This window comes from Mobula birostris, chromosome 2, assembly GCF_030028105.1.
Source record: "Mobula birostris isolate sMobBir1 chromosome 2, sMobBir1.hap1, whole genome shotgun sequence".
Lineage (NCBI taxonomy): Eukaryota > Metazoa > Chordata > Chondrichthyes > Myliobatiformes > Myliobatidae > Mobula > Mobula birostris.
In genome coordinates this window covers 210,536,373-210,645,579 of record NC_092371.1, presented here as the reverse complement: position 1 = coordinate 210,645,579, position 109,207 = coordinate 210,536,373, and the positions used below count along the sequence as shown (strand labels likewise).

General features: G+C 41.0%; 1 protein-coding gene across 1 annotated transcript; it reads right to left on the bottom strand.

Moving 5' to 3' along the window:
• Positions 1-1,317: 1,317 nt before the first annotated feature.
• Positions 1,318-67,083, bottom strand: rab10 (RAB10, member RAS oncogene family). Its single transcript, XM_072251399.1, has 6 exons — positions 66,612-67,083; positions 35,443-35,503; positions 14,813-14,951; positions 7,685-7,774; positions 4,078-4,179; positions 1,318-3,508 (listed from the first exon to the last, which is right to left on the bottom strand). Exons 1-6 carry the CDS (start codon positions 66,736-66,738, stop codon positions 3,425-3,427), a joined length of 603 nt encoding a protein of 200 aa, XP_072107500.1. The 5' UTR covers positions 66,739-67,083; the 3' UTR covers positions 1,318-3,424.
• Positions 67,084-109,207: the final 42,124 nt, after the last annotated feature.

The following is a 109,207-nucleotide window of genomic DNA, read 5'->3' as shown; positions in this document are numbered from 1 at the left end:
ATCTTTAACATGGATTACTCCACAGACACTTTGCATACACTCAAAAAGTTGATATTATTTGAATTAGTTTTTGGTGTATTGGCATTTCTTCAAAATTTGTACAATGTAATCTGGAAAGGTTAACTCAATACACAAGAAATTCACAAAAAATATTTCTACAAACATCCTGCTAAATTCCAAGCCTGAAGATTAATCCACAGAGCATGGAATAAATTACCCCATGTTTAGATTGGGGGGGGGGGGGTGAGTGAACATTTAGTCCACAACTTCAGACAAGATTTTCCCTTGGGTCATGAATTGACATATGTAGATGAACATGCAGAAAATATGGTACAATTCAAATGTTTAAAAGACATTTTGATTGCTGGGGTGGAGGTAAAGGATGGTAAAGGGTTTGAGAGATATCAGTGAAGACTCTAGTACAGAAATTAATTGAAGCAAATATCCAGTTAATTAATTACTGTCAAATTAATACCTACACAATTTCAACCACTTAACAATGCAGTTGAAGTTAGATCACTTGGACAAAATGAACAAGGCAATGGAATAAAATGAATTTCAATCTAGTTCTTGAACAAATAGTCAAGTTTGAAGTACTGATAATTGCTTGGGATTACTTGATTCTTTTTGTCAATTAACCCAAGTTTCTTATACATGCCAATGCAATTCAAAAACTTCAAACTCAAATGCTGACAGCTGCTACCAAATTTGAAGTGGCAAAAAATTCCAAATCAAAAGACATGTAACTTTACACACCTTGTACTTAAATGTTAAAGAGTCAAACAACTCCAATCTACCGATTAAGTCTTTTTTAGATTCAGAGATATAACTGATTAGTTTGTGAAGAGTGATCAATAGAAACTCCCAGTCTTACGGCCTTAAAATTAACAGTTATCCACAAAGCTACAAGCTCAAAATCCATCAATTTATCCTGGCTTATGCATAATACCATTGGAGGATGTATGACACGGGAAAGCCAACAGATCATTATGCAAGCTCTTCTCAGAATTTCATTTGAACAAGGTACAGGCAATTACAAGAGCTTGGGTAATGGAATGTGCCTTCATGGAATTCAAAAGTCACTACCAAAGTATGGATAAAAATTTGCTTTCATGGAATTTGTCTATTTTCACCATGCATTGCAGGATGCTTTGCAGACTTGTTTTCACATTATGGAAAAGAATGATATGGATGGTAATGCAACCCACCAGTAATATGGGGTTACTGTATCAATATTGTTGAAAAGAGATATAATCCAACCACCTTTGGAAAATAACCAAATTATCTACCCAAAGACGACTTTGAAATTAACCTTAGTTAATTTGCAATATCCATTTCCTTTATTACTTAACAGAAACAGTCTGTAATTTGTTTATTATACTGTACATGTCAACATCATCCAATTTTTGAATTGGTGCAACTGGTATTTCCATACATTAAATCCAGTCATTTGACTATTGAAAACCTATATAATTAAAATGAAGCCCAACACAAATTCATAAAATGTTAAAGATCAGTGTTACTGTTCTAATCAGAAAACCACCAATATACATCTCAAAATCAAGTATGTTAACCTTAATCCATTTCCAAAAGTTAAGCCACCAAATCAGCAGTGGGCCAGCAAACCGCATCTGAAAATCATGGTAAATAAATAACGCGAGTTTCAGGTCAGACCTGTTCATGCATTAAAAACTATTAATCAGCTAGGCAGATACACTGAAGGGGGGCTTTCCTTTTTTATATATACAGCTGACATATGCATATTAAAAGTTAAAACAGTTTAATTGGGAAAATAGACATGTAAAATATATTTGACATCATGCCAAAATGTGTTCTGGTGGATAGATTTCCAATTCACTTGCTTTTAATTCAAAGTCTTTAATATTTTTGACTTACCAGCATAATATGCAAGCTGACAATACTCTTTCCCAAGAGTGAATAATATAACAGTAAACATCTAGAAATTGACAGTTTTAGTAAAATTTGAAGTATTAAACTACAATCTCCAATGCTGGAATGGACTGCTAATGAAATTTATTCAATTGTGTTGGTTGTCACATGGCTTACAAATGATCCCAAAGAACTGTACATAAAGGCTAAGCACCACTATATTAGGCAAGAGCCCAGTGTAAACAAAAAACTGATTACATTGGTTACTTTGTATATTCCCTCATGTTCAGTGCAGGATTTAAAAAGGGTGAAAGCACTTTGCACAACCGAAGGGCTGTATGAAATACAAGGAACACAGAGCTCCCGCAACCCCTCAGTTCCAAACTTTGAAATACATTGGCCAATCCAGCAACACAGACACTGTCTGAAATATTATTTTACTGCATTATTTAATCAGTAATCCATGACGCAAACTTGCTCATCATTTTAATGCAAAGCAGCCTTTTAAAAGTATCATAGAACTACACCAATTTCAACACTCCCAAGAAAATCTCTTTACAAACCACCACCCAAAGAGAAATGCAAAGGGACATCTGGAGGAGGATAAAAAAAAGTCACTCAAGTGACTGGAAAAAGTCCCATTTAGCTACTGGTGCAGGCCATCAAACTGAACCAAAAACAGTTTTCAATAGTCGATAAACTGGTTCCAAAAGGCTAATCATAGGAGATCTGGATTGCTTGGTAAATGTGAGTTTCATTATTGGTAGAAAGAGAACATGTTTCAGGCCGCAGAACTGCCAAGTCATCAACATGTTATCCATTGCCTTATTACCAAAGTACAGTTATCCTGGTTTTTGTCAGTGGCCCATAATTACAGAAAACACTTAGAGGAGAATCACACTGTAAAAATGCAGTATGACATGCATTAATATTTTTGATGGAATATGGTAACAATGAAGAGTACACATACAGAAAATATTGATCAAGAAATACTGGAGTTCAACACCAAAATTAAATATTGCTTAGACATTGGCAGCTATAATGGATTTGTATTGAAGTATATAGTAAAAGAGCCAAGTGAGAACTAGTCTTCTGCCTCAGCAGTCATTCTGTTACGCCTGTTTTCAAATAAGGCACAAGACAAAATCAAATCCCTCCTACAAAGGAAAGCAGTCTACGTGTCTCGAATTTCACTTTTTTTGCACAAATGTACAAATTAAAAAGTACATTATACATAAGAGAAAATTCCACTGTTGTACAAAATTTGTTAATTCTAACTTTTATTCTTATACAATTTGATGAGTTGAAACCATTGTTACTTTGATAATGAATTTAACTATAATACAACCAAATGTAGTGAGTTGAGCACATACATTTAAAATGAGACAGTGAGTCACAGACATGATTCTATACAGGTTTTCAAAGTTGTGTGTGAAGCAGGCAAGATGCAAGAACTAAGGTTAATGAGATTTTTGTTTTAATGGGAAAGGACATTTTAGATAGAATGCAGAAAGTGTATTTCCACAGGGATCGTTCAGCTACAGCATTTCTTCAATCCTGTTCCACCACCTGTAGTGCTGATATCTACATTTTCCCTGTCAGGTTCCTTTACAGGAGTCTGAAAGTTTAAAAAAAGATATTTAATGCAGACTAAAAAAAAACATGTTCAATTATGAGACCAACTCTTAAGCTCTAAAATTTACCCTCCTTTTCACTCAAACTGGTAGACCCACAGATAAATTGATCCATCTACAAATTATCTTGTTCACCCGTACAATTGTCTCTTAACTAAAATCAACTTCAGTAGTAGAAATCAACAGGTTAATATTTTATATCAATTCAATTCACAATATCCTTCATTAAAACCAACAGATATCCTGTTAAGATTATAAGTGATTCTTTTAACTTTAATTTAAAATTTACATCTTTTTCAGATCATCCCATTTCATCACAATTGCTACATTTTTAATCACAAGATAGCAGCAATTTGTCATCTTGTTTTGAAATCACATACATTTAATTCTAGAAAAAATACTTCAATTTCAGATATGTAAACCCAGACCAAGATTAAGTGGAAAAAATAAGCTAGGTTGACAGGTTACACAAAAATAAGACAGGTTACACATTTCTTTCCAGTTTCGTTCTTTGCACTATTAGAAATGACAGATGGCCTTCTATGAAAGTTACCTTTTGAAGTATGTCTTCTGCTAATGTGAGGAATGCTTTTTCAATGTTGATATTAGCTTTTGCACTCGTCTCAAAAAACCTAATTGCATGTTCTCTGGCGATCTAGAATGGAACCAACAGCCAAGTTACTGAGGTTAGCAGAAAGCATGTTACAATTTAGAAAACTGCATCATTTTTGTTGATAAAGTCATGATATATTTCATCATGTACCAACATGATAAACCTCGAAAATATCACATTACTTCAGCTGTATTAAGTATCAAGCTAATTTTCTTAAAGAATTTCCCCAAACTATACAAAACAATACCACATTAAACACTACAATTTCACCTTCACAAGCATCACATTAAGAACCAGTATGCCACCCAGGAGCGAGCCCTGGAATTTCAGTAAAACATTAGGATGGGCAGTGACATCTGCATTTGTTTCACACCAGTATTTGATTGTAATATCCTGATCAAAACAGTATGCTGTTCTTTCACATATTCAAAATATTTCATCTATATTTGCATACATTTCAGAGCAAATGTGAATAACCTCTGATTTTTGCTATCCAAAAGACAAAATGATTAAATATAATGTTGACCTAAAGGCCTGAATTGGTGAGCAAACTGCAAAGGCAAAGTGAAAGATTTTTAAAGCAAAGATTGAAGTTGTGATTTCAAAATAAACAAAACTTTACTGACCGACCCAAATGGACAGAGTTTGACTTTTAGATTATCTCAGGTGGGAGGGAAGAACAAAGACCAGCTAGAAGCTTCTCCATTAAGTCTTGTGCTAACAAACATATTATCAAGGTTTACAGGAAAGGTGTTGTAGCAGGGGCCATATTATACCATGCAGAAGAGGTGGAAATGCCACTTGAAAGATATAACACCTCCAATAGTGTGGCACCCTTCCCATAGTGTACTAAAGCATACTTCTACTGGCTAGAATAAGCCTCAGGTTCAAGTACTATGCCAAATTTGACTGCTTAAAGAAAAAGATGGCGACACTATTACAGCTCGGGGCATTCTGGAAATCAAGAGTTCAACTCTGGTGCCGCCTGTAAGGAGTTTGGACATTCGCCCGGCCTGGGTGCTCCAGTCCCCCTTCCTCGAACAGTTCAAAGACATAGTGGTTAGTAGATTAATTGGTCATTGGAAATTGTCCTGTGATTAGGCTCATGTCAAAGGTGGGTTGCTGGGTAGTGTAGCTCATTGGGCCAGAAGGGCCTGTTCCATGCTGCATTTCTAAATAAAGTCTGTTAAAGGAATAAGCAAGAGAGCCAGTGAGAGAGAGACACTGAACCATTGGTTTGGTCTGCAACTATTTAGCAGCAAGTAATTTCAACTCCAAACTCCAGGGTGCCAAGCTGTGATAGTGTCACCACCTGCTTTGTTTAAAGCAGTCAAATTTGGCATAATACTTGAACCCAAGACTCATTCTTACCACTAAAACTGTGTTTTAATCCACTTTGGGAAGGGTGCTACACTATTAGAGGTACTATATCTCTCAAGTAGCATTTCTACCTCTTCTGCATGGTACAATATAGCCCCTGCTACACTTCTCCTGTAAACCTTGATAATGTGTTTGTTAGCACAAAGGCCTTTATTCTTCCCTCCCTTGTGAGATAATCTAAAGCTTAAAGGTTGTCCGCTCAAGAGTTTGGATCACTCAGTAAAGTTTTGCCAGGGCAAAGGTCATATTGACAAACAATTTTGTATACAGAGGGTAAGTCATCAAGTCTTAGAACTGTCAGCTGGGACATAGGTAAAATTCTTAGTTACTGCTATGGGGGTCATGTTAAGAAATCAGGAAGAATTGATCTGTATATTTGTGTCCAAAGGGGAGAAACATTAATGAGCATTTGTTTTCTCTTTGAGGGAGTTTCAACCCCAACATTTGGTTGAATCTTCCCAAATTATAGCTGATTCAGATAATTTGAAAATAATAACATTTCATCAAATGGGGTAAAGGTTGTGATCCAATGTACAAGGAAATATGTTAGAAGCCCTTTTTCCCCCACATCCATGCTTAACGTCAACCAAACCAAGGAGTCATTTGTTATTCTCAAGGAGAAATCAGGAAATCATGTACCAGTTCTCAGTGACAGCTCAGTGGAGAGAGTAAGCAGCTTCCAGTTCATGGGTGTCAACATCTCAGATGACGTGTCCTTTGCCCAACACAGATGCAATCATGATGAGGGTACACCAGCACCTCTACTTTGTTAGAAGCTTAAGGAGATTTGGCGTGACACCAAATCCCGACTGCATCATGGCCTGGTACAGCAATTCCAACACAAACGCAAAAGGCTACATAGAGTAGTGGGCACAGCCCTCCCCACCATTAACAGCATGTATAGACTGCTCTGCCTAAAGCAAGCAGCATCTATCAAAGATCCCCTCTTATCCACGTCATATACTCTTCTTGTGTCTAGCCGGGCAGGAAGAACAGAAGTGAGGTTAAGGAATAGCTACTGTCATAAAAACATAGAAAACCTACAGCTCAATAAAGGCCCTTCCACTCACAATCCTGTGCTGAACATGTAATTACTTTAGAAATTACCTAGAGTTACCCATAGCCCTCTATTTTTCTAAGCTCCATGTACCTATACAAGACTCTCTTAAAAGACCCCATTGTACCTGACTCCACCATTGTCGCCGGCAGCCCATTCCACTCACTCACAACTCTCTGCATAAAAAACTTACCTCTGACATCTCCTCTCTACCTACTTCCATGCACCTTAAAACTGTGCCCTCTCATGTTAGTCATTCCAGCTCTGGGAAAAAAAACTACAACCTACGACCATCAGGTTTTTGAACCAACCAATGCAGCCCTAATACTACTTCAATGAAACACCACGGACCACCTCTTGTACCAACATGGACTTTTGAAATTGCAGAACGTTTTATTTTTGGACAATAATTTGTGTCTGGAAAGTTGTTACCATGTTGTAACTAGATGCCTGTGACAAAAACTCAACTATCAACCCTCACACTCAGCCTCTGCATACTGCCTTGGTGATTCTCATTGAATTTGCAATCTCATTGCTACTCATGTTAAAGGTTCAAATCATTTTCCTGGCACACCAGCATTCATCCAGAGTGCATGGCTTTTTAAAGCATAGGCCATACATACCTGCTTGTGTTTAGTCTCTAGGATTAAGTTTCAAAAGCGATCTGTGGGGTAGTACTTTACAGGGTATCAGTCTTAGATACACTAGCAATTTATACGCAAACTTACTAAGACAGAGCAAACTTATGTCATGTTTGTTGAATTTTTAAGTAATGGCCTGAAATTCAAAGAAACCATTGAAACTTAACATAACAAGGTTAAATGGACCCATCTTAAAAATGGCAGCTCCTATATTATGAAATTACCATACTGCCAAACAAAATTGCAGATCAAGATGATGTGCTTAACTAAGGGTTAGTGGGAGAAGAAGAAATGACAGGACAGTAAAGTCAGTTGCTGAAATTAAGCAATATTATCCCAAGGTAAAGCAGACATTTTGAAACAAGACTGCTACATGAAAGTGGACCATTAGGTCTTAATGTAAATCATGCCCTCTTATTAAACATATAGTTAAAAGACAGGAGTACATGGAAAAGAAAATTAAGTTTACCTGCTCCCCTTTAGATTTCGCCACCACTCGTTTGTCTTCCATGTCACATTTGTTGCCTAGTAACATCCTCTCTACATCTTCATTTGCATGCTGAAAGATTTGATTCATATTACTAAGGTAACTTGCTAATTTACATCCTGATCCAATGCATATTAACAGCACAGCTCAAATATTGCTCCACCTTATAAAAGGTTAACCGTAAATTGAAATCATTCTGACCACTACTAATTAGCAGTAACCGAGCAGAAAACAAGTCAGATGTTGTATGTAATAGCTTTCAGTTTTTTGCCCTTTGAATCAAGTTGGGAAACTAAAATTAAAATCCCAGTATAATTTTTTTTTAAAAAACTAAGCACAAGTAAAATTCTATTTCTCAAACTGCACATTTCACCTGAGCATTAGTTCTATTGTTAAGTTTTTTTGGCAAATGCAGTAAGTTGCCTCATGGAAGCTATAGTTTAATATAGCTAGTATCATAGGTTTAATATAGGTAGTATCATATTTCTACAAATATTCTGCCTGGTTGTCAACCCAGGAAACTAGACAAAATGCATGTTCTTTGTGCTAACGGTTCTGAGAATTGATAAATTTAGGTAAGCTTTTGGAAGGGATGACTAGAACATGTGCTTTGTGCCATGGACTTCATGCTGTTCATATAAAGTCCAAGACAATCAAGAAATTTTGAATTATACTTCATGGCTATAATGAATAGCCAAACAGATGAACATGGTAACTTCTGGATGAGACAATTTGTGCATTTGTAAGTGGGCAAATGTTAAGGGTAGCCAAGTGTAAAGTTGGTCACAATTAGATTGTCTGAGGTACCAGCCCCCTTCTTCCCAGATGGTACAAACAATTATGAGTTTGTCACTGAAGTTACTTCCTGCCAAGTGTTGAAATTTCAACTAGTTGACCTTTTGCTTCCAAGGGAAGTATTCTGATGATAGGTACTTCTCAACTTGTCAATCTGGGGTCAGTAACAAGACTAGATAAGATAGTTTGCCAAGTAATGGAGTTAGTGATAGTCATGTCAAGTATAGGGTTGCACCTAAAGCATTTCTTTTAGTAGGCACTGAACGCCTCCTGATCAACTAATTTCTACTTTTCATTCTCAAGTCTAGGCTCCTGACAGCAATGAACTCTCACATGGTTATCAGTCATTTGTGGAGTCCTTTGATTTGCCCTTCAATCTTTTCTAGCTGTTTAACTTCCCAGGAGCAATTTTTGACTTGGCTTAGAAATACAGTTGCACCTTGGACTTCCTGCATGATGGCATGCAGACCAATGGAGGTCCACAACAAACTCACCATCGTGGTAATCCCAAAAAATTGCTGCTAACCTGAAGCTAATGTCCAGGACAAATGGAAAATTGTCCAACCTATATCAACTTCATTGCAGAATAAATCCACTCCAACTTCTGTGAAACTTCCCATTTGGCTTCTTTGCACTTTAGCAAGTTATCAATTATTGCAATAAAGAGTGAGAGAATGGCATGCAAACTGAATGCAATAAAGCTTATTATTTGGAAATCGCAAATGGTTCTGCATTGGGTACTGATTCTGGCACACCCATGAACATTGAGGGCCTGGCTCCTGCTCTTTCCATTGGAACATTTTACTATTGTATAACATTAAATGTATCAACAAGTGCCAAAAAATTGAGAGTTCAGTTCCAAGCACATTAATTTATTTGACCAGAAAAATAGTTGTCATCAATCTGTCCCTGCTGCATACACTACACCCACCATCAATCTGCCTTCAGCATATCAACTATTCAGGTCTATGACACTAAAATGATGCAAATTTCCAAAGCCCAGGAACCACTCTTCGATAAGAAAACATGAATGATAAAAGTTAGCATCTTCGGTGAAGTAGTATAGCCCCAAGTGGAAGATCAAGAATTGAAACACTTAACAAGGCTATGTGCAAGTGATTCCTGCACACAAGACCTTTTATAAAGCACTCATGCAGTTCCACAGTTCTACCAGAAGGCTAAGCACATGTATTGTATTTCTTTTACCAAGCCAACATTTCTGCCAGTGACTCATAATTGGTTCTGATGAGTTGACTGTGTTGCTCATATCCTTCATCAGGTTTTACAAGCAGCTTTCTGTACCTGACAGCATTCTTCCTATTTGTTTTCAAGATAGCCGCTTTTCCACATTGGATGCTTTTCTATGGTGCAACTATAAAAGCCAGCGAGGGTCCACTTTAATAGCTGTAGCATACAGAGTTTGGCATATTAACTGTTCAACCCAAGACTTCAAGAAACTGAAGGGAGACATGGGTACAATTCAGAACCCACCCTCTCCTCTGTGGACCCCATCTATACATCTCACTGTCTCAGAAAAGCAGAAAGTATAATCAAAGGACATGCTTATCCTGGACTTTGGTTCATGGACAGCTTCATTGCTGCTGTTTAATGACTATTGTACAAGAAGTTGGGCTTGCACGAACACTAACCTGCTATTGTTATTGCTTTCCTTTGCACTTCTCAATATACTGTGATCAAATGATACGACAGGCAAAGAGGTTTTTCCAATGTACCTCAGTATATGTGCCAATAAACCAAATTAAATGGACTGGGGACAGCAAAAGTGAATACTTAGGTAATTATTGGGCTGGAAGAGGGTAGTTAAAATATTTTAAAAATAAGAGTTCATTATTAGTAATATGTAATATTAAATTACTTGGACAGCCAGAAACTTTTATTTCAAGCCCATTTTGTATCAATTTTGCCATACCCACAGGATTCCACAGATTACTAATTCTGATAGGCCAATTGCACTATACCAGATGGTAAGCTTTAAAATATTATAACTTAACAGATGGTAAAGCTCTAAAATATGCTCCCACTCCAATTTGCCTTTAAATCCTTGCCAACCCTTCATTATCATTTAATTCTTAAGACTATTTTGACCCCATCACCTATCAGATATTTAACTGACATTCAAATGTCAGTTTTCTGTTCATCTTTTCAACAAAGTATATTGTAACTCTGAGGATTAGTGCCAGAGAACCAATCTATTATGCAAACTCCCCACAAGCATCAACAACTTTATTTACGTAATTCAGTTCCTTCGGTGCCATTACCCCCCTCAAACAAGCTCTATTTGGAAGTCTAACAACAATCTCTCATGTTAAATCCCTCATTTTGGAAATTTTTTTTTCAAAACCTGACCAAAGTTGATCCTTCTTTCATATGGCACTAGATACCAACTGCAAGTCACTACCTAGCATTATCACTGTGTACAAACTCACCTGGGCATTACTAAAGATTACAGACTTGAATTACATGCTACAATCTTCAGAGTCACCACATTCACAAGGGGCTATATTGAAGCATTCATTTTCTGATCTCAGTTTTATCACCTTGCCTTAGATTTCGCTGTCAAGGGCATAGGTGAAGTAATGTGAAGTAATGTTTATCCGGCATTCAGTCCAATATTTTGCAGCACATAGATTCATTTAGGTTATCATCCAACAGCTTTGAACTTGATAAAATGGCTTTGATCTTTAGGTCACTTCCTGATTGGATTGTAAGTTCATCAATAATTAGTTGATGGAACACTTGACTGGTCACCCACCCCCTCCTGGCTGTATCTAAAGTTTATCATGCCATGACAAAATTTCAGGCTAATGCATTAAGTGGCTAGCCTGTACGTTAGATCCCAGTGCAACTATGGTATCAACAACTCCAAAAACATTGAAATTCTCCCTCATAATAGATGTCTGGGGGTGGGGGGTAAATGACACTGTAAAGCTTTAACCTTGACAGTCTCTTTGAAAGCAATCTTGTAATACTCATGTAAAGCTTTCATTGGCTAAAGACAGACCATCAGGAAATATTTAAGATAATAAAACAGATAGAAAGCAAACATTAAAGTGCACACTAAGTTATTCATAATTAAACACTCCTTAATGGAATCACGAATATAGTATGTGTACTTTAACCTAATTGCCATGAATTTGGTATGATCTTGAACTAGTATTAAGCATCTTAAATTGAATTCTTACTCAGTTTGTGTCATTAACTTAATTTTACAACAAAATCAGTTTTGTCTGTGTAATATGCAGTATACTCTACCTTATATTATAGTTGAACAATTAGAAGTACAAAGACATTTTAAATATACCCAGTGTCATTAATATAGCTTTTATATTGAGCTGAAAACTATCTTTTAATTTGATATTCTTCCTGTGACAACTCAGATCAAGTCAAATCAATCTCTCAGTTTTGCATTAGCTGCCATTACAGATACGGAACATTAAGACCAAGACTGAAACTTCATCTGCATGAGCATTTTTCAGTAGCATCCACCTTCATTGCAATAAAGCTCCACAAGGACACTTTTTTTAAAAAAAACATTACTGAAGTAGAAGAAGCAAGGAGTAAATTAACAATTTATACCCATTTAAAGATGGGTAACTGAATTACCCAGAAATTGATCACAATTGACTCCCAGTTGCTGTTATGGAATGCGCAATTCAGTTTTGTCCTTGCACCCTATTTAATGGTCTTCCTTGTATATGACAGATTTTCATGACTAAATTCACAAGTTATACCATTACTTTTTAATATTTTAATTCTTCTAGCTTTCCAGTTAACATTTTGTAGTGTTCCTAACTGCACATTCATTTATTAAAATATATTTGTATTTAAATTGTACCTAGATAATTGGAGTTCACTCCAAATATCGTAGAATCAAATATCGCTGTGATGATTGTACATTCTAGTATCAACTGTTTGGTGACAATGAAGTATAAAGTACAAAGTATAATTTACCAAAACATCCTGCATCTGTCTTCTCAACAGTAGCAAAAAACAAAATGGAAAGCTTGATTCATCTTCTGGCCTGTAATATGCTGCTTAGTTATCATCTGCTAACCAGGAACTCATTCCAAATTAAAAATGGTGGGGAAACAAGAAAATCTCAATTTTGAATTTGAATGATATTGCAACTGAATTATATAGCTGTATTTTATACAGTGTATCTAGTAACATTTGTAAGGGGGTTTCGACTTTTATGTTACTGCGGAGGCTAATTAAAATGGTGTCTTTGTTATGTTAATCTGGGGAATGTGGCTTTGTTGTGTTAAACGCTGAGAAAGTTTGCGCTAGTAGCTTGTTTTTGCTTTAGAGTGTGATAAGAGAGTGCTATTAACCAATTGGGATAGTTGTTATGGTTTTGGTGTATTTGAAGATACTGTATGCGCGGGGTTTGGGGCAGAAGGCGGGAGAGCGAGACAGAGGATGGACCAGGTGCTGAGTCCGCTAACAGGGTCGGACCCCGAGCGGGATGTTCTGCGAGGAGACGGAGACGGACTCATGTGGAGCGTCTGGTCGCCCACCGTTGTTGGTCCCAGGCAGCCGGTCGAGGTGGTCCGAGGGGGTCGCAGGGTGAAGGTGGTCCTTGAGCTCCAACGGTTTTTGTGCACGAAGAGATTGAACTTTGATAAGTGTAGCGCCTTTTATTTTCCTTTTATATTTTATTCTCTTTTAATTATATAGTTCCAGTAATATCTATAAACTGTATATCATGTAATTGCATCTGGTGTTTTGTCTGTTATTTGGGTGGGGTGGGGTACCTCACACAGCATCCACACAAACGAATTACCCAGTTTGCCAGGGCCGAGGCTGTTTCCCTCGATGACAGCGAGCTGAGTGACCCTGAGGGTGGCCGGGGGGGGGCTACACATTAAAATTGAGATTGTTCTATTGTAATGGTTCGTTCTAATAAAATTACATCATACATTATGACACAAGTGCCTTTATCTGTTCTGTAGCATGAATAGTGCAAAGGAGATAAAATAAATTACTGTAGAAGATATAAATTGAGGTAAATCTTCATAAATTTGAGCATGGTAAATTTAACAAGATCTGCCAAAAACTTGCAATAATTAGACTTAAACTAATTTTCATATACATTGAAGTTTGAAACACATTCTGACTTTAAACATAACTGATTACTCATTGTAAAAAGTGCTATCATAAAAATTTTAAATCATTTTCTACAAATTTGACTTTGAAACTTCACTTTGTATTTATATTTGGGAAGATTTTTAGTAAAAGCACCCAATTGGGGATCTCTACAATAGATAAGGGGTAGCATGGTAGTGGAGCAGTTGGCACAATGCTATTACAATGCCAGCAAACCGGGTTCAATTATACTGATGTCTATAAGGAGTTTGTACATTCTCCACTTGACTGCATGGGTTTCCTCTTGGTACTTATTTCCTCCCACAGTACAATGCTGTACAGGGTGGTAGGTTAATTGATGAGTTAATTGGGCAGCACAAGCTCCTTGGGCTGGAAGGGCCTGTTACCGTGACCTGTCCCTCTAAATAAAAATAAATAATTTAGTCTACAAAGTTGCCAGGGTTTTCCAAATGCACATATTTGGACTAAGTATCAGCTGAAATTTCATTCCTTCCAATGATTCAACTGTCCTTAAAGGATGCCAAGAATGCAAAATGAATAATGAGCATAAAAACAAACTCAATGCTGTTACAAATTCCAGTACAACTTTATTTACATGCCTACCTTACTATGCAAAATTAACTTTGAAGTAGCTTATGTAGTCTTTAGAAACAAATACCAAAGCCAAATTATCAAAAATAACATCTGTGCATTAGCACCAACCTTAAAATGCAACTGTTCTGCATCAGACTGCCTCACCATCTGTAGCTGAAAACAAAGTCTGCAGGCAAAACAATTAGCGATAGGAGTAAGCCAGACAACCCCTTGAACAGTTCCACAAGTTCATGGCAGGCCTGATAAGAACATAATAAGTGCGGGAGTAGGCCATCTGGCCCATCGAGCCTGCTCTGCTATTCAGTACGATCGTGGCTGATCTGGCCATGATGTGACTCATCTCCATCTTTTCACCTCCATCTCTGCTTTATTCCCCATAACTCTCAATTCCTCTACTATGCAAAAAAAAGAATCTTTGCCGCAGCTCCATTTTCTGGCTTGTTTGTCCATAATCCCCAATTCCTTTAGATATAATAAATTTGTTAATCAAAGGCTTAAAAATATTCAATGATTCAGCCCCAGAAGTTATGAACTTCAGCTTAGATCATCAGGTAGAGAATTGTTTCAATAATCAACTTCTAACTCTTTTCTTACCTCATCTATGTTCCTCAGCCATTTACTGATGTTTTCAAAGCTTTTTGCATTTGTAATGTCATAGACTAGCATGATTCCCATTGCTCCCCGGTAGTAGGAAGTGGTAATGGTGTGAAATCGCTCTTGACCTGCTGTGTCCCTTCAAAACAAAAGACAAAAATAGAATAAGATTGAAATTTTGATGAAACATCACATTTCAGTCAATGTAATCAGACCTCGGTTTACAAAAAATTTTAAAACATCAATGCAGTAGGATTTAAGGTTTAATTACAATTTGGACTCAAATTAATTACAATAGCACAAAATCAGACCATCTGACTCAAGCCTAAAGCATTTGAGTTGAGCAATCACAGTCCTCGTTCCTTGTTTTTTTTGAAAAGACGATCAAATGATTAAACATAGAAACAGAACAGCACAATATAGGCCCTTCAGCCCACAAAGCTGTGTCGAACATGTCCTTACCTGAGAAATTACTGAGGGTTACCCATAGCCCTCTATTTTTCTGAGCTCCATATACCTGTCCAGGATTCTCTTAAAAGACCCCATCATATCTGTTTCCACCACTGTTGCCGGCAGCCCATTCCACGCACTCACCACTCTCTGCGTAAAAAAACTTACCCCTGATATCTCCTCTGTAACTACTTCCAAGCACCTTAAAACTGTGCCCTTTCGTGCTAGCCATTTTAGCCCTGGGAAAATTATAATCTGAAATTCAATGCCTGTGCAGGTGATAGATGGCATGACATCGATTTCTCCAATTTGGAGTAATCCGTCCCCCCTTCCCTCAATTCCCCATTCTGTGTCGTTCCCCCCCCCCCCCCCCCCTTAGCTCTTCTCCTTACTTGCCTATCACCTCTCTCTGGTACCCATTTCTACCATGGTCCACTCATCAGATTCCTTCTCCATTCCTTTACCTTTTCTGCATTTCAACTTTCCAGTTAAGATGGCACTACCAATCGTGTGCGACAGCTTTCTGATAAATAAACTCTTCTTGGGCTTCTAGCTGGTACAGATAACCGATTTTACCCATTTCAATGGCAAACTCTGCTGTCATCATCAGGGATGATGCTTGGACATGTTGAGTCCAGTTGTATATATAGCCCCTTCATCCGTCCCTCCAGATTGGTTAGTCCTCAGCCAATCCGATTTCCGCTGTCCCACCTTGCTTACAATTGAATTCCAGTTCTTACTTAGAGTAAGATCTTCACCTTTCTTAAAATTATTTTCCTCTAATGTTGAAGCTTCCTTCACCAGGCAGTCCCAAAAGCCATTGGCGCAAAACATGGGATTGACTTTGACAGCATAAACGCAGGGCGAGAGCCAATTACGCTCATTCTCTGCGATGGTCACTCCTTTCTATGGCGGAGGCCATGAAGACTGTCTTGGCTGTTGTATTCAGTACCCGTTAATGTGATGAACTGGTAAGTGAGACTTCGGGCTTACTCCGGGATTTGGATTGTTGTTCCCTTCAATTAATTGTTAGCATGATTTGTGTTTATTTTTTCTTCCTCGTGTATGAGAGGTTGGTCTTTTTTTTGGTCTTTAATTGGGTTCTTTCAGTTTGCTTTATGGCTACCTGGGAGCAAACAAATCTAAAGGTTGCATCATTTATACATTGTTTGATAATAAATGTACTTTGAGCTTCGAGCTTGTCCTTCGCCCATTCTACCAAACCCCCCCCCCACCTTTCCAGTCCTGATGAAAGGTCTCAGTTGGAAACATCAGCTGTTTATTTCCATGGATGCTGCCTGACCTGCTAGAGTTCCTCCATCTTTTGTGTTACAAAATAATAAAGTTGCCTTCAGTCATGATTTTGTGCCTCATATATCTATTCTCTTTATTCCTATGTGAAGCCAAATATCTGGACCATACATAAACAAGTTCAAAATTACTTGCTCTTTTTGAATTCTATGCTTAGATTTACAAATCACAGAAAACAATTAAAAAAAACTCTTCTGCTACCATAGTGAGGGACTTATGCATGTTTCCAGGCTCCTAACTGGCAAAACTATATGCAACAAAGAGCAAATAAATTATCAAAAAGTAATGCAAGTAGATCTTGCACTGTTTGTCAAAAGACTACATCTACTAACATTTGCTACAAAATAAAAACAATACATTGCAAATGCTGGCATTTGTCCTGTGTGAGGAAAATGCAATCAGCAAAATAAAAGGCAATCGGAATTGTGAAAAATTCGATAAATTGAGAAATAAACTCAAATTATTAATGTATGATGCTGGCTAAGGCAATGGGAAGGAGAAAGATTTGTTGAATGGATATAAAAGAACAAGTGATGAAAATGAAGAGAGAAAGAGAGCTTTCGGGTTTCCTGGAAATTACAGTATGACCTTACTTTTCATTAACTACATTTATAGGAATTTACTGTTTGGCCTCGGACAACTAAATTTTGACCACATCGAATCTGTGCTCAGGTTGTATATTGTTTTAAGAAAACCTGTAACTCCACACTGCCAAACAAAACTTTGGATTCCTCTCCCTAATTATTAATCAGAATCAGCTTTATCACCACCAGCACGTCACCAAATTTGTCATCTTGCAGCAGCAGTACATTACAATGCATATTAACAACTATAAATTATAATAAGCATATATAAAACTAAATTAAATAATTAGTGCAAAAAGAGAGGGGAGAATAAATACTGAGGACATGTTCACTGGTTTATTGTCCATTTAGGAATCTGATGGCGGAGGGGAAAAAGCTACTCCTGAAAAACTGTTTTCAGGCTCCTTGATGGTAGCAATGAGAGGATAGCACGCCCAAGCTGATGGGGTCCTTAATGATGGATGCTGGCTTTTTGAGGCATCCGGGATGGAGCTGACTGAGTTTACACTTTTCTGCAGCATTTACCAACCCTGTGCAGTGGCATCTCCATACCAGACAGTGACACAACCAGTTGTACTGCAGAAAGAATGCCACCTCGAGAAATTAGCGAGCGTCTTTGATGACTTACCAATTCTCCTCAACCTAATGAAATATAGCTGTTGTTGTGCCTTCTCTGTCATTGCATCAATATGTCAGGCCCAGGACAGATCCTCAGATGCTGTCACCCAGCAACTTGAAACTGCTCACCCTTTCCACTTGATGAGGACTGGTGTTTTTTCCTCAACTTTCCCTTCCTGAAGTTCATAATCAATTCCTTGGTATTAATGATGCTGATTGCAAGGTTGTTGTTATGACACCACTCAACCAGCTGATCTATCCCACTCCTGTTTGCCTCCTCATCACCACCTGAAATTCTGCCAACAGTTGTGCAATTGGCAAATTTATAGATGGCATTTGATCTCTCCCTAACCAGAGGCGTGGGTGTAAAGGCAGAAGAGCAGTGATTACTATGCAAAGAGTGTTACTAATTAAGCTATTAGTAACACTAGATTTGGAAAAGTAATTTCTTCAACACTGGAATCCGTACATTTGCCAAACTGCAAATTTTAAGTCATTTGCATGGGAAATTAGTTTCAATTTGAACATATTGGCAAGGAAATTGCTGAAATACACACAATTCTTACACATTCACACACTGATAAAGTATGGACAGTGATGATTATGCAAATTGAGAAACAGTATTCACACTAGTTCCATTGAAATACAGCAACAATGCAGTATTGTGTCCTCTCAATTGAAAGATCTAAAGAAATTACCACCTTTCTGGTCTACCACATTCTAACTTGGTCTGTTGAGGGCCAAGCCAAGATCTAATTTGCAGCAGTTGGTTAGCACTTTTGACAGTTTTGAGTTACTGTCTTATGTACTGGATTACAGTGGATATTCATTTCTTCCTCACCCCAGACGAAGATGTTCAGACTCACCTGTGTTACAGCAATCAAGCTAGGGACAGAGAAATGATTAGAAACACCAACATCTTTCCTAAAGCTGGGGACATCATCTGGTTTAAGATGGCATTACTGAAGATATGCAACAGCTTGCTGGTAAATCACAAGGCAAGAGAATAGACTGAAAAGACTACTTATAACATCTTTCATAAAGGAAATTGTGGTGAACTATTGCTGCAAACAGTGAGGAGGCAGGCGAAGGAGAGGCGGATCTGGAGGACGAATCGCACTGGGGTATTGCTAGGCACGAAGTGCTCAGGCCGCCAGATTCACAAATGGAGTTGGTGATAAAGCCGCACTGGAAATAGAGTGAGCATTTTGGAGAGGAATCAACGCAGAAGAGTTTCGATGTCCGTCCACCTAACCTGCGTGTGAGGTTGGATTGCTCCAAGTGCTCAGCCAATTTGGCAAGAATGAGAATGGCTTTAGGCAGGGCATGGAACATGGCACTTCTCATTGCTTGGACAATTTAAACATTAGTGCAGTAGACTGGAACCTTCAGTGTTGTGTACAAAGATGAGGGTCGGGCTGGTTTTGGTCGCTCTCCTGTGAATGTTTATTCTTTTCTCTCTGGCAGAGGGGCTGTGAACTGATCTGGCTGCGGTGTTTTTCTGCCCAGTTGGTGTGATGAACTGGGGACCAAGGCTTGGGCCTACTCCGGCTGCTCTGGGTGGGACTCCATCTGGTTCAGAATGTTGTTCACTTGCTTCTACTGTTTGCACTATGTGTGTCCCCCCTCTCTGCACAGTGGTTTTTGTTCTTTTTTAAAAATTGTGTTAATTGAGTTTCTTGCTTTGCAATTGTCTGTAAGGAGACAAATTTCAAGGTATATAATTTATACATTCTTTGATAATAAATGCACTCTGAATCTTTGAAATACCATAATGAGAAGAAACTTGGAATGAGATTTTTAAATTGGTTAATACTTCATCGCTATATGCTCGTCATTTCCTCCTACAATTTAAAGTGGTTCATAGGGCTTACGTGACCAAGGATAAACTATCTCATTTTTACAGAGATACATTTCCCTTTTGTGATAGGTGTAACAATGGAGAGGCTTCATTTATTCATATGTTTTGGACTTGCCCAAGTCTCGGAATTATTGGAAGGAAATATTTCAAACTTTTTCTGTACTCTTCAAAGTAAATTTTAAGCCTAATCCTTTGACTGACCTATTTGGTATTGTTGGAAGTAAAGATACCATTTTGAAGACATCTGATCTGCACATTTTGGCTTTTATCTCTCTTATGGCGAGAAGGGCACTTTTGTTTAAATGGAAGGATGCTGTTCCACCTAATCACTCTCAGTGGTTACAGGATGTTATGGCATGCCTAAATTTAGAAAAGATTCGTTGCTCAATTTCTGAATCTAACCAAGATTTTCAAAATTTGTGGGGGAAGTTTTTAAATTATTTTCATAATCTTTGACTTCTTGTTAAAGTACAAAAGTTGGTAAATAGTATATTTTATTATCTGATAAGTTTCTTTTTTCTTCCCCCACCACAAACAGCTTCGGCTTTGGTAGTGGGTGTAGATCTTTTTTATCCTTAATAAAATTGTTTATATTCTAATATACGAACTAATCTAATCCATATGAACATAGAGTAAGGAGTTTGTTAATGTGATTCAATATACTGTATCTGGTATTATATTTTGATGGTTTTATAATATGTATTCTCTTGAACTCTATTCTTCTATAGAAATCAAAATCAATAAAAAATATTGAAAGAAATACCATAATGAACTGTCTGGGTGTTAAACAAAGACTGCACTGTTCCCCCTCTACCCCCTCCCCACCCCCAAGAGTTACGTTTGTCATTGAAGTTTATAGCTGAGGGCATGGTCGCCTATCACCAGCAAGCATATCAAGGAAAATTTGGTAACATATCAGAATCATACTCAATTGGCCCAACTACTCAGACTAAATCCTTATAATTTTCTCTGTGCCCACACACCCTGACACAGAAGCATAGATTCAATTATACTTAAAACATGTTGTCACTATGGTCTCGTATCCATGCCTCTTCCCTCTTGTCAGACCGAGATTCTGCTTCTGGAATGCTCTGACATCATTTGGCAAGAAGCATGACTGAGGATCAGTAAGAATTGAAATGCCTCTGTTAAGGTTTAAAGACAAGTACTTTTGTCAAAGTACAACTAAAATATCTCAGGTGTTTATAAATTTAAAAAAAAACTTGCCTTTTCCTGCATAATCTTCACTTTGGGAATCAAATAAGGGGATTCTGATCTTCCACCAATCTAGCTGGCATAGAACTGCAAGGACTGATGACAAGGCACAGAACCTTGCAGTCTGCAACTACTGAACACCAGTAATACCTTTCAGTTGTAATTGGCTCCATTCAGCTCAATATTTCTGTTAGTCAAATGACCTAGAAACAAAGATTTTCCTCAAGTACAGCAATGAGCTTTCACTTGTAGGAAAAAAACTTCAACTTCCCAGAATGAACTACACTGCTCATATCCTTTAAGTTCTAGCATCCCGTTACAAATGTCTTGACATATGAACAATTGCAGCCATGGTATAAGAGGTCATGGAAGAAGAGAGGAAACAAATGGACAAACCTCATCTTAAACAAGGTCAACATGATCCAATTTTGATGAGGTGCAGTGAGATAATCAGTAGCCTCTGTTACAACAACCCAACACTAACCTCAGGAGCTGTCATGTGGAATTTGAAATGCCTCCACTAACTCTTGTTTTCCTCTAAATGTTTTAGTTTCCTTCACCATCACAAACTTGTTCAGGAGAGCAGGCTGGTGACAATCGGTGCCTCCGCAATATCCAATGATTTTTAACTGACAAACCTCAATGAATTCTCAATCTTAAGCAGTGACAGCACACACTAAGACAACGAGAAATGAAATTGAACATTGTCCAAGTTCAATATGAAAGTGGATTCAAGGCAGTTACTATGACGTCCTGGTCAATATGATAGTCAGGATTCACATGCAGTGAATTCTCACAACACTTCTCATGGAGACCAAAGCTATGTAAGTTTCACCATGTTTTTGTTTCAAGACTTCCTTACTGTTCCCTTCGTCCCACTGGAGTGAATATTAAGAATGTTGGCACAGTCACAACCTTTTCTTGATACCACTTTATTATCCCACCTGTATTTTTGCCCATCACTTTTTATACCTTCACTGATTATACCTTCACAGTTTGGCAAAAGAATAATTCAAGGAAGGTAGTGTACCCGTGGCTAACAAGGGAAATTAGGGATAGTATCAATTCCAAAGAAGAAGCATACAAATTAGCCAGAAAAAGTGGCTCACCTGAGGACTGGGAGAAATTCAGAGTTCAGCAGAGGAGGACAAAGGGCTTAATTAGGAAGGGGAAAAAAGATTATGAGAAAAAACTGGCAGTAAAAGCTTTTATAGATATGTGAAAAGAAAAAGATTGGTTAAGACAAATGTAGGTCCCCTACAGACAGAAACAGGTGAATTGATTATGGGGAGCAAGGACATGGCAGACCAATTGAATAATTACTTTGGTTCTGTCTTCACTAAGGAGGACATAAATAATCTTCCGGAAATAGTAGGGGACAGAGGGTCCAGTGAGATGGAGGAACTGAGGAAAATACATGTTAGTAGGGAAGTGGTGTTAGGTCAATTGAAGGGATTAAAGGTAGATAAATCCCCAGGGCCAGATGGTCTGCATCCTAGAGTGCTTAAGGAAATAGTGGATGCATTAGTGATGATTTTTCAAAACTCGTTAGATTCTGGACTAGTTCCTGAGGATTGGAGGGTAGCTAATGTAACCCCACTTTTTAAAAAAGGAGGGAGAGAGAAACCAGGGAATTATAGACCGGTTAGCCTAACATCGGTGGTGGGGAAACTGCTACAGTCAGTTATCAAAGATGTGATAACAGCACATTTGGAAAGCGGTGAAATCATCGGACAAAGTCAGCATGGATTTGTGAAAGGAAAATCATGTCTGACGAATCTCATAGAATTATTTGAGGATGTAACTAGTAGAGTGGATAGGGGAGAACCAGTGGATGTGGTATATTTGGATTTTCAAAAGGCTTTTGACAAGGTCCCACACAGGAGATTAGTGTGCAAACTTAAAGCACATGGTATTGGGGATAAGGAATTGATGTGGATAGAGAATTGGTTAGCAGACAGGAAGCAAAGAGTGGGAATAAACAGGATCTTTTCAGGATGGCAGGCAGTGACTAGTGGGGAACCACAAGGCTCAGTGCTGGGACCCCAGTTGTTTACAATATATATTAATGACTTGGATGAGGGAATTAAATGCAGCATCTCCAAGTTTGCGGATGACACGAAGCTGGGCGGCAGTGTTAGCTGTGAGGAGGATGCTAAGAGGATGCAGGGTGACTTGGATAGGTTAGGCGAGTGGGCAAATTCATGACAGATGCAATTTAATGTGGATAAATGTGAAGTTATCCACTTTGCTGGCAAAAACAGGAAAACAATTATCTGAATGGTGGCCGATTAGGAAAAGGGGAGGTGCAACGAGACCTGGGCGTCATTATACACCAGTCATTGAAAGTGGGCATGCAGGTACAGCAGGCGGTGAAAAAGGCAAATGGTATGCTGGCATTTATAGCAAGAGGATTCAAGTACAGAAGCAGGGAGGTACTACTGCAGTTGTACAAGGCCTTGGTGAGACCACACCTGAAGTATTGTGTGCAGTTTTGGTCCCCTAATCTGAGGAAAGACATCCTTGCCATAGAGGGAGTACAAAGAAGGTTCACCAGATTGATTCCTGGGATGGCAGGACTTTCATATGATGAAAGACTGGATGAACTAGGCTTATACTCGTTGGAATTTAGAAGATTGAGGGGGGATCTGATTGAAACATATAAAATCCTAAAGGGATTGGACAGGCTAGATGCAGGAAGATTGTTCCCGATGTTGGGGAAGTCCAGAACGAGGGGTCACAGTTTGAGGATAAAGGGGAAGCCTTCTAGGTCCGAGATTAGGAAAAACTTCTTCACACAGAGAGTGGTGAATCTGTGGAATTCTCTGCCACAGGAAACAGTTGAGGCCAGTTCATTGGCTATATTTAAGAGGGAGTTAGATATGGCCCTTGTGGCTAAAGGGATCGGGGGGTATGGAGGGAAGGCTGGTACGGGGTTCTGAGTTGGATGATCAGCCATGATCATACTGGCTGGCGGTGCAGGCTTGAAGGGCCGAATGGCCTACTCCTGCACCTATCTTCTATGTTTCTCTGTTTCTATAAAACCATAAGACAGAGGAGCAAATTTAGGCCATTTGGCCCATTAGCTTTGCTCTACCATTTGATTATGGTTGATTTATTATCCCTTTCAACCCTATTTTCCTGCCTTCTCCCTATAGCTTTTGACACCCTTATTAATCAAGAACCTACAAATTACACCTTTAAATATGCCCAAAGACTTAATCTCCACAGCCATCTTGGACAATGAATTCCGTATATGCACCACCTTCTGGTTACAGAAATTCTTCTTCTACTCTATAAGGACACCCTGCTATTCTGAGACTTTCCTCTGGTCCTCGGTTCCACAATTGGAAACATCTTCTCCATGTTTATGAGGCCTTTCAATAGCCTGAGTGTTTTAATGAGACCCCCCCACCCTTTTCTACAAGTACAGGCCCAGAGCCGTCAAATGCTCCTCATACTTTAACTTTTTTATTCTCAAACTTCCCCTGGACCCTCTCCAATGCCAGCACATCCCATCTATAAGGGACTCAAAACTGCTCACAATACTCCAAATGTGGTTTGAACAATACCTTATAAAGCCTCAGCATACATCCTTGCTTTGATGTTCTGCAGTCTCGCTGCTTTCACAACACTATCTGCCACTCCAACTAACTTTGTATCATCTGTAAACTTGGCCATAAAACCATCAAATCTGTCACCCAGGCTATTAACATATAATGTGTAAAGTCATGGACCTAACACCAACTGCTGCATTGTGCCACTAGTTGCTGGCAGCCAACCAGAAAAAGCCCTCGCTCTTGGCCTCCTGCCAGTCAGCCAATTTTCTGTCTGTGTTACTATGATTCATCTATCATGGGCCCTTACCTTGTTAAGCAGCCTTCTATGTGGCACCACGTCAAAGGCCTTCTGAAAATCCAAGTAAACACCCACTGACACTCCTTGGTCTATCCTACCTGTTATTTCCTCTGGTCACACCCAGAGTACAGGCTTCGGACAGTAGATGGGTGACCACCAGGAGAGGTTAGGGGATAAAGAAGCTAGTGCAGGGTTCTCTTGTGACCATTCCACTCGCAAACAAGTATACCTCTTTGGATACTGCTTTGGCGGGGGGGGGGGGGGGGGAAGAATATCCCATTAGATCATAGCAGCAGCCAGGCTGGGTGGCACTGTAGCTTGACCGGACAGGGTAAAGTCAGGCAGTGTGATAGTTATACGGGACTCTCGATAGTTGGAGGAGGGGGCAGGGTGGAGTGAAAACAAAGGAAATTCTGTGACGACAAAACAGACACCAGGATGGTGTATTGCCTCCTGGGTGCTATGGTCCATGATATAATGTAGCAGCTGCAGATATTCTTGGGGGGGGGGGGGGGGAGAGAGAAGAGAGAAGAGAAAATCAGCCAGAGGTTTGTCATGGTGCATGACATAGGCAGAAAAAGTAGTGGTTCAGACATCATGGTACTAATGACATAGGCAGAAAAGTGGAAGTCCCATCAGTGTGTATATAGTTGGGACAGAAGTCGAAGAAAAGGACGTCCAAGACTGTGATCTCCAGATTACTCCCTGTGCCACAGGCTAGTGCAGGTGGTAATGGAGTGGTAGAATAGCTGAATGAGTGGCTGCGGAGATGATGCAGATAACAGGGCTTCAAGTTCCTGGATCATTGTGCTAAAGGATGTAAAAGGGTTAACATGGTCAGTTAAACAATCGTCATTGTCATCTGAACCCTTAGTGCCTAGGTAGCACATGGGGCCCAGTTAAACAATATTTTTCCTCTAAGAAACTGCTGATGATCAACAAACGTGCTGAGCCATATTTCTTCTTGGAGTTAGACAGTGTTAAGGTCCCTATTTCTTTGTGCAGTCATGCACATAGATAAGACCGCTCCAGCATGTTCTGTGTATGTGAGCCATCATACTTATTCTGTAATTTGTCTCTTGGTACTGTCATGCACATAGATAAGTCTGGCTCCAGCCTGTCTTGTGTGGAGGTATCTGAATGACTATATCTTCTGTAAGAGGAACTGCCAGTTAGTTGGTGGACCAAGCGGGAATAGTCACAGACTGTTTTTGTTTGAGCAACTAACTGAAGTGCCCCGGAGGATTTGAATAAAGAGTTTTACTTAGTGACTTTATCCTAATTCAACTTCCACAATTGGAACCTTCTCTGGGGAAGGGGTAAAGGGACAGACTGCACGTGAACTGGAGGGGGGACCAATATCCTGGCCATGAGGTTTGCTGATGTTACTTGGGATGAGTTTCAACCAGTTTTGCAAGGGCTGGGAGCTGGAGCTCCAAGTCAGTAAAGAAAAGATCAGACCAGAAGGTAGACACAAGGGAGAGTACTGAAAGGCAAAGTTGAAGTCGATATGATGGGTTGGATAGTGTGGTGTATATATTTCAATGCTAGGAGTATTATGGGCAAGGGAGATGAAATTAAGAGCATGGATCAATACATGGAACTACAATGTTGTAGACATGACTGAAACTTGGTTGAGAGGGGAAAGAATGGGTGATAAATATCCCAGGTCTTTGAAGTTTAAGAAAAGATACAGGTAGTGGTAAAAGAGGAGGGAGAGTTGGACTACTAATCAAGGACAATGTCACAGCTGCACCCAGAGGAAACATAATGGATAGGTCAGGCACAATTTGGGTGGAACTCAGGAATAGGAACAGTGCAATCAACTGATGGGATTGTACTGCAGACCCCCTAATAGCCACTAAGACACTGAGCAACAAACATGTAATGCGATTAAGGAAATTTTGTAAAAATATTAGAGTTGTTGTCATGGGGGATTTCAACTACCTGAATATAAACAGGGACCTTCTTTGTCTAAGGGATTAAGGTGGGGCTGAATTTAAGTGGATTCAGGATAATTTTTTAAATCAATATGTGGATGATCCAATGAGAGGACAGGCTGGACCGGACCTGGTGTTGGGTAATGAGTTTGGCAAAGTGACTAACCTTCAGTTAGGGAACTGTGACCACAACTTCTCAACTTACAGGATAGGTATGGTCCTTGAGGTTTTAAACTGTACTAAGACAAATTACAAGGTCATCAACCCAGTAAGAAGCATTAACTGGGAACACCTTTTCTCTGTAATGTCCACATCAGACATGCGGAGGGTGTTTAAAGGTCAACTTACAAAGTACAGGAAAGGTATGTTTCTGTTAAGGAGGACAGGGATGAAAAAATAATAGATGGATTGAATAATAAGTGATGAACTTAGTCAACAAGGAAATGGATGTAAAGCTTTGGAAGTTAGGATCAAATGAAGCATCAAGTATAAAGAAGCCAGAAAAGAATGAAAGAAGTGAATGAGGAAAGCCCAGAGGGGTCATGAAATGTTCTTGGCAAGTAGGATTAAGGTGAATCCCAAGGCATTCTATGCATATATCAAGAGCAAGAAGCTATCTAGGGAGGGGGGACCACTCAAGGATAAGGTGGGGGGAAACATTTGCTTGGATGCAGAGAATGTGAATGAGGTATTTAATGAGCACTTTGCTTCAGTATTTACCAAGGAAAAGGATATAGAAAACCAGGAGATCAGTGCTGTGTGCTTAAGTACGTTTGGGCATTTAGAGGTCAAGGAGGAGGAAGTATTGGGTCTAAGATCTTAAGACCATAAGACACAAGAGCAGAATTAGGCCATCTGGCCCATCGAGTCTGCTCCGCCATTCATTCATGGCTGATCCTTCTCTTTAAATTTCTTCCTCAACCCCAGTTCCCAACCTTCTCCCCGTTACCTTTGATGCCATGTCCAATCAAGAACCTGTCATTCTCTGCCTTAAATACACTCAATGACCTGGCCTCCACAGCTGCACGTGGCAACAAATTCCACAAATTCACCACACTCTGGCTAAAGAAATTTCTCTGCAACTCTGTTTTGAAAGGGCGTCCTTCTACCCTGAGGCTGTGCCTTCTTGACCTAGACTCTCCACCAAAGGAAGCATCCTTTCCACATCTACTCTGACTAGGCCTTTCAACATTCGAAAGGTTTCAATGAGATCCCCCCCCCCCCATCCCTCTCAGTTCCAGGGAGTACAGACCTAGAGCCATCAAACATTCCTCGGATGATAACCCTTTCATTCTTGGAACCATCCTTTTGAACCTCCTCTGGACCCCCATCCAATGCCAGCACATCTTTAAGATGAGGGGCCCAAAACTGTACACAATACTCCAGGTGAGGCCTCACCAGTGCCTTAAAAAGCCTCAGCATCACATCCTTGCTCTTGTATTCTAGACCTCTTGATATGAAAGCTAATATGGTATTTGCCTTCCTCACCAACAACTCAACCTGCAAGTTAACCTTCAGGGTGTTCTGCACAAGGACTCCCAAGTCCCTCTGCATCTCAGATTCCTGGATTTTCTCACACATTTATTTCTATTACCAAAGTGCATGACCATGCATTTTCCAACACTGTATTTCATTTGCCACTTTCTTGCCCAGTATCCTAATCTGTCTAAGTCGTTTTGCATCCTACCTGTTTTCTCAACACTACCTGCTCCTCCACCAATCTTCATATCATCTGCAAACTTGGCAATAGAGCCATCTATTCCATCATCTAAATCATCTATATACAGTATAAAAAGCAGCACATCACTAGTCTCTGGCAGCCAACTAGAAAAGGATCCTTTTATTCCGACTCATTGCTTCTTACCAATCAGTCAATGCTCTAACCATGTTAGTAACTTTCCTGTAGTACCATGCATGGACTTTTAACTTGGTCAGCAGCCTCACGTGAGACACCTTGTCAAAGGCCGCCTGCAAGAGCAAATATACAATATCCACTGCATCCCCTTTATATATGCTATTTGTAATCATCTCAAAGAATTCCAACAGGTTCATCAGGCAGGATTTTCCTTTAAGGAAATCATGCTGTTCGCACTATCTTGTCCTGTGTCACCAAGCACTCCATCACCTCATCTTTAACAATTGACTCTAACATCTTCCCAACCACTGAGGTCAGGCTAACTGGTTTATAATTTCCTTTCTGCTGCCTTCCTCCTTTCTTAAAGATTGGAGTGACATTTGTAATTTCCCAGTCCTCTGGCACCATCCCAGAGTCCAATGATTTTTGAAAGATCATTTCTAATGCCACCACAATCTCTAACGCTACCTTTCAGAACCCGAGGGTGCAGCTCCTCTGGTCTGGGTGACTTATGTACTTTCAGGTCTTTCAGCTTTTTGAGCATCTTCTCCCTTGTAATAGTAACTGCACCCACTTCTCTTCCTTCACACACTACAACATCAGGCATACTGATAGTATCTTCCACAGTGAAGATAGATGCAAAATACTCATTCAGTTCATCTCCTTGTCCCCTTTTAATATTTGTCCTGCCTCATTTTCTAGCAATCCTATATCCACTCTCACTTCTTTTATTTTTAAAAGTTGAAAAAATAGTTGAAAAAAAGTTTCACTATCCACTTTGATATTATTTGCTAGCTTGCTTTCATATGTCATCTTTTCCCTACTAATGATTTTTTTTAGTTGCTCTCTGTAGGTTTTTAAAAAACTTTCCAATCCTCAATCTTCTCACTAATTTTTGCTTTGTTGTATGCCCTTTCTTTGCTTTTACAACAGCTTTGACTTGTCTTATCAGCCAAGGTTTGTACTATTTTACCAATTGATTATTTCTTTATTTTTGGAATACATCTATCCTGCACCTTCCTCATTTTTCCCCAGTTTAACACACACCATTGCTGCTCTGCTGACATCTCTGCCAGCAGCTCTTTCCAATTTACTTTGGTCAACTCCTCTCTCATACCACTGTAATGTCCCTTCCTCCACTGAATTACTGCTACATCAGACTACTTTCTCCCTATCAAATTTCAAGTTGAACTCAATCATATTGTAATCACTGGTTCCTAAGGGTTCTTTTACCTTAAGCTTACTAATCGCCTCCAGTTCATTACATAACACCCAATCCAGTATAGCTGATCCCCTAGAAGGCTCAATGACAAACTGTTCTAAAAAGCTATCTCTTAGCCATTGAGGTGGACAAATCACCAGGGACTGATGGGATTTACCCCAGGTTATTGAAGGATGCAAGAGACTAGGCTGCTGGGCCCTTGATCAGTCTTTGTGTCTTCTCAAGCCACAGGCAAGTTTCTTGAGGACTGGCAAGTGGCTAATGTACTTGCTAAAAAAAGAAACAAGGGAAAATCCTGGGAACTATAGACTGGGGAATCTCATGACAGTTGTCAGCTGTAGGGAAATTGCTGGAGAAAATTCTGAGGGATAGGATATACGAGCATTTGGAAACCCATAGCCTTATTAGGGAGAACTATATGAATGGCATGTTGTGCCTCACCAACTTGATTTGAGGTTTTTGACAAGGTGTCGAGGGATACTGATGAGGTTGGGCAGTGGATAGTCCATATGGATTTTAGTAAGGCATTTGGTAAATTTGGAAACCAGCATAAGCACCAGCCTGAAGGGCCACAAAGGCTCGTGACCGACTTAAAAAAATAGTTTGGTAAATTCCCTCATGAAAGGCTAATCCAGAAGATCAAGATGCATGGGATCTGCAGCAAATTGGCATGTTATAGAAGACAGAGGGCAATGGTTGAAGGGACTTATTCGAGGGGAAGGTCTGTATTCAGTACAGTTCTGCAGGGATCTGTGCTGGGACCTCGGCTGTTAGTGATGTATGTAAATAACCTGCATGAAAAATTAGATGAGTAGATGGGTGGGTTAGTAAATTTGTGGATAATACCAAGATTGATAGAGATGTGGATAGTGCAGAAGATTGGCAAATATTGCTGAGAAATGGCAGATGAAGTTTAACCCAGATAAATGTGAGGTGTTGCACCTCCCTAGGGCAAATGCAAGGAGACAGTACACTGTTAAGGGCAAGATCCTATAGTGCTGCTGAGCAGAGAGATCTTGGCATCCAAGTTCATAGCTCTTTGAAAGCAGCTACACAGGTTGATCAGGTGATTAAAGTGGCTTATGGAATACTTGCTTTTATTGGTTGAGGCACTGAATTCAAAAGTCAGAGTGTGTTAAAATTTTATAAAACTCTGGTTAGGCCATATCTTGAGTGTTCCGTACAGTTGTGATTGACCCACTATAAGGATGTTGAAGCTTTGGAAAGGGTGCAGAAGAGGTTCACCAGGATGCTGCATGGTTTAAAGGGCAGGTGCTATTATGAGATGCTGTATGAACTTGGGTTGTTTCCTCTGCAGCACTGGAGGTGAAGGGGAGATCTAACAGAGGTTTACAAGATTATGAGACACAGAGTGGACAGACAGTATCTGTTTCCCAGTGTTGAAATGTTTAATACCAAAGGGCATGCATTGAAGATGAGAGGGGATAGATTCAAGAGGGATGCAAGGGGCAAGTTTTTTTGAAACTCAGTTGTGGATGCTGGGAATGCACTGTCTGATATGGTGGTAGAGGCAAATATATTAGAGGCTTTTAAGAGACGTCTGGATAGATGTGTGGGTGTAAGGAAGATGGAGGGATACGGACATGGTGTAGGTAGGAGGGATTAGTGTTCGGGTGTTTTTGATTTGCTTTTTAGCGGATTTGTGACAACACTGAGCTGTTCCTGTGCTGTACTGTTCTAAAGAATTCCAACAGATTTTTGTCCTCAAATAAAACCATCCTGAATTCCGCCTTTTTTTCTCTCCAACTATCCCAAAAGCTCAGCCTTAATAACGGTCTCTAACATCTTGCTAACCACTGAAGTCAGGTTAATTGGCCTATAATTTCCTGTCACTCCTCCCTAAAAGAGTGAAGTGATTTTGTGATTTTCCGGTCCTGTGCAACCATTCTAGAATATGGATCACTACTAACACCTCCACAATAGCCTCAGCTATCAAGTCAGAAAAATTGCTGGTTCCTCATTTGTTATAATTTCTATCTCTGCCAATGGATCAATATCTGTTTCTACTACTTGTTAAAGCTCTGAAAAACTGCATTTCTCTTTTCTTCCCGAATTACTCAGGCTTCCAAAACTTCCCAATGCTTAAGTCTACTCACTTACAGTTTGAATCTTCTCAATTCCTATTTTGCTGCACTGTACAATGGCCATCTTTAATATTTCATCATTTCTTTATTTGAACATTCATCCAATACTACAGTGTTACCTAAAGCCCAAGCCATTTCTGAGAATACTCATTCTGGCATGACTGCAATGAAGCCCAACCCAACACAGCAACTTCTTGAAGAGATGCCAGAAAATCCAATCCACTTTCGCCCCACCCCACCCACCCCCAGACAATGCATTCAAACTGTTTGAAGCTCTGCCAAGTTAAGTGCAACTTAATCAACAAACCAGGTGATTACGACCTTTGTGCCTCGGGTTGTTAATTTAGCACCAGATGGCTAAAACACCTATACCAGGGGCCACAACTTTTTTTTCCACAGCGGACCACTGTAATTTTGACAATATTCTTGCGGACCGGCCAATGGGGTGGGGGTGGGGGGGTGTTAATCACGACCGGAATATAGGTGACAAGTCAACTACAAGTCACTTATAAGTGGCTAATACACTTTATTTCATTTCTAAAAGGGTTTATCTAACAAATTTAATATTAAACACCGCGCATATTTTTCTCATATGAATATAGTGATAAGTCACTTATAAGTCCATAGCATAACATTTTAAGTAACATTTGGATATTAAACAGCGCATATTTTCCTCGTATGAACATATAAAATCATTGCAACACATCAATATCGCTGAATCAGTGGGAGCCCTGGGCTTGTTTCCCTGCAACAAGACGGTCCCATCAAGGGGTGATGGGAGACAGCGATACTCAAAGGGGGCTCCTTATGTCCAGTCTATTCCGCAATTTAGTTTTCGTTGCATTCATTGCAGAAAATCCCGCTTCGTAGAGATATGATGTTGGAAATGGAAGCAACATTTTCAGTGCTTTCGTGGCTATCTCAGGATACCCAGCTTTGACTTTGATCTAGAATGCCGGCAGAGATGTTATGTCAAACATACTTTTCAACCCACCATCATTTGCAAGCTCGAGGAGTTGATCTTCTTCCCACACTGACATGGATGATTCACCGGGGACATTCACAAATGGGTCACGGACTCATTCCTTTGCACGTTGGGAAGTAACAATCGAATTCTGTCGACAGCGAAGATAGGTGATCGTGCACCAGCTGTGAGAAGGACAGTGAAGCCTCAGTCTCCCAAACTCCCAGCTAATGTTGGGAACATGTCAAATGTGCCCCTGTCCACTCGCCGTCCCCACAGTTCCAGTTTGGCTTTGAAAGCAGACACTTTATCTGCCAACTTGAAGACAGTTGTCATTTTCCCCTGAAGTGACAAATCGAGTTCATTGAGCAGGCTGAAGATGTCACACAGATAAGTGAGTTCTGCTATCCATTCTTCGTCACTGAAATGTGCTGCCAGTGGTGACTTCTTTCCTGAAAGAAATCTCTGTAGCTGCTCTCTTAACTCAAAAACCCTGGACAGGGCTCTCCCCCTTGATAGCCACCTGACTTCAGTGTGTAAGAGAAGGCGTTTGTGCTCTGCATCCATTTCCTCGCAAAGCTGCTCAAACAGACGCGAGTTAAGGGCTTTTGCTTTGATGTGATTGATAACTTCAACAACATCACTCAATATGCTCTTAAGATCAGGTGACATTTTTCGGCTAGCCAGCATTTCCCTGTGTATGACACAGTGTGTAGACTGGCATTCAGGAGCAACCTCTTTGACTTGGGTAGTGAAACCAGGCAGTCATCCAGTCATAGCTGCAGCCCCGTGTGCACATATCCCAACACAGAATGACCAGTCCAGTTTGCCTGACATGTAGCCATTTAAAGACTTGAATAGTTCTGCCCCAGTTGTGTTAGTTGGCAGCAGCAGTGCACACAACATATCCTCATGCACATAGTCTTGAAATAGTGCAGGGTGCTTGGACTCAAGGTGCTGAAGCAGTTTTGAGGGCTTCATTACCTCATTAGACAGCTTGCCTCCACATATCACACACAGAGGGCTTGGAGTGTGCGAGTCACCGGTCGCAATAAAGCCATATTTTATGTACGACTCGTATTTTCTGTTGAGGGAAGCTTTCTTTTTTTTTTTGCAGTCTCTGCCTCAGCTGTCTCTGTGTTATCATCATTGTTAGGCCTTTTATGTCCCCTACCACCTCTTCCAAAGAAACTCTCAAGAGACGTTTGTTTTTTTTACTCAGAGTAGTTGTAGGTTAATGACCAACTGATGACTTCGCGTGCGTTCAAGTTCAACAGTGGGCGTGACAGGGATTGAGGAAAAGTGCAGCTGACTCATATCGTTTCATATCGCCAAATCATATCCTTTCCTCGTGGCCCGGTAGCACATGCTTCCGTAGTTGGGGGACAACTGACCTACACTGATGGCACTCTACAAGAACTGGTCAACTCCTTCACACCCTAGCCCACTGGATTTCCTTCAACCATCCTGGAGGTCACACCAACAACTATGAAAACTATCTAACCTGAAATTCTATTCATACTAGGCTCAAATGCAGTTTACTGTTCAAGTTTAAAGAACATAGAACAGAACGGTGCAGCACAATACCAGCCCTTCAGCCCATAATGTTATGACAACCTTTTAACCCATTTCAAGATCAAGTTAATGCTTCCCTCCCACATAACACTCTATTTTGCTATCATCTGTGTGCCCATCCAAGAGACTCTTAAATGTCCGTGATGTATCTGCTTCTATCACCACCCCTGGCAGCATGATCTATGCACCAACCACTCTAAAACAAATGTGATAAATAATTTTACACAAAGTATGGAAAAAGGAGCTGTAAAAAGAGGGGTACTCTGGTAAGAGTAAAACCAAAATAACAGCCAAAGCCACTACAACAGAATACCCAATCAGAATTCAACCTCCAAAAGCAATAAACCAGAGCAAACAGTTGAGAAGTTTGCTGTTTGAGAATCCTGAACTACTGCTTTGTAAATAGCATAATTTACCAATAATGCAAGTAAGGCTCCTGACTATGTTGTGCATTTTAAAAATATTACGTGCCCTTCAGTGTTCTGCCATTATAAAGGAAACAATACATCTCATTTCTGCCATCAAATAAAATGAATTTATCTTAAACTGTTAATGTTAGCAAAACGAAACCATACATCCTCAGTCGGCATATGAACAGAACATAGGTAAGCCAGTAAGCAATACTGCAAAGCAACTTGCAGGAATTCATGAATTTATATTCACACAACATTAAAAAAGATAGTACTTATTATCCAGACTTAATTATTTCAACACCAAATCAAAATTGCGTGCAACATCTTTTCGAAAGTATACCAAGTGGCAGCAATTTCTGGAGTTAGAATTTTGATTAACTGAGAAAAACAGGAGGTCCAGAGTTGAGGATCTATTTGAGATGCACATCATCTGATAATCTACAAACTAAAACTATTGCAATCACAAGTGAAATTGTTTAGGAAGGATATTTCAGAATTCTGAAGATTCTCTACCATCTTTATTTGCTATAATTTCTCACACACATAGACCTCAATTTCAAGAACTTAATAAAAATAACCAATACTGAGACTTCAAGAAAAATCTATAAATGCTTTCATGAAGCATTAGATCTTTCAATCTATAAAAAGATTCACCTTACCATATCTGCAATTTGATCTTCTTTCCATGTAGTTCCACTGTTTTGATTTTAAAATCAATTCCTGAAATTGAGAGAAGTATTTTAAAACATGAGAATTATTTGGTCCAGGATTCAGATCAAACCAATGCTTCTATAGCTTCCCCCCTCCCAAAAAACAACAGGCAAATCAAGACTTGCCCTGGATATAGCCACCCAAAACCAGCTCAATTTAGTTCTCCAACAATCTAACCTTAAACTTGAAATACTGGAATCAGAATTTAAGGGAAATATCTTCAACTCAAAATACAAATTACCCAAACTTTGGCACAGAATTCAGGTTAATTTGCGATTAAAATCAAAGTCCACAAAGTTTCAATTTTTAAAACAAGGAATTCAAAGTTTATGATATAGGTCATAACATAATGAAAAAACATGTAACATAACTAAATGAGAGAAGAGGGAGTAAATATAGGCAAGTCTCATATTTTTAGTATTTGAATATTCATCGTGTCTTCAACTAAATGGTAGAACACTGCTGTTACAACTGTTAGAGATGTTCATGGGTAATTAAACACTATGAACACTCACAAAGCACTGGAGGAAGTCAGCAGGTCAGTCAGCATCAGTTGAAAAGATTAGTCGATGTTTCGGGTCGAAACTCTGCGTCAGGACCGAAGGAAGAACTTTGGGGAGGGTTTGAAGAATGCTGGTAGTTGAAAAAAACAGTAGTTTGAAAGACAAAGGGGTGGGGGAGGGGAGGCAGGGAGGTGATTGGCAGGAGAACAATGCGCAGTAGTAGAAGGAGGTGGAACTGTGAGGGAGGTGATGTGAAATAGGGATGGGGGGGCGGGGAGGGAATTACCGAAAGTTGGAGAATTCTATGTTCATAAGTTCATAATTCTATTTTCATAGTTCCGCCTCCTTCTACTACTGCGTATTGTTCTCCTGCCAATCACCTCCCTGCTTCCCCTCCCCCACCCCTTTGTCTTTCAAATTACTGTTTTTTTTCCAACTACCAGCATTCTTCATACCCTCCCCAAAGTTCTTCCTTCAGTTCTGACAAACGGTTTCGGTCCAAAACATCAACTAATCTTTTCAACTGATGCTGACTGACCTGCTGAGTTCCTCCAGCACATTGAGAGTGTTCCTTTGACAACAGCATCTGCAGATTATTTTGTGTTAAACTTTATGAATTCAGGTACAACCCAGACAAAATACTTAGGGGGGGAAAAAATCAGAATACAGGTAATAAACCAGATAATCTGCTAATTGCTAAATATGAACATGTAGTGCAATATTATTGAAGGTTTCAAAAACATGAAATAGGATTCAGCACCCAAGTCAGATTTTATTTAACTTTTGAATCACATTATGAAATAAAACTTGGTCCCACACTTATTCATCAGCTCAAATTAGACTAACTTTTGTTTTTAGGAATTCTGTTAAACTAATGTGAAGCTCTACTTGATGAAGACTGCATTTTGTTTACTACGGATTCAGTTCCTGAAATAGAGAAACACAACTTTTATGCACCAGTCAGCATAAAATCCATGCCTTGCTCAATACGAATCCCAGCTGTGTGAGCAAAATGCATTTGCAAATGTTCAATTCCCTGTATTCAAAATGGCAGAACATACTCATGACATTACATGCAAAATTATAATCACATTTTAATCAATCATAAATCAATTTTTGTTTACATTGGACAGCCACAGTTCATTTTCAGATTTGGTTAACACTGGTTTTAGACAAGATTTATTCCTTAGTTACATACAACACCAACAGTGGCAACGCTTTGAACAGAATGTTGACTAAACGTTCAGCATTATGCAAAAAGGTTATTTAACCCATTCATCAGTATTTTTCCCTGATCAGTTTGTATAAGCTCTGGTTATAAGATTTAAAACAATCTGAAGTATCTTTGGATGTGATTAAAAAGTGATATTAATCTGAAGATTTAAATATTTCTATTCTAGATCAACCTCTGAAATGATCAAAAGCAGGAGCAAATTAACACAATTGGAGCAGCCAATGTACAGCATAACTACACTTCTGAAAAATGACAACATCAGCATTAAGTGTAGAAAGTGTGAGTAGTCATCAAATCAGAAGATGGTGGAGTGGATATTGCATGTATCAACATTGCACTTGGACTAAAAGATTGCTGGATATTAGTCCATCAATCAGTTTGACATTGCTTCAAATTTTACTCTTCCTTTGACACAATCCTGTTCTCATTGTGGACTGCCAGACAGGAAGAGGGTAAATATTTCTCTTCTACTAATCCAGGTGTAGCAGCGACATTACAACTTGAATCTGTACCACAATGTGAAAATTACTAAAAGACTGGGGGCACTGACCTATGATTAGTGAATAAATTCATCTGATAAATATTGCATAAGAAACTATGCAAAATATATTAACACCCATCAACAGCTTTTCCATAACTTTAAAATCATGGAATAACACATGGGAAGATCCATTTTTCTGGTGTACTTTTGCACAGGATATTGTCAGGTTCCTCAGAAATTATTCCACTGTAAAAGTACGTGACCTAAATCAGCACGTGCACAAGTATCCAGCAGTCAATCCTAATTCTATGCAACAGCAACTGGCGTGCATTTAGACATCACATGATCAACTTTCAAAGCTGCAAAGTGGTGCTACAAGGCAAAACTCCAAAGAATTCAAGATTGGCAAGCCACACCATAAAAATACATTCAATCCATGACAAAACGCAATTTAACAAAAACTTGCTCTTCACTTCACAAAAGCCATGACCACCAGTTGAACACTAAATTATTCCTGCTAGCTGCTCAAGAAAAAAAATCAATGTTACTTCGCTTTTGCCTGCAATTGTTAAAATGCTTGCTGTACCAGAACCCCAGAAGCAGCTTTGTAAATACTAGTAAAAAAAAGTTCTCTAGGGTCATTGTAGTCTTAAAATAAATATATACACATACACACACACACACATATATATACATATATGTGTGTGTATGTGTATGTGTGTATGTGTGTATGTATATGTATGTATGTATGTATGTATGTATGTGTAGGTCATCCCTAAACCACAGCCCAAGAAGCAAATTTAATGACACCACCATTTCTCCTTTCCCATTTGTTTCTGTATGCTTATTACTTTTCAAATAGCTTGTGGGTCTTCCCCTCAGCCCAGAGGGCAGTTTAACAGCATGCCTTTCTCTCTCCCTCCCCCCAATTTCCTTGACAACAGAAAATGTTAGTTTAGACCTCTCAGCTTTACCTTAAAAAAGGAAAAGAGTGGGTAAAAGCTGATGGCCAAATATCAATTAAGTTGTGAGTGGCAGTAGAGCAGATGGTGGTAGCTCAAAGAGTGGTAAAGGGGAGTGAATAATAATTAGGTACATTTGAAGAGGTAAAGGATAAATGAAAACCAGTAAGACCAGTCAGTGCAAGAGGAAACAATTCTACTTCAGTGTATGTGTATATATGTATGTGTGTATATATATGTATGTGCGTATATGTATATAAAAATGTCACCATACATAACCCTGAGATCCATTTTCTTGAATGGTTAAATTAAAAAAATAGTTAAATCCAGTACCAAGTCCCAAAGATTGTCAAATTCCAGGAACAACTTGGAGAATTCAGTGCGTCAAGCAGCATCTGTGGGTAGGTGCTGAACTTTGTAGCTGCACTTTTCAAGTTTGAAAGTTGATCTGCACAAATCTACAGTCAAAATCTGTATCATAACTAGTTCACCTCCCTGGCAGATTTGACTCACCTGTTGATTTACTCCGACAATTGTTCGCTTGATTCCAGCGCCTAGAGGCTCGTCTCCACTATCATGAGCCAAGTTCAAATGCATTAGTTAACTTAAGCAATGCAGGAGCCCTGAGAACAGGGCGAAGAATTAAAGTGAAAATCAGTTGGAAGCTCAGGAACACCCTTTGTGTTCAAGTGTGAGAAGTGTTTATGGACATCTTCAACCTCTCACTTTGGCAGTGTAAGTTGCCCACTGGATTCAAACAGGCATCAATCACATCAATGTCAAAGTGCTTCAGGAGTTGGCCATGGAGCACATTAACTCCTGCCAAACGAATGATCTGCATCCACTCCAATTTGCCTACCATCACAACAGGTCAATAGCACCTGCCATTTCAATGGCACTTCATTCAGCTCTCGACAACACAGACAATGAAAATCTATATACCAGGATGCTCTTCACTGACTACAGCTCAGCATCCAACACCATCATCTCCTTGAAGTTCATCACTCAGCTCCAAGACCTGGGCCTCAGTACCTTCCTGTGCAACTGCATTCAGGATTTCCTCACTGACCACAGTTAGTAGATTAATAATATCTCCACACACCTCCTGTTCTACTTGCTTTATATGTACTTATGAATGTAAAGCTGAGAATAGCTCCAATACCATATTTAAGTTTGCTGACACCATTGTTGTTTGCTGAATCAAAGCTGGCATATAGGCACATTGAATCAACTTTACTAAACCAGATTGACCCTCAATAGATTCTACAGCTGCTGTAAATTGAGTAGTACACCTAAATACTGGAGGAACTCAGGTCAGGCAGCATCTCAGAAGAAGAAAATAAACTGTCAACTTGACTGGACTCAGAAAACTGTAGCATGGAAACAGACCCTTTGGCCCATCTAGTCCATGTCAAAACCATTTAAACTGCCGGCTCCCATCAAGCTGCACCAGGACCACAGCCCTCTAAACCCCTATATTCCATGCACTTACCCAAACTTCGGTTAAACATTGAAATCGAGCTTTCATGCACCACTTGGGCTGGCAGCTCTTTCCACACTCCCACGACAATCTGAAGTTTCCTCTCATGTTCCCCTAAAACTTTCCACCCATGACCTTAACCCACGACCTCTTGTAATCCCACTCAATCTCAGTGGAAAAAACCTACTTGCATTTAACCCATCAATGCCCCCCAATTTTGTATACCTCTATCAAATCTCATCTCAATCTTCTACAATCTAAGGAATACAATACTAACATATTCAATGTTTCCTTATAACTCAGGCCCTCCAGACTCTGCAACATCCATTTAAATTTTCTCTGTACTTTTTCAACTTGTTTACAGCTTTCCAGTATGCAGGTGACCAAAACCGCACACAATACTCCAAATTAGGCCTCACCAAAGTCTTTACAACTTCAACATACCATCCCATCTTCTGGACTCAATAGATTGACCAATGGCCTATATATCAAAAGCTTTTGTTACAAGCCTATCTACCTGTAACAACACTTCCAATGAATTATGGACATGTATTTCCCAATCCCTGTTCAATCACACTCCTCAGTGTCCTACCATTCACTATGCAAGACTACCCCCGAATGGTCCCTACTGAAGTGCAATACCTTGTGTTTTTCTGAACTAAATTTCATCTGCCATTTCTCAGCCCATTTTCCAGCTGATCCAGATCCCTCTGTAATCTGTGATAGACTTCCTTGTTGTCCACTACACCTCAGTCTTGGAGTTATCTGCAAATGTAACCATATCATCCAGACTGTTGACATAGATGACAAAAAAAAAGACCCGACAACAATCTTTGCAGTACTCCATTAGTCATAGGCCTCAGTCAGGGAGGCAACCATCTACTACCACTCTGACTTCTCACAAATCCAACGTCTAATCCAATTTACGAACTCATCTTGAATAATGGGCAACTGAACCTTTCTGGCCAACCTCCCATGCAAGACCTTGTCAAATGTCTTGCTAAAGTCCATACAGACAACATCCACAGCCTTGACTTTATACACTTTCCTGGTAACTTCACTGACAAAATACAAGACTGGTTAGACAGGATCTATCATGCACGAAGCCACGCTGTCTCTTCTTAATCAGCCCACGTCTATGCAAAGAAATTGTATCTGGTCCCTGAGAATACCTTCCAATAACTTTCCTAATACTGATGTCAGACTCGGCAGCCCTTCTTAAACAGTGGAACAAAACTGACTATCCTGCTATCCTTTGGTCCCTCTCCTGTCATCAAGAAGGATTTCAAAATCTCTGCTAGGCCCTGACCATTTCTGCACTTGCCTCCTGTTTACGGAATGTTTTGAAAACTCTCCTGAAACTTAATTGCCAAAGATATTTCATGGCCCCTTGCTACCTTCCTGATTAATTTCTCTCCTACACCCCAAATGCTTAGACCTGCCCTTTCCTTGATTAATCTTACCAATAATCTTTGTCACTCTTAATATCTGGGAATCTGTTCATCTGTAGGCTGTCAAGCAGTGCTTTGCTAGATAACACTCATATCAGCATACAACTCTCAGCTTCCGAGACAAGAGATTACACAAAGCTGATCTTACGGCTACATGCATGCTGGATGAACGCTTGTAACAAGATGCTGGAGGAACACGGTCCAAATGAAGGGTCTCAACCCAAAACAATAGCTGTATTTCCCTCCATAATGCTGATTAGTCTGCTGACTTTCTCCAGCATCCATCTTACTTGTTTGTTGCACCACATGTTCTAAACTAGTTGAGCAATTTACTGTGAGCAACCACATCTATTCCACTAGCAAATTTCCTCAAAGTTGATTTGTCCTGGCCCATTTGAAATGGAAATCCACAGATCCAATACCCCCAAGCATCTTACTGGTCTCTCTCCTGCACCAACTCACCCCTTGCAGTCTTTTGGCCCATTTTCTGTCTGTGCACAAAGGAGGATATTTCTGCTTTTTAGTCTCTTCCTTGACTCCCTTCAATCTATTTACACCATCCTCTTCCTTCTCCAATTACCCCATCTGAAGTAATTAAACATCACCTTTGGTTGCTCATCTCTCCTTATTCATCAGCCACTGCTGACACATCCTTGCCTCTTGTACCAAGGATTTAACATACTAATGTGGAATCAGACATGAAGCTGCAAGTGACCAACAACCCAGCCTTCCCTCAGCTTTCTCTACAACAATCAACTGCTTCTGGCATGTCTCAAGAGAAACCATGATCACTGCTATTGAAATGTTTAAGAGCAGAATGTAAACAGGTGACTTTCATTGGTTTAATATACAAGTTGACAACATCCTAGAATATGCTCTTCACCCAGGATGTCCTTCATTTTCAGACAATGGCGTATGGTAACATTCAAGATTCAAAGTGCACTTATTATCAACAAATGTATAAATTATGCAACCTTGAGATTTGTTTGCTTAATAGGCAGTCAGAAAGGAACCCAAAATAATCCAATCATGCAAATAATACAAGCGAGCAACAACAGCATTCCAAACCATTTTGAGCCCTCAGAACCAAATCCTCAGAACAGCTTAGAGTAGGCCCAAAGCCTCGGTATTCAGTTCATCATATTAACAAGGCAAGTCACCAAAGTTCACAAGCAAAGCACAGCAAGCTGCAGGCAGTCTCACAGAGTGGAGAAAGGAGCCCCCAGCCTATCTGGGCCAGTGTTTAAATTGTCCACCAGTTAAGCTACTCCTATGGCTAACACCCCCCCCCCCACAAGGAACATCATTGGGTTCCACTTGGCACAGGATGTCAATTCTACATTGAAGTATCCTGTCACACCATTATTTGACAAAATACCATTTGACACTGATAGAAGCTAAACAGTAGATTGCGAAGAAACATTTTGCTCTGTTTCTTAATAATTGGAACAACTGCAGCAGTTGCTTTGAAGCCTCTACATTCCTACTGAAAATGAACTTGTATAATAACTGCCTATTAAGATGCAAAAATAACTTAAAATTTTCACTGATAAGCTCCTGCCCTTGTGCCTTTTTAAATTAGTCTTGTGGATTCCAATTCCATCGCATTGCACACAATTTACTGTTCAGTTCAGCACAGTATAAAAATGAACTTTAGAGTAACAGAATCCCTCTTGCTAATTTGCCCAAAGCAAATAATTACATATAATGTTATCACTGGTTATCTAAATCAGTTTGATCTCATTCGTAACATTACTACAATTTGATATCATATAGAAACATAGAAAACCTACAGCACAATACAGGCCCTTCGGCCCACAAAGTTGTGTCGGACATGTCTCTACCTTAGAAATTACTAGGCTGACCGATAGCCCTCTATTTTTCTAAGCTCCAGGTTTCTATCCAAAAGTCTCTTAAAAGACCCTATCGTATCCGCTTTCCACCACTGTTGCCGGCAGCCCATTCCATGCACTCACCAACTGAGTAAAAAACTAACCTTCTGCAGCCTTCTATGGTTTCCAAATAACACCTTCCACTGTCTCTTGTCCTTGGTTATTTCACGGCCATTAGAACAAAACTGAATCTAATTATTCATAATCTGCATGATTTCTTACCACTGAACAGCAGTATGATTTACCTTTTATTTTAAAAACAGTCCCTCAATGTCCATCTGCGGCTAGGTTTCAATTAGACCATACGTGGTTACTTTGACATGTGCCATTAATTTGTTATATTACAAATGGATAGTGTTTAAAGGCTTTTTTTAGTCACTTTGCAGGTAGGCACAAAATCACAAAAAGAAAAGCAATTCATCCACAGCTGACATGAAAAACAAAGATAACATTAATTTAAAGGAAGACTGAAAAGTTGCCAGATTCCTGAGCAGAATGAAGGTTGGTACACAGAGCTCAAAGGAGGATCAAATTTTAAAAAATGTATTGAAGTCTCAAATGAGAAAATTAGTTGAAGTCAACTACGGACACTGTGACCTAACTGACGACGCTGTTGGTGCAGCACCATTTGTGGCTGATGTGAGTGATGCAAGATTGACAATCTCTGTTGCAAAGATCACATTTAAAAGTAGTCTCAGCTCTGCTCCAGCATTCCTTTCTTTGGGCCCTATTTGTCTTTTGTCACTTTCAGGAACTTTTCTACGCCTGACTTCAGGTCTTGTTTAAGAGTGTATCTCCACCTGGTGTGGTTGCCTGCAAGTTCCTCCCAGGACTCAAGTGTTGATGTCCAGCACCTCATGTTGCGAATGCAGACATCCTTGCAGCACAGATGCAGGTGGCCAGTGGCCCTCTTGCCTGACGCCAGCCCACCATAGATGAAGTCTTTCAGGCTACGGCTATCCTACATGCAGGGGATGCAGCCCAGCCAACCCTGCCTGAGTACATGCTTGGGAGGCTGGTATGAGAGGTGCCTAAAATTGATGAAGGCATCTTAAATGGAAGATGGTGATCCTTGTTTGTTTAGCCATACAGCGCAGAATAGGCCTTCTGATCCTTTCAGCCATGCTACCCTTGCAACTCCTGACAAACTAGATTAACCCAAAACTAATCACGGGACAACTTAAAATGACCATTTAACTTACCCTGCACTTGTTTGGGCTGTTGGAGGAAACCAAAACACCAGAGAAAACCCATGCATTCCACAGGGAGGACATACAGACTCCTCACAGAGTGGCACCGGGATTGAACGCCAGGATGCCCCAAGCTGTAATAGTATTGCACGAACCATTACACACCTGTATCTTAGTGTATGTGCCCAGGTATGTATGTATATATATGTGTGTGTGTGTGTGTGTGTGTGTGTGTGTGTGTGTGTGTGTGTGTGTATGTATATAAAAAAAACAGTGTTGGTGACACAAGCACTATACGCTGCCACCTTTGTTTTGACTGAGAATTTGGTGTTCTAAACTCATTTGGGTCCTGATGAAGGGTCTCAGCCTGAAACATCGACTGCACCTCTTCCTAGAGATGCTGCCTGGCCTGCTGCGTTCACCAGCAACTTTGATGTGTGTTGCTTGAATTTCCAGCATCTACAGAATTCCTGTTGTTTGGGCAAGAGTTATAGCTTTCTGATGTACTTGCCGATTTCTGCATCCAAAGAAAGGTTGTCACTGATGATGGATCCCAGAGATGTGCTCAGCTCTGGTCACCTTACAGGAAGGGTGTGGAAGCCATAGAAAGGGTTCAGAGGAGATTTACAAGGAAGATGTCTGGATTGGGGAGCATGCCTTATGAAAACAGGTTGAGTGAACTCGACCTTTTCTCCTTGGAGTGACAGAGGATGAGAGGTGACCTGATAGAGGTGTGTAAGATGATGAGAGGCATTGATCGTGTGGATAGTCAGAGGCTTTTTCCCAGGGCTGAAATGGTTGTCACAAGAGGACACAGGTTTAAGGTGCTGGGGAGAAGGTACAGAGAAGATGTCAGGGGTAAGTTTTTTTATGCAGAGAATGGTGAGTACATGGAATGGGCTGCCGGCAACGGTAGTGGAGGCGGATACGATAGGGTCTTTTAAGAGACTTTTGGATAGGTACATGGAGCTTAGAAAAATAGAAGGCTATGGGTAAGCCTAGTAATTTCTAAGGTAGGGACATGTTCGACACAACTTTGTGGGCCGAAGGGCCTGTATTGTGCTGTAGGTTTTCTATGTATGTGAACTGATGAACATCCAGTTTGGAGATAAACGGTAATGACTGGTGCCGCCACATCTTATCCCAAGAGGTTTGTCTGTTTGAGGCTGATAGCCAGACCAAATTCCTTGCAGGCCTGGGAGAAGTAATGCATTAAGCTCTGGAGTTGCTGCAGAGTGTGGGTTGTGACAGCTTCATCATTAGTGAACAGTATGTCTCTGATCATAGCCTCGAGCATTTTGGTTTTGGCTCTTAGGCAGGCAAGGTTAAAAAGCCTGCTATCTCATCTAGTGTGGAGATAGATTCCCTCTGTTGCAGTGTCTCAGGAGAAGTTCAAAGATGGTCCCCAGGAAAGCAGAGGCTAGAACACAGCCTTGCTTCAAGCCACTGTTCATGTCAAAGGGCACCAAAGAGCTGCTGTTGTACTGCACAGACCCTTCATATTAACGTGGATGGATCCAATCATGCCCTACCAGTCTTGGTGGGCAGCCTTGGAGAGGATCTATCTGAAAGAGCCCATCTCTACTGAGTCAAATATCCTGGTGAGATCATAAATAAAATGCAGAGGGCTTTCTTTTGTTTTCTGCTCTTCTCCTGGAGTTGGTAGAGAGAGAAAATTATCTTCGCAGTTGACCTTCCACTACAGAAGCTACTGACACCAGGCAGCTGCATTCAGCCAACTTCCGTAGGTTGACTAAGACTCGGGCAAAGACTTTGCCCACAAAATTCAGGGGAGATGCCCCTTTAGTTGTTACAGTCACTTCTCATGTTTGGTTTTTGTAGAAGGTAATCTTTGCATCCCTCATACCTGTGGTACAGTTCCTTTCTGCTGGCACAGAGAAAACTTTATACAGCAAATGCAGTAGGGTAGTCATGCAGTGCTTGATCAGGTCGGGGGGAGGGGGGGACCCATCATTGCCTGGTACCTTCCCTGAGGGCCAAGCTGCCAATGACCTTGCTGAATTCTAGGGTTGGTTTTGCATCCAGTTCTTCATTTGTCAGCAGGCACTCAATGATATTCAAGGCTGAGGTGGGTCACATTGTTCACACTGGAGTAGAGGTCAGAGTAATGTTCCACCCATCTCTCCATCTGCTTGCCTGTGTGATTACTTCACCAGTGATAGATTTGGGGGGAACCATTTTGCTCTGGCAGGGGCTGAGGACTTTCTTGATGCTATCATATACACTCAATATTGCCTGTCAGTGCTGCAGTCTGGATGGCTTCACTGAGCTACAATGCCTAGCAGTCTGTTGAACTTTACCTCTAGCAGCTCTGAGGACCCATAAGTTCCTCTCAATTGGCGAATGTTTATATTCAGCTAGGCTAGTTTGATTTCAAAGATTGGGGGTTGTCATCTTGTTGGATTTGAACCAACCAGTCATTTGTTTGAGGTCTTCTTCACAAAGATAGCTGAGGATGGTATTCTGCAGAAGTTCCATTTCTCTGTGATAGTTCCTAGTTCCTGACACTCAGTTCTTTCTTGAACGACTTAGAAAACTGCTCGAAGTCTGGGTGAGACATTTTACTGACATGAATGCAAGGATTCCCTTCTTGTTTTGTGCAATGGAATTTCTTTTACTGCAGTCTGATCGAACAACACACCAGTGGTCCATGTTGCTGCCTGTGCTATGAAAGGAGCGTGTGAAAAACACACTTCCACGGAAGGAGCGCCTAATCAAGACTAAGACCAGTTGATGCCAGTGGCTGGAGCATGAGTCAGTGGGAACATACAAGAGAAACAGGACTTTTGGTGGTATTGAGGTGAAAAGAAACAAGTCTCTCAAATCCACTGCTGCCCGGTTCCACTGTCTTCAACAATGTGTTCCTGACTGCAAAGCCTACTCCGTGCTCACAGGGCTCAACAGAGCCCTTCCTTTGCAAGTAAAAGGCGTAGTCTTTCTCCTTTAGTGTGGCTGAGTGACCTCGATGCATCTCCTGGAGGATAGCTATGTCCAAGTGAAGTCTCGAGCTCCTCGTATATTACAGCAGTCTTCCTAACATCACTGATGTCTTGGAGATTATCAGAGACACCAGTCATCATTGTCTGAACATTCCAAAACCTCAGAAAATTAAAGTCTCAAACATGTTTTACAATAGTTGTTTACAATATATATTAATGACTTGGATGAGGGAATTAAATGCAGCATCTCCAAGTTTGCGGATGACACGAAGCTGAGTGGCAGTGTTAGCTGTGAGGAGGATGCTAAGAGGATGCAGGGTGACTTGGATAGGTTGGGTGAGTGGGCAAATTCATGGCAGATGCAATTTAATGTGGATAAATGTGAAGTTATCCACTTTGGTGGCAAAAATAGGAAAACAGATTATTATCTGAATGGTGGCCGATTAGGAAAAGGGGAGGTGCAACGAGACCTGGGTGTCATTATACACCAGTCATTGAAAGTGGGCATGCAGGTACAGCAGGCGGTGAAAAAGGCAAATGGTATGCTGGCATTTATAGCGAGAGGATTCGAGTACAGGAGCAGGGAGGTACTACTGCAGTTGTACAAGGCCTTGGTGAGACCACACCTGGAGTATTGTGTGCAGTTTTCGTCCCCTAATCTGAGGAAAGACATCCTTGCCATAGAGGAAGTACAGAGAAGGTTCAACAGATTGATTCCTGGGATGGCAGGACTTTCATATGAAGAAAGACTGGATGAACTGGGCTTGTACTCGTTGGAATTTAGAAGATTGAGGGGGGATCTGATTGAAACGTATAAGATCCTAAAGGGATTGGACAGGCTAGATGCAGGAAGATTGTTCCCGATGTTGGGAAAGTCCAGAACGAGGGGTCACAGTTTGAGGATAGAGGGGAAGCCTTTTAGGACCGAGATTAGGAAAAACTTCTTCACACAGAGAGTGGTGAATCTGTGGAATTCTCTGCCACAGGAAACAGTTGAGGCCAGTTCATTGGCTATATTTAAGAGGGAGTTAGATATGGCCCTTGTGGCTACGGGGGTCAGGGGGTATGGAGGGATGGCTGGGGCGGGGTTCTGAGTTGGATGATCAGCCATGATCATAATAAATGGCGGTGCAGGCTCGAAGGGCCGAATGGCCTACTCCTGCATCTATTTTCTATGTTTCTCTGTTTCTATGTTTTATGTAAAAACTAGCAAGGTTCATTATAGGCCCCCAGCAGACCAAAGCAGGATCATTTACAACAATTACATAACAGAAAAATTAGACCTGTCTTCATGGAAGGCAATTTCTGAGGACAAGGAAGAAACAAATGTTAATTAGTAGGCTTGAAGGCTGATAAGCCCCCAAGGGCACAATAACCAGTATTGAAAAATGAACCATATGGAATAGTGCTGCTCTGATCTTTCAAATTGAAAAGATTCTCAATGTTCCTGTAAATGTAAGGGGTCAAATATAACACTATTTAAGACACAAAGCCAGAAAACAGGGGATCATTGTCTGTTGGCCCAATGTTAAGAGTACAGCAAATATTAGTATCAATGAAGGAACACTCACAACACATTGGAGGAACTCAGAAGGTCAGGCAGCATCCGTGGAAACAATGAGTCGATGTTTCGGGCTGGAACCCTTCGCTGGGGCTGAAGAGGAAAGGGGCAGAGGCCCTATAAAAAAGGTGGGGGAGGGTGGGAAGGAGAAGGCTGGTAGGTCCAGTTGAAAAACCAGTAATTTGAAAGACAAAGGGGTGGGGGAGGGGAAGCAGGGAGGTGTTAGGCAGGAAAGGTGAAGAAGGAATAGGGGAAAACACAATGGGTAGTAGAAGGAGGCGGAACCATGAGGGAGGTGGTAGGCAGCTGGGGGAGGGGGCAGAGTGAAATAGGGATAGAGGAAGGGAGGGGGAGGGAATTACCAGAAGTTGGAGAATTCTATGTTCAAACCAAGGGGCTGGAGACCACCTAGACGGTATATGAGGTGTTGCTCCTCCAACCTGAGTTTAGCCTCATCATGGCAGTAGAGGAGGCCACGTATGGACACATCTGGATGGGAATGGGAAGCAGAGTTGAACTGGGTGGCTACAGGGAGATCCTGTCTGTTGTGGTGGACGGAGCAGAGATGCTCGACGAAGCGGTCCCCCAATCTGCGTCGGGTTTCACCGATGTAGAGGAAGCCGCACCAGGAGCACCGGATGCAATAGATGACCCCAAAAGACTCACGTGAAGTGTTGCCTCACCTGGAAGGACTGTTTGGGGCCCTGAATGGTGACAATAGAGGTGGTGTAGGGACAGGTGTAACACTTACACTTACAGGGATAAGTGCTGGGTGGGAGAACTGTGGGGAAGGATGTGTGGATAAGGGAGTCGCAGAGGGACCGATCCCTGCGGAAAGCGGAAAGGGGTGGAGGGAGAAAGATGTGCTTAGTGGTGAGGTCCTGTTGAAGGTGGCGGAAGTTGCAGAGGATAATGGATCTGGAGGCTGGTGGAGTGTTAGGTGAAGACAAGAGGAACTCTGTCCCTGTTGTGGTGGCGGGAGGATGGGGTGAGGGCCGAAGTGCGGGAAATGGAGGAGATGCGGGTGAGGGCATCATTTATAACGGTAGAAGGGAAAACACAATCCTTAAAGAAAGAGGATATTTGACATGTCCTGGAACAAAAAGCCTCATCCTGGGAGCAGATGCGGCGGAGACGGAGGTACTGGGAATAGGGAATGGCATTTTTGCATGTGGCGGGGTGGGAAGAGGTATAGTCCAGGCAGTTATGAGAGTCAGTGGGCTTGTAGAAGATGTCAGTGAACAGTCTGTCTCCAGAGATGGAGACCGAGAGATCCAGAAAGGGGAGAGAAGTGTCTGAGATAGACCAAGTGAATTTGAGGGCTGGGTGGAAGTTTGAAGTAAAGTCGATGAAATTGACGAGCTCAGCATGGGTGCAGGAAGCAGCACCAATGTAGTCGTCAATATACCGAAGGAAAAGTTGGGGAGCAGTACCAGGATAGGTTTGAAGCACAGACTGTTCCACATAAACAACGAAGAGGCAGGCGTAGCTGGGGCCCATGCAAGTTCTCATAGCTACACCCTTAGTCTGAAGGAAGTGGGGAGAGCCAAAGAGAAGCTATTAAGTGTGAGAACCAGTTCCGCCAACCGGAGGAGGGTAGTGGTGGTGGGGAACTGGTGAGGTCTATTATCCAGGAAGTAGCGGAGAGCTTTGAGGCCTTCTTGATGAGGAATGGAGGTGTATAAGGATTGGACATCCATAGTAAAAATGAAGCGGTTAGGACCGGGGAACTGGAAGTTATTGAAGAGGTGGACGGCATGGGATCTATCCCGGATGTAGGTGGGGAGGGACTGAATTATGGGTGACAAAATGGAGTCCAGGTAGGCAGATACAAGTTCGGTGGGACAGGAGCAGGCAGAAACTATGGGTCTACCAGACAGTCAGGCTTGTGTATCTTGGGGAGGAGGTAAAACCAAGCGGTACGGGGTGTGGGAATAATGAGTTTAGCGGCTGAGGATGGAAGGTCTCCGGAGTTGATAAGGGCAGTGATGGTGCGGGAGACAATGGTTTGATGTTTTTTGGAGGGGTCCTGTTCCAGGGGTAAGTAAGAGGAGGTGTCAGAGAGCTGCCGTTGGGCCTCAGTGAGGTAGAGGTCCATCTGCCAGACTACTACGGCTCCACCTTTGTCAGCAGGTTTGATGGAGAGGTTGGGATTAGTGCGGAGAGAGTGAAGGGTAGTGCGTTCAGAGGGAGTGAGGTTGGAACAGGAGAGAGGAGTGGTGAAGTTGAGACGGTTGATGTCTCGGCAACAGTTGGAGATGAAGAGGGGGAGGGGAATCCTTACCAAAGAAGTAGGCTCGGAGACGTAGGCGACGGAAGAAGAGTTCAGCGTCATGGCGGGCACGGAACTCACTGAGGTGTGGAAGGAGGGGGACAAAAGTGAGGCCCTTGCTAAGGACAGAACGTTCTGCCTGAGAGAGGGGAAGGTCAGAGGGGATGGTGAAGACACGGCAAGGGTTGTGGCTGGGGTCGGAGGAGGGTGAAGAGTGGGAGGTTTCAATGAAGGATATTATAGAGCAGAGTCAACATTAATTTATCTAAGGAAAACATGGATCCAGTATACGAGATGAAAAAAAGGGTAACTCAAATACATCGTGTAAAGGATTTTGCCAAATTTTGGTCAATAGATATTTAATATTCAACTCCACAAACTACTCATTGTGGAAAAACAAAGTGGAAATGAACAGATCCTCATCAGTTTGGCAGATGGGATGCGCCAATAGAACAGGCCCATCTGAGATGATGCCACAATTCCAGTTAAGAGTGGCGCATCCTCAAATTGTCAACTATATCATTGCCAGGCAACATACACAAAATGCTAGAGGAACTCAGTAGGCCAGGCACTATCAATGGAAAAAGAGTACAGTCGATGTTTCAGGCCAAGACCCTTCATCGGGATGGGGAAAAAAGACGAGTCAGAGTTTGAAAGTGAGGAGAGGGGAGAAAGAACCACAAGATGATAGGTGAAACTGCGGGTAGGAGTTAAGTAAAGAATTGGGAAGTTGATTGGTGAAAGAGATATAGGGCTGGAGAAGGGGAATCTGATAGGAGAGGACAGAGGGCAGTGGAAGAAAACAAGGGGGAGGAGCACCAGAGGGAGGTGATAAGGTGAGAGGGGGAAAACAGTGAATATGGGGCATTACTGGAAGTTCAAGAAATCAAACCAGGTAGACCTATTGTTTCACCCACGATCCACAAACCTGCCTGCCAAGATAGACTTACTGTTTCTTCTTGCTCCTACCCCACTGAACTTATATCTGCATACTCCAACTCAGTTTTGTCACCCTAGTCTAGTCCCTGCCTACCGACGTTCCTGACAATTCACATGATCTTGATCTTTTCAAGTTTCAAGTTCTCTGGTGCCCATCATCTTATCTTCCCTTTGGATGTCCAGTCCCTATACACCTCTATCTCCCACCAGGAAGGCCTCAAAGCTCTCCATTTCTTTCTGGACACCACTCAGTTTCCCTCCACCACCACTCCCCTCCCTCGTAATAATTTGTCCTTCAGCTCCTCTCACTTCCTTCAAACAAAAGGTGTAGCCATGGGCACCTGCATGGTCCCAGTTATGCCTGCCTACTTGTTGGCTACATGGAATAGTCTAGGCTCCAAGCCTGCAGTGGATCCTACGCTACAGCAACGACTGCATTGGTGCTGCTCCCCGCAGACATGTGGAGTTCATTGACTTTGTCAATTTTGCCTCCAACTTCCATCCAGGCCTCAAATTTACCTGGTCCATTTCTTACACCTTTCTCCATCTCTCTGTCTATCTCTAGAGACAGCTTACCTACTGATGACTATTATAAACCCACTGATTCTCACAGCTAACCATACTATACATCTTCCCATCGTTACTTGTAAAAAAAAAACACACCATCCCCTTCTCTCAATTCCTCCATCTGCTCTCAGGATGATTTACTTCATTCATGAAATAAGGAGGTGTTTTCCTTCTCCAAAGAAAGGAGCTTTCTTTCCTCCACCATTAATGCTGCCCGCAACCACACCGCTTCCATTTCACGCACGTCTGCCTTCACTCCATCCTCAAGCCAGCGCACCAGGGATAGGGTTTCTCTTGTCCTCACCTCGCACACTACTAGTGTATGTCCAGCATGTAACTCTCCGTAACTTCTACCACATCCAAAGGGATCCTACCACCAAGCACATCCCCCACTTTCTGCTTTCCTCAGGGATCACTCCCTTGTCTGTTCATCCCTCCCTACTGATCTCCCACCTGGCATTTATCCTTCAAGCGGAACAAGTGCTACACCTGCCCCTGCACCTCCTCCCTCACTACCATTCAGGGCCCCAAACAGTACTTCCAGGTGAGGTGACACTTCACCTGTGAGTCTGTTGGGGGCATCTACTATATCTGCTGCTCACAGTGTAGCATCCTGTGTATCACTGAGGCCTATCACAGATTGGGAGACTGCTTCGCCGAGCACCTACGCTCCATCTGCCAGAAGTGGGATCTCCCAGTGGCTACACATTTTAATTCCACTCCCCATTCCGACATGCCAGTGCATGGCCTCCTCTGCTGTTGCGATGAGGCCACACTCAGGTAGCCTCCAGCCTGATGGCATGAACATCAATTTCTCGAACTTCCGGTAAACCACTCCCCCCCCCTCCCCGACACTTCACCATTCCCATTTCCCTCTCTCACCTTATGTCCTCCTTCTGGTGTTCCCTCACCTTTTCTCTTCCATGACCTTCTATTCTCTCCTATCAGATTCCCCTTCTTCAGCCCTGTATCTATTTCATCAATCAACTTCCCCCTCACCCCCTCCCAGTTTCATCTATCACCTTGTGGTTTTTTTCTGCCCTCCTTCCACTTTCTTGCTCTGACACATCTTCCCCCACCCCAAATCCTGAAGAAGGGTCTCTGCCCAAAAATGTCGACAATACTTCTTAGATGCTGGCCTGCTGGGTTCCTCCAGCATTTTGTATGTGTTGTTTAGATTTCCAGCATCTGCAGATTTTCTCGTTTGTGAATAGCATTGCCAAAAAGAGCAAGATAAACACCAACTGAAAGAACTTAACATTCCTTACCCCTTCCTATCTACAGAGCAGTTCTGTCAAGGGAAATGGGAGATGCATGCTGATGCCATTATGAGAAAGATCACAGTCCAGTATGCTCATAATGGCATCAGCATGCATCTTTATTCTACTGAACATATTCACAATGCTCAATGGGCAAGAGTTAGAACAGATTAAATAGCTAAAATGTCAGAGGCATCTTCCATCACAAACTACAGTTTTATTTTGTTACCAGTTACCTGCTAGAAAATCAATATCTAAAGAACTCATCAGCAAAATTATGGTCAAATTACATACAGAAATACACACACTCAAAGTATAAACCACAGACAGCACAAAGTCCATAAAATTCTGCAATACTGCCAAGCCCAGTCATGAATGAGTCTTTAGAGAGAGAGTCTGTGTCAAATTTAAGAGACAACAGAACGGACAGCTGAAAACACACCCAAGGAATTGTAGATCATTAATAGGAAGGTGGTTTATGGCAGCCGCACTGGACTTCAAAGCAGATGGTCCTGAGTTTGAAACCGGATGTCCCTGGACAGCAGCGGTATCTGTGCAGAAGAAAGGCCTGGCAACCTACTTCTGTATGTTGATACGAAAACCTACACTATCCATAGCGTTGCCATAAGTCAGTGACGACTCAACAGCACTCAGCAACAACATTCCAATTAACATTTTGGCCCACTATTTTCCCTTCACTGCCATCAAGTTCAGCGATTGATCCTGGCCCAAGGAAGACAAAAGGGAATGCAGCAGGCAGATAATGTTGCAGGCAACTTATTTCAACCACAGCACAGGATTTTGTGCAAGCAAACACACCACTCAAAAGTAGCAAAGAAATCTGGGGGAAATCAAAATACTCACATGTTAGGGAGTATTCTGGAGTTATCTGAATATTGCTGATATTAATTCAATCAATATTCAAGCTTCAGTGTTAATTGTAAATAAGTTTGAAGAACTTTGCAATTAAGTTTTGAGTTTTTTTTTCTAAATTGCAAGCAGCAAATTCAAATTAAAAGCACAACCTGCTCCACAGACTAAAACTACATATGCAAAAGCCAAACCAATGGGTTTGCGCTCCTGGCAACACAGCAAAGTTATTTGCACCATTGTGACTTGAGTGCCAGCTGGCAGACCAGACGGATGTTGTCACTTAGCATATCAAACAGGTAATCAATAATTTGTGTACTTACCATATTTGTGTACTCAGGCAGCCCTGATATTAATTTTGGGTGGCTGGTTCCGTCATCAAAATATTTTAGAATATGTGCTAATTAGTTTCTTTTGAAGGAGTTTAGACGCTCAGTGCATAAAGGTCTAGGAATAAACCTATGCTCAGCAACAGCAATGAGTGCAAAGGGCCAAACTGTTTACTGTTACTTCAGTCAAAAGTGACATTCAACTGCCCCATCTGTTCTATCCGGAAACTATCATTAGCACATCTGATGCCATCAGCATAATAATATTATTACACAAATGAATGAACCTGTCAAGTATTGAAGATGTGCTCCAGAGCCAACCACCTCTGGCTAAACATGATCATTGATAGTACAATGATCATGTTGAGATATCCCATAGCTGAGGCAGCTTCCATGGTAAGATTCTGCTGCATCATCCATCACAAAAGTAGTCAACAAATCGCAAACACATTGAAGCCAAGACGTACAGTTTGCACAATTCTTCAAAGGCCATTTGGATTACAAATGCAAAGTCTTTCCACCACCTTCAAGAAAAACTGGGAAACAAAGAAATATTCTCCTGGAACTGTCCAGAGAGAGCGTTTTCAAAATACAAACAACATCAATGGTCTTAGAAACCAACAGCACCGATAAAGGCCCTCTGGCCCATGTAGTCTGTGTTGAAGCATTTAAATTGCCTAGTCGCATCGACCTGCACCTGGATCAGACCTCCATATCACTCCCATCCACGTACTTATCCAAACTTCTGAAATGTTGAAATTGAAATCGTATCCACCAATTGAACTGGCAGCTCGTTCTATATTCTCACCAATCTGAGTAACGCTCCCCCTCATGTTCCCCTTAAAACATTTCAGCTTTCACCCTCAATCCATTACCTCCAGCTGTACTCTCACCCAACATCAGTAGAAACACTGCTTGCATTTACCCCATCTATACCCTTCATTGATAAAGTTCTAAGCTATTCAATCTTTCTTTATAACTCAGGTCCTCTATTCCTGGCAAAAATCTTGCGACTTTTCTGTACTCCGAATCCTATTTTCATCTTTCTTGTAGGTAGGTGTCCAAAACTGCTCAACACAAATTTGGCCTCACCAACATCTTATACAACTTCAATGTAACATCCCATCCCTTGTACTTAATAGATGGATTTCATATGCCAAAAGATATCTTTACAACCATATTCACCTGTAGCACCACTTTTAATGAAATGTGGACCTGCATTCCCAGATCCCTTTGTTCGACAGCACTCTTCAGTGCCCTGCTGCTCACTGTTTAAGACCCACCCCAGTTGGTCCTCCCAAAGTGCAACATCTTACTTGTCTGCATTAAATTCCATATTTCAGCCCATTTTTCCAGTTGATCCAAATCCCTCTGCAAACCATGACAGCCTTCCACACTGTCCACTACACCCTCAATCTTGGCATCACACATAAATTTGCTGATCCAGTTAACCACACTACCGAAATCATTGACATAGATGACAAACAACAACGGACCCAGCACCGATTCCTGTGCCACACCACTAGTCAAAGGCCTCCAGTCAGAGAGGCAACCACCTACTACCATTCTCTGGCTTCTCCAACAAAGCCAATGTCTAATTCAATTTACTACCTTATCTTGAATGCCAAGTGACTGAACCTTCTTAACCAACCTCCCATGTAGGACCTTGTCAAAAGCCTTACTAAAGTCCGTGGAGACAACTGCATTGCCTTCAATTTTCCTGGCCACTTCTAAAAATGCTATAAGACTAGTTAAACAGGACCAACCACGTATGAAGCCATACTGACTATCCCTGATCAGTCCTTGTCCAAATACTCATATCCCTTAGAATACCTTCCAGTAGCTTTCCCAGTGCTCATGTCAGGATCATTGGCCTATAATTTCCTGGCTTATTCTTAGAGCCTTTCTCAAACAGCAGAACAACATTAGCTATCCTCCAGTACCTCACCTGCTGCTAAGATTGTTCTAAATATTTTTGCTTGGCCCCCAGCAATTTCTGCACTTCCTTCCCACAGGGTCTGAAAGAACAGCTTGTCAGGCCCTGGAGATTTGTCCACTTGATTTTGCCTCAAAACAGCAAACACCTCCTCCTCTAATCTGTATAGGGTCCACAACCTCACTACTCTTTTGGCTTCATGCATAAATTACCATTCTGATCTTCCTGAGGATCAATTTTGTCCCTTGCAAATCTTTTGCTCTGAACTGTAGAAGCCTTTCACAATCTCCGTCACCTTGTCTGCTAGTTACATGAGCAACCTCATACCTTCTCTTAGCTCTTCTGATTTCTTTCTTAAGTGTTCTCTTGCATTTCTTATACGCCATAAGCACCTCATTTGTTCTTACCTACACCTGCTATGCAACTTCTTTTTCTTAATCAGGGCCTCAATAATCTTTGGAAAACTAAGATTCCCTCAACCAGATATCCTTGCCTTTTATTTGCCAGGCACATACAAACTTCATACTCTCAATATCAACTTTGTAGGCCTCCTACTCACCAATCACATCTTCACCAGAAAACAGGCTATCCCAATCCACACCTAAGACGACCAGATCTATCCTTTTCCACAATTACCTTAATACCATTAGTTTCATGATCACTAGATGCAAAGTGCTCCCCTACACAAACTTCGGTCACTTGCCGTGTCTCATTCACTAACAGATCAAATATTACACTCTCTCTTGTTGGAACTTCTATGTACCGATTAACGAGGCTTTCCTGAACATATTTGACAAACTCTATCCCATCTCCTCCTTTTACAGTATGGAAGTCACAGTCAACATGTGGAAAATTAAAATCACCTGTCACAACCCTGTTTCTTGCAAGTCTGCGATCTCTACAGATTTGTTCCTATAAATCCCTGGACTGTTGAGTGGTCTATAATATAGGCCCATTAATGTGGTCATACCTTTCTTATCCCAGGTCCACCCATAAAATCTCACTAGAAGAGTTCTCCAGTCTGTCCTGACTGACTATTGCTTTTAATCCATCCCCCACTATCATGTCTAAAATCATGGAACCCCAGAACATTGAACTGCCAGTCCTGCCTCTCCTACAACCAAGTCTCACTAATGGCTACAAAATCAGAATTCCATGCCCTGAGCCCAACTGCCTTTCCTATAATACTTCTTGCATTGAAATACAAGCAACTCAGAATAGTCCAACCATGCTCAACCTTTTGTTTTCTGACTTTATCTGATGTCTTAGCAACATCTGTCTCCATAACCACTCCACTATCTGTTCTGGCACTCTGGTAACTCACAATCCACCGCCCCCCTCCCCCCCCCACATGCTGTACTAGGAAACCTTCCTACTACAAACCTTCCCACTAGGGTATTCACTGCCCCCCTCTCCAGTTTAGGCACAAATGTGTTTCTTCTGTACAGATCCCACCTTCCCTGGTTGACAGCCCAACGATCTGAAGCTCATCCGTCTACACCAACTCCTTAGCAACCTGTTAAACTACATGATCTTCCTATTTTTGGCTTTACTAGCACATGACACAAGTAGCAATCCTGCCATCATAAATCTGGAGATCCTATCCTTTAAGTTAACACCTAACTCCCCGAACTCTGCAGAACCCTGTCCCTCTTCCTACATATGTTACTGTTACCTATATGGATCACGACCTCTGGCTGCTCATCCTCCCATTAAGAATTGATTCTGGACTTGAGGAAGGCAATATCAGGAGAACATGTGCCAGTCCCCATGGAGGGGTCAGTGGTGGAATGGGTGAACAGCATCAAATTCTTTGGTGTCAACAACAAAGGACATGCCCTCCACCCTATGCATTGATGCAATCACAAAGGAGGTATGCCAGCAGCCTACTTCATTAGGAGTTTGAACAGATTAGTCATGTCACGAAGACTAGCAAATTTCTAATGTACAGTGGATAATATTCTGACTGGCTGCCATCATAGCCTGGCAAGGAGACTCCAATGCAATCGCAAGACGGTGCATAGTGTTATAGATTCAGCCAACTCTATCATGGGCACAACCTCCCCTACCAGAGTACATATTACAAAGGTGATGCTTCAAGGCGGCCGCATTCATCATTAAGATCCTCAACATCCAGAACATGCCTTGTTACTGTCAGAGGAGATGCACAAGTATGTAGAGCCACACTCAATTCAGAAATAGCTTCTTCTGCTCCAGATTTCTGAACAGTCTGTAAAAATATTTTTTCCTGCATATTTTGTAACTCATGGCAATTCTGTCTTTTACAGTTACTGTAAAACAATGAATTTTGCGTCAGATGGTAATAAGTTTGACAGATCACACAGAGCTATCAACCCACCCTACACATTTACTTCCACCATTATACCAATGCATTGATTTGAGCACATTTCTCATGTACAGGAAACATCTCAAGATGCAGTTCCCAGTCATGCAATATTTCCAACTGGAAAGTGAGGAAGCTGCAGGAACACTGAAACTACCACAAGTTATTTCCAAGTCAAACGTAACATTGATTTGAATACAAAAGGTCCTTCACCACCAACTATAGCATTCAAGGCATCTCTACTCTGCACTCTCAGTTAAGTGGGAATTCAATGTTGCCCAAATTATGCACATATGAAGTCCAACAAATTGACAACTAAACCCAGATGACCTCTGAATCTAGCAACAATATTCCTCAATTTACCATTTGGATTTAGAAAACTCTAGTACACGAGTGCATCAAATTTGCAGAGTCAGCAGTAACTGATAAAATAACTTCAATGATATTACATTAGTTACGATGGATTGTAAACCAACTACATAATGAACGTGGATTAATAAAATCTCATTACAACCATTTCATTTGTTTTTATCTTTTCCCAAGGAAATAGTCTCATGTTCTTCTGGATGCACCTTACCTAGTTCAAATCTTAAAACGTGAATAAAGTGCACCAAGGCTCCAAGAACTGCAGCAAGAATTTCAGGAGATTTTGAAATCTTGCATCAACATTCTGTTTGGTAGAGTAAAATCAACTTCTGGACTTTGTGGCAAAAAAATAGTCCAAATTCAATTAAGGTTGCACACATCTACGCTTGACTGCCATGTTCAAATATAAAAAGACCTTCCTCAACTCTAGTCTAAAGCTGCGGATGTTGCCAACAAATTTCAAAGTTAGTGGAAATTAGTAAATTTAGAAAAGCTGATGCAAAATTAAGTTAAGTGATTGATTTCACCAAATGATGTCACAAAAAATAGCCCTCCAGCTCATAAGCATTGAAATACGTTACATGTGTGAACATGAACAATATTCCTGAAGAATTCACTTGTCCCTGGTATGTGCTCATGCAATGCCGAAGCATCATTAAAACAAATTATTTGCTTTAAGAACACTTCTCTAGTAACCAAATTTTCCAAATAATTTCCTGGCAGAGAAAAAACATCACTAATGTAGTGATATACTGCTACATCTACATATCTTGTGCATACAAAATCAAGGGCAAAGTATGTACTATTTGTATTTTATGGTCAGAATCTACACAAATATTTTATCAAGAGCCAAAGAACAGGCTTAATAGAAATTATCTGACATACTTTGGAAGATAATGATTGTTGGAATAGCCTAGGTAAAATTGAACATTTTTTCCAATCACTGCAAATGATTGATGTCAAGATCAAAAGGATACTTCTATGCCAGTGCCACTGTATGTGGACTGCTGCTTGGAGTTAGAAAGTTGTCTGAATTTATGAAGCAAGCACAATGTCACATTGGCACTGATGCTGGTTAAGTATCTTAAATATTTGCCCAGCTACAATACTTTAATGAATGAACGGTAAACACATATTGGCTCTACACTATACTTCAGTTATGCAGCAACTAAATTTATTTTCCCCAAAGGTAAAAAGCATTGAAAGTGGTAGTCACAACTTTTGGCTCACCATATCCATTTCAACCATCAAAACAATGTCATTTATCATCATCTGGTTCATATTTTAGTTTGCTAAGGTGATTCAAGTAATTGCCCAGATGCTTCTTAACTGTTGATAACAGTCTCCATTTTCTCAAGCAGTACATTCCAGATTCCAAACAGCCTTTGCATAACATAAACACTCCAATAAATCCCCTTGCTCAGGTTAAATCCATGCCCTATCACCCTAGACATCTGCGCCATGAGAGAAGTTTCCTCCTAGCCACCAAGACCTTTAGGCCCTACTGATCATTGTCGATACTTATTCCTATTCGGCCCACCTTCCCCCCTCCCACCACCCTGTACTATCAGGATGACTCCCACTGCCTTGCTCAACAGCCAATCAAGTCAATCGCCCTCATCATATCACTAGTTTTTCTGACAACCGTAAACTAATACTTCCAAAAAGAACTGCAAGGATTGTCAAAGGTTGCCAATGAGATGCATTCCAAAAAACAATTAGGCACCCATTGACATGGGAATCTCCAAGAGGAAAAGCAATTTATGAACATGATGACAATGCTCTCCAAGGCAACATTTAAATCAAATGCCAAAAGGATTAATTTTATCCTAGATATCTCTAGGGTACATTGGATTCAATTGCAGCACGTCTACCTTCAAGCTTGAGGGAAGAGCTCTAAATTATTTTCTAATTGTGTTTCAGAGATCAGGCTAAGATACAACAGCATTTACCTGAAGTCTATATTTTGAGGGGGAAAATGAGAGGCCATCCATCCGATTTCAACTCAAATTATTAAAGCTTCCAATTAAATCTATACCATTATACTATTTAATAAATCAGGCTGCATGCATTTGAACTTTAACATACCATATTCACCATCATTGAGGGGGCACACCAGCAATTCTACTTCGTATGAGCTTAATTTTCAGTCTATCAGACGACTCTTGAATTTCTACAGATGTACAGTGGAGAGCATTTTGACTGGTTGCATCATTGCCTGGTATTGGAAGCTCCAGTACACAGGATCACAAGGCTACACTGCCTTTACTAAGTCAGCTTCATCATGAACACAACCTTCTCTACAGTTAAAGAGATCTTCAAGAGATTTTGCCTGAACATGCCATCTTCTCACTCTACCATTGAGGTGATGGAGAAGCCTGAAGATCCACACACAATTCAGAAACACCTTCTCTTCTGTCATCAGATATTTGAACAGTTCATTAACATTACCCAATTACAATAAATTGTGCAAAGCAGGAGTAATTTTATGTCTTTACACTGCCTTGTTGCCACAAAACCACAAATTTCACATCATAAATAATAAACACAATTCTAACATCCTCTGGCAGTCGGGATACCAAATTAGGTTGTCAAACAAAAACTCTCAAGCATCCAAAGAACTCTAGCACAAGATGAGCATCACTTTCCTTAACCTGTCAATTGTCATCCAATCAATTCAATAATTGGCAACAAAGCCAGTCATCTTTATGTATACGACACAGTACTCCAGATGTCTGAGTCTTGAAAATTACAGCCAAATCTGCAAGTTGTTTCAGAAATAATATACCATTTTTCTCAAGTGGTATGTTAACTTTGTCCACCAGTGATCCAAAATGCCTCTGCACAATTTATAACCAATTTGGACCATCTCAGACTTTCACTTAATACTCTGTAATCTTTGTGCCTATACAATTTCACAGCAGGTTTGATCCCATCCAGCTTTCATTTGTCAGTAAAAATAAATAGCTAACACACATCACCTTTGAAAAGAAATAAAATTGGGAATACAGCACTTCAGTTTGGCACCTTTTTACCAGCAAGTCATCAACCCAAAAATAAACCATTTATTCTCCTTTGCTTTTTGCCCTTTTAGCCAATCTTGAACTGAAATAATCATTATGCCATAAGCATTTTTTCCACGTTAACAGTGTGCAGCATTAAATATCTTCTACAATTCCACATACAATGAATTCACTGGTTCCCTATTTAGCCTGCATGGTGAATCTTCAAAATATTTCCTTCTTCCCATACCATATAAACTAACTCAGCATATTACAATGTTGTAACTGCCACATTATTATTGTTCTTATCCCCTCCCAACAGCAGACTAATGGATCTGAAAGTATGGATACATTTAGGGCCTCCAATCCAAAGCCATTTCAGAATATAATAAATTATGGGATGACAAAGCTTGCATCGTAAGAACCAAATAGCTTGACAAGCCACTAAAAATGTTAACACATCTTATATAATTAAATTTTCTAATGCAATAAACCTCTACTGCCACAGTTGACTATGTTAGAAGGCGAGGAAAACAGGATCAATTTTGAATCTTCAAAGCATGCCCTGTATCTGGGGTTTGGATAAATGCTTAATAAAACTTGAGCACCTTTTGCAAGGCATGATTAATCCAGTCACTGACCTTGAACTTTTCTCCACAAAGCCAAACCCCCAGTGTGAATCAGCTCCGTTCAAAGGAAAAAAATGTCATAATAAAAGTGAAACAGATCAACTTCCTCCTGCAAGATCCACAACCAAGCTTTCAGTGGAATTGAGGACTCCACCCACATCTGTGGCACTTTGTACTGTTGAAAAAGAGCAGCTCTCACTGTTCTAGCTTTTGCAGAATACTCAGGATTAAGCAGCTGAATTAGTTATGTTGGAGCTCGTGTTTTATAGCCAGATGACAGTTCCTTGTGGAGTAAAAAACTTCACGATGAAATAGTTGTCAGGAGATTGTTGAAGCAACTTGCATCATATTAAACTAACATTGTGAAATTTCCCAAAGCAAATCACTTCTGATCACCATAAGAATTTAAGTTAGAGTAGCAGAACTTTCGCTCTTATGGCTTCTGCACAGTGTATTAATTTTCTGAGGAGGTTCATCTTGTCGTAACACGAACAAACTTCTACAGATGTACTGTTAAAGGTATCCTGACTGGTTGCATCATGGTCTGGTACAAAAATTCAAACGCACAGGAATGCAAGAACTTGCAAGGTGTAGTGGACTCTGCCAAATACATCATGGGCACAGCCCTCCCCAACAACAGTAGTATCGACAGGATGTGCTGCCTCAAGAAAGCAACACTGAGCAAAGATGCACATCATCCAGGTCCTGCCACTTTTCCACAGCTATCAACAGACAGGTGGTGTAGAACTTCAGGCTTCTCTACCTCCAATTTCAAGAACAGCTACCTCCCTTCAACCAGTCAATTCTTAACCCAATGGCAAAACACCGAATCACAAGTAACATGCTAACTTCCAATTGTGTCCTTTCAAGTAAACACTACCTTTATCTGAGATGTTGCTACAAGTGTTTCATTACACCTGTGCATGGCAATAGATTCTACTTTGACCTTGCTCTTCAAGATGATGGCTAATCTAATACCAAAGACTGCTCACCTGTCTAACCCACTCAAAATGATGTCCAGATAATGACAGAAATAACATTTTGGTTAATACAATCAGAGACAACCTCTAGTCCAATGGGGGGGGGGGAGAGAAGAATTTTGAAAAATGTATTATTGTCTCATTTCAGTCTTAAATGATTACTTATTTTAAGGTTTATACCAAATTCAGACTCAGTGAGGGGAAATGCCCTTCATGCATGACTCAGTCAAGCTTTATGACAAATTTACATGTTTCAATGTGATCAACTTCCATTCTTAACTATAAAGAGGCCAACCCAACTTCATCTCAGCATACAACAGGCATGTTATAGTAACCTACCCGATGGAGAACACTAGAATTAGAATTTAAGTTGTCTGAGTATAGTGAGCCCCAGTATAAACGTATTAAAAAATCTTCACTACTGCACTCAGTCCACAATCAAAAACAGTTAACATACCATCTTCCTCCTTAATCTGCTGCTATCTGCATGTCAGCTTTGAGACTTGTGTACAAGGACATACACATCCCTTTGAACATGAATATTGTCCAATCTCAACAACATTTAAAAACAGCATGTTTTCTACTTAAGTGAAGAACCTTGTTCCCCACCCCAAGATGTTTTCTATCTGTCATGACCCTGCCCACTTAGGTTGCCCCAGCAAAATTTCAGTCAGAAACAAAGTTCACATCCCATGGGGCATTAATGTAACCCATGAGTTTAAGGGTAATAATAACAGAGCACTGTCAAAAAAAGTCCAAGGCAAAAGGGAAGCAAAATAAGGACAACCTACAAATTGCAGAAAATGAAAATTACAGGATGGGAGATGAGAAAGCACTGGGACAGATTCAAGTACGGGTATGCAATTCAAAGATACTGCAACTCCAATTATTGAAAATCCGAGGGTCAGAGAATGAAATAACAACTGGATTACTGATGGGGCCCCATTCTCAGAAATGTAATCATGCAACTAAAACTAAAGTAGCAAGGCTGCCTGAACATTGTCACGAGATTACAGTACATTTCAGGGCCTTACAGCTTGACGTGAACCAAACTGGAACCAGGATCCATGGGCTGAGTGGTGGGGAAAAAAAAAGTGCTTTTCACTTTCTCTTCAAAAAACTCAACTACATTGTTTGTTTTCCGACATAGGAAGGCCCAAAGACCTTCTATTTCATGATTACACTTAGAAACTTATATTCAAGATACTTCATAAAATTTACAGATTAACATAAAAGCATAATTTAAATTTATTAAGTACACCATTACGCTCTTACTATCAGGACACACTTAAGTGACAAGTTTTGAGTAGCTTTACTGAGCCGACAGTCATTTATGAAAAACAAAGAATCTGTCCTCACCACAAAAAAATCCAAAAACAATTTTAGTATAAACATACTTTGGAAAGCAGTTATTGTAAACATGATGCAAATATTTGAATACATACATATATACACACATACAAGAATTGTACATTATATATATAGAACAATCTGCATAAATATCAAGTTTTAAGCTCAAACGTCGAAAAGATGTGTGGTTTGTAGCAAAGATTTTTAAAATTATTTTATTAAAAATTAAACCCTTGGTTCCATTATGTACAATTACGTCTTGAAAACGCAAAACCAAAAATCACCATTAAAATACACCAAATGGCACACGCACAGAAACCACGGACATAGGGAAAAAATTAAGAGTAACACTGCGATTAATCAGTTATAAAATTTACCACTCCCCCTTATCTTGCACAGTGGCCATTACGTTACAATGAGTCGCGCTGTCTTTGGATAGCGGCTATAAAAAGGACAAGGCCTCGAATGTCCCCACCCGGTCGGCCGCCTCTATCGTGACCGGTACAATGAAAAGGTCAGGAACCGCTCCCATCCCCGTTTTCCCCAATGCTCTCACTTACCTATAGTAGAGATAAAAGTGGTGTTAAAGGCGTCATCGGAAAACCTGAAAAGCACGCAGGTCTTTCCCACGCCCGAATCCCCAATCAGCAGCAGCTTGAAGAGTAAATCGTAGGTTTTCTTCGCCATAATCTGTCGCTCCCTCGCACTGGCTGGTAATAACTGGGGCGAGGAGAGTTCTTTTTAAAAAGGAACAAAATGGCGCCTCTCTCTGCCTGTTTCTCCCTCTCTCTCGCTCTCGCTTTAATAACAACGCTCCGGCTGCCACAACTTACAAGCCATGAATGCCCATGGACCTGACCGACAAGAAACACATGCACGGGCGGCTATCCCACCAATCGTTCTGTCTTTAAACTTTCCTTTCTCTCCCGTTTAACTTCGCTAAGACATTCGGGAACCACAGAGACGATCTCATTCAACAGCGACGTCAGTGCAGCGTTCACCCACCCAGCCGGCAGCTCCCTCCTCCTCCTCCCCCGCTTCACGAAAAAACACACACCCAACCCACTCTTCCCCCCCCCCCCGGCAGCTTCAGCGCCCACAGGAAGTCCTGGCCAGCTCCCTATCGCAGCTCCAATTGGCTCCTCCGCCGGCATGACCCGACACGACCGCGCTGAAAGCTCCTCCCTGCACCCAACCGTGTCGCGATTGGCCGATCGCACCGGATCCTGTGCGATGAGTGGATTGAGGCACGTCAATCACTGGGTGGGCCCCGCCTGCTCCCCCGGCCGATTGTCCGAACTGATTATGTCATGGGGCGTGCGCGCGCGTTTTCTTTGCCGCTGCCGATCGGCTCCATGACCGGCGTTCACTTGAGGCGAGTGAAGGTAGTGTCGTGTTGCTTTGGCATCAGTGTCTCTTCGAATGTATCTGTACACGGTTATGAATGACAGCATATCTTGGCCAATTGTAAGTTCAGCGCTGCGTTGAAATCTAGTGATGCGGTGGTTGATTTTAATAGCCTGCTTCCGTCAAAAAACAGTACAAAAACTATCCCAGTTTCTTTAAATAACGTCGCATATGGAATTTGATTACATTTTCATCTTCAGTCTCTGTGAGGATGACGGTTCTGAAAATATTGGTTGAAATAAGTATTCCCCGTTTCTGAAATGCTGTGCAGCTGGTTCGTAGACCACGTTCCAGATCAAAATGCTGGCGGGGCCCAAAGATGCGAAGCAGTTCAAAAGTCACGAAGAATGCTTCAAAAGACAAAGATGTTTTCAAATATATGAGATCTGAAACAAAACATGGTACATAAAGGAAGCATTTCCAAAGACAACAGACACAGATGTAGACCATTAATCACAACAGTAGAAAATAACATAGCTTGAACAGAATCATGCATAATAATGGGAAACTAAGGTTAAATGTCCAGAGAAATCAGGGAAGTAACAAACACAAAGTATTGCAGTTGCATCTTACATATTCGCACAATTTACCAAAAAGTTTCACAAGTCGATTGTCACAAAATATTCAATGTTTCTTGCATTTCTATTTTTCAGTTTGCCAGTATCTGCAGTTCTTGTTTTGATTTTCAAAACCAGTTGTCACAGTCATAATATGACACCTAATTTTTACTCATTAAGGCCCCACATTTTTAAGGACATGGGAATCTCATAAGAGGACAGAAATCTCTGAGAAGATCATTGAGTCATCTTTTGGAAACAGGGCACTGTAGCAATGGTCTCCGCTGTGGTTTTTGGAGGGAGTTCCAGAATTTACAGACAGCAATGTTGAAGGAACAGTGATACTTTCCTTATATCAGGTTTTGAGTTGAAGATGAAACTGCAAATTGGTCAATTGAATTATTATTGTGTCGTGTAGTGAAGTACAGTGAAAAAATTATCTCACATGCCATTCAAATCAATCTTTTCTAATGCGTAAGGTCGTAACAATGATTGTGAAGATATGACTCCATCCCAGTATGCTAGGGCACTGTTGAACAGTCTTATATAGAAGCTGTCCTTGAGCCTGGTGGTATGTACTTTCAGGCTTCTATATATTCTTCCTGATGGGAGGGGTATGAAAAAAAATGTAGACGGAGGGTGGGATTTTTGATTATTCTGCCTGCTTTATTGAGGTAGTGAGAAGCAAAGACAGAGTCCATGGAAGGGACTCTGGTTTCTGTGATGTATTGAGCTTTTCAAGATTGTTTAATCTCATTTCCAGTGCACAATTATAAAGAAAAATGAAAAAAACAATCTGGATCTGATACAGCACAGAAAAAAACACAATAAGATAAAGAATACAATAAAAAAGCACAATAAATATAAATACATAAGATAGCTTGTATACAAAGATTGATTGTATGCCGATAAAGTGATGCTGGGCACAGGAATACTTGCACATAAGGTAACTGACAAGAAGTATTAAAGTTGGGGTTGTGGAAGGGTGTTGATCAGCTTTATTGCTTGGGGAAAGTAATTGTTTTTGAGTCTGATGCTCTTACCTCCTAAGTAGCCTCCTCCTTGATGGGAGTGGGACAAACAGTCCATGAGCAGGGTGGGTGGGATCCTTCATGATAGTACTGGCCCTTTTCTGACACCTTTTGGTAAGTATGTTCCTGATGGTGAGTAGGCTGGTGCCAGTGATGCATTGGACAATTTTGACTATCTGTCGTAGAGCCTCTTCAGTGATGCAGATTGTTCGGATGCTGTCTGTTACGCATCTGAGTATTGATGTGCATTGTCCAGCTCTCTTCAGCCTCCTCAGAACGTAGAGGCGTTGACGAGCTTTCCTGATTGTGTAGAATGTATTCTGGGACCTTGCAAGGTTGTGTGAGATGTGTACCCCCAGAGTTTGAAATTGCTCACACTTTCCACTGCTGTGTCACTAATGTAAAGGGATGTGAGTGGTGGGAGTTCTCCTGAAGTCAATAACCATCTCCTTGGGTCCTGTTGACATTGAGGAAGAGGTTATTTGCCTAGCACCAGTCCTTGAACTCTTACACCTCCTCTCTATAGGCTACCTGATGGTTGGTGATAAGCCCCACCACTGTCGTATCATTGGCGAACTTGACTGTGGTGTTTGGACGTGCAGTGATGTGTGAGCAGAATGTACAGGAATAGGCTCAGCACAAAGCCCTGGTATGCAACTATGTTGAGGATGATGAGGAGGGAGAAGTGGGTGTAAATCTTAACTATCTGAGGTCTGTTACTTAGGAAGTCCAGCACCCAGTTGCACAGTAGTCCACTACTCTCTGCAGTTTCTTGCAGTTACGTGCAGTGTAGTGATGCATTTGCATACGATGCTTTCTGTAGTGCATCAATAAAAATTGGTGAAGGTCAAAGGGAATATGACAAGTTTTTTTTAGCTTCCTCAGGAAGTAGAGGCACTAGGGAGCTTCTCTGGCTGTAGCATCAATGCAGTTGCACCAGGACAGCCTACTGGTGATGTTCACTCCAAGAAAACTGTTGTTGTCAACCCAGTACTATTGATATACACAGGAGCATGTGCATGAAATATAGTCCACTGCAGTGGATTGATCTGCAACTTTGCAAATGGAGACGGATCAAATTCTGGCTATACAGTTGTGAATGTACAGAGAGTAGAATAGGGGGGCTAAAGGGGTAGCTTAGTGGGGTGTAGAAAATAATCATGTGACCTCACATATTTCCACATCTGCTAAATTCTTGCCCAATCAGTTGATCTGTCTATGTTCCCTTAATGCCTGTCTGCATCCTCATCATAGTCCAACCACCAGCCGTCTTAGGACCATCAGCAAGCTTGGATATATTGCACTTAATCCTCTCATACAGTTCATTAACAATAGATTAGAGTTGTGGAACACAGAAACATGCTTTTGGCCCACCTAATCTGGGCAATCTACCAGGCACTTATTTGCATTAGTCGAACATTAATGCCATTTTATTCTCTGCACGTGCTCATCAACTCTGCCCTATCCCAGAGATTCTATCACTCACCTACAGATGAGGGACAATTTGCGGTGACCAATTCACCTACCAATTTGCACAACATTGGGATGTTGGAGGAAAATGGAACTGGAAGACATCTACACAATCAGGGAGAATGAGCAAACTCCACAGAGGAAACACTGGAGTCAGGATTGAACCTAGCTCACAGGAACTAAGAAGCTGCATCCCTGTGATCGTGAACAACTGAGTTCACAGCATCAAATGTCACCTTACTAATCACAGCCTCTCAGAGCATAGATGAACTGTTCATTCCATTTCTTTGAGTTATACCTGTTAAACAATCCTCAGTCGACAACCAACATATTACTCCCAATTTGCCACAAAATCTGGTTTGCCCTAATCTATTTTGCTGGTTACATCAAAATGCTCTGCTAGATTTGTCAACCATGATTTCCCTTTTATATATCCATGTTGCCTTTGCACAATATTTAAAAAAAAGTTTTACCGAGTGCCATGATACCACTACTTAGTAAATCAGTAAAAGATTCCTGCAACACACATAAAAGTTGCTGGTGAACGCAGCAGGCCAGGCAGCATCTCCAGGAAGAGGTACAGTCGACGTTTCGGGCCGAGACCCTTCGTCAGGACTAACTGAAAGAAGAGCTAGTAAGAGATTTGAAAGTGGGAGGGGGAGGGGGAGATCCAAAATGATAGGAGAAGACAGGAGGGAGAGGGATGGAGCCAAGAGCTGGACAGTTGATTGGCAAAAGGGATATAAGAGGATCATGGGACAGGAGGCCTAGGGAGAAAGAAAGGGGGAGGGGGGAAGCCCAGATCCCTAGGCCTCCTGTCTAGCACCTTCAGTAGCCTCACTTCATGTTCCTCCAAGGTGGACCCAAACACCAGATACACCAAAACCTCAAGCAAGTTCATATCCCCCACTGTTTTCTCCATAACATGCTGGAAGGTTGCAGGGGTCCTGGTATGCCCTTTCTAACTGGAAGAATCCCAGTGGACATATAAATGCCATCTTCTCTTTGTCAGACTCACTCATGGGGATCTGATAATATCCACTCCTCAAGTCCAGCACACTGAACCACTTTGCACCACTCAGACAGGCCAGCACATCTTTGATCCTCAAGACCGTATACTGGTCAAGGGACGGTAGCCTGTTCAGAGTCCTATAGTCCACACACATCCATAGCTTCCCATTCTTCTTCCTGGCAACTGCTATTGAGGAAGCATAGGGACTTTGGACTCAGTAATGATCCCAGCACAAATGCAGCCGAACGTCTTCCACCTCTGCAGGGGCCAGTCGCAGCGACCTTTCTGTAAGCGGGGTGTCCTCAGTCACTGGAATAGTGTGATGAGTGCTCTTGGAACAATCCACACCAACTCATCAGTAGAAAAGACACATAATTTCAACATCTTCACTACCAATCTCTTCTTCCAACCTGCAGATACCGGACAGTCCACAAAGTTGAATGACTTAGCAGTCAACTTTTCCCTTTTCACAGATAGTTTCACCCCAGCTTGTCTCACAGGGACAGTAGACATTACCATCACCGGGAAGAGATGCGCCAGGGGCATCCCCTGCTTGAAGGTGACCTCCCTCTTTGTAGTGTTGCTGGCAATCATTGCCATTCTGTTCCCATGTACAGCCGAGGGGTTCTGCATTTCAGGCCTCACCAGTACCCCAGCAAGCACTCCCGACTCCTCTTCATGGTTTTTCAGAGCATCTGCCAAGAGGGCCTCAGGAAATTTGGGGTTTCCCGTAACTCTCGTTACTTCCTCTCACTGGGTCTCTTTTAAGTTTTCCCAACATCTCTCTCTGCTTAGGTGCCCAGGGGCTCACTCTCCAAGGGGTTTCCCATCATTCACACTCCCGCCTGAAGTGTCCCTCTTCACCACAGTAATAATAGACAAACTGGCTGCTCCCCTTCTCACGGGACCCCAGCTGCTAGCAGCCCTCTGCATAGTGCGTCCCTTTAGAGGGTCCGCCTCCCTATCAGCTCCATCATACGGCGGGTGGCCACACCCGCTAATAACAATCGGGACATCTCAGTTCTCAACTCTGCCACGATCTCCTTTACCACTCCCCAGGGTGGGCTATCTGTGATCACTTCAATGCAGGGCACCACCACCAACCCATTCTCCTGCGTTGTACATGGTAAATGAAGATGAGGGAAATCTAGTCATGAAGCCAATCAGTGAAAATGGTAAATCAAAAATGTGCGAAATTCAGGCATAAATTTTCTCAAAAGATTTCACTGCACGAAAAAGAGAAGTATTTTTAAAAAGCAAGAATGTCTCACGTCAGGTCATCCCAGTCACTTTAGGGAGTCCAAACATAACTGTGTATTTGAAAACAAGAAAGAAAGCTTTTGACTGTAGGTAGTTATAGTTAATTTGGTCAATTGGCCAAAAATCTAGAAACTGGAATTTAATCCAAATATGTTGGAGAAATACATTTGGGGAGGCATAATAATACAAGGGAACAAACAACAAAGCGAAGATAGTGTGTGGCGTGAAGGACCAGTTGGATGATGAAGTGTATGTCATGACTCAAAAGTTCAAAGTAAATCTATTGTCGAATTACATATATGTCACCATCTACTACCCTGAGATTCATTTTCTTGCGGGTATTCACAGTAAGTACAAAGATACACAATAGAGTTAATGAAAAACCACATACAACAAAGATGACAAACAACCAAGTGCGAAAGACAACAAACTGCAAATACAAAAATACAATAATAATAAATAAATCTATATACTACTAAAACCCTCATGCTCTGTCTGTTTGTGACCTTCAATTAGTGCAAACGGTGCATTGGAGCGGCACTATTTTTGGCTAAATCGAATTAAAATGCGCTAACTTACAGAATGCAGGCAAAGTTCAGGGTTATATATTTGTATAAAATTGCTCATTCGCCAAAAATCAACAGGCTGGCTTTCACCCGAGAGCCATCATGGAAATTGGGATGCGACAGCCTGACGCATGCGCACGGCCAGCCTCAGCAGGGACACCTACCGGAGCAAAAGGGCAGGGCAGCTCTATTTTGTGGGGTCTCATTCTGCTAATCACCATCAGCATGTGCAGGATTGGGACAGATCTAACTGCCACCAATCAGTAAGAGATAATTAAATCTTATAGTAATAACGTACTTCGAGACACCCATAAAACCCTTTGCCGCAGTCAAAGGACAGCGGTGACTATATCACATCCATTTAGGAGAGCGCCAACCACATCATAAACAATAATCAGCATCCTTTGGTGTTAGTGCTTCGTATCTTCTATCCAGCATTAGGGTAAAAAAAATGGTCAGCCTAATTATGCTGCGTGGAAAGGGAAGGGGACATTATGGTCAAGAGATGACGCCAAACGTCATCAGGAAGCGCCAAGGAGAGGGAGAGAACAGGAATTGGATGAGGCCAAGGCCGCACGACTCCAGAATCAAAGAGTCAGGACAAAAAAAGATGAGAGAAGAAGAGACAGAGGAGGAGAGGCATGCACATCTCCAGGATCAGAAACAAACAACAAACAGCAGAACAGCTTAAAAGACCGGGGATGAAAGGGCTGCATGTCTCCAGAATGACAAAAACAGGCACAGAAGGAGGAGAGAGGAAGAGAGAAAGGAGCTGAGACGTGCACGTCTCCAGGATCAGAGACAAAGAACAAACAGCTGAAGAGGCGAGGGATAAAATGACTGCACATCTCCAGAATGACAACGAGAGTGACGAAGGTGGCAGATAAACCAGAAATGATGCCATCAAAAGTGTCCTTCGTTAAATGAGGAGGAGCTATATTTGCTTTGCCACGTCGTTCTTCTTTAATAAACTGAGGTTTTCTACTTCAGTTTCCAAAGCAAAGCGATACCAATAGCATTCAGGAAAATTTAATGTTCATTCTGGTCACGTCAGACTGCACTACCCTTCTCTCAAAGGGTGCCCCAACAGGTCACCCCATTGTCTAGTAAGCAATAAATATTGAGAACATGAATTGAAGAATCTTTGAAAGTGAGTTCATAAGTTGTGGGATCAGTGAAGTTGAATGAAGTTATCCCTTGTGGTTCAAGAGTCTGATGGTTGATGGGTATTAACTATTCCTGAACCTGGTGATGTGAGTCCTGAGGCCCCTGTACCTTTTTCCTGATAGCAGCAGCAAGATGGGAGCATGTCCTGGGTGGTGGGGGTCCCTGATAATGGATGCTGCTTTCCTGCAATTGCATTTCCTGAAGATGTGCTCAATGGTGGGGAGGGCATTACCTGCGATGGACTTGGCTGTATCCATTACTTTTTGTAAGATTTTCCTTTCAGAGGCATTGATGTTTCCATACCAGGCCATGATACAACTAGTAAGTATACTCTCCACCACACATCAAAGTTTTTTTTTGACACCACTGACGTCAGCTGAATCAAAGTATATAGCATATAGGAGGGGGATTGAAAGTCTGGCTGAGTGGTGTCATAACAACAACCTCTTAATGTCAGCAAAACCAAGGAGCTGATTAATGACTTCAGGAGGAGGAAGCCAGAGGTCCATGAACCAGTCCTCATTGGAGGATCAGAGGTGGAGAGGATCAGCAACTTTAAGTTCCTTTGTGTTATCATGTCGGAGGACCTGTCCTGGGCCCAGCATGTAAGTACCACTACAAAGAAAGCATGGCAGCACCTCTACTTCCTGAGGAGTTCCCGAAGATTAAAGGTAACATCTAAAACTCTGACAAACTTCTAGGGATATGTGGTGGAGAGTATGTTAAGTAGCTACAACACAGCTTGGTATGGAAAATACCAATGTGCTTGAACAGAAAATCCTACAAAAAGTAGTGGATACAGCCCAGTCCATCATGAATAAAGCCCCCCCCCCCCCACCATTGAGCATATCTGCATGGAGTGTTGTCGTGGAAAAGCAGCATCCATCATCAGGTCACCCAACCACCCAGGACATGCTCTCTCCTCGTGCTGCTATCAGGAAGGAGAGCCCCTAGACTAACACTACCAGGTACAGGAACAGTTATTACCCCTAAATCATCAGCCTTTTGAACCAAATAACTTCACTCAGCTTCACTTGCCCCATCGCTGAAATGTTCCCACAACCTAAGAACTCACTTTCAAGAACTTCTCATCTCATGTTCTTCAATACTTTTTTTTGACTGCTTGCTTATTTATTTATTGTTTATCCCTGATTCTGCACTTATTCTACACTTTCTCAATTGTGCTTTACTCTTTGGCAATAGGGCTCATAGCAGTCTGAAATTAGCACCGCTGTGTTTTCCAAGAGCAACCTGTAATTAATGCCTCATTTGCTCTGCTTTTCTCTGGTCTACATTGCTTGAAATTTTTTTTACACTTTTGTCAAAGAGAGTCAGCAATGCTCTGAAGTTACAAGCCACACAATAAACTAGTGACATAAAGGGAAACTTTATAAAATGGGAAGGTAATGATTCAGCAAAATAGATACTGTAAGCTGACATTCAAGATGGTACTGCAGCACAGAAACAAACTACATTTAGATGAACTGTTCAATTTTTACAGCATGAAATTTAAAAGTACAGCATTAAATCAAGACAATTTTCAAAATGAGGGTTGTCAGTGCTGGCTCAGTAATTGCAATGCTTTTCATTCTTCCTCCATGAAATATGCTATATGACACTTCTTTACAGAGAGATAAAAATAGTCTCTCGATTTTCAAAGCCAATAATTGCATCATTTATGCTTGATATCCAGATAGTAGCCATTTTGGAAAACAGACATAAATCTTGTCTTCTTTAAAGGAAATAGATCCCGAGACTGACGATTGTGGCCAGAACATTAAAGGAGAAGTTTTATAAAAAGGAGAAGAAGTAGAGGTGGTAGCAACTGGAAGTCTGAAAAACACTGCTGATTAAGGATTTTAAGGACCTGGGTGTTACTGATAAATCCAACACTTACTCCTCACTTCTCATTGTTCGTTAGCAGATGATAGGGAGTTGTCTTCTTGAACTGCTAGTGTCCTTGGAGTTAGGTTTGTTAGGTTGGTTTTTCATCATTATTAACCACACCTTCCATCATCTTGCTTATATTTGATAGCAGAACATTGGTGACGTTATTAACACAGGAATAATGAATTGATTGGTGAGGTGTTTCTAAGTCAATTTGAAATGTGACTTGGAGAAAAATATACTGTAGTTCATTTTCAGGTACTGCCCTTGAACCTCTAAGTGGTAGAGTTCACAGGTACCTAAAGAGCCTTGATGAGCAACTGTAGTTTGTTCTGCAAATTGTATGCAATGAAACACGAGTATATGTTCTTGATTGGACATGGTATCAAAGATTACGGGGAGAAGGCCAGGAATGGGTTGTGGAGGGAAAAAAAGGATCAGCTATGCTTGATGGTGGAGCAGGATCGATGGGCAGGATGGCCTAATTCTGCTCCTGTGTTTTATGGTCTTATGGTATTAGGTATGACTTGAGTAAGCACTTAGTCCCATTGTCCAATTTGGCAGAGGATTTTGTCAACATATTTTTTCAGAAGTTGCCTTGATGCCACTCTTGTGGAGCATCTGAGGTTTTCAGCATTAGTACATGGAGTTGGCTAGCTAATAAAAATAAACTGAACTTAATTGTTTCTTTCTTACATTGTTAATGATCCCATTTTGTTGATGATTGAGAGAAGATTGATGGGGCAGTTAGAGTTTGGATTTGTCCTGTTTTTTGTGGAGATGGCAAACCTTCTGCACACAATTGGATCGATGTCAATGATGGAGTGGAACAGTTTGGCTAGAGGCATAACTAATCATTTTTATATTTGTTGATAGGATAGGGACATAATAGCATTTTTTGTCTATTCATAAATAGGGGCATGATAGCATTTTTGTCTATTCATAAGTGTCAAGTGAACATTAGCAGATTATTTGGCCATTTCATAGAGCAATCCAGAATCAAATACATTGATGGATTTGGAAACACATGCAACCCGAGCCTGTAGTTTGATTATTTACAGCAATCTGCTAGGTTCACGGTAGTCATTTACATAAGATTTTAATTACTCAAATTTAAGTTACACAATTCTATAGTAGGGGTCGCAATAGCCACTGCTCTACACACGGTCCTTACATATCTGGAAAAGAAGGATGCTTATGTGAGATTGCTGTTTTTGGACTAGAGTTCAGCATTCAATACCATAATTCCATCCAGGCTCAACAGGGAGCTCCGAGACCTTGACCCTGCCTGTGCAGTCGGATCCTAGACTTCCTGTTAGATTGCTGGCAGCTGGTAAAGAGTGGGCTCCCTTTCCTCCACCCCTCTGACTCTCAACACAGGAGCCCCTCAGGGCTGTGTACTAAGTTCCCTCCTTTACTCCCTGACTGTGTCGCCACCCATAGCTCTAATCTGCTAATTAAATTTGCTGATGACACTACATTGATTGGCCCAATCACAAACAATAGCGAGGTAGCCAACAGAGAAGAAGTCATCTCTCTGACACAGTAGTATCAAGAAAACAACCTCTCCCGCATTGTTGCAAAAACAAAGGAGCTGGTTGTGGATTACAAGAGGAATGGAGGCGACCTATTGACATTAGTGGATCTGGCGTTGAGAGGGTAAACAGCTTTAAGTTCCATGGCATCTGCGTCACTGAGGATGTCACGTGATCTGTATACACCAGCTGTGTGGTGAAAAAGGCACAACATCACCTTTTTCACCTCAGATGGTTGAGGAAGTTTGGTATAGTGCCCCAAATCCTAAGAACTCTCTACAAGGGTACAATTGAGAACATCCTGACTGGCTGCATCACTGCCTGATATGGGAACTGTACCTCCCTTCTTCGCAGGATTCTGCAGAGGGTAGTGTGTATCTGTAGTTGTGAACTTCCCATGATTCAGGACATTTACAAAGACAGGTGTGAAAAAAGGGCCCAAAGGATCACTGGGGACCTGAGTCACCCCAACTACACTCTATTCCAGCTGCTACCTTCCGGGAAATGGTACTGCAGCATCAAAGCCAGGACCAACAGGCTCCGGGACAGCTTCTTCCACCAGGCCATCAGACGAATTAACTCATGCTGATTTGAGTGTATTTCTATGTTACATTGACTGTTCTATTTATTATAAATTACTATGATTGCACATTTAGACATTTTTACTCCTCATGTATGTGAAGGATGTAAGAAATAAAGTCAATTCAATTCAATTCAACTTGCATCTCCAGATCAGGAGGTCTGTAATGTACATTACCTTACAACTATTGTTACCATAGTTCTGGAGCATATCTGCGGCGTAATATGCATCTGGGATTTTGCTGAGTCTCTGAGCCTTTGCTTTATTTAGCTCTCTCCATCATTTTTGGTATCATAGCTTCTATGATGATGGGTACCACAGATAGTAGGGGATTCTGGGACAAGAGGGCATGACTTCAGGAGTGAAGGACGTCCTCTTAAAACTGAGATGCAGAAAAATTACTTTAGTCAGAGGGTGGTAAATCTGTAGAATTTGTTGCCACGAGTGGCTGTGGAAGCCTAGTCATTGGGTGTATTTAGGGCAGAGATAGATAGGTTCTTGATCAGCCAGGGCATCGAAGGGTATGAGGTGAAGGCAGGGGAGTGGGGATGACAGGAAGAATTGAATCAGCCCATGATTGAATGGCGGAGCAGACTCGATGGGCCAAATGGCCTACTTCTGCTCCTATATCTTGTGGTCTTATGGAAGTAGATCGACTATTCATCCCCTTTGTTTGAAGATGGTTGCAAATGCTTCGTGCTTTGTCGTTAGTCACAAAGAAGAGGATGCTCATGGAACCTCTGCCTCTCGATCATCATTCAGATCTTGAATCAGCTGAGAAACAGGCCCTTCAACCATGCTGGTCAGCTCATGCTTATCTGCAACAAACATAGTTTCCATCTCAAGTAAGTACTTAACTTACATCTTAAAAAACTGACCATTATCTTTCTGTAGCTGAAGTTTACCTAATTCACTATTGTCAACACCACAAATCGTCAAACTATCTGCACACCTACACATCAAATCACTGATATTCATATCCGGATTATTAATATTTTGCCTGAAGTTGGAGTCGATGTGGTTTGATTGGGCAATCACAGGTGATTTGTTTCTCAAAAAGATATTAGTGAACCATATCTATATTTACACAACACTGGCCTACACTGAATAATTTTTTTTCATTTCAAATTAAGTTTCAGAAAACTTATCTTCAGAGCACATACCAGTGGGGTTCTGACTTATGTCTTTCGATCTTTAGTCAGGTACCCATAACTCAACCACTAAACTATGGTTTTCTGATTAAGAAGTAGCAGTGGAAATACAATGGAAACTTTGTCATGCTCTAAAATATTTAAATTAGATAATCTAACACTGCATCCAAATCTCTGTTTGGAATGGATATCCTGCATTCAGAAACCTCTAGCGGTTTATGAATAAAAAAATAACCATAGTTAAAATGAATTAGATTTATTTCAGAGGGAAACTGAATTAATGACTGAATGTTTTAATTAATTCAAAGATGCCAGTTCATGTGCCATTAATGGCTGTAAAGTGCTGACATCTATCATTTTCAGATGTTTGTTCTTTGTCAACAAAAAGTAGAACTTTCATATTTGTAATAAGACCATCAGATATAGGAGCAGAAGTAGGCCTTTCAGCCCATTGAGTCTGCTCTGCCACTCAATCATGGGCTGATCCAATTCTTCCCGTCATCCCCACTCCCCTGCCTTCACCCCATACCCTTTGATGCCCTGGCTAATCAAGAACATATCTATCTCTGCCTTAAATACACCCAATGACTTGGCCTTCACAGCCGCTCGTGGCAACAAATTCCACAGATTTACTACCCTCTGACTAAAGTAATTTCTCCGCATCTCAGTTTAAAAAGGACATCTTTCAATCCTGAAGTCGTGCTCTCTTGTCCAAGAATCCCCTACCATGGGAAATAACTTTGCCATATATAATCTGTTCAGCCCTTTTAACATTTGGAATGTTTGGATGAGACCCCCCCCCCTCATGAAAAGCAGCTGTCCCAACAGCGACCCCTGTGGAACTCCACTGGTAACTGGCAGCCAGCCAGAATAAGATCCCTTTATTCCCGCTATCTGCTTTCTGCCAACCAGCCAATGCTCCACCCACACTAGTAACTGGTAACTAGTAATTTTCCAGTCATCCAGTACAATGCCAGAATCTATTGATTCTTGAAAGATCATTGTTAATGCCTCCGCAATCTCTCCAGCTACTTCCTTCAGAACCTGAGGGTGCATTCCATCGGGTACAGAAGACTTATCCACCCTCAGACCATTAAGCTTCCTGAGCGCCTTCTCATTCGTAATTTTCACTGCACATACTTCACTTCTCTGACACTCTTGAATGTCTGGTATACTGCAGACATCTTCCACTGTGAAGACTGATGCAAAATACACATTCAGTTCCTCTGCCATCTCTGCATCTCTCATTACAATATGTCCAGCCTCATTTTGTATTGGTCCTAAACCTACCCTCGACTCTCTTTTACCCTTTGTACAGTATACTTAAAAAAGCTTTTAGTATCTTCTTTGATATTAGTCGCCATCTTCCTCTCATAATTCGTCTTTTCCTTCCGAATAACCTTCTCAGTTTCCTTCTGCAAGTTTTTAAAAGCTCCCCAATCCTCTGTCTTCCCACTAGCTCTGGCTTCCTTGTGTGCCCTCTCTTGTTTTTACTTTGGCTCTGACTTCACTGGAGATGTAGCTTGTAAATGCAAATATATTCACAGTAATATACTTTATACACAAGATAAATTAAATAGTGTGGTTGGATGGGGAAATCAAAAAGATTTAAGAGTGGCTGCAGTCCAATTTTCCAAGAAAAGCTTTAATACACAATGATGATTAATACAAATAGAATGTTAGGGTGTGTGATCAAGAATGACAAAGTCCAAAAATGTCTAACAAAATGCGTGGTACGTTATTGAGTTCATACGTACATGGTTATTTTCACCTTTAATCATAATTTTTCATTTTGAAGTCCATAAAGGATCACAACTACAGTTATCCCAGTGATTTGATCTGTTTCTTTCCATGAAGGAAAGGATTTAACAGTATTTTTATCAAAGTGAACAGAGAGCAAGATAGGATGTTTTCATTATTAATCTTTATTGAAATACGAGAAACTAGCTTTTCAAATTTGAAATAGATCCAAACATTTTAGAAAAGGAATTCATTGCAGGATCTTTCTATAAAAACATTGCTCGAGCAATCTATTAATGATTCAAAGAGCAAAAAAAAAGGTTTTTTGATAAACTCCTATGGATTATTCAACAAGAACAAAATCTGACCTTAATTTTTTAAATTCATAACAATGCTTTTTAAATTGTTGGTTCTAATCTACTCTGTTACCCTTTCTGTGAGGTTTTCAATTTATAAGCATGCAAGGCATCATTATGTAGTAATTTGCACCAAAGCTGACTTATAAAATTTATGAAGCTCAAAAATTTTGACTCTCTGCTCCTGTGGCATGTCATGGTAATTTGCTTAAGACTGCAAGCTAGACAAGAAGTCTTAGCATTATTTCTATCATTTTGTTGAAGATTCACACTCCATGTGAAAAACAGTTTTGAAAAATCACTGAAGAAGTGAAGTCATAGAATGTACACCGTGTGGAGGATTTCAGATTATTGTTGCTCAGTATCATTGCAACTGATCAAGTCCAGAACACCACAGCTGGGCTTACAGCAGATATTGAAAGGAACAACCCAAATGTTCCACTGTTCCAAATCCACCTGTAATATATCTATCTATCTATCTATCTCAGAACAAACCGACTACACAAATACAGCAGTAAGGGCATGAAGACAATGATATCTGCAGCTTCCTCTCCAAAGTCCACACCATTCTGACTTGAAAATATATGTCCATTTCTTCCTGTTCACTGAGTTAAACTCTTGCAATCTTTGCCCATTAGCAGAATAGGAGGTCCTACAGCAGAAAGACTGCAATGTTTAATATAACCATATAACAATTACAGCACGGAAACAGGCCATCTCGGCCCTTCTAGTCCATGCCGAACATTTACTCTCACCTAGTCCCATCTACCTGCGCTCAGCCCATAACCCTCCATTCCTTTCCTGTCCACGTACCTATCCTATTTTTTTTAAATGACAAAATCGAAACTGCCTCTACCATTTCTACTGGAAGCTCGTTCCACACAGCTACCACTCTCTGAGTAAAGAAGTTACCCCTCATGTTACCCCTAAACTTTTGCCCTTTAACTCTCAACTCATGTTCTCTTGTTTTAATGAAGAAAAATGGTCCACCATCACCTTAACATGAACATTCATTGCTGAAGTTTTACATGTTCTCCATTCCCTAATGTTTTTTTAATGAGGGAATCCCCTCATATTGGAATTTTCTGATGGACAAAGAAGATGGTCAAAGAGAGAGAATTTGTTGTATGTCCAAGGGATGGCTTTTTAGAACAGCTTGTTGTTGAGTCCACTAGGGGATCAGCTGTGCTGGATTGGGTGTTGTGTAATGATCTGGAGGTGATAAGAGAACTTAAGGTTAAGGAACCCTTAGGGAACAGTGATCACAATATGAAATCTGAGAGAGAAAAAATAAAATCTAATGTGTCAGTATTTCAGTGGAATAAAAGAAATTACAATGGCATGAGAGGGGAACTGGCCGAAGTTGACCGGAAGGGACATTTGCGGGAAGGACAGCAGGGCAGCGACGGCTGGAGTTTCTGCGAAAAATGAGGGAAGTGCAAGGCAGACATATTCCAAATAAGAAGTAATTTTCAAAGGGAAGAAGGACACTACCATGGCTGGCAAGTGAAGTCAGAGCCAAGGTAAAAGCAAAAGAGAGGGCATACATGGAAGCCAGAGGTAGTGGGAAGATAGAGGACTGGGGAGCTTTTAAAAACTTGCAGAAGGAAATTAAGAAGGTCACTTGGATAGAAAATATGAATTATGAGAGGAAGCTGGCGACTGATATCAAAGAAGATACTAAAAGCTTTTTCAAGTATTTAAAGGGTAAAAGAGAGTTAAGGGTAGATATAGGACCATTACAAAATGCCACTGGAGATATTGTAATGAGAGATGCAGAGATGGCAGAGGAACTTAATGCGTATTTTGCATCAGTCTTCACAGTGGAAGACGTCTGCATTATACCGGACATTCAAGAGTATCAGGGAATTGAGGTTTGTGCAGAAGGTGCTCAGGAAGCTTAATGGTCTGAGGGTGAATAAATCTCCTGGACCTGATGGAATGCACCCTTGGGTTCTGAAAGAAGTAGCTGGAGAGATTGCAGAGGTGTTAACGATGATCTTTCAAGAATTGATAGATTCTGGCATTGTACCTGGAAAATTGCAACTGTTACTCCGCTATTTAAGAAGGGTGGGAGGCAGCAGAAAGAAAACTATAGACCTGTTAGCCTGACATCAGTGGTTGGGAAGTTGTTGGAATCAATTGTTAAGGATGAGATTACAGAATACCTGGAGGCACATGACAAGATAGGCCAAAGCCAGCATGGTTTCCTGAAAGGAAGATCCTGCCTGACAAACCTACTGCAATTCTTTGAGGAAATTACAAGCAGGGTAGACAAAGGAGATGCAGTAGACGTCGTGTACTTGGATTTTCAGAGGGCCTTTGACAAGGTGCCACACATGAGGCTGCTTAGCAAGCTCAGGGCCCATGGAATTACAGGGAAGATACATAGTGGGTGGAGCATTGGCTGATTGGCAGAAAACAGAGAGAGGGAATAAAGGGATCCTATTCTGGCTGGCTGCCAGTTACCAGTGGAGTTCCACAGGGGTCGGTCGGTTAGGGGAATGGGCAAAGAAGTGCCTAATGAAATACAATGTTGGAAAGTGTATAGTCGTGCACTTTAGTGGAAGAAATAAACGGGCAGACTATTATTTAGATGGAGAGAGAATTCAAAATGAAGAGATGCAAAGGGACTTGGGAGTCCTTGTGCAGGATACCCTAAAAGTTAACCTGAAGGTTGTGTCAGTTGTGAAGAAGGCGAGTGCAATGTTGGCATTCATTTCTAGAGGTATAAGAGCTGGGATGTGATGTTGAGGCTCTCTCAGGCACTCGTGAGACCACACTTGGAGTATTGTGTGCAGTTTTGGACTCCTTATTTTAGAAAGGATATACTGACATTGGAGAGGGTTCAGAGAAGATTCACGAGAATGATTCCAGGAATGAGAGGTTTACCGTATGAGGAATGCCTGGCAGCTTTTGGGCTGTATTTCCTGGAGTTCAGGAGAATGGGGGGGGGGGGGATCTCATAGAAACATTCCAAATGTTAAAAAGCCTGAACAGATTAGATATGGCAAAGTTATTTCCCATGGTAGGGGATTCTAGGACAAGAGGGCATGATTTCAGGATTGAAGGACGTCCTTTCAGAACTGAGATGCGGAGTGTCATGTACCCCGTGACGGGTTAAAAATCCAGCAGAAATGGAGAACACCTTGAAGTCCAGTATTGCTATTAATTAATGGTATTTATTAGTAACTATACAATACAGTAATATAAAATCAGATCTATATCAAACAGATTAGCAATGATTATACATGTAAGTGTGGAAGTATATATGAAAACCAAGCTTCTTCAAGCCTAGGGGTAAATAGATAATCTTACGATGATGAGTAAAGTTCAGTTCAGTTTGTGGTATTAAGTTGAGCAGGGATGAAAAGAGAGAGAGGGAGAGATTCGAGTCTTCAGGTGTGCTGACACTGTCGATCTTCCCGTTGTCCTCCGAAATCCTTTAGAAGTCACCAGCTGTGACCACAACAAAGGGGACCGTTCTTCTGTGGTGGAATTATCAACCCAGGCGAGTGTCGGACACACGAATATCTCCCCACCAGTGACACACTTTTCACACTGCAAGAGCCACAGATCAATCCGCCTGATCGATCCTCCAAAACCCACTTTTTCTGTGGGCACAACAAAGCTCATTCAGTGTCCAAAACCATGTGTCTCTAGATCTAACAGCTGACCTTCTATTTATCTCACCGTGCTGAATACTAGCTGTCCATCAAGCGGCTCCTCCCATCTCTCTCTGTAAGAACTTGGAAGCTGCCAGTGTCCTTGTGGAAAGTATAAACAAACTGTGAGCAGTCTTCGCCTCTCTCTCTCTCTTTCTTTCTTTCTCTCTCTTTTTAACAAGGTGACTGTTGTTGAACAACTCTCTCTCTTTTCAAAAGCACAGTTCATAGGGGTAATTCAGGACCCTGTCACAGGAGAAATTAGTCAGAGGGTGGTAAATCTGTGGAATTTTTTGCCACAAGTGGCTGTGAAGGCCAAGTCATTGGGTGTATTTAAGGCAGAGATACATAGGTTCTGGATTAGCCAGGGGATCAAAGGGTATGGCATGAAAGCAGGGGAGTGGGGATGACTGGATGAAATGCATCAGCCTATGATTGAATGGTGGAGCAAACTCGATGGGCTGAATGGCCTACTTCTGCTCCTATATCTTATGGCCTTATGTTCTTAAGATGATTATTCAGAGTAGAATGCATGGTTTGTGGCTTTTTCCCCCTTGCCTTTAAACCATCTCTCAAAACTATTGTTCACATTCCAAATAATTCTAAACCCTGATATGGTCATGACTCAGACCGTAGACATGATTCTTTGATAACTTACAGTGAAAAGTGAGTATTGCCAACAGAGCAATGTATTTGATTCTAGGGAGTTTGTGCAGGTAGACTTTCTAGTTACTCTATAAGTAAAGGAGGTACTAATATATTTTTATCCTTTTTCACTTGGCAATGAAGCATGACCTATCAAATATACTTTAATATTTTAAAATAGTTCTGAAATGAGATGCTCATGCAGTGAACATTGTATTTTGGATATGGTGAAGGCTGGAGAAGATGTGTGCAGCTTTAATCCCAAGGCAATAAGTATTTGAGTCAAAATTTAAGATTATGAAATAGTCTTCCCTGATTCCTGGCCTTGTTTTGTTCAATGTGTTGTCCAGAATATTTGTAAGATAGGCAAACTAGACAGTAAGGGCATTTTTCATTACCTAATATATAAACAAGGAAACTCAATAATATCAATAAAAATGATGGGCAAATAGATGAGGGGTGATTGATAAGTTTGTGGCCTAAGGTAGAAGGAGTCAATTTTAGAAAACCTAGCACATTTATTTTTCAACATAGTCCCCTCCTACACTTACACACTTAGTCCAGCGTTCGTGGAGCATAGGGATCCCTTCTTTTTGAAGTCGGTGTCCTGGACCTCCTGAAAGTGGTCCAAAACAGGGGTAATTGATAAGTTCATGGGTTAAGGTAGAAGGAGATGAGTTATTAACTTGAAACTTTCTGCTTAATCATTCAAAGAGTTGAACTGCACGTGTTTGTAACGAGAGCTGCATAACTCATCTCCTTCTACCTTAGGCCACGAACTTATCAATCACCCCTGCTGTGGACCACTTTCTTCACTTCCGACTTCTACAAAGAAGGGATCCATATGCTTCACGACCGCTGGACTAAGTGTGTAAATATAGGAGGGGACGATGTTGAAAAATAAATGTGCTAGGTTTTCTAAAATTGACTCCTTCTACCTTAGGCCACAAACTTATCAATCACTCCTCGTAGTTACTATTAAATCACAGTTGAACATTATGAAGCACTGCAATTTGCAGTTTAGCTAAATGTTATCATTCTTTCTTGTGAGGGGCAAATTTTTCTTTGTGTTCATAACAAATGTTTAAAAAACACTATTGCTGGTAATGGAACAATTCTTTAGCTTTCCACTGTTGGCATTCAACACAAATGGAGAAAAAGCCTTCCTGTTCTCTGTTCTAACAATGTGCCTAGATGAAATCTCAAAATAAAACTTTCAGCTAATTTTTTCCATTCACCAGACTGCAATATTTTGCATTTTATCAGCTTCTGCAGATGTTCAAAGGATTAATTGCAATGCAACTTCAGAACATTATGGAAAGGTAAAATATTATTTCCACCCAATTTATTGGAGCAGCAAACTATCTGCTGGAGCAATGTGGTAGGTTGAGCAGCATCTGCGAGAAGAAAGCAACCGTTGATGTTTCGGGATAAAAAATCGGGATAACTCCATTAATTCTATTAACCCCATTAGTTGGAGCTTGAATAAATTTTTGATCGTACTGAAAGTAAGTGTCCTCAGCTCCATCATCTAACCTTCAAAAACGGTTCAATGTGTATGATAATGATCCACACTAATGCACTATATTAATGCAAGTAATAATTTCCATTTACTACAAATTTTAGGAATAGAGTGTATTTTGTTTTAAGGTCATTGTTTAATTCATAACTGTCTTCTGAAAGTATCCATCTTTAAAAAATTCTGTCCATTTTTAATTTCCATTTGTCTTGTACTTACTTCTTTACCTCCATTGCTCTACTTCCCTTCTGGACTATGATCATTGATCTAATTTTTTTGATTTTTTCTTCTCCCATTACAACTTTCTTTCATCTTCTCCTGTTATTGATCTTATCATTTAATTTCCATAAGACCATCAGATCTTGGAGCAGAATTAGATCATTTGGCCCATTGAGTCTGCTCCACCATTTCATCATGGCCGATCCATTTCCTCTCAGCACCAATCTCCTGCCTTCTCCCTATAACTCTTCATGCCTTGACTAATCAAGAATCTGTCTTAAATATACCCATTGACTTGGCCTCCACGACCACCTGTGGCTACGAATTTCACAGATTCACCACTCTCTGGCTGAAATATCTCTTCCTCATCTCCATTCTAAATGAACGTACTCCAAGTATGTCAAAACCACATCTGTAACAATCAACTCCCAATATCTTTCCAATCACTGTCAAACTAACTGGTCTTTGATTTCCTTTCTTCTGCCTCTCTCTTTTCTTGAAGAGTGGAATGACATTTGCAATTTTTCAGTCCTTGGAAACCATGCCAGAATCTCTTCAGCTACCTTTTTCAGAACCCTGGAGTGTAGACCAGCTGGTACAGGTGTTTTATCTACCATCAGACCTTTCAATTTCACAAGCACGTTCTCCCAAATAATGGGAACTTCACTCATGTCTGCCTCCTGCTACTCTCATACTTCTGGCATACTGCTAGTGGCTTTCACAGTGAAGACTGATGCAAAATAGTTTTTCAGTTCATCGGCTTTTTTCTTGTTTCCCGTTACTACCTCTTCAGCATCATTCTCCAGCAGTCTGATATCTACTCTCACCTCTCTTTTACTCTTGACATAGCTGAAGGTACTTTTGGTATCCTCATTAGTATTACTGGCTAGCTTACCTTTGTATTCCGTCTTTTACCTCTTTATTGCTTTTTTAGTTGCCTGTTGCAAGTTTTTAAAAGCTTTCTAATCCTCACTAATTTTTGCTTTATTATATGCCCTCATTTTAGCTTTTATCTTGGCTTTGACTTCCCTTAGCAGCATTGGTTGCATCATCCTGCCTTTAGAATACTTCTTTGGACATATCAATCCTACACCTTCCAAATCGCTCCCAGAAATTCCAGCCATTGCTGCTTCTCTTGTCACCTCTGCTAGTGTCCCCTTCCAATCAACCTTTCTCAGCTCCTCTCTCGTGCCTTTGTAATTCCCTTTACTCCACTGTAATACTGATACATCTGACTTTATCTTCTCCCTCTCAAATTGCAGGGTGAATTCAATTATATTATGGACCCTATGGGTTCCTTTACCTTAAGCTCCTTACTCAATTACGATTCATTGCACAATGCCCAATCCAGAACAGCTGATCCCCTAGTGGGCTCAACCAAGAGCTGCTCTTAAAAGCCATATTTAAGGCATTATACAAATTTCTCCTCTTGGGATTCAGTGGAATACTCCAGAAGTAAGGGTAGCCAAAAAAAAGTGGTGCATCAAGTGAAAGACCTGAAGTAATGGGGGACAACAAATTGAAGAAAATGGGTGAATTGGAGGAATTTATAGTTCTGTATAAAATTAAAGGTCAGAAGGAAGGGGAAGGAGGACTTAGAGCCCTTAATCCTTAGAAAGTGGCAGCAGCATTAAAGAACCAAATAGGTAAAGGATTCCAGGCCAAGATTTTGTCTAATGGATTGCTGAAAATGTGTTGCAAAGATATTGACCTTTATAACAGTGCTAAAATGGTGGGAAAATTGGTTGTGAAAGTGGAGTGTATTACTCAGAAAGAAAGGAAGGGAGTTAAGGGGGTAGTGTAAGGTATTTGGTCTGGCATGACTGAAAAGGAAATTTTGGACAATATTAAAGGTGGTCGAGTGATTGAAGCCAAACGATTAAAATCGAGAGAAGGTGGTAATTGGGATTCTCCTGTTCTTCTGGTTTTTGCAGGTGATGTTCTTCCAACTGGAGTCTATCTTGGGTGTATGTCTTATCAAGTTAGAGAATACATTAGACCTCCCTTACGCTGTTATAATTGCCGGAGATTTGGACATGTTGCTGGTTCATGTCGAGGTAAAAGAAGATGTATGAAATGTGGAGAGGATCATGATATTAAAGCATGTAAGGCAGCAGTGCCTAAATGCAGTAACTGTGGAGGGGACCATATAGCGACGTTCAGAGGATGTGAGTATTTTAGAGTAAGGCAAAGCAGATTCAGGATGTTAGTATCCAACAAAAAATATCATATGCTGAGGCAGTAAAGAATGTTGATAGAGAACAAAGGTTGAGTAAAGAAAAGATTGGAATGATGGGGAGTCAGTTCATTCCGAGTTTTCCAACTATTGTTCCTTCAGGCATGTTGTTGATGACTAAAGAGTCTTTTCTGGTGTTTGTTGTTGATATGCTGGTTGGGGCTAAAACTACAGCCAAGAGGTCGGATATGATAAAAGTAGTTGTTGGAGCTGCAGAGAGATTCTTTGATATAAAACAGATTTTGCCGGAAAAATTACATGAGTTTATGACAGACAAACAATCACTGAATACTTCCCAGTTGTGGGGATCAGAGAGTACAGAGGAGCTTTATGTGGATGAAGAGGCCAATAATTAGTATTTGGATGTTTTTAATATTACAATGGAATGCAAGAAGTTTATCTGCAAATGGTCAAGAATTGAAAAGATTTGTTGGAACTTTTAAAGACAAGTCTGATTTGATCTGTATACAGGAGACATGGTTAAAGCCTCATTTAGATTTTGTGATCCCTGGATATGATAGTTTGAGAGCTGACAGAACGGGTAAATCTGGTTGAGGGTGTGCAACTTTCTTAAAAACAGGACTCCAGTTTAGAAGACTTGATTTTAAATCTAACCTTAAAATTGTGGCTGTGGAGGTTTGGAGCTCTCGTGGTCAAATAACTTTGATTAACTTTTATAATCCAGGTAATATGATGTTATCTGATTTGGATGAAATTATGAATAAGGTAAAATCCCCAGTAATCTGGGTTGGGGATTTCAATGTCCATAATCCTATATAGGGTAGTGAAAGTAAAGATAGTAATGGAGTGGTAGCAGAGGAGTTTCTAGATAAATACAACTTGGTACTGCTAAATGATGGAAGGCCTACAAAATTTAATATTGTAAAGAATACTTGTTGTCACTTAGACTTATCTATTACTTCCTCAAACTTAGCTAGGGTTGGGGAATGGGATGTTATGGGCAGATACACACCAGGAAATGAACACTATCCTACTCTGCTCTTAAACGCATCTCCCCCATTTCACGTACATCTGCTCTCACTCCATCCTCTTGCCACCCCACTAGCAATAGGGTTCCCCTGGTCCTCACCGACCACCCCACCAGCCTCCGGGTCCAACATATTATTCTCCGTAACTTCCGCCACCTCCAACGGGATCCCACCACTAAGCACATCTTTCCCTCCCCCCCTTCTATCTGCATTCCGCAGGGATCGCTCCCTACACAACTACCTTGTCCATTCGTCCCCCCCATCCCTCCCCACTGATCTCCCTCCTGGCACTTATCCGTGTAAGCGGAACAAGTGCTACACATGCCCTTACACTTCCTCCCTTACCACCATTCAGGGCCCCAAACAGTCCTTCCAGGTGAGGCAACACTTCACCTGTGAGTCGACTGGGGTGATATACTGCGTCCGGTGCTCCCGATGTGGCCTTTTATATATTGGCGAGACACGACGCAGACTGGGAGACCGCTTTGCTGAACATCTACGCTCTGTCCGCCAGAGAAAGCAGGATCTCCCAGTGGCCACACATTCTAATTCCACATCCCATTCCCATTCTGACATGTCCATCCACGGCCTCCTCTACTGTAAAGATGAAGCCACACTCAGGTTGGAGGAACAACACCTTATATTCCGTCTGGGTAGCCTCCAACCTGATGGCATGAACATCGACTTCTCTAACTTCCGCTAAGGCCCCACCTCCCCCTCGTACCCCATCTGTTACTCATTTTTATGCACACATTCTTTCTCTCACTCTCCTTTTTCTCCCTCTGTCCCTCTGAATATACCTCTTGCCCATCCTCTGGTCCCCCCCCCTTGTCTCTCTTCCCGGACCTCCTGTCCCATGATCCTCTCGTATCCCCTTTTGCCTATCACCTGTCCAGCTCTTGGCTCTATCCCTCCCCCTCCTGTCTTCTCCTATCATTTTGGATCTCCCCCTCCCCCTCCAACTTTCAAATCCCTTACTCACTCTTCCTTCAGTTAGTCCTGACGAAGGGTCTCGGTCTGAAACGTCGACTGCACCTCTTCCTACAGATGCTGCCTGGCCTGCTGCGTTCACCAGCAACTTTGATGTGTGTTACTATCCTATATTATGTAGATTTGGTAGAAATTTGATTGTAGAAGTTGAGGAGAGGTCTGCTAGGTATAATTTTTCTTTGGCCCATTGGGATGAGTACCAGGAGAAAGCTGTGGATATAATAGAAGAGATTAATAGCGAGGGCTCCATAGACGATTGGAATGAATTCTTCTGTTCTATCATTCATAAAATTGCTCAGTTGACTATCCTGCTACGGAATGTTCCTAAGGCTTGAGCACTAGTTCCATGGTGGAATAAAAATTGTAAGAAACAGAAATAGAGCTTACAGGAAATTAAGAAAGTACCCAGTGTTAGATAATGTTATGGAGTATAGAAAGGAAAGAGCCGTAGCAAGGAGAGTAATTAAAAATGCAGAGGGATAGTTGGGGAAGATTTTGTGGAACCCTGAGCCCTGAGACACCTATAAGCAGCTATGGACGATCATTCACAGAATGTCAGGGATATATTGGAAACCATCTATCCCAGCTTTGCTGGAAGGAGATATTGAAACTGTAACCAATAAGGAAAAGGCTGATATGTTTGTAGAGGTGTTCCAAGCGTTACACAGTTCTGGAGAATTAGGTGATTTGAGAAAGGAAATTATGTTAAAGGAAAGTTGGAAACTGGACAGGAGTTTGGATGATAATAGCTCCGTAAATTTGTTTTTCTCCCTTCAGGAATTACAGGAAGCTGTCCAATCAGGTTCAAACACTTCTCCGGGTAGGGATGGACTGTGTTATGAATTGCTTAAGCATTTAGATGACTCTGTATTAATAGAAATTCTAGCATTGTTTAATTCAGTGTGGAAAGAAGGAAGATTACCAGTAGAATGGAAGCATGCGGTGGTAGTTCCGTAGTTCCAGTTTTAAAGCCAGGTAAGGACACGTCTAGTCCTAGTTTGTATTGGCCTATAGCTTTAACGTCAGCGCTTTGTAAAATTATGGAACGAATGGTCACCAACAGACTTGTTTATTTTTTGGAAAATAAGAGACATTTCGCTGCCTATCAAAATGGTTTTAGAACTGGAAGATCAACAATGGGATCTGTTGCCCTTTTAGATCATGATATTAAAAAAGCACTTCAAAATAGAGAAGTAATGGTAAGTGTATCTCTAGATATTGAAAGGGCATATTTCTCACTATGGAAGGATGGCTTATTAATTAAACTCTATGATGCGGGAATTAGAGGTAGGATGTTTAATTGGATCAAAGATTTCCTTAAGGAAAGGACAATTCAAGTAAGAATAGGCGGAACAAGCTCCAAGTCAGTTAAAATAGGTAATGGTACCCCTCAAGGAAGTGTCATTAGTCCAGTTCTTTTTAATGTCATGATAAATGATATCTTTGATCAGATAGGGACAGGATTTGGCAAATCATTGTCTGCAGATGATGGTGCAATCTGGAAAAGAGGAAGAAACATCAAGTATATATTAAGGCAAGTACAAAAGGCTTTAAGATCAGTTGAAAACTGGGCTAATAAATGGGGTTTCAGGATTTCTCCTTCCAAGTCCAAATATATGATTTTTGGCTTTAGAAGAAAGATTCCTGATTGTGAATTGTGTCTATATGATTCTCCACTAGAAAAAGTCGAGGTATTCAAGTTTTTAAGTGTCTGGTTTGATGAAAGACTTACTTGGAGGGTTCATATAGATAAAACAATTGGAAAGTGTGAGAAAGTTTTAAATGTTTTGAGAAGTATTGCTGGATGTAACTGGGGAGCAGGGCGGGAAACTATGTACTTAATATGTACTTAATAGATCAGTTATAGATTATGGTTGTATTGCTTATGGTTCTGCTGCAACAGCAGTGCTTGGAAAACTAGACACTGTGCAGTCCAAAGCACTTAGGCTCTGTTGTGGAGCTTTTAGAACAACATCAGTCCCGGCATTATGTGTGGAGATGGGAGAAGTGCCTCTGCATTTAAGACGAATTCAGTTGGGCCTGCAGTATTGGGCAAAGCTAAATGGATTCAATCAAAACTGTCCACCAAAGTGTCTTTTGCAGGGGAAGTCGGAGCACCAAAGTAAAATTAAAAGATACCCATTTTTAGATTTGGTTAATAACTGGGCTATGAAATTGAAACTGACTGAGGAAGACATAGCTGACCAAATTTGCTTGCCATCCGTCCCTTTTTGGCTCCTTCTAGAACCAGAAGTAGACCTATTCCTCCTTTTTCAGCTTTAAGGAAGCGGTGCAATTACATCAGCATTGATCACAAATGAATATTAAAATAATAAATGGGAATCTTATCTGAAGATTTTTACTGATGGCTCAGTGGACCCAGAGAGCAGTAGGGCAGGATTTGGGATGTATGTGTCTCAACTTGGAGCTAAGATTGGTCACCGGGTTTCAGATGGTGTTTCTGTCTTTGCAGCAGAATTATTAGCAATCCTCTGGGCCTTATGGTGGATAGAAGACTCTCGACCACGTAGGGTTATCATCTGTTCGGATTCTGCTGCTGCCTTAGAGGCTATCATAGGGAATAAATCAAAAGCTCGTCCTGACATAGTTGTTGAGATTCTCTTAGTGTTGTTTAGAGTAGGGAAGATGGGTTGTGCAGTTAGATTTTCATGGATACCTGGGCATGCTCGGGTGGAGGGAAATGAAATTGTGGATGGCATTGCAAAGTCTTCCTTACAGAGCAGGCAAGTAGAAATTAGGGTTCCCCTAGGCAGAGCAGAATTGAGAAGTAGGATTAAAAAAAGTATAGAGAAGAAATGGCAGGAGGATTAGAAAAATGGATTAAGGAGCAGGCATTGTTTTTCTAGTCACCCACTAGTTAAAAAAGTCTCAAACTGTTTCCTTTTAAGTCGTGGAGATATAGTGAAATTAACAAGACTTAGGTTGGGGCATTGTGGGTTAAACTATTATTTAAAGATAATGGGAAAGCACTGGATTATGTGACTGTGGCAGTCCAGAGACAGTCCAACATGTTGTGCTGAGTTGTAATCGATACAAAATTGAAAGAAGCATGTTGTTCAAGAGGCTATCTGGCTTAAATTTATTTTGGCTTTCTATTAAATCTTTGCTTGGCCATCAAGAGAATCAACATCTGATTGAAAAGCTTATTATTCAGTTTATATGTGAGACTAGGTTGTATTCGAAAATTTGAGTTCCTTGAAGTTCTATAATTAATTATACATCCTGCGGAAGGCTGTAATATGCCTAGGTGCATCTAAACAGCCGGAAATAGAAGAAGAAGAACTGTAGTCTTCTTTCAGCCATGACTCAGTGATGTCCACAGCATCATACGTGCCAATCTCTAACTGTGCTACAAGTTCATCTACCTTATTCCGTATATTGTGTGAATTCAAATGTTACACCTTCAGTCGTGTATTCACTCTTTTGAGTTTGTCCCCTTTTAGATTGTAACTCACCCTGCTGACTGCAATTTTGCCCTATCATCAGCCTGTCCTTGCTTGCATTCTCACTATGTACTGGCTCTGCATGTAAACCAACTTCCCCATCCTCAGCCCTATCATTCCGATTCCCATCCCCCACCAAATTAGTTTAAACCCTCTCAAACAGCTCTAGCAAACCTACCTACAAGGATGTTGATCCCACTCGGGTTCAGGTGTAACCCGTCCCTTTTGTACAGGTTGTATCTTCTTCAGAAGAGATCCCAATGATCCAGAAATCTGAACCCCAGCCCCCTGCACCAGTTCCTCAACCACACGTTTTTCTACCAAATGCATCTGTTCTAACCCTCATTGGCATGTGCAACAGGTAGCAATCCAGAGATTACTACCCTGGCCATCCTGCTTTTCAGCTTTCTACCTAGCTCCTTGCAGCCAACAATGAAGCACACCAGAGGTTCCTTGCAGTCCTGACAAAGGGTCCCGGCCTGAAACGTCGACTGTACCTCTTCCTAGAGATGCTGCCTGACCTGCTGTGTTCACCAGCAACTTTGATGTGTGTTGCTTGAATTTCCAGCATCTGCAGAATTCCTCGTGTCTGCATTTCTGCAAATGGATTTAATGATCTGGTCAGAATTAATGGAATCCTCAATGCTGAGAAGTACAAACAAATCCTCATCCATCATGCAATACCATCAGGGAAGTATCCGATCAATCCCAAGTTCATTCATCAGCAGGACAATGGCCCCAAACCCACAGCTAAGGTCATAAAGAACTACCTTCAGTGAAAAGAAGAACAAAGAGTTCTACAACAGATGGTATGGCCTCCACAGAGCCCTGATCTCAGATTAGTAGAATCTTAGATGGAGACAAGAGGGCATACAGGAGTGAGATATGTCAACTAGTGGAGTGGTGTCGCAGCAACAACCTTGCACTCAACGTCAAAGAGCTGGTTGTGGACTTCAGGAAGGTTAAGGTGAAGGAACACATACCAATCCTCACAGAGGGAACAGAAGTGGAGAGAGTGAGCAGTTTCAAGTTCCTGGGTATCAAGATCTCTGAGGACCTAACCTGGTCCCAACATATTGATTCAGCTACAAAGAAGGCAAGACAGCATCTATACTTCATTAGGAGTTTGAAAGCACTCAAAAACTTCTATAGATGTACTGTGGAGAGCATTCTGACACACTGCATCACTGTTCGGTATGTCGGAGGAGGGGAGTTACTGCATAAGATTGAAAGAAGCTGCAGAGGGTTGTAAATTTAGTCGGCTCCATTTTAGGTACTAGCCTACAAAGTACCCAGGCATATTCAAGGAGCGGTGTCTCAGGAAAGCAGTGTCTATTATTAAGGACCCCCAGCACCTATGGCAAGCCCTTTTCTCACTGTTACCATCAGGTGGGAGGTACAGAAGCCTGAAGGCACACACTTAGTGATTCAGGAACAGCTTCTTCCCCTTTGCCATCCAATTCCTAAATGGACATTTATCCTGTGAACACTACCTCACTTTTTTTAATATATATTATTTCTGTTTTTGCATGATTTTTAATGTATTCATTATACGTATGCTGTAATTTATTTATTATTACTTTTTTTCTTCTATATTATGTATTGCATTGAACTGTTGCTGTTAAGTTAACACATTTCACGACACATGCCAGTGATAATAAATTTGATTCTGATTCCGAACATCATCAAGGCTGTCTGGGATTACCTGGAGAGACAGAAGAAAGTGAATCAGCCAGAATTTGCAGGAGAACTGTGACAAGTTGTCCAAGATGTTTGGAACAACCTACCAGCCAATTTTCTTATAAAACTACATGACGGTGTACCTCAGAGAATTAATGCAGTTTTAAAGGCGAACTGAGTATTGATTTGACTTAGTTTTTTACTGTTCACCACTCTTTATAGTAAATATTTTGATATTTAGAAACTTTTCATTTCTTTATTCTTTTATAAAGCATCTTCGCTTTACAGAATTTTTTTTTACATGTGCCTAAGATTTTAGCATGGTACTGTGCATTGGAATCAACATATCAGGCAGTGATGCAACCAGTTAGAATGCTCCCCATGGTACATCTGTAGAATTTTCCTCGAGTCTTTGGTGAGATACCAAATCTCCTCAAACTCCGAATGAAATATAGCTGCTGCCATGCCTCCTTGGGATGTTGAAGCCTGCAAACTTGCACACCCTTTGCATTGCTTTACCAATAAACACTGATTTAGCTTTCTTCTGTTAATTGTGTTTAATAAACATGATTCATGATTGTAACTTGTCAGACTGTGACTTGAACTTCGGTAAATGGTGTCGTGAATTACTGAATCCAGTATGTGGATTAATGGTCAACTGGGCATGCTGCCTCCCAGATTCTGATTTCCATTTGTAAACAGTGTAGGTTTCCTTGTGAAATTTGTCCTTTACTCCAGACATAATGCCCAACCCTACATCCCTGTCATGTGAGGTGGAAATGGGTAAGGCTGGCCAACAGGGCCCTGGTGAAGCTGTGTCGGCCAATCTCTGTACAGTGGATACAATGGATTACAGAAGCATGAAAGAACTCCATTGGCTTCGGGTGATGGAGATGGGAGATCATCAATGCTCTACGCTCCACTGGGAGTTAAGGGCCCAAGAAGACAAGAGGACTGGATATAAAGAGAAGTAAATGGAAAGAACCTATCTTTAATACATAGGTTGCTTTAGAAAATAATAACATCAGGAGGTACTTCGGACACATAGCTATGTAGTGCTATAGTATCTCACTTAAGAGTCATGACTAAGTGTGATGTTGGAAGCAGAAATATTGCAATTTAAATTACTTGCCAATGTTTTGGCCGTGGTGCATTTTTGGGGCAGAACAAAGGCTTAATCTGCACTTGGCACTATTACTTCTGACTGGATCATAATTCTGTGAACATGAAGTCTCTGAACTCTTTCCCATCAAACATTAATAGATGGGAAAAGGTTTTTAAGCAAAGTCTCATTTTTTGAGTGAGTTTGTTTTCAAGAAGAGCAACAAGGTTAAATGCTGGAGCTTGTTGGAAATAAACGTGGACAAAAGTAGCACTGTTCTCATTCGAACAATGCAGTTTTACATATATATTTTTCCCTTTTGACATGTAGATTATTTCAGATGTTGCCACCCTCACCCCATCTCCATTCATAACCTCATAAGCATGTGGGATGGAAGCAAAGGTCACATTTGAATACAAGTTAAGTACCTGGTCAATTAAGGAATTGACATACCAAGACAGATAGTGCTTGGTCTAAAGAGACTGAAATATGACAGACAAGCATATTGTTTGAATATGTTCTTTCACTAATTCAAACATCAAGTAAGTACGCTGCTGATAAATTCCCACCAAGATTAATTGGGATTAATTGTGAAAATACACAAAATGGACACTGTGGCATTTGCTCAGTTTGTCCCACCAAGAGACAAACTGAGCAAATACCGCAGAGTCCACTTTGAGTATTTTCACAATTAATACCAAGAGACAAACTGAGCAAATGCCACAGTGTCCATTTTGTGTATTTTCACAATTAATACCAAGAAACAAAATTCTCTCTCCATTGCACAAAATCAGAATCACGTTTATTTGTTATATAAAAGTGGTAGATAACTGCTAATGTTTGGTATTTTATGTTGATAATGCTCAGCAAATCAGACAGTGTCTTTTGAGAAGGAAACAGAGTTAAACTTACTGTTCTGGTAGAAGTTAAGAATGTGAGTCAATAGCCTGAGTTTTGGCAAGTGGGGCTTCCCACCTGTGCTTAGATTCTCATAAATAACAGGAAGCCTGTACTTCATCAACTGTGGTTTGGTTTGGAATGTCCCAATGTCTAGCAGAATTTACCATTATCAATAATCATAATGGTTTCCAAGTTGAAGTATCTTTATGTATTGTTTGTGTATTTGGTTGGGGAAGATGATCCTCTCTTAAGGTCCTTTCTATTCCATTGTAAGGAACTCCCTGAAAAGTAAACATCAGAATCATTCACATCCACTTCAAACAGCAGGAGTCTATTTGGTCTGTTGTACTGTACCTCCACCACTTCTTTGCTGGAGAAATCCAGAACTAATTTTGAAAGCCTATTCTTTACTTCGCATTGCCCAAAATATTTAATCTAATTTCACATAAATTATTAATGCTGTCACTTGTCTTTTCCTGAAACTCACTAAATCAAGAAAATGATCATAACATGTTTCTTCTTTTAAAAGTAATTTTATATTAATGACTCATAACTGATGACTCACCAATTTGAGAAATTAACCTTCCCTTTGCCCTCAGGTAAAACATCCTCATAATTTAAAAAAGTACTTATTTCAGCTCTTAACCTTCTCTGCTCCAACCAATTATCCTGAAGGACGAGACTAATTAAGGTGCATGGGTAATTGCACATGTTAAACTGCTGTCAGTTTAAGGTCTGCTCCTCTTTATATTTAATATAAACCATACCACTATTTGATGAAGGTCTGATCTCTTTATATTTGATCCCCTGCACTGCTCTAAAAAGACTCAGCCAAAGACTGAGCAACAAATATTCAACGAGACAATCCCTGTGTATTTAATACACTCTGTTTCTATGAGTTCTGAGGTGACTAATGAGGTTACTGTTTTACAGAATGGCAGAAAATACCCTTTTGTAATGGATTGGATGTGCGGGTACTCTGTGAACTGGTGTAATTTTTCTACCATTTACATGGGACTTTTGTGTGTTTCCTATCGGAGTTCACATTTCAGCATTCTAGTCTCAGTAATGAGTTCCCCATTAACAGGGAATTATTCTGCTGTTGACACATGCAACTTCCTGAAACTCAGGCTACGTCCACACTAGACCAGATAATTTTGAAAACACCGGTTTCGCGTAAAAACGATAGGCATCCACATCAGGCGTTTTTGAAAATACCTCCGTCCACATTAAAACAGGTATTTGGGCGAATCTCCTCCTACTGGGCATGTGCAGGACACATCTACAGAATTCACCCGCTTCGACGAGTAAGCTCGACTCCAACAGTTTGGACCAAGCAACAGGTGATAGCTGTGACATGTTTGGTGTGGAATCTCGCCGTGAAAGACTTGGTGCGCGTTTGTCCAGTTACAGACTAGAAAAACTTAAAAGGAAATTGCCGAATAATGGACAGCTGTTGGCTTTCGCGCAGGAGGACTTAAAACTAAAAAAACAAATACTGGAGCGTATGGAGGCAACCGACAGGGAGTTCACAGACCTGGCTGACAACGAGCATTGAAAAACTGACTAACTCTGTTGCAGCAAACACTGCTTGGTAAGCGTTCAATTTATGAGATGCAATTTTGGTACCTGTACAATGTGGCCCAGAAATCCAATTGCTCTGGAAACACACACAGGCATTATACTGAATAAGGGACCGACTTAATTTGCCCTAGAGAAATTTGGGTAAAATTTGTGCGCACCTCATAAACAAGATTGTAGCATCCAGCCAGTGTCACTCCCTTGGTTAAGCATTTCTCTACAAACGTTGAAGTCACAAAGACCAGTTGAATCTGACAGATGCACTTTGATGTCATGGCTGCATCTCTTAAGACAATTGTCCATTGTCTTTCATTACAACTAGAAGTCCATTGCACTGCTTTGGAAGCAGTGATCCTGGAGCAGACATCCTTAGTTTTGAAACATAAGTTTAAGAGATGGAAAGGCTGGGGTTGGTCCCATGGACCCTGAAAAACCATCAGATCAATTATTAAATGATTGAAATGGATGCCACTGTAGCATAGCGGTTAGTGCAACACGATTAACTCCACTTTTTAAAAAAGGAGGGAGAGAGAAACCGGGGAATTATAGACCGGTTAGCCTAACGTCGGTGGTGGGGAAACTGCTGGAGTCAGTTATCAAGGATGTGATAACAGCACATTTGGAAAGCGGTGAAATGATCGGACAAAGTCAGCATGGATTTGTGAAAGGAAAATCATGTCTGACGAATCTCATAGAATTTTTTGAGGATGTAACTAGTAGAGTGGATAGGGGAGAACCAGTGGATGTGGTATATTTGGATTTTCAGAAGGCTTTTGACAAGGTCCCACACAGGAGATTAGTGTGCAAACGGTAAAGCACACGGTATTGGGGGTAAGGTATTGGTGTGGGTGGAGAGTTGGTTAGCAGACAGGAAGCAAAGAGTGGGAATAAACGGGACCTTTTCAGAATGGCAGGCGGTGACTAGTGGGGTAAGGCAAGGCTCAGTGCTGGGACCCCAGTTGTTTACAATATATATTAATGACTTGAATGAGGGAATTAAATGCAGCATCTCCAAGTTTGCGGATGACACGAAGCTGGGTGGCAGTGTTAGCTGTGAGGAGATGCTAAGAGGATGCAGGGTGACTTGGATAGGTTGGGTGAGTGGGCAAATTCATGGCAGATGCAATTTAATGTGGATAAATGTGAAGTTATCCACTTTGGTGGCAAAAATAGGAAAACAGATTATTATCTGAATGGTGGCCGATTAGGAAAAGGGGAGGTGCAACGAGACCTGGGTGTCATTATACACCAGTCATTGAAAGTGGGCATGCAGGTACAGCAGGCGGTGAAAAAGGCGAATGGTACGCTGGCATTTATAGCGAGAGGATTTGAGTACAGGAGCAGGGAGGTACTACTGCAGTTGTACAAGGCCTTGGTGAGACCACACCTGGAGTATTGTGTGCAGTTTTGGTCCCCTAATCTGAGGAAAGACATCCTTGCCATAGAGGGAGTACAAAGAAGGTTCACCAGATTGATCCCTGGGATGGCAGGACTTTCATATGAAGAAAGACTGGATGAACTGGGCTTGTACTCGTTGGAATTTAGAAGATTGAGGGGGGATCTGATTGAAACATATAAGATCCTAAAGGGATTGGACAGGCTAGATGCAGGAAGATTGTTCCCGATGTTGGGGAAGTCCAGAACGAGGGGCCACAGTTTGAGGATAGAGGGGAAGCCTTTTAGGACCGAGATTAGGAAAAACTTCTTCACACAGAGAGTGGTGAATCTGTGGAATTCTCTGCCACAGGAAACAGTTGAGGCCAGTTCATTGGCTATATTTAAGAGGGAGTTAGATATGGCCCTTGTGGCTACGGGGGTCAGGGGGTATGGAGGGAAGGCTGGGGCGGGGTTCTGAGTTGGATGATCAGCCATGATCATAATAAATGGCGGTGCAGGCTTGAAGGGCTGAATGGCCTACTCCTGCACCTATTTTCTATGTTTCTATTACAGATTGGGTTCATTTCCGGCATCCTCTGTAACCAAGTTTATACGTTTTTTCCTGTGTGGTTTTCCTCCCACTGTTCAAAAGTGTACCAGTTAGTAGGTTAATTTTTCATTGTAAATTGCCTTGTGTTTAGGGTTAAATCAGTGAGTTGCTGGAGGGCGAGGCTCAAGGGGCCAGAAGGGTCTTTTATGTGCTGTACCTCTAAATAAAAGATAAGTAAATAAATAAATAATGGGAGTGAAAGGCCTTTGCCCAATGCCAGAGATTGTAGTCTCTACTATCTGGATCCTGAACAGACAAACATCAAAGAAATAATAACAGATGCTCAAACCATTCAGCAGGTCAGGAGGCAATCACCCAATCTGCATTTCATTTCTCCAGTGGAAAGGTGATCACTTTGTGAACACCAAATGTGATGTATTAGATTGGAAGAAGTGTAAGTGGATCACTTCTTCCCCTAAAAAGATAGTTTGGGCACCTAGGTGATGGTGATAGGAAAGGAATAGACCATAATATACACAGGAGCAGACTTAGGCTATTTGGCTCATCTAGTCTGCTCTGCCATTCCATTATGACTTATTTATTATCCCCCTCAACCCCATTCTTTTGCCTCTCCTCGTAATCGTCAATGACCAGTAATCAAGAATCTATCAACCTCCGCTTTAAATACGTTCAGCAGATACACTTGCAACCTGCTCTTTAATGCAAATATCTAACAGACAATCATGTGGCAGCAGCTCAGTGCATAAAAACATGCAGACATATTCAAGAAGTTCAGTTGGTGTTCAGACCAAACATCAGAATGGGAAAGAGATATGATCTAAGTGACTTTGCACATGGATTGATTGTTGGTGACAGACAGGATGGTTTGTGTATCTCGGACATTGCTGATCTCATGTACAGCAGTTTCTAGAATTTACAGAGAAAGAGAAAAAAACAAAAAAAAACACTTCCAGTGAGGAGCAGTTCTGTGAGCGAAAATGCCTTGTTAAGGGGAGGTCAGGGGAAAATGGCCAGACTGGTTCAAGCTGACAGGAAGGCAACAGTAACTCAAATAGTCATGCATTACAACAATGATGTGCAGAAAAGATTCCCTGAACTCACAACATGTTGAACCTTAAAGTGGACAGCAGAAGAAGACCACACACTTTGCTGTATTTTATGAGGTGCAGGCAGTACCTAATGAAGTAGCCAATGACTTGGCCTCCACAGCCATCTGCACAAAGCTATCAATTCAGTCATCCAAATCATTGACATATAACGTGAAGCGAAGCGGCCGCAACACCAACCCCTACAGAACACCACTGGTCATTGGCAGCCAAAATAAAAATGTGAAAGAACAAGTGTTGCATTTTCTGTGGTTGTATGGAAAAATGCTATTAGACAGGCAGTGGTTGATGCAGACAGAAGGTTGACCAGCCAGTCAGAAAGAGACTTATCCCTTTCAAGTCCTGAGATGTAAAGTTTTGTGTGTTGGATGGTGGAATATTGTTCAAGCTGGCTGAAATCCTGAAAGTTGATCCATTGACTACTGATACAAGTGGAGAGGGGGTGAGGACCAGGAGAGATAGACAGATAGAGAGAGAGAACATGAGAGGACATCTACGTGAAATAAATGAGATGCAGTCAAAGGCTCTGTGAACAATGGCAGAAGAGAAGTCACAGCTTAGATAGAAGGAAGACATTTCAGAGGCAGCTGAGCAGGAAGTCATGTTGGATCAAATGCCATAGAGATGGAGGAACTGGAAGGAAGAGATGGAAGATGGAATGGATTCCTTACAAGTTGCAATTTGGGAAAATGTGCGTTTAAGATGCCACGTGAATTGTTATAGCTAGCATGTTATGGATATTTTTTTGGCTTGTAAGGAATTGACATATGAAAAAAGATTGAATAGGTTTGGTGGTTGGAGTTGCAGTGATCCAGGCAACTAGAACTCAGAATCAGTCCTGCCGAAAGGTTTCGGCTCGAAACGTCAACTGTACTCTGCTCCTAGATGCTGCCTGGTTTGCTGACTTCCTCCTGTATTTTCCAACATCAGCAGATTTTCTCTTGTCTGTGACTCAGAATCAGAATTGGGTTTATTATCACAGGCATATGGTATGAAGTTTGTTGTTTTGCATTGGCACGACCATACAAGACATACAATTATTATAAGTTACAATAAAAAATAAATAGTGTAAAAAAAAGGGAAAATGAGATGTTGTTCTTGGACCATTCAAAAGTCTAATGGCGAAGGGGAAATAGCTGTTCCTAATTAAACTTAATCTTGCTAGAGATGGTGTCTGAGCATTGTATGGTACAAATATACAGTAACTTGTACCTGGAAGTTTTAAATCAAAGTCCCTTCTTCTGCAGAGTGGGGAACTGAGCTGAAGCACAGGGAGACTGATGCCAAAAGAGTGCTTCTTATTGTTTCCTCTTGCTTTGACATTCTTCCTGTTTGCTCCCAGTTGTTACATGGGCAAGTGTTATAGTAATCAAATTATGGAGGATGTAACATACAGTACAAGAAGAATAAAGGCATTCTCAATCCAGACAGTGAAGTATTGTTTGAGGACCCTCATTGATTATCCCCACTATCTTCCCAGTATTCCAATTCCTTTCAATGTCTGTGCACTTGACAGTGTTTACAGGAACCCACATCAGTAGAAGGAGCTCTGGATTTTCTTGTCTTCCATTAGGGAAGATGTTTTCCCCTGTATTCTCTGGAACTGAGCACTACGGCACCAAAGTAAGGATTAGGCTAGTTATAAATGAAATGATGGCAATCTTCTTTACTCAAAAGGTGGTAACTCTTTGAATTCTTTATATCAGAGTTCTGTGGATTCTCAGTCACTGAGAGCATTCAAAATTAAGGACAGTGGGTTGCTGTATATTAGAGGACTTAAGGAATGTATGAAAGGTTGTATTAAGTTAGAAGGTCAGATGTGATACATTATGTCTCCTAAGAACCGTATATTAGTGTCTAAAAAACATTGAGCACACAATCTTTTTGTGTGCCTCACAATGGAATAGTCATGTGATTTCCTCCGTTCATCACATTGAATATCATCCTCATCAGACAGTGACCATGTACAACAAACACTTTTTGGTAATGAAAGCCTTTTCTATTCTTGAACATGCCAGACATCATGCAAATTTCTCGTATTGCATAACCTGCTGCCTTGGAGTCAAGAGAAAGTATTGTCTTCTCTCTGAACGAGGAGGCTCCATGAAATTACAAATTCTGAGCTGAAAACTGGGTAATGCAGCACATCCTAAGCACAAGACATTCTGTAGATGCTGGAAATCCAAAGCAACACACACAAAATGCTGGAGGAACTCAGCAGGTCAGGCAACATCAATGGAAGTGAATAAACAGTCAACATTTCGGGCCAAGACCTTTCATCAGGACTAATATGCTGGTTATGTAGCATATACCATCGCAATCTGAAGCAATTCGCAGACCTTGATTCTTGCCATCATCACATGTTTAGTGATCAGATTTTCACTGCAGCTCTGTGGAAGAAAGACTTAGTGGCCACTTTCTTTGAAGGTCCATGCATACAGAATTAAAGTAATAGTAGAACAATTAAAATGGAAAAGAGACTAGATATTTTCCCAAGGTGCAATAGGGATCTGTAACTCACTGCTTGTTGGCGTGGTGGAGGCAGAACCTTCAACATGGTTTTAAGGAGATGAGTATAGTGAAACTGCATTAAAATCAGTTTGTTGAGAAAACCCGATAGTTCATGAAACCATAAGACATAGGAGCAGAATTAGGTTATTTGGCCCATCGAGTCTGTTCTGCCATTCCATCATGGTCGATTTATTATCACTCTCAATCCCATTCTCCTGCCTTCTCCCCATTAACTTTGACAACCTGACTAATCAAGAACAAATCAACACCTGCTTTAAATATACTCAATGACTGGGTCTCCACAGCCATCAGTGGCAATAAATTTCACAGATTCATTATCCTCTGGCTGAAGTTATTTCTCCTCATCTTTGTTCTAAATGGATGTCCCTCTATTCTGAGGCTGTGCCCTTTGGTCTGAGACTCACCTACTAGAGGAACATCCTCCCCACATCCACTCTATCCAAACATTTCAATATTTGATCAATTTCAATGAGATCCTCCCTCAATTTCTAAACTCCAGGGAGTTTAACACTCCTCATATGTTAACCCTTTCATTCCCGAAATCATTCTCATGAACCTCCTCTGGACCTCCTCCAATGCCAAGCACATCTTTTCTTAGATAAGGGGCCCAAAACTGCTAAGAATATTCCAAGTGAGGTCTGACTAATGCTTTATAAAGACTCATCATTACATGCTTGCTTTTATATTCTTGCATTTGCCTTCCTTACCACAGATTCAACCTGTAATTCACCCTAGGGAACCCTGCACAAGGATTCCCAAGTACTTTTGCACTTCTAATTTTTAAATTTTCTCCCCATTTAGAAAATAGTCTACAGTTTTATTCCTTCTACCAAAATCCATGACCATGCACTTCCCTTCACTATATTCCATCCACCGCTTCTTTGTCCATTCTCCCAATTTATTTAAATCCTTCTGCAGACTTTCTGCTTCATCAGTACCACCTGTCCTTCCACCTATTTTCATGTCATCTGCAAATTTAGCCACAAAGACATCAATTCTGTCATCCAAATCATTAACATATAGCACGAAAAGAAGTGGTCCCAGTACCAGCCCATGTGGAACACCACTAATCACTGGCAGCCAACCAGAAAAGGTTCCTTTTATTTCCACTCTTTGCCTCCTGCCAGTCAGCCAAGTTTCTAGAAATGTTAGTATTGAATTGAATTGACTTTATTTCTTACTTCCTTCACAGACATGAGGAGTAAAAATCTTTACGTTACATCTCCATCTAAATATGCAATGTGCTATCATAGTAATTTATAATAAATAGAACAGTCGATATAACATAGAATACACTCAAATCAACATGAGTTAATCAGTCTGATGGCCTGGTGGAAGAAGTTGTCCCGGAGCCTGGCTTTTATGCTACGGTACCGTTTTCTGGATGGTAGCAGCTGGAATAGATTGTGGTTGGGGTGATTCGGATCCCCAGTGATCCTACAGGCCCTCTTTACACACCTGTCTTTGTAGATGTCCTGAATCATTGGAAGTTCACAACTACAGATGCGCTGAGCTGTCCGCACCACTTTCTGCAGAGTCCTGCGAATAGGGGAGGTACAGCTTCCATACCAGGCAATGATGCAGCCAGTCAGGATGCTCTCAATTGTGTCCCTGTAGAAAGTTCTTAGGAATTGGGGGCCAATACCAAACTTCCTCAATCATCTGAGGTGAAAGAGGCACTGTTGTGCCTTTTCCACCATCTAGCTGGTGTGTACAGACCACGTGAGGTCCTCGATGATGTGGCCAAGGAACTTAAAGCTGTTTACTCTCTCAACCTTAGATCCATTGATGTCAACAGGGGTTAGCCTGTCTCCTTTCCTCCTGTAGTCCACAACCAGCTCCTTTGTTTTTGTGGCATTGAGGGAGCGGTTGTTTTCTTGACACCACCATGTCAGAGAGATTATTTCTGTAATACCAAGGTCTCTTATCTTGTTAGTCAGCTTTATGTGGCACCTTGTCAAATGCCTTCTGAAAATCCAAGTAAACAATATCCACTGACTCTCCTTTGTCTACCCTGCCTGTTAATTTCTCAACAATGCAAACAGATTTGTCAGGCAAAATTTCCCCTTCAGGAAATCATGCTGTCTTTGGCCTATCTTATCAGGTGCCTTCAAGTACCCTGAAACCTCATCCCTAATAATGGACTCCAACATCTCAGGCTAACTAGTCGTTAATTTCCTTTTTTCTGCCTCGCTCTCTTCTTAAAGACTGGAGTTTCATTTACAATTTTGCAGTGCTCTAGAACTGTTCCAGAATCCAGTGATTCTTGAACATTGTGATAAGGAAAGGAAAGGCAATGTTTGTATTTGTTTCCAGAGGACTAGAATATAAAAGCAAGCATGTAATGCTGAGTCTTTATAAGACATTGGTCAGACCGCATTTTGAATATTGTGAGCAGTTTTGATGCCTCCACAATCCCTTCAGCTGCCTCTTTCAGAACCATGGAATGTAGTCCATCTGATCCAGGTGACTTATCTACCTTCAGACCTTTCAGTTTCCCAAGCACCTTCTCCTTAGTAATATCAACTACATTTATTTTTGCCCCCTGACACGCTCAAATTTTCAGCGTATTGCTAGTGTCTTCCACAGTGAAGACTGATGCAAAATACTTATTAAGTTCCTCCATCATTTCTTTCTCCTCCATTACTACCTCTCCAGGGTCGTTTTTCAGCAGTGTGACATCCACTCTCGACTCTTGTTTACTCATCATATGTTTGAAAAAGCTTTTGGTGTGCTCTTATATTATTGTCTGGCTTACTTTCATGTTTCATTTTTTTCTCCCCTTATAACTTTTTTAGTTGCTTTCTGTTGCTTTTTAAAAGCTTCCCATTCCTCTAACTTCCCTCTATTTTTTGCTTTTA

What these genes read in the sequence shown, in the direction of transcription:
- rab10 (XM_072251399.1), bottom strand. Translation starts at nt 66,738, where the DNA reads ATGGCGAAGAAAACCTACGATTTACTCTTCAAGCTGCTGCTGATTGGG. An exon ending in GGCTGAGGAACATAGATGAG is followed by an intron (nt 7,775 to 14,812) that starts GTAAGAAAAGAG and finishes CAAATCTTTCAG; the next exon opens with CATGCAAATGAAGATGTAGA. An exon ending in CGAAATCTAAAGGGGAGCAG is followed by an intron (nt 4,180 to 7,684) that starts GTAAACTTAATT and finishes GTTCCATTCTAG; the next exon opens with ATCGCCAGAGAACATGCAAT.